Here is a 114,241-nt window from a genome sequence, read left to right as displayed (position 1 = left end):
GTCCGTACACTTTGTTACAATCAGGTCAATCAGATACCACATCAAAGAAGTGTGATAGATTAATTCTTTAATCAACTGTAATATAAAATAAAAGTTCTGAACATGTTTTACAATGCAATTGTGTATAGGAAATATTAAAATAAGCGATCAAAACAAGTACTAGAACACTTGAACACTACCTCGCGGAGGCATTTTCCACCCAAAGCCTATTTCTCATGTCTCTGCTTCCATAATGTGGACAAACATGGCAATGTCATTTTTATTCTATATGATGCAATTTTAAAATAAATTATGTGGAAAAGCCTAATAACAGAGTAGATATCTTTAACCATATTATTCACTGCACAGATAATAACATTCAGCATTAAACAAATATCAAAAATGATATAACATTGCTCCCAATATTCAAGTCTTTTAACCACAAGGCTAGTTTTTCATACGTTTCCATGACGATGTGAATGAATGAATGTACACTTTCATGTAACAAATCTTTTATAACTTAAGGGCCCTTTCTGCTCCATTGAACAAGCATGGCAGTTTCTGGCTTTTTTTGTTTTACACTCCACATCATAAGAGGTTTTAAGACGGCATATTCATGGGCATTTTCTTGTTTATTTTAAAGTCGGCCCATCTCTCTCATTGAATCTGTAAATTCCTCTGCACAATCATAAAATAAAATAGCTCTGCTTCAGAGACCTGTTAACTTCTTGACAGAAAAAGAGGAAACTCCTGAGAGAAATGGAGGCACAAGAGGCACAAGAACAGCTGATGGTAAAGATTTATGAACTGTTGTCATAAAATGAACCCAATGACTAACTAACGTCTCAGGTTATCTAATGGTTCCCTGAGAGCCAATGAGATGCTGCCTTGGTAGTTGCAATGCTATGGCAACACCTTGTGTGATTAAGTCATGAAGCATACATCAAATCAGTTCAATAGTGTGCCCGAACATCACAATGTAACAAAGTGGCAGCAAAGTATGTTGACCAGGAAGCTATAAAACATGCTAGAACCAAAGAATGTCAGCCTCTAATTGGCCTGAAGCAAGTCAATCACAGGCAGGCAGGAAGTATGGCAGGGCATCTCATTCACTCTCAGGGAACCACATTTACAAATGTAACCAGAGACGATTCCTTTCAAGGAAGCTTGTACTGCGTCAGAAATTGCTACTTTATAGAAAAGAGAATACCTATTCCACTGTACTGACCAATGCCTGATTGGTGTGAATTAGGGTCACAGTTAGGCATAAGCACCTGGAACTCAAGAGTCCAGGTGGTAAAATCATGAATGTGTATGGGGAAGCCGAGGGTCACAAACGTCTTGCAAGGACAGACCTGACAGAAGAGCTTTAGAAGCTGCCAAACCCCTTGTAGTGTGTGTCCTGAAAGCCAAACATGACTGTTGTCAATAGGCCTCATAAGTAAACCGACATAGGCTCAACTATCCATTTGCTTAAGATTTCTCATAACTGCTCTAGGGTACTAAAAGGCTTTTACCATACCAGGTGCATAGTCAAGATAAGAAGTCTTGGTTTCCAGCACTTGTAGGTCCCTCACTCTCTCGAGAGTAGGCAGATAGTCTTGAGAGTAAGAAACTTTTCTTCAACTGACTAATTGTTCTAAAAAAGAGCCACTGAAATCCCTAGTTGGAACTTCCAACAAGCTAGCAGGCCTCAGCATTTAGGTGACAGAAAGGAAACTACTTAATAAGAGGTTCTGCCTATGGACTAGTTACTCAGTAAATTAAGTGAATGGAAATAACCTTGAAAATAAACCATTTAACTGGTTTGAAGTTACCCTTAGAAGCTAACAGAATGTTCTTCCTGATGGGACTGTCACAAGGAGAGCTGTCAGGGAGAGATACTACATCAGAGAACCATAATCTGGCAATCAAGAACAGGGCTATAGCAGCTGACCTAGTCCCAGCAAACGGAGCAGAGCAGTTGGGCTGAAAGGTATAGGTGCCACCTCACCTAAATGAGCTCCAAAACTTTTGGGTGATGTCTTCATGCCAAGACAGAGGCTCTGGGAATTAAGTATGCTACCTAGGATGGTCCCCTGAGGGGACTGAAGGGAAACGGCTACCATATGATGAGGTATAGACTGTTTTCTTTCAGAAGAGTCAGAAGCCTGACACCACTGGAGCCAAAACTTCTTCACTAAGGAAGAATCAGAGATTATTTCCTTGCTGCCTGTAGCCTCCTGACAACAAATGTCACTGCATCCCCAATGAGGCCAGGGTGTCCACAAGAACATTTTCATCTCACAGAGATTTAATCACCGATTTCTGTTCTGGGCTACCACAGAATGGTCAATGGTTTTAGCCATCTCCTTAATAACCTGGAGAGAAAGATCTGTGACCTAATGCAGTTCTTTTATCACATCTGGGTCAGCCCCCTAGACTTTGTGACGTAGTACTTGTGCAACTGTTACTGAGAAACAAACACAGTTCACAAAGAGCACTTGCCGAAGGTACAGCAGCTTACAATTTGTACAGGATTGCTTTATAGCTTCCTGCTCATGATCTCACACACTGTCGAGTCACTGCCACACCACCTTGGCTTCATAACGCAAATCACTTAAAGGCATTGTTATAGTGTTGCAACTTACTACGCAGCGTGAATTCCCATAAAAGGGATCTGAATAAAAGCAAAGCCATAAACAAACAATGCAACATCATCAGTGACATCAGCAATTGGGATTGTAAATGTATAACACCCTGTTAAACTGACAAAATAAAATACTGTTCTTGGTTAGTGAAACAGTTTGAAAAGATGATTAAAGAGTTTTTAGGCATTAAAAAACAAATACAATTCAGTAAAAAAGAAAAACATAACACTTTATTAAACAAACAAAACATGTTTTGACTGATTACGATCTAACCTAACCTGACTTTCCCTGTCAAAACCCTTTCTGAAAGGATATATAGTCTTTAGCACATTGTTTTATTCGAGGGACGCTACACAAGTGACCCGGCATGGTTTTGGGTGGGCACCATGACTGGCACAGCTCCCATGCGGGACAGAGTAGCATTGTTTATAGGCATGTTGAGGGGGCGCGGAGCCTGTGGCTGTGGCCCCTCAGTTCTTATTGATGAGGAACCGTTGGGGTTGATTCCTCCAGGACTGTGATGGCGGTGGTGGTGGTGATGGTGGCGGTGTGTGTGATTTGGTGTGCTGCTGGCATTATATCCAGGCAAGCCGTGCAATGGGTTGGGCTCCCCTGGACGGAGGCGGTAGGTGGTTGTACTGCCAGAGGTGGTGAGAATGGAGGCTGTATCCGAAGCACCAGGGGGGAATGGGTAATGATTATTTTGCAGAGGATGATTAGGGTCCCGTACAGGAGGGCTGGTGGCTATGGAGGACAGTGTGCCATTCTTTGAAATGATGTCTGAGCCTGTGCCACTTTTTGCCCAGGAGACACGTTTTGGTGCCTGGGCATCTTCCCTAAAGCAAAGGAAAGAGATACTGTAAACAAGCAACGTGCAAACATTCATTTGAAATTGGTTCACCTAAAGATATATTGGATATTACGATGGATAATATGACCTTAGAATTACTTACTGGTGACTGAAATGTGGATGTGTACATTCAAGCTTTTCATTGATCTTCAACAACTAGCCTTTCACAGCAGATTTATTTCACAAACACGTGTTTCAGACATCATTTTAATTTACAATAATCGAAACTAATATTAAACATTAGTTACTTACTGTATGTTTCACAAAATTGTTTGCAAATTAAAATTGAAATTGAAAATAAAAATTCTTTGTTAATGATATAATATAACAATAATAATAATAATAATAATAATAATAATAATAATCTTGAAAAGTAGATGAAATATTAGCCTGTTTTGCAGCCTTTCTGTCCTGCAGACTTGTTTTTTCTTCCCAAAGCTGTTACAGCTTGAAGCCAAACTGTTCCTGAAGCCAGTTTCTGCACAGAGCACCTCCAAACCATATTCTGAAGTCTCCTTTAGACCACCCCTTTTCTCTGGGTAAAGTGGTCCTGGCATAAAAACTGTTCTGTTGTTGGCTCACAGGCGCCTTTACACCAAATCCCAGCCTCAGAGGTAAATTTTCCATCAATGACAGATTTATTTAACAGAATGATAGAAAAGTCTGAATACCGCACATCATTTTGACAGATCACACTAGGGCCGCTTGAGTTGAACGTGTTCCGCCAGTAAACATCGCCTAATACTTTCGATTTGCTGTTAGAACACTGGATAATTATTGGACAGTTATCCAGTGTTCTAACAGCAAATCAAGAGTATACGCATTAAAAAGCTCTATATAATCGGTTTGTGTTGGAACAACATGGAGTTAACTTATTAGATTTTAACAAATTTAAGTAGATTGAACATTAAATAATGAAAAAAAAACTCAATGATTGTGTTGTTTCAGCTTATTTTGCAGCAAATGTAATTTTTTGAGTGTAGGTGATGTTCACTGGCTAAACATGTTCAACTAAATGATTGGATAAAAGAACTATGTCTGCATGATTTCATATGCGTTTTGCTGATCATTTAGGATTTGCGTCGTTGTAAAATTGGATGAGTGACAAAAGGTTGCATATCGGGCTGTAACTGCGGACATTTATACACCCCTTAACATAGCGTGGTACAAAACGAAACACAATTTGATGATTAACTTGTCAATCGTATCGACAGCATCGTGGGTGGTCCTTTACCATTCAAATCGTCCTAAGTTCCCTGAACTTGAGCCATCAGTCTGAGGTCTGGCTAGGCAAGACTGCACTGATCCCTATCTGAATTAATATACAGAATGTTAAAATAATTAATTAATGTGTATTTATATAGCACATTTATTGGGTTTGGCCCAAAGCCCTTCACAATTATGAGGGGGTGGGGGGTGTCTCTTCACCCCACCAGTGTGCAGCATCCACTTGGATGATACGACGGCAACCACATGACAATGCCACCAGTGCGCTCACCACACACCAGCTATAGGAGCTAGTGGAAAGAGTGATGGAGCCAATTCGATGAATAGGGATGATTGTGAGGCCATGATGGGTAAGGGCCGATAAAGGGAATTTGGCCAGGACACAGGGGTTTCACCCCTACTCTTTACGAGAATTGCCATGAGATTTTTTATGACCACAGAGTCAGGACTTCAGTTTAACATCTCATCTGAAAGACGGCACTCACTGACATTATAGTGTCGCCTTAACTATACTGGGGCATTAAGACTCACACAGACCGCAGGTTGAGCGCCCCCTGCTGGCTTCACTAACACCACTTCCAACAGCAGCCTATTTTTCCCCTGTGGTCTCCCAGCCAGGTTCTGATCAGGCTCAGCCCTGCTTAGAATCAATGAGTAACCAGTCTTGGGCTGCAGGGTGATGTGGCATGTAAGTGAGAAGGGTCTTAATAAAACTTAAACACAAGACACATTTGAATGTGTGTTGTAAATGGCACCACTGGACTGTACCACTGAACATGTTAATACCAGGTGGAAACAGGGCTTATGATGAAGTATGAGGTACGTGCTCACTTGATATCATTGGCCATCTCCTCCTCAGTGTCCCGGTTTCTCCTCAGGATAAAAATCAGGAATAAGACCAGAGCCATCAGACCCACCACTGATCCCACCGTGGCCCCGGCAATGACCCAGGCATTATTAGCTGCAGTCACATTAAAGGACAAATAAGACAAATTTAATGATTGTGGAAATCGGCAACATAAAATCAGCCTTTGTGAGGGTTACTTACGTGTGGAGACCTCTAGATTGATATGGCAGCTGTCTGTTCCAGCTGTGTTACTGGCACGACAAACATACTTGCCGGACATGCTTTTGGTGAGGTTGCTAAGTCGAAGGGTGCCTTGCCTCTCATCTGGAACAACAGAATCCAGCATTTATATAGTCTTCATTCAACATCGATTAGGTCAGGGGGGCTCAGCCCTGTTCCTGGAGATCTGCCTTCCTACAGAGTTCAGCTCCAACCCTGATCAAACACACCTGAACCAATTAATTAGGATCTGAAGCAGCTCTTGATAATTGCAGGCAGGTGTGTTTGTTATGGGTTGCAACTGAAATCTGCAGGAAGGTAGTTCTCCAGGAACAGGGCTGAGCACCCCTGAATTAAGTCTTTCCTATATATTCCACCATTCTAGATCTATGTTTGGACTGATACTAAAGTGCAGGGGGATTTGATTCTACATCTGTGAGTGCTTCTTCTATGATTAGGACTTTTAGGAACAACACATTTCACACAATTACTATCTCTATTAATGTTGTGTGCAATACACACACGATGATACATGTTACATGTATAAAGTGTTTAATGCTTGAGCATTTATACTGTTTCTCTTGCTAAAAATAAAGTCAAAGCTGTAATATTAGGAAATATTTGAAAAATATGATAGCATTTCTGTTTTAACATCCTTTAAAACTATGATTTCTGTGATTCAAAGCTGAAAATGTTGCTTGATTACTCCATTCTTCAGAGCCGTGATCTTTCAGAAATCATAATAATATGCTGATTTGGCACTCAAGGAAAGTATTATTAGCAATGTTCAGTGGTGTAAAGTAACTAAAGTAACTAATTACTAATTACAAATCATCAAATTAATGTAATCGTGTAGTTTTTCTTTACTAACTAGTTAGTAAATTGTGCAGCTTTAATTGTGTACATTTTTTAGTGCTGCACATATCTATACTTTTATTCCGCAATTTGCCTTCAACCTGCAGACACTACCTTTATATGTTTATTTATTTTTTTGTTTGACTCAAATCATGCATCAGACAGTCCTAAAGACGTATGAATGCAGCAAACATGTACAGAGTGGAAGCATTAAAACTGTCCAAGAAGACACAAATGAGTTACACACAATGAGCGGGAGACTGTTAATCCTGCACGTCACTGTTGAGAAGATGAAGGATGCACTGTGATGACTGAAATCGCAAAATAATGACTAATGCACTACAGAATGTTTCGTTTTCAAATACATGTACAAATTGCATGTTATCTGTTAGTGTTGCACAAGCTTATTTTGCGACGGCAATTAAATGAATCTCATATTTAAATGAAATTATTTTTATTGTCCATGAATGGCAAATAATTTCATCTATACTGTAAAACACCCTTAAAAGAAAGTGCAAATAATATACAGCAAAATGTTCAATTTGCACGGTATAAAGTGAAATAATTTTCACAGCGAATTATTCACTACTCGAATACTTTTACTAGGGCAACATCTTATACTTTTGGAACAGATACATTTACTTTACTAGCACTACTTTTTTTGGCAAGTAATGGTACTTTTACTTTAGTATGATTTTTCATCACTGCAATTTTGATGAGGTGTGTAAAAGGTGAAACACTTTATATTGTTGGTGGAGAACAGTTCACTATATAAATGTTAAGAAGAATTGACTTAAAATAAAAGTACAGCAAATGCATTTAAAATAGAAATGATACATTATAAATTAATAGTTCAAATAATTAAAAAATTTCAATAATTTCAAATACAAAAATTGGAAGTTCATCTACGAAAAATTAGATGGAAAAAAAACGTCTCACAAAAGAGTTCAAACACAAAAAAAAAAAAAAGTTTATTTTATAATTTTTTTTAAATGACAGGAAATTCCTTATTTATTACTCTTAAAGGGCACCTATGATGAAAACCTGCTTTCGTAAACTGTCTGTATGTATAGTGTGTCCACTGTCATATTGAAGTGATATAAAGCCAACAAGTCTCTTTAAAATTTACTGACATTAAAATAAGATCCAAATCCCAGTGATTTTGAGGCCCACCGCAAAATGATGTTGTAGTGCGGGTTTTTTTTTCCCACCCACTGAATTGATTGACAGGCACCATGTTTCTATACTAACATGTACAAAAACATGTTTGGGATTAAAACATGTTACAACTCTCTGTGATTTTCATAAGTTTAAAAGGTTTATAATAAAGACAGTAAAATCGACATCTAATTCTTAACCGCTATAATCACCATGGTCGCATGGTGTCAGTAAATGCTAATGTGTGCATTTGACTCATCATTTCAGAGAGGCTTGAATAAAATCCACCACAAACACATGAAATAAACGTACTTGTTTTGTTTTTATTGACTAATGAGCTATATTTCAGCTTCATCCGAGTCTGTCTCTTTCACTGACTGCTGTGGGACTCGCATGTGGGAACGGTGGATGGGCAGAAGCCGCTCATTTGCATTTAAAGCCACAGGCTACAAAAACAGCTACAATATACTCAGACACCCAAATGGGCGTCTTCTGGAGGCTATAAAAAATGAACTGATGGCTATTTGGAGCTGAAACTTTACAGGCACATTCTGGAGACACCAAAGGCTTATCTAACATCTTGTAAATGGGGTAAAATAGGTGCTCTTTAAGGAGGCCGACACATATACAGTGGAATTAAATCAGATTTTGGTAAAAAATACAATACAAAAACAAAAAAATCTGAAAAATGTGTGATGTGTATTAACAATGGAATGACACAAGGAGAAAGTACTGAACTACTGAAATGTATTTAATACTATATATAAAAGGCTTTTTTGGGTGATGGCAGCTTGAAGACGCCTCTCATTTAGGAAAATAAGCCACATCAATGGCTCAAGTGTGAGAGTAAAAATCTTGATGTTTTTGTGGGTCTCGTCTATCAAATCTGATCTTGATTTTCTTTCTCTGAAAGCATTTGAGAGTTTCCTTGGCTGTGTTTTGGATCATTGTCTCGCTGAAATGTCCACCCTGGTTTCATCTTCATCCTAATAATGTAGATATTGGACTGAAGCAGCTAATATTAATTTAGGGCAGAGGATTGTTAAATAACTACTGAGAGATTTCAGCTACTGTCTGGGCTTTCACTGCCTTTCTACACCTCTCTTTCTTCATGTGTTCAAAACTTTTTCCAGGGGTCGTTTCATTTTATTACACATAACATAATTTGTAAACTAATTAGATTTGTTTTCTTTGCATATATGGATTTCTTTGGTTGTTACCAACATCCAGGGAAAATTTCAAGTCAACGGCACCTTTGGAAATATGTTTTCTGAAAAAAAATTGGTGACCTGTTCCCCTCTGTATATACCCCATATAATTAATATGTTATCAAAAACGCAGCCTACTTTCCCAGTATGAGTGCGACAAGAAAGATGAAAAGTTAAAGCCATAAACACAGAGAACAAAAACTGAATGTTTGTGATTATGATGGTGCTGGCAGAGATTGCAGTGGACCATCTGCTGCTGAAGCTTCTGTCTGCACTGATTGGCCTGCAGTGATGAGCAGCCAAACTCAAATTCCTCAGTGACCCCAAGCTGAGGCCAGAAGCACGGGGACCACAAACTGAGCTCTGCAGATTTTACTGCCACTTTTACACTAATGAGGTGTCGCTTAAAACCATTGGCTTCATCAAATGAGCTCTTCTTTTAAAAAATAAATAAATAAAATAATGTGAGGATGGCTGTGCTTCTACACTGAATAAAACACTAGACTTTAACAGTAGTGCCGCATGATTCATAATTTCAACAATGGAAGGGAATAACAACAACACAAAAAAGATGAAAGAGGCAGGATGATGTTTGATATGCTTTTAGACTGATATGCTTGGGATATTGAATGACTCTAATCTCGCTAACACACATTGATACAAATGGCTGATTGCTAAAAAATGCTTATATATTAAGCTCTTTTGTTGTTTTTGTTGACAGACATTGCGTGCAGATGGTAAACCTCATTCTTGAGAGGTTAGGGGAGCAGTGGGATGTATAAATGTTACTGGTTTTTAAAAGCAACATGATCGACTATTGTTGACGGGAAGATTATGAAACACTAGCCAGGTTTGAACATATTTCTGTATATCTATTCATTCATTCATTTTCTTTTCGGCTTAGTCCCTTTATTAATTAGGGGTCGCCACAGCGGAATGAACCACCAACTTATCCAGCATATGTTTTACGCAGCGGATGCCTTTCCAGCTGCAACCCATCTCTGGGAAACATCTATACACACTCATACACTATGGACAATTTAGCCTACCCAATTCACCTTTACCGCATGTCTTTGAACTGTAGGGGAAACCGGAGCACCCGGAGAAAGCCCACGCGAATGCAGGGAGAACATGCAAACTCTACACAGAAATATTTTAACACACACCTCATTTTTCAGTGAACAGCAGGTGTAGCCTTTTTTAAAGCCCTTGATATTTCCAAAAATGCTGGGTTCTACATACTGCCTTCATGTTGTATCACCACAAATCGATTAAGTTAATTATTTTTTACAAATTAGATTACACTTAAATTAATTCAGTTGTCTCCAAAAAAAAACCCTCAAGAATTGTGTTTATTCATCAAAGTAGTTTGAAGAAGCAGTATTTGTTAAAGTATATTGGTTTAATGAATTGCCTTAATTATAAAGACATTGGTTTGGAGTGCAAACACTTATAATTTAATGCACTTTCATATTCTTTACCTATAGCAGCTAATAAATCTGAAGTCTCACACATCCACATAAAACTGTTGGTAACACTTTATTTTGCTGGTCTATTTGAGGATTAGTCTGCTTAATATCCGGCTCATTCCGAAAACGTAGTCCCGAGGACGCTACTGGAGACCGCGAATTATGTAGCCAGAGGTATGTATGGCTGCATTTCGTTTTTTAAGCGAATGCTGCGGGGTGGTATGACGCCGTTCCTTTTAGCGCTCGCCGGCTGACCGCTTGCCTTCGTGTGGAGGGCTTTTCCGCCGCAACCAGTTTGTCTGGTTAGCTCGCCCTGTGCGTCGGCGGACTCGAGACGCAGAGAGGAGCTCACCACGATGACGACGAGCGGGTTCGAGTCCGGGGAAGAGCGGTTCCAGAAATCAGGTAAGACTAAAACAGAATCCAAGAAATAAAGCGAAGCGGTTCATAACAGGGTGAGAATGTGGTAAAATCCGAAAATGTGGTTATAACAAAAAAAATCGTACGAGGGCTTTTCTTTTTCCGGACGGCTTTTGCAAATCGTTGGTTGGGTTTAGGGCAGGTGGGTCAATCGGTAAAATCGGTTGGGTTTGGGGAAGGAGGAGAGTGGGTCGGCCGGCCAGTCAATCATTAAGCCAGTCGGACAGACAGACGTTCGTTCGACAGCGGCCTCTGGTGGGTTCACGCGAGAACAGCGCGGGCGCGAACACCACTCGCGGGAGACGTCCGAGAAGCCAAAAAGGCGCACTCAGCGGCCTCTCGCGGATTCGCGAAAACCAAAAACTGCAAAAATACGTACCTCCCGGGACGTATTTTGTGGTCTCCAGAAACGTCCTCAGGACTACGTTTTCGGAATGAGCCTGGGTTGTTAATATCTGTTGATACTGTTCCTTCAACAGACATTTAACTGACTATAAGAAACTTTGCAAGTACATGTCAACTTACACTAACCCTAACCCAAACCTAACAATCTACTTATAATCTAATGAGAATTAGTTGGCATGTAAATGCAATGTAACAAACGGACCAACAAAATAAAGTGTGGCCAAACTGTTTCACTGTTATGGTATGAGGCACTACATGTGCATCTTCAGAAATAGTACAAAATTCAAACATCCAAAAACCAGCATTAGAAGCATGTAATCTAATATAACCATCAGACATTCAACAGGATATAAAAAGCTGATTCAAATGTTATCACTTGATCGAATGGGCATTATCAACTGATAGATATGGGCCAGTGGGGGCCTTCTGTGCCTACTGGTAGGCTCAGAAGGCTGTTATAATCCATCCACATGGTTAATCAGCTATAAATCACACACGGCTGCGGACGGAAGTTAACTTGAATTATGTATATTATTTATTCAATTTCACATTGATTGTATTTTATTAACATCTACGGCTACTCCAACCCTAAACCCAACCATCACAGTAATGTAAAAACAGATCTGAATCTGGAGTCTTCTCTATTAGTCTAGCTGATTAACCGTGTGGATGGATGATAACAGCCTTCTGAGCCTACTAGCAGGTACAGAAGGTCCCTACTAGCCCATATCTATCAGCTGATAGACACCCATTCAATCGAGTGACAACATTCAAAGCGAGTGATATAAATGGATTGAAATCCAATGTTACAGTTATGAACCTGTGAAGCTTTTGATATTGATGAACTTGTTTGACTACTAAAGTGTTTACAAAAATCAGATTTTTCTCTATATAGATTTATATCTATATAGAATTCTTTATATGGATTTTTAATGATAATATTTAGATTTTTTTTTCATGATTATGATGGAATGTATAAAGCTAGAATAGTTTTTGTTCTTCTCTTTCTTTTGATTTATTACAAGTTCAGCAGTCCAAACAATACAAAACTAAAGTTTAAGTTTTGAGTAAAACATAAAAACATACAGAGCTCACATTTAACAAAAAACAAAACAGTTACACACCAATTTAAAAGGCTGTGCCTATTCTGCTGAGCAAGGCTGTAGTAATTGATTTTTAACATTTTTATAAAAGAGTATCGCAATTAAAAATGTGTTTTCTATTTGAATATGATTTTAAATATTATTTATTCCTGTGATGCAAAGCTGGATTTTCAGCATGTTCCAGTCTCAAGTCTTCAGGAAAATAATAAACAAATAAAATAAAACATTTAAAATGTTTTTTCAAGAAAATATGACTTATGCTACTTCAAGTATATCAGTATCAACCTTCAAAATTGTTGAATTTATCAGTAAATCTTACTAGCATTTTCTAGTCGGAAATTTGTTTCTACATCACCTTATTTCACAAAGAGCAGCATTTATTAGAAACAGAAAACTTGGTCCCACTTTAAGTGGCCTTAACTACCATACATCAGAAATACTTATTGGATTCATTTTGTATTGCGTGACACTGATGATGCAATTGAGATATAGGTAAGGTTAGAGGCAGGATTGGTGGTGTAAGAAGTTTAAGGTTAATGTATAAGAGATGGGTCGACAGTTTAAATAAATACAAAAATTAACTACAGATTTAATAGATGCTAATATTTTTTTTATAATATAAGTACAATGCGGATGTACATAATAAGTGCATTGTACCAAATTAATTTAAATATAAGTACATATAAGTAATTAAATCCACTTAATGTAAAGTGCGACCAAGAATTTAGTCTTGATCGGAATCAGTTTAATATATCCTTGTTGAGTAAAAGTAATAATAATCAGTAACACTTTAGTTTAAGTAACAATTCACACTATTAATACTGGTATATTTCCTGCCTGTTATATCAACTGTTTATTAGCACTTATAAAGCACGGTCTTATTTTACATCCCTAAGCCTACCCAATACCTAAACCCAATTAATAACTAATAAGCAGCTAATTGGTAGTTTAATGAGCTAAAAGTATTAGTTAATGGTTTGTAAACAGCATGGATAGTACATTAAAATATATTGTGACCAAATAATCTTTAGAAATGTTTGTGCAACTAGCATTATCATCTTTTATAGAAGCAAACACATTTAAAGTGGCTCTACAGAGTCTATCTACGTTATTTCTCTCTCTATGCTAGAATATATTCCCTTACCCAGGTATCCCAGCACAAGCAGAGGCTGAGGGCAGGACCTCCACTCTGTGAATGAATGCGAGTGACAAAGAGGAAGACAGATGACCAGGAGAAGCGCACACATTTGTCTTTCCTGTCAGGAGACCCACGTGTCTGGGATCAAGGAGGAAATTTGCTGCATGGTTGATAAGCATAAGCCAGCTTTCGTGAACAGCTGGCATCGCCGTGTATTTCCACTAAAGATTTGTGCTGATCGGAACGAACATGTCAACAGAAATCATCATGATATATTTTGGGGAAAACACTTTGCATGTTTTCTGTTCTGGTAATATATTCTGTGTGTTTTCTTGATCGCTTTAGAGAACGTGCCAGTATGAGAAGTTTTAGGTACTCGGTCAAGGTCAAACTTAAGGCTGAATACACTGAAAAAAATGATTCATTGGATTTACAAAAAAAAAATTTAGGTAAGTGGTTGCAAACAATTTAAATGTGCTGAATTTAAACAAATTAAGTAATGTTCAAATTACCCAGCAGGCACACAACATCATTAGACGTTAATATTAGGTTAGATTAAGGTTGTGACGTCAGGTGACCAAAATTCAATGTCTTGCCTGTCTATAGACAATGTTATTTTGACATCCAATAATGACGTCAAATGACGTTGATAATTGGTTGATTTTAAGTTGTGATTGAAAGTGATCAAAATCCAACACCTTAAATCAACCTTATATTGACGTCAAATACTGACATTTATTCAGGTATGGCAACCAACATCCAACGTCTGATAGACGTCATAGTGGTAATATCCACACAACATCAAAGCTGTAACATCATTAGACGTTGATATTAAATTGATTTTAGGTTAGACGTTGGGCACGGACGAAAATCCAACCAAAATCCAACATCTTAAATCAACGTTATATTGATGTCAAATACTGACATTTATTCGTCAGGTATGGCAACCAACATCCAATGTCTGATAGACGTCATAATGGCAACATCCACACAACATCAAGCTGTAACATTATTCGACGTTGATATTTAGTTGATTTTAGGTTAGACGTTGGGCACGGACGAAAATCCAACAAAAATTCAACATCTTAAATCAACATTATATTGCCGTCAAATACTGACATTTATTCATCAGGTATGGCAACCAATATCCAATGTCTGATAGACATCATAGTGGTAACTCACAACATCAAGCAGTAACATCATTAGATATTGATATTTGGTTGATTTTAGGGGTGATGTTAGGCATTGACGAAAATCCTACATCTTAAACCAACCTTATATTGACGTCAAATACTGACATTTATTCGTCAGGTATGGCAACCAACATCCAATGTCTGATAGACGTCATAGTGGTAACATCCACACAACATCAAGCTGTAACATCATTAGACATTGATATTCAGTTGATTTTAGGTTGGACATTGGGCACGGACGAAAATCCAACCAAAATTCAACATCTTAAATCAACATTATATTAACGTCAAACACTGACATTTATTTGCCAGGTATGGCAACCAACATCTAACGTCTGATAAACGTCATAGTGGTAACGTCCACTCAACATCAAGCAGTAACATCATTAGATGTTGATATTTGGTTGATTTTAGGATGTGTGTTGGGCATTGACCAAAATCCAACCAAAATCCAACATCTTAAATCAATGTTACATTGACGTCAACTACTGATATTTATTCAGGTATGGCATCCAACATCTGATAGACGTCATAGTGGTAACTCACAACATCAAGCAGTAACATCATTAGATGTTGATTTTAGGTTGGAGGTTGGGCATTGACAAAAATCCAACCAAAATCCAACATCTTAAATCAACGTTACATTGATGTCAACTACTGATATATATTCAGGTATGACAACCAACATCCAACGTCTGATAGATGTCATAGTAGTAACGTCCACACAACATCAAGCTGTAACAGCATTAGACGTTGATATTTTTTTGATTTTGAGGTTGGGCATTGACGAAAATCCAACCAAAATCCAACATCCTAAATCAAAGTTATATTGACGTCAAATACTCACATTTATTCATCAGGAATGGCAACCAACATCTAACGTCTGATAGATGTCATAGTGGTAACATCCACACGACGTCAAGCTGTAACATCATTACACGTTGATTTTAGGTTGGACATTGACGTCGACCTGACGTTGGATTCTGACGTCAACCCAACTTTCATTTTCAAACAAAATGCAACATCCCACGACACTGGGGTACAATGTCAATCTGACGTCATGTTGACATCCAGTGCCTGATGGGTACTTTGTTTGTTTTAATTCAGCCCATTTAAATTGTTTGCAAACACTTACCTTAAAAAAAAATTATAAATCCAATAAATCCATGTTTTCAGTGTAGTGCAGGGCTGTTGAATGATTGATTCTGATTGGCTGATGAATATTCTGATAAGGCTGTGCAATTATTATTAGATAAACGCACAGCTAATGTGGTTCCAGGCTGGTTTTGAGCATGGCTGCTCAATACGCCAAATGATTTTGATTATTTCAAATGATTTTTCTAAATATCGGATTAAAAAAGGTCAGAATGGGTTAAAACTAGAAAATGTTTGCAGAAAAAAATTACTCCAGTCCATTAAATTGCTAAAAAATAATGCACACCAAAACAGTAGCAACACTATCACTACATGTGCATTACTTTGTGCATTGCACGTGCCTTATTTAACATAGTATGTACTATTGATACAATTTTTAGTCAGTACAGTTAAAAAAAATGAGATTTTTTGCTGACAGAGCTTGAATTTTCTGATCGAAAATACAGCAAGACTATACATTTGACTTAAAAATAGTGCTCATTCACTCACTTTTGTCAGGCTTATTCCCTGTTTTATTTTTGGGCTGTGGGGGAAACCGGAGCACCCAGAGGAAACACACACAGACAAAGGGAGAGCATGCAAACTACACACAGAAATGTCAAACCAGTGACCTTCTTGCTGTGAGGTGACCACGCTAACCATTTAGCCTTGGTGACAGCCAGCTATATTTTAATGCAGTTAAAATACATTAAATGCTGGTTTGATTGGTTTAATACGACTAATGCTGGTTAGATTAGTGTCAAAGCAGGATTTTCAGAATCATTACTTTAGTTTTCACTATCGCATGATCCTTTAGGAGTAATTTTAATATGCTGGCTTATTATGAAATTTGAAGACAGCTGTGCTTCTTAGTATTTTTACACACTGTGATCATTTTTATGGATCTTTGATGAATTTGATAGCAAGTTCAAAAGATCAGCATTCATTTTTAAAAGAGAAATTGTCATATAAATGTATTGGTAACTTTAGAATCATGGTCCATTAGTTAATGTTAGTTAATGTATTTTCTAACATTAAATAAGTATGAATAAACTTGTAAAGCACTTATTAATCATAGTTCAACATTAACTAATGCATTATTAAAATCCAAAGTGTGCTTGTTAACATTAGTTAATGCGCAGTGAGTTAACAAACTAACCTTATTTAACTTTCATAACGTTAACAAATATGAATACATAATAAATTACTGTAATAAATGTAGTACTAATAATTTGTTAATGTTAGTAAATACATTGACTGACATTAAATATTTTAAAGTGTTACCAATGTATTTTGTTACTGATGATCTGATTAAATGAATAATTCTGAATGTTTAAAAAATGAATTTGGAAACTGCATATTTTAAAACTGAATTAATCCTCTGCACTTATCTACAACCTGATGCAATAATCAAGCAGTTCTACGATCACATTCAAAGTCATTTAATAAAATTAGTTTAAATGGTTTATTTTAGATGAATACTTTACAGATTATATGGATATTTATTATATAGAAAAACAAATCAAAACAGATTATAATATTACATTTGATTTCTGATTTAAATAAATTCTGTTCTTATAAACATTACAACTGACAAGGCTGTTTTTGTACAGCTGTGTTCTGCATTAAAATTCTACAGTTTTCTAAAGCAGCAAATTTGCATATTAAAATGATTTCTGCAGGATCCTGTGACACTTAGACCCAATCCTAATTCTACCCCTTGGCACTTCCTCTTACCCCTAACCCTCGTTTTGCACATTCACGTCACAGGGTAGGGGTGTCCCAATTCTCTTTAGCATAAAGGCGTAGGGCTAAGGGAAAGGGGTGAATAGTCCTTCGAATGACGATTTTTCAGGACCACACTCGAAACCAAGGGGTAAGAAAATTTCCCAGATTTGTGTGCAGGTGCTGTAGTGGTGCTCCATTTCTAAAGGGGTAAATTTTGAAGCCCTTCCCCTTAACACTTTTAAGGGCCAAGGGTTTTAAGGGCCAAGGGGAAGGGGTAGGGGTACAAAAAAAGAATTGGGATTGGGCCTTAATATTGCATTAAAGATGATGAAGTTTAAGCTTTGCATCACAGTAACAAATTACATTTAGAAAAAACTAAAACATAAAAATAGCTATTTTAAATGGTTATTATTTAACCTTAGTGAGTTTAAGAAACGTCTTTCTAAATTATTTAAATACATTTTGGTAGCACATTAGTTTAGTTTACAATTTAAGGTATTAACAAATCATTAACTAACATTACTAGCTTAATTAACTACTAGTTAGCTGTTTATTTATAGTTATAGTAAGGTAGAGGTTGGGTTTAGGTTTTGGGCAGGATGCATCAGATCATACGTTATAACTACCAATGAACAGTTCATATCTCAATAATAAGCCTTAAATAAGCCAGTGGTTAATAGCTTGAATTATGCCCAAACCTAAAGAGTTAGCCATTTTTTGAACGGTAGTGTACAATCTTAGCTTGCCAAATTTTAAAGCAACAAACTATATCAAACCATACAGCAAATTTAACAGCACTGTCGTACTGTACCTTTCAGTAAAATGATCATGAGATATAAAATTAGATACAGAAAGAACAGCACCAAGGACACAGACAGATGCAGGCCACTCACTTTGCATTGGAGAGAAGAAGACCTCAGAAAGAGGAGCAGCTTTGGTCCATTTGTACTGAGGAACAGGTTTGCCATAGCCCGATTTACAGCTCAGCGTTACGTTTCCACTCAGGACAGGATTTCCAGTCATAGAGCAGACGGGTGTAGATGGAGGAACTGAAAAAAAAGAGAAAAACGAGACAGAAGGCTAATTACTTACTTTTTAAATTGCATGTTTTTGGACTATTTATTAAACTATTGTCAGTCAATGCTAATTTATTATTGTTTTCAATTTATTATTTAATGTTTATTTATTTTTCCTTTGTTAATGTTTGTTGGTAAGAGAAAGTTTATGCGAGCACAATGAATTATATAATATTCTATTAATTTAAATATTATTAAGATTATTTATGAATATTAATGCTGTTTTTGATGTTTCACATTAGTTTTTCTCAGTCGCTTTGGTGCATTTCTCACAACACTATTTACATTTGCACAACATGCATTTCAATTAGTCAATTTGTGCACAATTAGTCATTTGTGAGTAGCAGTTTCTCATTCCTTCCAACAAATTGCAAATGCTTTTAAACATGCATCCGTTGCTTTCATACAACTCTCTGCTGTTTTATAACATTATCATTTGCTTATGTCATGTCAGTCAAAATTAACTAAACTTGTGAATGCTGAATAGTCATTACATATAAAACTAATAGTCCTCATTTCATTACTTAAGTCATTACATACAAAAATGTTGAACTAGTTGTCAAAGTCTGTCAAGCTAATTTTATACAAAATTTTCAATCTTTTTTTTCCTAAAAACGTCTTCTAAATTAAACAATTTGATGAATGATTTACAGACCTACAGTATGTTGTAGGTTCAGTTCCAATATGTACTGCACTATTGTTTACAGTTGTGCACAGCTCTACCCAAAGGAAATAAGAGTGTATTTATTCTTTTGCACAATGCTGTGAATAAATTAGAATTGGAGAGAGCATATGCAGTAAAAATGTGAAACATCCATATTCAGTGTCTTGTACTCAGATCCCTCACTAAATGCAGTGATGTCTAACTTTACTGTAGTTTTCAAATGGCTGTGCAAATAGTATATAGTGCTGTCTTGAGTTTTTTCAGGAAGTAAATTGTCATAATGAAAACATGACAAAGTCATTTGACTATCTTGTTCATAAACAATGGTGTCAGGACTTTTCATCATGATGACACTGACACTTTCATTGACATCAATACTTGCTGTTGAGAAATGAGCTCTCCATTTTGAGCAAGTGACACGCTTTTGCAGGTTATCAACTAGGTTTTGCAGTTTGTACTAATTGTTTTGAGAAATGATTAACTGTTGTTCAAATGTAAATAGTGTTGTGAGAAATGTGAAAGCGACTGAGAAAAACTGTAATAGATATCATCAATTTAAGTGTTTATGTATATCATATTCATATAAACCATTTGAATGTGGTCATGTCATTGGCCCATGAATACTTCCTGCTTGTTATCAAACTATTTTATAACTGTAACAAGAAGCAATTTAATAATAGCATAATGTTAAAACAGCTATCAGAACATTATTTATCAATATGTGACTCTTTTTGAATTCTCGGAAGCTCTAGAAATTAAAAATGTAAAGCAGGAAATACATTGGGACCATTGTTTTTGTTTACATCCCTCAAAATAGTCTATAAAATATGTAATTTAAAAATTATATTAATAAAATAATAATACAATTCATGAATGAGACTGTGCTGAATATTGTTTTCATCTAAAAACATTGGCTTTGACCGTTTTATGAAGTAATAATTCTTCAGATCCACAATATTGGGTATTTAGTATGTGGGTTAGTATTAGCACCTTTGACATTGAGGCGTAGCTCTCCGGTGAGGCCTGCAGCTCCAGGAATGATGACGTTACAGAGGTAACGACCCGAGTCTGACTCCTGCGTGTTGTTGATAAAGATGGACAAATTGGCGGAGGGCATGGACATGGCAAAACCCACCCGCTTACGAAAGTCAGGGCTACCAATGCCGATCTGCCCTGACGAGTAGGAAATGACCTACAAAAGCACAGATACAAACATTTGAAAACTCTTGTCTGAAGCAGTCAAGTGCATTTGTAAGTAGTAGTTCACTCACACACATTTCCTGTTATACTGATGTAAATAACGACTATTTTACACTCCACTACACTGCAATAAACACTTTGAGCTTTGTTGGATCAGTTTGTTTTCCATTAGTCGCTTTAGCCACTGGTCGACATTTATTTTCAATAATTCAGCATGAATAAGTCATGTTGTGAAATGGTGGTGACGCGCTCAGTCTTCTGGTCGTCTACAGTAGTTGTAGCCTGTCAGTGCGGTGTGAATCAACATAAAACACAGCAAAATAGGTTTTTAAGAAACTTCTTGAGGTAGATAGTCTTTTATGGACACAGTTATTTTATTAAAACCTATTTAATTAAAACTATGACTCAAAGTATTTGCCATCTGAAAAAAAAAATTTCACAATAAATGAAAAACTAAATTAAACTAACAACATTGATTAAAAAACTACTTGAAATAAAGTAATAGTAAGTTGAATTAGGTAATAATTAGCTGACAATCTTGTGGCTGTAAAAAACCTAGATGGAGCTTCTATACAGCAAAATGCACATGATTGTTTACAAAAATATATTTTCTATTTAAACATAAAACGTTTTTTATCTTTTCTTCATTTGCCAAAACATGTAAACTAGACATGTTTAACTACATATAATGATCGTTAATATAAAGAAGTCCGTCTTCTTTTTTTTTATTTTGACTTTTACCTGCTTAAGTTGCATTTGTGTGGTTTTGGATTGAGTGTCTTTTCAAACAATTACTTTATTTTAGTACTAAGAGGTTTGAACGAGATATTGTGAGCATGAGTGTGAGCGTGACATTTTTAATAAACTCTGCTAAACTAGAATAGCTAAAACTGAAACTAAATATATACAAACTAAATAGTAACTAAAACTAACAAAACCATGAATAAAATGAACTACGACTAAACTGAAATGTACTGTATATACCTAAAAATAGTATTGAAATAAAAACATTTTAGACAATGCAAAACTACACTGAAAAAACATATTCAAAGATGATTCCTTGGATTTACTCAATTTTTTTACGTTAAGTGGTTGTAAACAATTTATTTGGGCTGAATTAAAAAAAACAAATTAAGTTGAATATTATTAAATTTAATTTGTTTGTTTAAATTCAACACAAATAAATTGTTTGCAACAGTTTTGCATGCAACACTTTTTTCAGTAATAACCTTGATGCACACACACACATTGGGAAAAGGTGAAAAGGGCATGGGGAAAATGCACGGCAGGCATTGAAATTAGCAGAGTTCACAACTTCAGCTTTCTGTCTTCATATATTATGTATTTTGATTGTCAAAAGTTTTGTAAATGGAGTCAGTGTGTAAATGTGAATGACACAACATATATTTTAATGTGCAAAACTGTCAGACAAAAACAATTCAGACTCAGTGTGCAACGATCTTAAATCTCAAAAATAGTCATGGTGTAAGATACTGAACAAAGAACAGTAAGATGATACAACAGAATAACCAGAAACATACAGATATACAGTGACATACTGTACATTGAGTATTACTTCCACAGTTACTAGGGGAAGGTTAGATTCTTTATATTTTTTAAAAAAAGGGTTTGTTTCTGCTCATATACACTGTATTTATTTGATCAAAATACAGTAAAAACAGTAACATCGTGAAATAATTGTAAAATTATTATTGTATGTGAATATATTTCAAAATATCTCAAATATTTCTGTATTCAATGCTGAATTTTCAGCATCATTATCGCAGTCTTCAGCGATCTTTCAGAAACCATTCTAATGTTCTGATTTGATGCTCAAAAAAACTATTTCCTATTAGTAGCAATGTTGAAAGTTGAGCTTTATTACACAGTTGTGCTGTAAATTTTTTTTTTTTGTGGAAATCTTTTTTTACACATTCTTTGATATTAAGAATAGCATTAGTTTACCAGTTTGCTGTTGCTTTATATGTATATATTTATAACATTATATTATTATATTATATTTATAACATTGGAAAATCTTTACTGTCACAGAATAACAAAATAGTAGTTTGCTTAAAAACAGGCTTTACAGTATGGAAGGTTCTTTTAGTTAATTAAAACCAAAACTATTAAACTAAAAAAATATTTGTTACTTAAAACAAACAAAAGTAAAATACATTAAAACAAATGATTATACTGTGTAACTAAAAACCTAAGGAAAAATAAATGAAAAACAGTAAATATAGGAACACCCCCCTCCCAGCTAATTACAATATTTAAACGATAAAATAAAGATAAAGAAACTTTATTTTCATTGTAATAATAATACAATGAAATTTGTTTGACAGCTCTCAGAGAACAGCAGCAATTAAAAAAATGCAAGAATACAAAAATAATTAACAAAAAGCAAAACAAAAAGTTAAGTGCACTAAACGCTAATAAACATAATAGATTAACCCAGTCCTGGTTTAAAGTGTTTAGTGCTTTAACAGCAGCATGAGGAAGAGGCAGCAGCTGACTTTTTTAGGGTCAGTTTCAGTTTCTCAGTAGCTATGTATGTGTATGTGTGCGTCTGTGTGTGTTACAGGGGAAATACAGGCTACAGCTCAGGGAAAGAAGCTGTTCCTCAGCCTATTGTTATTAAAACTTAACAAAAAACACACAACATACAAAAAGAAAACCTCAATCAAATGTTTAATAAACGCTACAAAAATTAATAACGATATAAAAACAAGCACTGTGGTACACTCTCAGAAATAAAGGTACACAAGTCATTGGGGTGGTACCTTTTCAAAAGGTAAATTTGTACTTAAAGGGTCCATATTGGTACCTCAAAAGTATATATTAGTACCTAAAAATTTTAGGAGGAACACTTTTGTACTTTTTAAATACTAATATGTACCCTTAAGGTATTAATATGGACCTAAACATGCTAAACATGGACTAAACATGCATCAGTGGCCTTTATACAACTCTCTGCTGTTTTATACCGTTATCATTTGCTTATGTCAAACCGGTCAAAATTAACTAAACTTGTGAATGCTGAATAGTCATTTCATATGAAACTAATAGTCCTCACTTCATTACTTGAGTCATTACATACAAAAATGTTGAACTAGTTGTCAAAATCTGTCAAGCTAATTTTATAAAACTTTTTCAATCTTTTTTCCTGAAAACGTCTTCTAAATTGAACAATTTGATGAATGATTTACAGACCTACAGCATGTATGTTGTCGGTTCAGTTCCAATATGTACTGCAGTATTGTTTACAGTTGTGCACAGCTCTACCCAAAGGAAGTTTATGTTTGCTGTAAATAAGGGTGTGTTTATTCTTTTGCACAATGCTGTGAATAAACTAGAATTGCAAAGAGCATATGCAGTAAAAACGTGAAACATATTGAGTGTCTTGTACTCAGATACCTCACTAAATGCAGTGATGTCTAACTTTACTGTAGTTTTCAAATGGCTGTGCAAATAGTATCTAGTGCTGTCTTGAGTTTTTTCAGGAAGTGTCAACAAAATCTGACTTTTTTGCATTGGAAAAATGTACAGAGTAAACTGTCATAATGAAAACATGACAAAGTCATTTGACTATCTTGTTCATAAAAAATGGTGTCAGGACTTTTCATCATGATGACACTGACACTTTCATTGACATCAATACTTGCTTTTGAGGAATGAGCTATCCATTTTGAGCAAGTGGCACGCTTTTGCAGGTTATCAACTAGGTTTTGCAGTTTGTACTAATTGTTTTGAGAAATGCATTAACTGTTGTGCAAATGTAAATAGTGTTGTGAAAAATGCACAAAAGCGACTGAGAAAAACTGTAACAGATATCATCAATTTAGGTGTTTATCTCAAGGGTACATATTAGAAGGTACAGATTTGTACTTTTTGAAAAGATACCACCCCAGTGACAGCTCGCGTACCTTTATTTCTGAGAGTGTAGGATATAAACCAAAAAAATTAATAAAAAGACAAATTTAATCCAAAAATGTGCAAAATAAAAAAGTTATATTAAAAAACATAGTACAGATAAACTAATAGCCTGTACACGTTATATTAATATTTGTCCCAGAACATTAAAACGAAAGGCTTCTGGCCGATGATAATGATGGAGGTAAACTGTCATGCTAAAGATAATCCTCAGATGCAAGTGCAGATGGTCAAGTTCGAATTTTAGGCTGATTTCCCGTTTATGAACGATAAGCTTGTGGGCAAAGAGAAACAAGTGAAACTGCAGATTATGATAAGCATCGCAAACATCATTTGAACACATGCGTTCATTACATGTGCTTTCTGGCTGCCAAATACAGTATAACCATACACATTATCACACCTTGAGGATGTATTAGCTGACATTTATATCTCAAGCTAAAACCTTTAGCGCTAACAGCTCGAGTTAATCTACTTCTCCATCCATCAAGCTCATCACGTGTATTTTCATAAGCGGTGTTTGACCTTTCAAGTGTTCGCTATACTCCACATTACACTGAAGCCCATCTGCTGAGGATGAGAGAGGAGCTGCTCTGACATGTCAGGTTCATGCAATTTATTAGTCTACTGATGGCGGACAACAGATTGTTCTCTCATGTAATCCTTTTTTTCCCCCCGCACAGTGACAGGAAAAAGCAGACAGGAAATTAGTAGCTGACAAATGAAATTTATTTAGGCTTACGTAGCATATAAAATTGGATTATTTTAAAATGCAGGCATCATATATGGGTTGTGTGGGTTAATATGCTGTAGATATAACATACAGCTACAGCAGGGAACATATGTATTGAACATGTCATCATTTTTCTAAGAAAACATATTACTAAAGGTGCCGTTGGCTTGAAATTTTTCTCTGATGTTGGTAACAACCAAAGAAATCCATATAAACAAAGAAAACAAATCTAATTAGTTTACAAATTATGTTATGTGTAATAAAATGAAATGATGCAGGGAAAAAGTATTGAACACATGAAGAAAGGGAGGTGTAGAAAGGCAGTGAAAGCCCAGACAGCAGCTGAAATCTCTCAGTAGTTATTCATCAACCCTCTGCCCTTCGTCATTGTAAATTAATATCACCTGCTTCATGCCAACATCTACATTATCAGGATGATGAAGATGAAACCATAGTGGACATTCCAGCAAGACAATGATCCAAAACACAGCCAATGAAACTCTTTTTACACTCTGTGGAAGTCTGTGAGAAAAAAAAATCACACCTAAGCAATGTATGTGATTTCATTCTCCATATGAGAGATGTCTTTAAGTTGCCATCATCTACCGTTACTGGATTATTCAGGTATGAAATCGAGATATAACAGTATTTTAGGGTGCAATAGCCTTTTTTTTCAAAATATAAATATAATTTTTCACTTTTTTTCCCAGAAAATGACATGTTGTAAGAATAACGAATATTTTCTTTGTTGTAACTACAAAGATATTAGTAAGATATTTTACATAAGATATTTTATTCTATAGATATGTTTTTCCTAATTCTTTTGAAGTTCAAACATTAGCATTGTGTTGTCGCGAAAAACAAGTAAACACATCTGAAAAAAAAATCTCTAAATGACTGCAGTTTCTAGCTATTGTACAAATATATACAGTTAAAGTCAGAATTATAAGCCGGCCTTTGATTTTTTTTCTTCTTTTTTTTTATATTTGCCTAATGATGTTTAAAAGACCAAGGAAATGAGTGTGTATGGATGTTTCCCAGTGATGCGTTGCAGCTGGAAGGGCATCCTCTGCGTAAAACATGTGCTGGATAAGTTGGTGGCTCCTTCTGCTGTGGCGACCCCAGAATAATAAAGGGACTAAGCCAAAATGAATGAATGAGAGCAAGAAAATTTTCATAGTATGTCTGATAATATTTTTTCTTCTAGGGAAAGTCTTATTTTTTTTTATTTTAGCTAGAATAAAAGCAGTTTTACATCTTTTAAAAGACATTTTAAGGTCAAAATTTGTAGCCCCTTTAAGCTACTTTTATTTTCGATATTCTGAAGAAAAACCATGGATATACAATGATTTGCCTAATTACCCTAACTTGCCTAGTTAACCTAATTAACCTAAATAAGACTTAAATGTCACTTTAAGGTGAATACTAGTATCTTGATAAAAATCTAGTCAAATATTATTTACTGTCATCATGGCAAAGATAAAAGAATTCAGTTAATAGAAATAAGTTATTAAATCTACTATGTTTAGAAATGTGTTGAAAAAAAATCTTATCTCTGTTAAACAGAAAACAGGGAACAAATAAACAGGGGAGATAATAATTCTCAATTCAACTGCATATATTTACATGAGATCTACACTACTGTTAAAAAAATTATGGTTATTTTCATAAATTGTGCCTAGTTGAATTTAGTATCATTTACATTAGATCAGACACATACTATAGATGAAATACTGTGGTAAATCACGTTTTCTTTTCTCTAGATTGATCATGGATGTGTGAATTATACTGTCCCAATAAACAACAACTTAAGCTTTAAGTTTGAGGGGTCATGAATTGTGAAAACTAAATTAAAAAGTCATTGTACTGTGCAGAAAACAATCGTTTTGGTCTATAAACAGCTTATATTAAAGCCAATCTGCCAAAACGACAGGTTGCAGAATGAGCTACTTTGTTATATAATAGTGTGTCTAAACTCCGCCTCCACAGATGAAGATCAATGCCAGCTTTTACAGCGCTGCTTGTTTAGCTCCGCCCACTGGTAAATAACGAGAGAAGCAAACGATGCAGAAACCAAACATTAAAGAAGCTCTGAAGACAACAAGATGTGAGCAGTGTCCATTTCTGGAAAAATGTTATTGCATTCTGAACCCAACATGAAGAAAATGTGAATGAACTGAAAGAACTTGGTCTTTTTATTAATTCATTTTACCAGTTTGATTTGCAAATAAGGCAGAATTTGATTTGTATTTGCAGAAAGATTGAAACAATGTAAAAATGCTGCTGTGCTACTAGATCAAACTCAGTGTTGGGTGTAATTAAATAGAAAATAACTACTAGTTATGTTAGAAAAAAAGGAGTATATACTGTATTTTAATTATTTTTGCCTTTTTTTTCTTTTCATTAAACAATTGTATTTGTATTGCTCAAGGTGATATATATTAACCAAACCTTTTCTATGAGTGTGATACGCCTTGCATACTAATGAAGCATTTTTGCAGAAGTAGATGAGCTGATGGGAATGCAAAGTCCTGAATGTCTAAAATTAACTTGAGCTCTGCAGCTAACTTGAGCTCCTGTGAGCAGAGATTGATTGAAACTGAACGCAGAATATTTGCTGTTGAGAAGTCTTATGCTTTTAATGTTGGGCTGAGAATTCGTAGAAGAAGAGGAAGTATGTTTGGGTGCGGCCGCCAGAAGACTTGAGAATGATTGACAAGTGACAAATTCCACTAAACTCCACCTGTTAATACCAGCCGTGTATAAATTCTTGAGTCAGGAAATGTAGAGTTGTTGCGCACCTCCTAAATAAAATCCTTGCATTGCGTTGAGGATACCAGAATTCTGTTCATCAAACTCTTCATCTGTATCCAATAAATGATAATATTTTTTGACCTTTTTGATTTAGATTTTTTAATGAACATGCATGGAATTGATTATATATATTCCTTATAAACAGTTGCTGTAATTAAAATTACCTTTCCACTGAAAAAAGTAAAGGGATTACTTAATTTAATTAGAGTTACTTATAATTTACTTGCTTAAATACAGTGCACAAATTCACCAGTTCTATATAAATCAATTCAGAGAAGCATATTAATTGTATTTTTACAACTATATTATTACAACTGTACATGTTAATTATATTTTTACAATTTATAATGTATGTATAGAATTATATTTTGCTGAATAATGTTACTTTTCAGCTAAATATTATAAATTTATCAAAACAGTTGCATATGGCTTAAAAATGAATTGAGTTGAATTGAAATAGTTCATAACAGTTAAGGTTTAAATTCAGAGAATCACAGTAATTGCTTTTTATATATTTTGCATTATAATTATATTTTTTTATCTGAAGAATGATAGATTTATCTGACAGTTGTACTGTTTATGCTTAAGAAACAAAGAAGTTTTAGAAAATTAAATTATGAATGAAATATGGTATCATTTCTTTGGAACATTTTGAGATTTGATACATATACTCTTAGAAAAATGGTACACGGTGGTACAAATAATGTTCCTTAAGGAACAGTTTTGTATCTTTGTAGAAGTTGCACCTTATAGACCAATTACCATGTTTGTAAACATTCAGGATGCGCGCGCAGGGAGGTGGCAGAAAGAAACCGGGAGTGCTAGCATTTACAGCGAGGGAATGACATCCGATGCAGTACAGAGTTTGATGTTGTCTTAGAAATAAGATATATTGATAACACATTATATAAATATTATTTACATAATGCTGTCAGCATATTATAACAGCTCGTCACCCAGTGATAAGCACAGTCATTCGGCAAAATTAACATTAAAGTGAGCGGTGTTTATTTGACAGGTCCATTTGCGATAGCACGCTCCCAATGAATATTGGATAAGACAAAATGACCAAGCATCCAGCATCAAATATAAAATCCATTGTGATCAAGTGATTTTACAAGAGAGAAGTTAAAGACCTACAAGTCTTTGCATGCCAACAATGTTGTTCTGAGTGGTCGTGTGCAAGAAATAATGCTCCAGGATGACCAGATTCAACACTATGTAGAGCTAAAAACCGAGGTTCTGCTTAGCCAAAGACAAGGAAAGAAGACAGAGTTAACGTTATACAGCGCCTTGGTAATTAATCATCAAGAACTGCACCTGTACGGCAGGGTATGTGAACTTACACATAAAGGTAAAGTTGGTTTTATGTTCGCACATTTGGACTTTCTCCTTAATAATATAATTATATAAAAGTATTATTTGCAAACTCTAAATAGCAAAATCATATTAGCAGCCAATGACTATCAAAGTACAACATTGTTTACAGTCAAATAAACAGTGTTAATGTTGTTTTCAAGTCACACTTGCAGGTTATTTCAGACTGAATATTCAAAGTGCCATGGTAAACAACATAGGGAGTGAGTTGTCACTGAATGAATGTGTGAATATAAAACCAACTTTACACTTTCATGTTTCATTCTGAGCATTCAGTGTCCGCAGTTTAATTAACCATATGTAACTGTTTTTGCTGAAATCATTTCTGCAATCAAAACCGAGTAATGTGTATGATTCAGCATAGAGTGAGCTTACCTTATATAACATGAGAACTGCGTTTCTAATTAGGTCGTCACTTCATTCAGCTCCCTTTTAGCCAAAGACGTCTGCAGTTAGCCTTAAAGCAGTGTGGTGTACGGTAAAAGTTAAGTTTTCTATTTTTGGACTTTTGGATTTGACATCCTACCGCACATCTTTACAATTGCAGCCTGTGTTTTTTTTGCAACCAGGGACCCGTGTGACGTCATGTGTGACGTAGGTTGGTAATTGGTCTATACGGTACAGAAAAGACCTCTTATGATACTGTTCTTAACCTTTTTTTTGGTAAAATTTAAATTAAGGTACAAAATTGTTCTCATAAAAAAAGTACATACTCCTTCTTTATTACAATATATATGAAAATAAGTGTTCCCCTTCGGATGGGGAACTCCAATGCTATGTGGAAACTTCCACTATGGGGATTTCGTCAGAATCCAATCATCTGAAAGAGTATAAAAACGGGCCAATGAAATGCCAATGAGTTGGCAGCGTCAGCGTGCACAGCTGGCGTCAATGACAATCAGTCATGCTATAAAGACGCAGCCAGTGCCATGCTCGACATCCTTTCGCTTTCAGAGCCTTTCACGAAGCTTCTGAGAGAGTCTTTGAGGGTATCTCCAACCTGTGTCTACAGAGAGAGATCGAGAAGCAGCTTCTCCCGGTCCAGAGCGCGTATACGCAGTGGCAGATGGTCGAGCTGGGTATTTCTCCCTTGCCTGGCGTCCTTTGGGTCCGGTCCTCCAAGAGCGGTTTGTATATAGGAAAAAAGCTTTCCTAAAAGAGCAACACGGTCGTGCAGCGCGTCTTTTTCAAGACGTCACTCCGACCATGCGTTTCTGGATGCGGTGGTTTCCTATCCCCGGATGATGGGCACGAGCACAGCGTTTCATGTCTGGGGGTCCAGCATGTTAATGCGGTGCTCGCGGGCAGTGCATGCCATCACTGATGTCATGTCTGTTGCGCAGTTAAGATCGCGGCTCGCTCTTGCAAAAGAGCCACCCACCCCAGTTGTCCCCCGCACTGCGGTTGGCACTCGGGCAGATCTGAGGGTTTCAGTGAGAGTAAATCCGCCGCCCCCGGGCCGTGGACCTCTCGCTCCTCCACGCGCTCCATCCAAGCTTCAGGTGAAGAGAAGCGCTCCGTCCTTGGATGGTCGCTCTCTCACCTGATGACACCGGGGGTCAGATGTCCATCGCTGCATCGGAGGATGGGCTGTCATTGTCTGATGAGGATGCGAGCCCGCTCGCTCCCTCCCTCCGGGGAGGAGAGCGCGGCGTTAGCATCTAAAAAGCAGACGTGATGGCCGTGCTTTCTCGGGCTGCTTCGGCCGTGGGTCTGGTGATGGTTTATCCCCCAGCCCCGCGGCCGGACCGACTAGATGGGTGTATGTGGAGGATATAAGGAGGCAAGACCTTCAAAGCCTCCCGTCCCCTTCTTCCCGGAAGTGCACAGTAAGCTCACGCTGTCCTGAGGGCACTTTTTTCTGCCCGATCTGCGTGCGCTTCCATCCTCACCATCCTTGGAGGTTGGGCTGTCAAGGTCTGACGAGGATTCGAACCCGCTCGCTCCCTCCAGGACTTTGAGCGCGGCGTCGAATCCAGAAGCAGACTTTGCGGCTGTGCTTCCCCAGGCTGCTTCGGCCGTGGCTCTGGAGATGGTTTATCCCCCAGCTCCGCGGCCGGACCGATTAGAGGGGTGTGATGTGGAGGATGAAGGCGAGACCTTCTAAGCCTCCCCATCCCCTTCTTCCTGGATGGGCACAGTAGGCTCACGCAGTGTGCTGCGTGCGCCTTCCCCCTCACCATGCACGCTATGGCCACCTACCAGCGCTACCAAGCGCAGGCGCTGGCCCGGCTGCGCGAGGATGGTTCTGACCCAGGACTGAGCATGCGCTCCGCACCGCAACCGACTATGCTCTTACAAAAAAAAAAAAAAAAAAGTCGGCTGTGTGTGCCCTGGGAAGGACGATGATCACATCCGTGATCCAGGAATGCCACCTCAGGCTAAACCTGGTGATGTGCGTGACATTGACAAAGTTCGCTTTCTTAACTCACCCATATCCCAGGCTGGCCTGTTCGGCGACACTGGCGGTGAATTCGCCCAGGAATTCACGCCGGTGATAGAGCAGTCGGAGGCGATGGGCGAGGTCTCTATCGGCGGGATTGTATGACCGCTCCCCCCCCGCCGAGCCATCCACATCCACTGCTTTTTCGCCGAGGACGCCCGCCCGCAGCTTTGCTTCGCCGCCCCCGCCTGCGCCTCCGGCCACGCGGCTGCGCCGAGCATCGCGCCGGCAACCAGCGTCCCCCGCGCAGGGCGCCGCTAAGTTCGGTAAAACGGACCGCGAAGCGTCCCTGAGGCGGGCCATCTGGGGAGGAGGGAATTTGCTCTTTCCCCGCTGGAGGGCGGGGCACGGTATTTAAAGGCGTAAAAAAAAAAAAAAAAAAAAAAACGCCATCAAAATCCTCAGTGAAAGAGCACTTTTCCCCTCCTCCGGATGTGACAGCCCGAACACTGCCAGTCTGGGACGCTATGCCTTCCAGCTCGCAGGATCGGTGCATTTCGCCAATGGCTCATGGAGCACGAGAGAACGGTCTCCTTTCTCTCCACTCCCAGCCCCTCTCCTGGAGTTTGAGTGCGAGACGAGAACATCTCCTCTCCTGCTCTCCTGTGGGACCCCAGCGCTCCCCGGATGAGCCCACTCACTCCACGCTGCCCCGCCGCTGGCACGTCAGCGATCGTGCGGGTGGGACCATTTGCGGGGGCTCTGCCTGCCTGGTTAGCGCGGGCCAGCCCATCGCAATGGCTCATCCATACGACCAGACTCGGCTATGCGATTCAGTTCGCTAAACGGCCTCCCAGGTTCACGGGCGACCAGGGTCAGTCCTGCGTCCGCCCCTGTCTTGCGAGAGGAGATTGCTGTCCTCCTGGCGAAGGATGCAATCGAGCCGGCCCTCCAGCCGAGATGGAGCGCGGGTTTTACAGCCCGCACTTTATCGTGCCCCAAAAAAAAAAAAAAAAAAAAAAGCGGTGGGCTATGGCTAATCCTATATCTGCACATTTTGAACCGCTGCCTTCACAGGCTGCGCTTCGGAATGCTTACGCAGATGCGCATCACGCGATGCGTTCGTCCTCAGGATTGGTTTGCAGCAATAGATCTGAAGGACGCGTATTTTCATATCTCCACACTTCCACGCCACCGGCAGTTTCTGCGGTTTGCGTTTGAAGGTCGAGCGTGGCAATACACGGTCCTCCCCTTCGGGCTCTCTCTGTCTCCGCGAGTTTTCACCAAGCTCGCGGGGGGTGCCCTCGCGCCCCTTCGGCTCGCCGGCATCCGCACGCTCAATTATTTCGATGACTGGCTGATTTTTAGCCCACTCTCGGGAGCAATTGATTATGCACAGAGACAAGGTGCTCCGGCACCTCCGCCCGTTGGGGTTTCAGGTCAACCGAGAAAAGAGCAAGCTCGCCCCCGTGCAGAGCATCTCCTTTCTCGGGTTGGAGCTGGACTCGATCACTATGGAGGCGCGCCTCTCACGAGAGCGCGCCGAGGTAATGCTGAACTGTCTGAGAGAGTTCGACAGGAAAAAAAGTGGTCCCCCTGAAATTATTTCAGAGGCTCCTGGGGCATATGGCATCCGTAGCCGCGGCCACGCCGCTCGGATTGCTCCATATGAGACCACTACAGCATTGGCTTCACGATCGGGTCCCCAGACGCGCATGGCACGCGGGCCCACACCGAGTGACTGTCACTGCGCTGTGTCACCGCACCCGCACCCCCTGGAAAGGACCCCTCCTTCCTACGGGCCAGTGTGCCCCTAGGTCAGGCGTCCAGGCAGGCTGTCGTTTCGGCAGATGCCTCCAGTATGGGGTGGGGGGGCCGTGTGTAGCGGGCATGCTGCTGCGGACCTGTGGAGGGGAACCCAGCTGCATTGGCATATCAACTGCCTAGAGCTGTTGGCAGTGTTTCTCGCTCTGCGCCGCTTTTTACCGGTGCTGAGGGGGCAACACGTGCTGGTCAGGACGGACAGCATGGCCGCGGTAGCGTATTCCATCCGGATGGGGGGTATACGCTCCCGCTGCATGTCTCAGCTCGCTCGCCGTCTGCTCCTCTGGAGTCATACGCGGCTGAAGTCGCTGCTTGCTATTCACACCCCGGATGGGCTCAACCGTGCGGCCAACAGGCTCTCACGGCAGCTCCTTCCCCGGGAGAATGGCGACTCCACCCCGAGTCATGCGTAAGTATGCACTCCCCCCAGTGAGCCTACTCGCGCAGTTTCTGTGCAAGGTCAGGGAGGACGAGGGGCAGGTCTTGCTAGTTGCGCCCCTGGCCCAACCGGACCTGGATATCAGAACTCTCCCTCCTCGCGACGCCCCCCCCTGGCGAGTCCCTTTGAGAGAGGACCTACTCTCTCAGGGACAGGGCACCATCTGGCACCCTCGCTTAGTTCTGTGGAACCTCCACGTGGGGTCCATAAGACGCGACGAGGAAGACTTAGGTAACCTACCGGTGGCGGTGGTTAATACCATCACTCAGGCTAGTGCACCCTCTACGAGGCATGCCTACGCCCTGGAGTGGAGTCTATTCACTGAGTGGTGCGCTTCTCGCCGAGAAGACCCCCGATCTTGCCAGATCAGTGTTGTGCTTTCTTTCCTTCAGGACAGGTGGAGCGAAGGCTGTCGCGCTCCACACTGAGGGTTTACGTGGCCACCATCTCCGCTCATCATGATGCGTGGATGGCGGCACCGTGGGGAGGCATAACCTCATCATCCAGTTCCTCAGAGGTGCGAGGCGGATGTTTTCCCCCGCCCCCCTCTCATACCCTCTTGAGATCTCGCGGTAGTGCTACGAGCCTACGTGGGGATCCCTTCGAACCACTCGACTCAGTATCCTTGAGATTTCTGTCCTTGAAGACAGCTCTGCTGGTCGTGTTGGCATCGGTTAAGAGGGTTAGGTACCTGGAGGCATTTTCGGTCAGTGACTCGTGCCTAGAATTCGGGCCGGCCTACTCTCACGTTGTCCTGAGACCCCGGCCCGGCTATGTGCCCAAGGTTCCTACCACGCCGTTTAACAATCAGGTAGTGAGCCTGCAAGCGCTGCCCGCGGAGGAGGCAGACCCAGCCCTTTCATTGTTGTGTCCTGTTCGCGCTTTGCGAATATATGTGGACCACACTCAGAGCCTTAGATCCTCTGACCAGCTCTTTGTCCATTACAGTGGTCGGCAGATGGGAAGTGCCGTATCTAAACAGAGGTTGGCCCACTGGGTAGTGGATGCCATCTCCCTCGCCTTTGGGCCAGGGTGAGCCGTGTCCCCCGGGGGTGAGAGCGCACTCCATTACGGAGCATCGCATCCTCCTGGGCGTTAGCACGCGGCGCCTCTCTGACAGACATTTGTAGAGCTACGGGTTGGGTGACACCCAATACATTTGCAAGGTTACAATCTGCGAGTGGAGCCGGTTTCCTCAAGGGTATTAGGCAACCCTTGGTGATTGAGGAAACGATTCGGTTGAGGTGTCGAAACACGCTTGCTGCGCCACTCTCCCTAACCCGGAGATACGTGCGCTTTTTCAGCTTTGTCAGTTTAGTTCCCCATTTCTTTGGCGAACCCTGCAGAGTTCCTCCGAGGCCCCCAGCACCTGACTCAGCGGAGGAGTCAGGTGTTGGCCCGTTACGTTGTCGGCATGCCCGCTGGTCAGCCCGCGTTCTGGGTATAGGTGCCTGCTATGTGTGATCCCCGCTGGCGATCCCATACGTTCACACAGCCACGGTATAGTCCCCCCTTTTTAGGGCAGGCTCGTGTCTTCCCTCCCCGCTAACCATCCTTATGCTAGGACTGGGCTGGTCCATAGATTGTCACCAGGTCTCCCCTCTGGGTAGCAGGTGAGCTCCGCAGCGTCCTCCCTATCGGGACTGAACGCTTTCCCAACGTACTGTCGTATCAAAACCTTTTTACAGGGTTATTGCGACTCCCCGAAAAATATAACCGTTTCTGAACAGGTAAGTGAGGGCCAGGGGACACGTTGGAAGACTGTGTCTCGGGGCGTTGTAGGTGCGCTTGCTCTACTGCGTGGCACACCCTTCGCCAGGGGCGCAGTAAGGTTCTTTCGTTGTGGCGTTTTCCATAGATTTCCCCATAGTGGAAGTTTCCACATAGCATTGGAGTTCCCCATCCGAAGGGGAACGCTACGGTTACTAAAGTAACCCTTCGTTCCCCGAGGGGGGGAACGGAAATGCTATGTTCCTTCGCCACAACGATTGTCCCTTAGCTGTTGAGCGTGAAAGTCTCTTCAGCTAGAAAAGGATGTCGAGCATGGCACTGGCTGCGTCTTTATAGCATGACTGATTGTCATTGACGCCAGCTGTGCACGCTGACACTGCCAACTCATTGGCATTTCATTGGCCCGTTTTTATACTCTTTCAGATGATTGGATTCTGACGAAATCCCCATAGTGGAAGTTTCCACATAGCATTTCCGTTCCCCCCCTCGGGGAACGAAGGGTTACTTTAGTAACCGTAGCGTTTTCATGAATAATTTCTATATTAAACATAAAGCATCATTTAAAAGCATATGCTTAAAAAAGCTCTATAAAGCAAAACAACAAAAACAAAACTATAGGTATTGCGAACTAAACATTTAAGGCATTTTAATAAACATTTGGTAAACATTTTCTGATAAACTCATTTTCGTTATTGATATCCGCACCTTTTGCTTTTCACTACGCACGTGAGCAGGCAAAAGTCCTGCATGTGCAAAGTGTTCATGCAGACATTTTATGATTGTAAAGCGAATCAAACATTGTGCATATCACGTTACAATACTTTTGCAGAATTCTATTTCTATTTTAAAATAAAGTAAATAAATGAACTTTTAAGAGATTACAAAGGTATTGTGTGAAAATTGGAGAAAAAATGTTTTATATTGTACATGGGAGAATGTGTTTCTGTAACATTTTTGTAAAAAGTGTTTTGAAAAAAAATAGGTCTTTTGATTTATGTTAAAGTAGTTTTTATTCTTTATTGTTAATGGAAAAGGTGCAAAATAAATGAAAATAAATTGACGCATTTTGGATATAGCGAAATGCCTTTAAATAGTTATTGAAGAAACACATTTGATACTATTAAGGTACAGTGTCTTGTCACTGTAGTGGTACCTTCATGGATCAGATTTGCACCTTTGATGAAGGTACAATATTGTATCTGCAGGTTTTAAAAACCAAAGGTATATTTTGGTTTCCCATGGTACAAATCATGTTTGTTTCTTTGTCTTAAGGTACAATTCTGTCCCATAAAAAGGTACTGCCCCAGTGACAAGGGTTTGCACCTTCTTTGGTACAACATTGTACCATTTTTTCTGAGGGTGTATGTTGTTTAAAATGTAAAGGTTCTGTTGGACTTTAATTTCTATTGTCTATGCATAGGAGTTTATGTAAATATTTATTATTAAGTCATCAAGTAATTGAATTACTTATTGAATATCTAACTTACTTTCCAGACAAAGTAATAGAAAAGTTATTTAGATACAATGTTTTTACTCTTTTGAAGTAACTTACCCAACACTGGTCATACTACAGTATGTGTGAAAAATTGTTTTTATTACATGTTCACCAATCATGCTAAAATTAATTGGAAAGCTCCTCACCTGTTTGGAGTCATTGGCCATAAAGCTCCAGATGACGGTGTTCTTGTCAATGGAGGTGGTTGGGGTGTACCAGGCCTCCAAAACCACCATTTGCCCCATGATTACCTCCATGTCTTTACGTGGCATCTCGACCCGCTGGGAGTCACCTGTGCCAGCAGAGAAACAGCAGGTGAGTGCATCATGAGGGCAGCCTCAGTAACACGCTTGACTCTGAGTCACATTCGAGTACATTTCACAAGAAAAATATAATCCTACACAAACAAAATTCATAATCCATCCAAAAACACACACAAAGGAACCTCTACATCCCTTAGGGTCCCAAATATCATGTTGATCAAAATGAAAAAGATGATATGAGGCTCTCTTATTTCAGTACTCCTAAGGATTAAGAAATGTACATTCTGTATACTGTAATAAAAAGTATAAATGCATCCAAATGATCTAACCTGTGGACTTCATTTTAAAAACTTTTTAAACATTTTAATCTAATCAGTGACATACAATAATAAATTTCAATCATTTTCTATTAATCTATAACATGAACCTAAAAACTGAACATTAATTGTTTGGGTAATTCATTCGTATTAATGAATGTGCCTTACACAGTGAGTGGGCTTGAAAAACCACCTGTAGAAAACACACTCTTGCATCATGACACTTTGACAACATACATTTGCACCAGTTTGCACATTTGCACCAGACACTTAAAATCATATATACCGCACACTACATCTTAACCCCATCCTAACCCCATCTTACAAAGACTTAATAGGAAAAACATGTTTACTTGTCAATGTACCACACATCATGTTGCACTACTTGCTTTCATCAACCTTTAATACCTCTTTTGCTCAATATTATTAAGTCTTATATAAAAGTACATATATAGTCTGGTTTAGGTTATGTGTATAAGATTGTATAGTATATGCGAATGCAACCTCACGGCGATTTGTAACAATTTTATTTAGTGGCTAATTTGTAAGAATTCCTATGGTCTAATTTGTACAATTTAGTATGATTTGCTCATCCTCCAATGACTGTTGGTTTTTTTGTGGGGGAGGGGGGGTGGAGCAGTTTGGTGCCACGCCTCCTTTTTAAAATCGTACATTTTCATATGACTGAATTAGCCACTAAACTGATGAAACGTTTCCTAATGAGATCAGGCTATATATGCATAGTTAGTAGTTAGTATACGGCTCCTGTATCTTAGGTCTTATTATTACTATTATTATGTTTACCAATTATACAGAATGGACTCATTAAAAAAAATTGTTAGATGCAAATATTTAATTTATCATTAATTAATTATAAATAGGGCAGTGCAGTGGCTCAGTGGTTAGCACTGAAGCCTCACAGCAAGAATGTCGCTGGTTTGAGCCCCAGCTGGGTCAGTTGGCGTTTCCGTGTGGAGTTCTCCTCGTGTTCGCATGAGTTTGAGCATGCGCTATAGGTGAACTGAATAAAGTAAATTGGCAATTTAGCTAAATAAGCTAAGTTAAATTAAATAAGCTAAATTATACATAATTTGTAGATGTTTCAGTAATATATAGCACCGAATTAGACTTTCAGCATTCCTGTGGAAAAAATATGCATAATCCTACTGCAAAAAAAATTTAAAATACACATAAATTCTAAAAAATTGTAGCAAAGGTATGACTTTATTCACTGGACAATACTTCTGAAATAATAAGTAAAACTTCAAAATAGGTTCTCATTTCCATCAACTAACCGGAACTAACAAGAAAATGATTTATCTTTTTTTAAATTAGTTTCAAATCGAACATGTTGAAATTGGATTGTTAGTTCATGCCAACTTAAGAATTTGACATTCTCCTCAATAGCAATCAAACAAGAAGTTAATAAATTAAACGTCACAAAAAAGTACAGACCAGAATTTAAAGAGTTATGAAAAATATGAACCAAAGCGAATCGCACTGTTTCTGCCTTAAGTTTAAAAGAAAAGCAAATATTTGAAGAGTTCAGATGCAAAAACCTCCAAGTGCCATCTCAAATTTCCATCAAAAATGAACATTTGTCTTAGCCTCCTTTGTTTATGTTGTTATTTTACCTTAAAGACCAGGAAAAGGACTTATTCTTTGCCATAAATGTGATATTATTGAGCCTACACACAGGATCCTGATAAAAATGCTCATTATAGAGGAAAATTTCAGATGGCATTCATAGGTTTTTGCATATGAACTCTTCATGTACAATTTTAACCTAAATTACATTAAACTGACATAAAACATCACGCTTAATCTTATAAAACTTTTTTTTTTAATTCAGTTGAAATATGGTTAGCCTCTTTCGATAAGTACAATACAACATAACATAAAACCATATGTTATAGTAACTTACTTATTTTTAACAATGTGGTTTAGTAAAAAAAAAGAAATCTCCATGAACAAGAACATCTCAATCTCTTATGCATTGTTTCCACTGAAAGGAAACATGTTGAATGGATATCAGGACTCACTCACAGGGCAGAAAGTCTCCAGAGCTGCTGAGCTGAAGTTGGATCAACTGATCCCAGCATTCCCAACTCTCCTGATCAGCCAGTTTGATGGTGAATCGCTCTCTCGCAGATAAGCTTGCAAATGCTGAAGCTCTGCTGAGCCGCGCGCTACTGCACTGCTGCTGTTTTCCCTTCACTTTCAGCTTTAAACTCAATCTGTGAGTGACGTAAAGATGCCAGGGTCTCGCTTTAGGCTGAGCGATGCCCTTGCACTATTTTGTTGTTATTGCTAATGCGAATCTCCATTTTTTAATTTCTGTTGTGGATCTGAACTATAGTAATCCTCCAATCCGTGGCTCAATCCCGCAAGGCATTTCTCCTGGCTCACGTGAAATAAATCGAGCTCAGCTGGACTTAGAGATGATGTAATCGACGGCTCCTTTGACAAGCAATGTCTTCATTCATATTCTCATACAGAGATAAAGCTCCCAGATTACATCATCTGACAGGAGAACGGTCTAAACACAAGCAGATTCTTTATGATTTGTCCTCATTTCACCTGACAGAGGGAGCGATAGATAGATAGATAGATAGATAGATAGATAGATAGATAGATAGATAGATAGATAGATAGATAGATAGATAGATAGATAGATAGATAGATAGATAGATAGATAGATAGATAGATAGATAGATAGATAGATAGATAGATAGATAGATAGATAGATAGATAGATAGATAGATAGATAGATAGATAGATAGATAGATAGATAGATAGATAGATAGATAGATAGATAGATAGATAGATAGATAGATAGATAGATAGATAGATAGATAGATAGATAGATAGATAGATAGATAGATAGATAGATAGATAGATAGATAGATAGATAGATAGATAGATAGATAGATAGATAGATAGATAGATAGATAGATAGATAGATAGATAGATAGATAGATAGATAGATAGATAGATAGATAGATAGATAGCCTCAAGTGTTTTTGAATATGATGCCACAAGCTTGACACACCTGTCTTTGGGAATTTTTGCCCATTCCTCTTTGCAGTACCTCTCAAGCTCTATCAGGTTGGATGGTAATCGACGGTGTACAGCCATTTTCAGATCTCTCCAGAGATGTTTAATAGGATTTAGATCTGGGCTCTGGCTGGGCCACTCAAGGACATTCACCAAGTTGTTGTGAAGGCACTCCATTGATATTTTGGCATTGTGTGCTTTGTGTCATTGTCCTGCTGGAAGAAGAACCGTTGCCCCAGTCTGAGGTCAAGACTGCTCTGAAGCAGGTTTTCATGCAGGATGTCTCTGTACGGCGCCAACTGCCGGACACTCGCAGCTTGTTAGTCAGGTTTCAAAGTGTATAAGTGTTAACATATCATCACAGATAGATTTTCGAGAGGGGTCTGGATGCAGTCCTGGTGCAGTGCAACCTGAGCTGCATCCAATGCTTTTTAATGCGCTCACCTAACCCAACCCCTAACCCTACCCCTCACAGTGACATCACTATAGCTCCAGTAAGTGCATTGTGTATAGCCCTATATACATTTCTGGAGATCACGAATTATGTAGCCACAGCAACTTTTGGTTGCATTTAATCTTTAAAACAAACGCTACAGGGTGGTATGATGCTGTTCCCTTTCCCACTGTTACCAGTTTGTCATGTACGTCAGTGCACTTAAGATGCAGAGCGGAGTTGACCACGACAACAGGGTTCGAGTCTGGTTAGAAAAGGTTCCAGAAAGTGGGTAATAAAAAACTAAAGCAAAAAAATAAATAAAACAAAATAAATGAGTAAATAACAGGGTGAAAAAGTGGTAAAATCTGAAAACATGGTAAAATAAAAATCTGAGGGCTTTGATAACCCAAACATTATTGGTTGGGTTTAGGGAAGGAGGAGGGTGGGTGGCATAGATCGGTTGGTCAGTCAAGTGGATTTACATGAGAAGAGCAGGCGCAAATGGCACTCGCGAGAAGAATTTGAGATCTGAAAAAGCATCCACAGCGGCCTTTGTCGGATTCGCGAAAACAAAAACTGCAAAAAACGTAGCTCCTGGGACGTATTTTGCTCTCTCCAGAAATGTATATAAGGGTATGTAATCAGAATGAGCCTGGGTTGGACATTGCATCACTGAGATATGCAGTCTCAGCTTGCATCATCAAGATAGCATCCAAATATTATCGGGATTTTTGCCCCTTAGATCACAGAGATTTCAGAATGCATCAACCGTCATTCTGTTGGCTTATTCTGGGTGCATAAAAATGCAATGCGTTCTCACAGTAAAATAATCTCACATTTTAAGTTCATAGTCCCTGAATGACAAATTATTTAACTTAAAATTCAAATAATTTAACTTAAACTGAATCTACATTAAAAGAAAATGCCACTGATGTAAGATATGTTTTTAATATCCATGGTCTTAAATTCCATGATGGAATAATTTGATGAAATTTCACAGCGTAATACTCACTATTCCTTAAGTGGGTGACTTTTTACTTACTTTGAGCATTAAGAATTTTTAGATACTTTTACCCCATTTCCACTACTTTTTCTGGCAAGTAATGTTACTTTTACTTGAGTTTTACTTTAGTACTCTTTTCACTACTGAATACGACAAATAAGTAAACATTAAAAATCAAACTTAATCTTTCATTTAGAACAAAACTAACTTCAGACCATCTGACTCGATCAAAACATGACCAGAAACAGTATTGTTCTTGTTTCTGTCAGCCAGATTTGTTTTGCACTTTGTCAACCCTTAATCTTTTTAGTGGTAAAAGCTCAATCTTCCCCTTCGTCCCGTCCTGGGACTTTGGAGTGAGTGTAAGTAGGACATGCGTCGCCTGGGCTCATGAAAGCATGTCAATGTGTGGCGTCTCTCTGATGTGCTGCGCTCAGCAACTGTCTCTGTTTTCCCAGGTTTATCCCTTACATTTCTGAGCCATAGTAGTTTATTAAATCAAGGAAAATCTTCCTTAATCCCGTCCCTGCCTCCATCTGTGCACCTCTAAACTGACACACGCAGCACCTGACATGCACACCTTCATTCGAGAATTGACACTTGGCCACATTAGCACATTAGAAAACACTTGATATTTAACAGGCCATCATCATGATTGAATTCATGTTTTATCAGTCTGTTTACATTGATCTCTGGGATTAATATTGGACTACAAAGTGTGCCCTACAAAGGGCATCGTTTTGAACATTTTTTATTACTCTCTAAATGTAAAAATGAACTAATAAGGTCCAGTCCAGACTGCTGCAGTATGATAAGTCCACCTAGTGAGGGCAGCACAATACAGCAGGAAGCAACAAAGAGATGATGATAGATGAGGTTAGATTAACAGATTTAGCAGGTCATATATCAATGCCACTGAGTCTCGTGTGCATGCAAGGAAATCAGAAATTCAGATGAGACCAACGTCTATGAAGACAATTTCAGTTAAATTAGCTCAAAGACTGTCACAAAGAACAAAATGGTAAGAGAAACAAGTTTGGGATGATTTGAGCTTTGTGTTATGGTGGATTACCTGTAAAATGGTTTCACTGTGGTCATAAGGAAACAGACTTCACTCAAGTGTTATAATGCTGCTCAGTTGGCCCAAAGTGGGCAAGAAAATCTCTTTCACACTATTACACCACCAGCCTGAACTGTTTTTACAATGAATCCATGCTTTCATTGTTTACATTAATTTCTGACTCCGCCATTCAAAAGTCACAGCAGAAATTTAAAACTCTACGTTGACAAAGAGAGCTTAATGAGCTGCAATTTAACAAACAAGTGCAATTAAAAAACGCCAGCAAATTGAGAAAATATCACATACTGCAAATTGTCACAACGCAAACAATTAATAAAATGCACTTTATTATTACAATTAATAAAACGCACTGCATTTTCACACAACGCAAACAATTAATAAAACACGCTGCATTTTCACACAACACAAACATAAAATTCACCTTTCAAAGATCACCTACAACTTCACTGAGCAATAGTCATAGCACAACGGCGCCTGTCATGTTTTTGGGTCCACTTGAAACATTTCTGTTGTGTTCTGAGCTATTTATGTTGTGAGAAAATGCAGTGAATTTTTTTTGTATTTGTTTGCGTTGTGATGATTTGCAGCACATGTGCTGTCAAATGTATGAAGATCTTTTCTCAGTTTGCTGGCATTTTTTGTAATTGCACGTGTTTTCTTTACAGCACGTTAAACTCTTTCGGCCACTGTGCTAATCAGATCGGGTGGCCTTTTAGAATCTTGTATTGTTCAGATTGTTTTGTTGATTCTGTGTGAATTGTATTCTCAGTATCTCAACTGATAGATGTGTAAAGGCTGTGCTCTTCTTCTTCTGCATCTGCTTCAATATTTGTTGTGTTCAAAAATGCTCTTCTCCAGCTTGTCTTGTAAATCACCTTTTCCCCCATCCTGATATTCACTTTTGCTTCAGCAGACCACCTTGCCTATCTCATGTCTAAATGCTTTGAGTTTATTGTCATGTAATCAGCTAATTATTAAATATTTGCAGTATCATGCAATTGAAGAGGTCTATACGGTGGCCGAGCTTAACGTGCTGCAATTTAAGAAAGCACAAGCAACTACATAAAACACCAGGAAAATAAAAAATATTCTCACAACGCAGACAAATTAGGAAAACATTGTGCAGTTTCTCACAACACATACAAATACCACAAAACACAGTAGAAATGTTTCAAGGGGACCCAAAAACGTTACAAATTTTTTTTTTTATTGTTTGCGTTGTGAGACTTTGCAGCACGTTTTCTTAATGTGTTTGCGCTGTGAGCATTTGTAACACATTTGGTGTTAAACTGCTGAAGATCTTTTCTTAATTTGCTGGTGTTTATTAAAGTGAACTGTGTATTGACCTTATTCTAAAATGCAGAAGTGCGCTTGTTTTTTGCGATTATTTTAAAACTTCTGATTGTGCTGCCTATGGGAAAAATGACTAGGAAGAATAAATGGCAAAAAATGGTCAAACTACTTGCTCTACAAACATGTGTGAATACAGACAAAGCAGAATAATGTAATAAGGAAACATCAATCAGCGTAACAAGCTGTTTTTAACATCTAAAAATGAATGAAAGTCAATGAGACCAGAAGTCCCAAAGAGATTCAAATGGCCACGCCTGCTCGTACGCGAAGAATTAGCTTGATATACCCCAATAATCTAAACTTTCAGCTAAATCAGTCACTTTAACTAGACAACTGAATCAGTTTGTTTCATGAACACACTTTTTCCTGAACTAGTTCATCCAATTCAAGCACTGATTGGAGTGATCTGATTAAGTTCAGCGAACCAGATGAAACAGATCTCAGGTTTTCAGCTCAGCGGAGGGGAATAACAGCTGAATGTACAGTATGAGCTATCCTATGACTTCAGTACATGTGGAAAACAGTGCAAGTGGGATGAGCAGATATGCTCAATACTGTACAAACTGATGGTTCATGGATAACAAAAAAAGCTATAAAGATTCTTTGAAATTCTAATTTTAGTTTTCACAGAAAAAAATGAGAATGAAAAAATGATGGGTTTGTTCCTGCCACATAATTAAAATATAAAAAAGGTTGGAATCAAAAGCTTAGTGGGCTGCGTTCCAACATAAAACATGATTGTGTTTCTGGAAACCCAAGTTCGAGTCCCAGATTGGGACCTTTCCTAATCTTGTCCCCCTTTTTCTGCCACATTGCTTCCACCCATATCTACTGTCCTATTAAAACAAACAATAATATATTCAAAATAAGAATAATAACACCAACTTGTGTGACTTTTGAAGATTTCTTAATGAAAAAGCTACAAATTGCTGACAATGTCTATTTTTAGGTCTAATCTAAAGGCAAAACAAACATCAGTCTGTATATCCCAGGTGCTAAAGGACAGACAAGCTGCTTTTAACAAATTTCTTTCCTGAAAAGAAAAAACCTTGAGATGAACGTTGAAAGGAGCTTACTATCATTAAACAGAGACCTATTGTCTTCTAATATAATCTCCTTTTTCGCTTGTCTCCGGCTCACAAGGGTTGTGTGATAAAGCTTTAGCATCAGCGATCTGAGCCAGCCTTAAAATACCTGCTAATCTTGGGCAGCTGCACATCAGAAAGCACTTTACTGAGGTATGAGCGATGCGGCTCGGGTCTGATGAGTATGACTGACCCTTCCCTTCTTATTTCAGACTCTATTGTTAGAGGAATGCTGGGTTTAATTATCAGTGTTTACATTGAGTGCCGAGACCGAGGTCAGTGGTATATGGTGACATGAAGAGAAGTTTGCAAAGGCTAATATGAGCAAAAAGAAATGCAATTTCTTCTAAAAGAGGAGTTTATGGGTTAAGCAAGAGTTTTTTTTTTTTGACAGATGGCAATTGAATAATAAACATTTGGCGAAAGTTCTTTTAAATAGGATTACATCAGTTTAATCTCTAGTGCTATTTTAAGCAATTTTCAGTGTGTTGTCACATCAAAGGGCCTCTAAATCCCTTCAAGTTTAGATCAATTCTTCATGCATACACGGACACAGACAGGACCGTCATCTGGGGAGGACAATCATGAACACTGTCCTGAGCCTCATATGGTCCCTAAGTTAATCATACTATGTCAAAAGTGCACTACAATAAAATCGTGTTTTAAAGTTTTATTTAGAATTATCTTTATTATTATCTTTGGCACTGATCCAAATATGTGTGCAATTTTAGATGATCAAAAATGTAGTTTTTACTGTGGAAAATATGGTCCAACACATGTCTGAATTTGACAAAAATAAAGATACAAAAAAGGAAAATGTAAAATGTTATTGCAATATAAAACAACTATTAATATAACATAATAATTTATGTCTGAAATGCAAAACTGATCTTCAGTGTCAAACCATCCTGCAGAAATCTTTATAATATGCTGGTCAAGAAAAAAAACTTTTAATTATAAATGTTGAAAGCAGTTAGAACATGGTAAAAGAAGGTAATATGCTGAAGAAAAGTGAGTGAAAACAGTTTAGAAAAATTAGGTTGAAAAAAAAACTATTAGCTGCAACTATAAAAAGTATACTGTGGCGACTAGAAAAAACAAGTTGCATTAACTATAAAAATGAAGTTGAAATAACTAGAAAAATTAAGTTGCACTAACTATAAAAATAAAGTTATGAGAACTAGAAATATTAAGTTGCTGTAACTAGAAAAAATAGGTTGCACTAACTAGGAAAAATATGTTATAAAACTAGAAAAATTAAGTAACCATTACTAGAAAAAGTAATTGTGCTAACTAGAAAAATTAAGTCATAAGAACTAGAATGTTAAGTTGCCGCAACTAGAAAAATCAAGTTGAGCTAACTAAAACAAAATATGTTATGGGGGACTAGAAAAATGAAGTAGCACCAACTATAAATATTAAGCTGTACTAAATAGAAAAATTCAGTTGTTATGAGTAAGTTAGTAGTAACTTATTAAAATCTAGAAATTAGGTAGCAGTAATCTGGAAATGAAATTAAGTTGTTTGAACTAGAACAATTAAGTTGCAGTAATTATACAATTAAATTGCAGTAACTACAGTAGAAAAATTAAGTTATGAGAACTAGAAAAATGAAGGGTAACACTTTACAATGAGGTTGACATGAATCAGCGATGAACAAAAACCACATCTGTTACACATGATTTAATATTTGTTAATGTTAGTTAAACATATTAATATGTTAGATAATGCATCTATTTATTTTAACACTCCAAAAAATGCTGTGAAAAGGGCAGAAATTTGATTTAATGTTTATAATAAGACATATTCCTCTGCTTAAAGAGGGGAAAAACAATCAGAATATGCATGTGAATAAAACTGTGACTGTTGGTCAAGTGCTACTAAAGTGGAGATTTCAAGCTCAGTGCAGAATAAAGCTTACTTTTGAGAGAACAGCCTTTAAAATATCGATTATTATTGAAATTTACAAAGACAAATTGATAAATTGCTATAAAACAAAGATTTAAAAGTGTGATTTGAATGTTTTCATTTTATTAGACCCTTGAAAAAATCTAAAAAAAAAACAAACAAACAAAAAAAAACGTTTTTGATGTTGTTTGGCTGCAGTGTCTTACCTTAAAAGTTCAAAAACAGCTTTTATTTCAATCAGAAATCTCTACTGTTACTTTTGATTAATGTTATCAATCGTATGCATTCTTTCTGAAAAAAATATACATTTCAAACAGTATTGAGAAGCATTCATTTATAAAATCACACCGCTGCCATCTTACACCAATCACAGTGTACTTTGGGATAGCCGTGTCCATTAAAAATGAACGTTGTGCAGCTGAACCAAAATGAGGGATATTAGAAGCTGCCTCTTAGAAGCGCCTTCAGGTCCGAAGTGAGTCTATCATGACTTAAAAAGCTGTCTAAATAGTCAGCTCACATGTTTCGAGCAGAGCTTTTCTCCTCTCAGCGATACACAGCCTCTTCATCTCTCTTCGGCACACACATACGCCACTATAATAACTAATATTAATCTTAAAAATAATGCGTCATACAACAGAGGCCATATATTGTGATATGACATTACGGGAGAAGCTAAAATAGAACGACTGCAGGGCTTGTGAAAAACTTATCAGCCATAAATACGGTCTTAAATCAATGTGTCCATTTCTTTGTTCTCAGTCATCACGATCTGTCAGCTGGCCTTTCAAAGAAACCAAAACATCAGAAGCAATGCCTCAATATACCGACAGTTAATAGAGTCTACAAGTTCAATCAATAACTGATCATAAGGCACGAGCAGACACTGTCATGCAGACAGATTTATAGATTTTCAATAAACGTCATTACAAGAGGCCTTGCTTTGAATAATCTGAGCGGCGACCAAGATCATTAGAGTTGTTTACATGTCTGACTGCTCTGGAATTGGCGCACATGCTTTGTTTTGACTGGTGTGTAAGACGGGGAGAGTGTTATAAATCTAAAGAGCACTGCCTAGAGTTTGGAGAGCATCAATCAGCGTGAATGTGATGGCCATGAAGTGCTCTCCATCTCTGCCACTCAAGAAAATGACGCCGTTCCACAAAGCTAGTCTCTCCGTAGCCTCCGGCATATGGACACAATCTCCTCCTACAAATCTGTGCACCAAATATTAATCCATGCAACAGGCAGATGGATAAGGCTTGAATTATGTATTGAGTGAGAGTTCAAGGAGGAGAATTACTCCACGTGTCTAGAAGCATCAAAATCACACTCATCACGTCCTAATGAAGTCATGAGAGAAGATCATTACAGAATTAGGGAAATGCAAACAAACTCTAAATCAGGGAGTACAACTGTTTACTATGAGCACACTTAAGGTCTTTGCACACTGAAGTCTGAAATTTTTGTATACGTTTTTTTTGTATCCACATGCGAAAAATTCGTCACATAAACAAAATTCTATGCGTATTAATTAGGCTGCATATTGTGTTTATCCAATACTGCATAGAGAGGAAGGAGAGATCAGCTCATTATCAAAGACCTGCGCTGCATTATCCCAAAATGCAAAGTTGATTTCAGGAAATCAGTGGAATTTTGATACATTGTTTGTGATACTAAATCAGATCCTGAACAGAGACTTGCCGTACTGTAGACATTATATCAGATTGGATGATGTGTCAAAGCAATAGACTGAATGTGGACCATGCTTTTTATTATAATGTCTATGGGCAGTATGTGAAATGTGTGGACTCACTCACAAACCAAACAGCTGCAGGGCAGAGATGTGCCAGTCACTGAATCCAGCATATAGGGGTTCTCAATTGTCCGCCACGTTCTGTCTTTAATTCATGCACTGTGTTTGTCATAAAGTTATCTGTAGCTCAAATGATGGCAATCTGTATTTAGCCTTTCGCTTGTACGGTGGCTCTGAACTGTCAAAACACCTCTCAAAGCACTTTTTCAGATGCAAAAAGTGGAAAAAATCAAACCTTAAATTTTTTAATGACGGACAAAAGTTTTGGTGGCAGTGTGTCACTATGATTCACACAACGTGAGGTTGAATTTATTTTTTAACGTACACAATTTACCTATGAAAATTTTGAATTCAGTTTGCAATAACCTTTACTTTGAAGAATCCAACCCAGGCTCTTTCTGAAAACGTACCCTTATAGACATTTCTGGAGAGCACCAAATACTGTATGTCCCAGGAGGTACGATTGTTTTGCAATTTTTGTTTTTGCGAATCCACCAGAGGTCACTTTGTACCCTTTTTGAGATCTCAAATTTCTCTTGCGAGCACCATTGGTGCCTGCTCTTCTCGTGTAAATTCACCAGAGGTCGCTGTCGACTGACTCACTGACTGACCGATCGACTGACCCACCCTCCTCCTTCCTTAAACCCAACCGATAGTGTTTTCCAAAGCACAGATTGACCCGCCAACCCACTTCCATAAACCCAACCCACAGTGTTTTCAAAAGAAATCCAGAAAAAAGAAAAGCCCTCGCGGCAGCCTGATTTTCACCACGTTTTCAGATTTTACCACATTCTCATCATGTTATTTACCTGTTTGTTGTAATTTTTGGCTTCTGTTTTTGGCTTAACTGCTTTCTGGAACCGTTCTTTGCTGGACTCCGTCATCAAAGTCAACTCTGCTACAAGTCTGCCGACATACGCGGCGAGCCACTGAACAAACTGGTAACAGCGGACAAGCCGTCCACATGGAGGTAAGCAGTCAGCTGGTAAGTGCAAAAAAGGAATGGCGTCATACCACCCCGTAGCGTTTGTTTTATAGACGAAATGCGACCATATGTTCCTTTTGCTACATAACTCGTGAGCTCCAGAAATGTATATAGGGGTACGTTTTCACAATGAGCCTATGTTGGAAGAATCAGTGTTTGCTTTTTTTGTTAACAGAATGAGTGATGACAGTTTCAAATTCATAGCTTTGCCAATCATGTGGCAATCAGAAAGATTTTACACCACAGCAGATTATCAGCATTTATTTAGTACCATTAAAGCATTGGCTGACTTATGTTCTATAAGGTGTGCAAATTATTTCAGACCAAACCACAGTTTAAATAGTTCCATGTAGATTATGATATTACAGTTTAATATCAACTCACTGTACTGAGAACAAGCACTGTGATCAAAAAGTAGCGACAGCATAAGTGTCACGATCACCAGCGATCGTAACTTCATAGATCGCTGGATCTCACTCACAATCCTTATGGACTTCAAATCTGCTTGTAAATGGACTACATATTCAGTCATGCCACACACACACTCACACCTGCTCCAAGTCTCTACTGATTACACTTGCACCACCTGAGGATCGTCAAAGACTGATTACAAACACCATTTAAGCAGCACACACACTCATTCACATTGCCGAGTCTTGTTATCAGTAAAGTGACATTTCAACGCGGTCTCCTAGTCTTGTTTCACCGTGTTTTGATCTTTGCCTTGTTTACCTTTTTCCTTGTCTGCTGCCTGTCTTCCGACCTCTCGCCTGATACATTTGACTACAATTATGGACTGCCTTTTTACATCTGTTTGCACCTGTGTTGACCTTTGCTTGCCTAACTTTGAATAAACCTGCACGTGGATCCAAACTTAAGTTGTCTGTGTCACTCCCTGTGTTACAATAAGATTGTTACTTTAACTTATTAACTTAATGATGCTTCAACTTATTAGGTTATGCATTATTTAACTTGATGTTTTGGGGAATTTTAATGTATTTTAATTTGAAATTACTTGTAAAGTTAATTTGTTGCAGCTTTTTTAAAACTCAGACGCAACAATTTTTTAACAGGGCAGATTTTAGCCATTTCAAAAGACCTTGCTGCAAGTTAAAAAATCTGAAGAAATAAATCCAACAAAAACAATGAGCAACCAAACAAGTATGTATGATAAATAATTAGATACAAATTAAAACCAATTCTTGCATCCTTTATTATCAACTGTATGCTGTGCTCTCATGCTGTACTCTCTCACACACACATGCAAAATGTGTTGTCAACACTGCTCTGTGACTTCAATATTTTTTAACTTAAATCTCATTTTGAAATCGGCAACATGCTCTTTATGGGGAATGTAAGAAATTTGTTTCGCACGCAAAAGCTTTTGAAGAATAAATAACTGCTCTGCAAATGCATTCTGTGTCTTGAGGTGTGGGGAATGTGGTATGAGCTGAATATTGTACTCTCTTTAACACCTTTTAGCAAATTTAAATGAATGGAACACTATTAGGATGTCAAATAGTCCAAATTAACATAATTTTTTAAAAGAGAATAAAATGTTCACATGTGTTAATTGATAATTCTGTGTATTTTTTAAACAACCACATGAGTACTGAGCATATTTCTAAATGAAAATATTTGACATAAATGTAAAGCACTTAAAGTTATATATTTATAGACAAGTGCTGGTGTTTTAACTGTCTAAAACGCTCTGGTGGACACATGGCTCAAGAGTCTAGCAGCACGTCTGACCCACAACATCAAAATGACTCTCATCAGGTTCTGGTAAAGGAAATTCGGGACAGAAGATCATTATGAACTGTGTGGATGGGATGTGATTCACAGAGATAGGATGAGGACTGGAGTCACAGAGGAAATTTAATGGCCATAAAAGGCTATCAGGGGAGATGATGCTGCATGTTGCCTCGGGTCCAGAAGATACAGATAGAAAACAGTTCGCTCAATCTTTCTGTAAAAGAGTGCAGAGGCGGTAATATCAAAGTGTGCTCCTAGTTACACAGTTGTACTCCCTTATTCTGGAGTTGCTTGCTTTTCATTTATCTTTTGGTTTAAATAAACCCAAATGTTAAACCAAATGTTTAATTTGCTGTCACAGTATGCAGTGGGGATCAAAAACTGAGAATTTAAAAATGCTTATAAACACAAATGACTATGCACGTTTCCTATTTGACTCAAAAAAATTTACTTGCATTTATCACTATAGTGAACTTTAGGACAGTTTTCTGTCCACATTTTCCTCAGCAAATGTTAGTCTAGCATGTTGGCAAAGGACCTCAAGTCGGGACTTGAATTCAGGCATCCATTAGCACCATAGTGCTGTGTGTCAGTGCACTAAACACAAGGCACTATCAACGCAGATAAATTTTTTTTACTGTGCTTTGAAAAAATATATGACTCGATATATGAATATTTGAAATGTTTCACTCTTTTTGTACACTAATATATACATTTAAAGTACTAATATGGTTTTCCCATCCCCTGGCTCACCAACAGTACACATTTTCAATCTCTTCCAAATCAAACACATCTGAATCAACTCATCAGAACATAAGAAGAGACTACAAACCTGAAGTTAAGTCATATCTGACAAGGGAGACATCCCAAATATGTACAGTTGGTCTGCCTCCAGAAACAGGGTTAGGAAACACCAGCCTGATCTGACGAGAAAACGTAAGTATTTTATGCTTTATCAGTTTAGTGGTTAAATCATAAAAATTCGTACAAGTTAAGTCGTACAAAATTGTACGATTTAAAAAGGAGGCGTGGCACCCAACCCCACCCAAATCGTGATGAGCAAATCGTACTAAATTGTATGAATTAGACTGTACGAATTGATACGAATTAGCCACTCAATCAAAAAGTTACGATATGCCGTGAGATTGTGCTGAAAACACTGATTTAGGCCACCTATTATGGCCATTTTACAAGATTATAAGATTTAATATGTCTTTGGTGTCCCCTGAATGTGTATGTGAAGTTTCAGCTCAAAATACCATATAGTTCATTTATTATACCCTGTTAAAAAGCTCTTTTTAGGTTCAGAGTAAAAATGAGCTGTTTCGGTGTAATCGCCTTTAAATGTAAATGAGGTGGATCTCCAGAAATATGGGGATATTTGTAATAGAGTGGTATTTGGACATGTCCTCTTCTGATTCCTAATGTTAGATGTCAGGAACCAGGAAGGCTGAATTAGGAAGTTTCAAAATGGATATTTGATAACTATAATTACTTGAAGAGTTTTTTCAGCCTCTGTACAACAATGAATGAGCCGCACACAAACGACATTCATATATTTGCTATGCACTATAAGTAAACATCACACACACACACACACACACACACACACACACACACACATGCTCACACATAAACACATTTAATATATTGCACTGTTGTTGTACAGGTGCTCATGTGGCAAATGTGACAGGATGCCCACCAAACAACTTAGAGCTAAAACCCACATTATACAGAAAAGTCATTTTCAAAGATTATTTACAGGCTATTTCTTTTGGAGGTGTAGCTGGATCACAAACAGCTAGTTCTGTTAAATCCTTCTTAAGGGAACTTTTCAGCAAAACCTGCCCAGTACTGATCTTCTTTTGATAAGTAGTCTGGTGTCAAAAGAATTCCACAAGACATAAATGAGTCTCTGTGGAGTGAGGGTAGCATTCCTTTCATAAACAAAACTAAAAAATGCCAGTGTCTGTCAACAGTCATGGGCGGGGCCTGTACAAGTGTGACATCACACATTGCAGATTCTCAAATCAGCTCTTATGGAGACTGCTTAAGATTTATAGGGATTATAAAAAGGATTGGGTGGATTTTTATCATTGTAGGGCCGTTGTGTACACACACTGCCAACACACAATTATGTGCAAAAAACCATCATGCAAATGCAAATTTTGCATAATAGGTGTCTTTAAAAATAAAACAAAATTACCTTTTGAAAAGGTATGGCCCCACAGAAAGATTTTGTATTGCTATTTCTTACACTACCTGACAAAAGTCTTGGTGTCATTCCAGTTGTAAGAACAGCAAATAATAACTTGACTTCTTGTTGATCGTTTGGAAAAGTGGCAGAAGGTAGATTTTTCCGATGAATCATCAGTTGAACTGAATCCCAATCATCACCAATACTGCAATAGACCTATTGGAACCCGCATGGACCCAAGATTCTCACAGAAAGAAAAGAAAGTCAAGGTGCTCCAGGATTGGCCAGCCCAGTCACCAGACATGAACATTATTGAGCATGTCTGGGATAAGATGAAGGAGGAGGCATTGAAGATGAATCCAAAGAATCTTGATGAACTCTGGGAGTCCTGCAATAATGCCATTCCAGATGACTGTAAGATGAAGTTATTTGAGTTATTGCAGAGATGTATGGATGCAGTCCTCCAAGCTCATAGGAGTAGTACACAATATAAATTATTTTTCCATTGCACCATGATCAAGGCATGATCATGTTTTATTTTGGTAGAATAAACGTAATCTAAAGGCCTTTGTCTTTCATATCAGCCACTTCTGATACCAAATGTTCAACTAGAAGTCCAGTTATTATTTGTTGTTCCTAAATCTTGGATACATGACAAGACTTTTGTCAGGTAGTGTAGTGTGCTTTTTTGTTGCCATTAAGATTTAATACTTCAAATGGGACTAAGAAATTGTAGATTGATCTTTAATTTTGATATTCAACATGCGTTTAGACAGAAAAAAGACAATCCTGGAGGATCATCCTTTTAACAATGGGAGAAAAAATGGGGATAAGAATTCTTATCAGCAAATATGAGTCCTAGTGATATAATATCCGCAACAAACACTGCATGTTTTCCATGAGCTTGGTGGGATCAGAATGTGTTCAGTAATAGAACTGGCTTTACTCTCCATCATCTAATGTACAGAGGTCCGTGTAGCTCTGATCCTGGATTATACAAGGGACAAAACCAAAATCTAAATAAACTTAGTGGGACCTCAGAGCAGACGCTCTCTCCAGCCATGGGCTCTGGGATAAATATTTAGATGTCAGCAAGGGGAACGGATGTCTTTTCATCTCATTGATGTATCATTTCCAGGGAGATCAGACAGCTGCTATGGCAACCTCAGAGCTGACATCATCTTTGAAAGTTTCTTTGGGAAGATTAATTAGGCTGTTGTTCAATCCAACACGAACAAAACTTTTCATTTTTCTTTTTCATTCAAAAGACAATTTCTAGTACATTTCCAGTGGTGTAATTGCATATTTTACACAACAGAATGCTTGATACAGTGCTCACAGAACAGAACTAAAATGCTTGATCTGACCTAGAATAAAAAGAGGAGCATTGGGAGCTGGGATGAGCACAAGAGGTCTGTGTGAAATCCCACAGGACTGCCCCATGCAGCTGTGGGACAGACTGGACCCCTTGCTGAGGCTCAGGTGTTTCATCCAGTTGCCAGGCAAGAGCCGAGGAGCTCAAAGCCAGCATGCAGAAACATGGAGAGTTTTGTCATGCGCTCCAGTGGAGAGCTGGAAAGCCTTCAAAATGTGGTCTGAAAGCTCTCTTGCCATAGCAAACCATCGGCTTTCATTTAGTGCCATTACTAGAATGACCTTGTGGGATGCAAATTTGGATAACATGCCACAGTGCAATAAATATTACATAACATTTACACAAAATTTTGGATTTCACCATAATCCAAAATAGCACAAAATAGCACAAACAATCACTCAAGTTAATAACCTTGCAAGAACACACCAGTTCAGAAGATTTGCATAGATTTTTTTTTAAATTAATGATTGCAATGTACGAACAATATCTTTACTGTCACTTTTGAGCAACTGAATACATGTCTGTTGGAATAAATTGGATGTGGCATGGTTTTGGTGCCAGACGGGCTAGTCTGAGTATTTCAGAAACTGCTGATCTACTGGGATTTCCACGCACAACAATCTCTAGGATTTACAGAGAATGGTCAGAAAAACAGAAAATATCCAGTGAGTGGCAGTTCTGCGGGCGCAAATGCCTTGTTGATGCCAGAGGTCAGAAAAGAATGGCCAGACTGGTTCGAGCTGATAGAAATGCAACAGTAACTCAAATAACCACTCGTTACAACTGGCGTATGCAGAAGAGCATCTTTGAATGCACAACATGTCAAACCTTGAGGCGGAAGGACTACAGCAGCAGAAGACCACACCGGGTGCCACTCCTGTTAGCTAAGAACAGGAAACTAAGGCTACATTTCGCACAGGCTCACCAAAATTGGACAATAGAAGATTGGAAAAACGTTGCCCGGTCTGATGAGTCTCTATTTCTCCTGCAACTTTTGGATGGTAGGGTCAGAATTTGGTGCCAACAACATGAAAGCATGGATTCATTCTGCCTTGTATCAACGGTTCAGGCTGCTGCTGGTGGTGTAATGGTGTGGGGGATATTTTCTTGGCACACTTTGAGCCCATTAATACCAACTGAGCATCGTGTCAACACCACAGCCAACCTGAGTATTGTTGCTGATCATGTCCATCCCTTAATGAACACAGTGTACCCATCTTCTGATGGCTACTTCCAGCAGGATAACGCGCCATGTCATAAAGTCTGAATCATCCCAGACTGGTTTCTTGAACATGACAATGAGTTTACTGTACTCAAATGGCCTCCACAGTCACCAGATCTCAATTTAATAGAGCACCTTTGGGATGTGGTGGAAAGGAAGATTTGCATCATAGATGTGCAGCCGACAAATCTGCAGCAACTGCGTGATGGTATCATGTTAATATGGATCAAAATTTCTGAGGAATATTTCCAGTACCTTGTTGAATCTATACCACGAAGGATTCAGGCAGTTCTAAAGGCGAAAGCGGGTCCAACCCAGTACTAGTAAGGTGTACCTAATAAAGTGGCCGGTGAGTTTGCAAAAAGTACATATATACATACATACATAAATACTGACCCCAAACTTAAACGGTAGTGTACCAATTACATTGTTTTCATCTGAAAGCTATATTTTAATATTGTCCTCCTATCTGTTTGGCACAGTATGTGTATGTGTTCTGGTCTGTGTATAATATAAGCACGTCTCATATAAAGATTGACTCATGGTAGATGATGAGTCACTGTGAATCCATTTTGTCATTTGCGTCATTGATCGAAACCATTAGTCTGACCTAGTCATGTGGATCATTTTAAGACTGTATTAACACAGATGAAGTTTGAACCGCCTCATTTATGATTTCATATGGCCAGTAACAGTTTTAGTAGGTGCTTACAAAACGTAACATGCTTTTTAACAGGAAAAATCACTTTTATGCATTTAGGCCCTGCTCTAAAATAGGAGCTAATTTAGTTCCCCAAATGGTATTCATTCATTAATTTTTCTTCAGCTTGGTCCCTTATTTATCAGGAGTTGCCACAGCAGATTGAGCCTCCAACTATTCCGGCATAAGCTTTACACAGTGGATACCCTTCCCAGTACTGGGACACACCACTCTCTCATTTACACACAAATATTCTCTAAAAATTCTCTTATACCACATGTCTTTGGACTGTGGGGGAAACCGGAGCACCTGGAGCAAACCCACATGAACACGGTGAGAACATGTAGACTCCACACAGAAATGCCAACTGGCCCAACTGGGACTCGAACCAGAGACTTTCTTGCTTTAAGTCAACAGCGCTAACCACTAAGCCACCGTGCCACCCTCCAAATGGTATTCATAAAACAAAAATCATTCCCAGTTCCTGAAGTGCAAATATTATTAACTATTGTCAACCAAACATACCCTAAATCAAGTAAGAAATAGCAGGGTCAAACTTGACTGCATTACAAAAAAGACGCAAATCATGTGAATGGGCTTTTACAGGAGCTGAGAACCACATTAATGCGAGGATCCTAAATCTTTTCTTTTGCTTCTGGAGACACACGCTGCCTTGTGAAGATAAACCATAGGAACGAGCTTGGAAGATGAATGAATCTTATTAAATGCTTGACATGTTTATGACTCCGCTGAAAGGACAGGTTAGGACGCCCGGAGGGAGCCATAATATTGTCACAGAGCTTTGCAGTTATACAAACAAAACAAAGTAAAACTAACAGGCAATTTTAACAGACCATAGTTACTAGTTTGTGGACAATGGAGGGTAAAATCGGTGAATCGGTTGCTTTTAAAAACAATATTGATTGGGTTTAGGGAAGGAGGAGGGTGGGTCAGTCAATCGGTCAGTAAGTCAATCAGACGACAACGGCCTCTGGTGGATTTACACGAGAACAGCAGGCATGAATGGCACTAGTGAGAGAAATTTGAGATCTCAAAAAGCATACACAGCGGCCCCTGGTGGATTCACAAAAACTGCAAAAAAAGTACCTCCTGGGACGTATTTGGCATTCTCCAGAAATGTACATAGGGGTATGTATTCAGAATGAGCCTGGGTCGCAATTAGCATATAAAATGTACTTGTTTTGTTGCATAGTCCTGTAGTCCTCGTGCATATTCCTTTAGTTTGCAGTGATGAGTTGCTTTTTTAATTAAAAAATAAATAAAGAATTTGCACACAACGTTGTTCATTTTCAGTCAGTAAGTCATTTTAAGTAATTATTTTATTTAAAAAGACAAATTGAGTTAATCAAAATAAAAAATATATATCAAAAATTGTTATATTAAAATATATTTATTAAATGTTTTATTTCAAATAAATTGCCATTAAAATTGTTGCTAAGATGTATTTTAATGTAAAATACATATACAAAATCTAATAATATTTCACAATATTATAAATAAAGTCTCATTTATTATAGATTATTTCAAAAATAAATATATATTAATTTATATTATACATTAATAAAAATTCCGAACGTATTCTGCATTTAAATATATTATATATAGTATTTATGTTGCGAAAACTGTGATTCCTTAACATCTAAAAAGTGTAAAAGAACAAAATTTACTTAAAAATACAAACCCTTTTCTGAACCCTAAGCAACTATTAGTCAAGGTTGATGCTGCTATCTGCATTTGCTATGAAATTCACACCGAGGGATGTCACAGATTTTCACATCCTGTCACATTATCCATAATACATGACTGCAAGACGTGCACAACATGCAAATATTTTAACAAAACAACCTTCACTCTGCACACTGAATTGTCACACAGAGCTGTGTTTTAATCTGTCAGTAGACACAGACTGAATCAGGACAGCAAACGTCTCCCTCTGCTAACTGTGACACAACTGTTTAGTAACTTACGAGACATTCAGCAACACATTGTACAGCCATCGCAGAAAAGTCAGCCTGGAGCAAACCTGAGGTTAAAGAAAACGCTTTGCTCACGGGCACAACAGTAATCAAATTGCTCAAGTACATCTGTCTGGACCTAGAATCAAAGCTATGCTGCGTGTAGAAAATAACATGGATATTGCAGTTTATTACCAGAGCTTATGTATGGAATAACTGACAATGAGCTGTTGAATTATCAGAAAATACTGCGCACCTGAGATTGAAATTCAGGCAAAGTGGGGTTTTTTTTGTCCCTAAAAAGCTCTTGACTCATTTCTTACACATCTCATCTCAAGCTTCCGATGCTTTATATGCCGACTAATGCAGCTAATTCAACCATTAATGAATCAAAGCCTCAAACCATAACGAAGCAGACATCAAGGTCTCATGATACAATACAAAAATGTAAGTAAATGGAACACACCAATGAATCACAAGCTATACAGGCATCTAAAACATCATTTTTACAGGTTGATATACTAAAGTGTTGAAATGAAAATTCTGTTATTATAATATATTACCCACTTTTATGTCATTCCAAACCTCATAGACACTTTGTTCATCTTCGGAACACAAATTAAAATATCATAGGTGAATCCTCCATGCACAGCAAGGTTCCTGACTCATTCAAAGTCCAGACAAATACCAAAAAAATCCTCAAAACAGACCATATGCCTTCAATATGGTTCAATCAGAATATTTTCAAGCTACGAAAATACTTTTGTACACATAAAACAAAACTCATGACTTTATTAAATATGTTCTGCTCCTCATTGTCAGTATATTTTGCATATTCACGAGCACTCTGCATTTACATGCTTTTATAATTATCATTTTGGTCCCTTGTGGTGTCACAAACAGTGGTTGTAATGTTACTAAAAGCCACGAGGCTGCGCTAGAGGGGAGTGATAACCGGATATATTCCAGGCCACCACAGAGCAAGTTAGTTGTGTTTGGTAGAGGGAACAGCATGGTGAACTAAGGCTACCAACCCACTCTGGTTCTTTGAGAACATTTTTGTTGCTGCTCAAATGTGAGTATTGACTAACAGTTTAAGTTTAAGTGTATTTTCAATATTTAGTTGTGATTTGGCCTATGTTTATGTCTTACGTAGACAGGACCTCCTGGAGGTTCTCAGAGATGGTGATTGTTTGATGTGTACTTTGAATGGACTACACCGTGATTGTTGATTTGTTTTCGAGGAATGTTATAAATGGTCATCAATAGTGTTTCCAGGAAGTGTGGAACATTGGCGGGTGAACTACCATAATATTCGGAGACTTCGATTGACATGGTCAGTGACTCTTTATTCTATGTTTATTCTACGCTATCGTATTTCCCAGAGAGAGGAGATGTGGATATCATTGAATCGCACTCAAATCGTCTAAAGCAGTGATTCTCAACTGGTGGGCCTCAGCGATCCTGCAGGTGGGCTGCGAGATTGCTTAAAATTAACTCTCAATATTATACTATAATTTTTGTATTTCATTATTAATATGCTATATTAAAATGATCTAAATAATGCACTTTCTCCTGTTCTCTGACTGATTACTTCAAACTCAAATCGCATCTGCAGCTACGGTAGTACAGGTTAGTCTGTTTCTTCACAAACTATGTGTAAAGTGAAAGTGAAAGTCTCTCTTTGTGTATTTTTGTGTAAACTATTTAATATATCTGCATAGTTGTCCAAATTAATGTCCTGCGAATGTTTTATAACAGACGTGCTCTTAAACAGGAGGATCTAGTGTGGCTTAATAGTGTTTCTGGCACAGAATGTAAAATAAACTTGCATATGAGTTTCAGACGCGCTCTGGCAGAGCTGTTCACTGTTCCTGTCAGCGATCTCCCAATAATATCCAGCTGCAAGCTCAACCGCCATTAGATTGACCTGTTTCAACAGGTTTAGGGTGTTTTACTGTATTTTACCTTTGTTGGTAGATTTTTGAATTGTACATTTAATATATTCAGTCAGCCCAGTTTAAAGCAGAAGCTGGTCTTTTGCAATCTTCCTGTTGACCTGTGGTTCTCTTTGAATATGTGCATAATAAAAAGTCTAAAGAATATAGTCACCTTACCATCTAAATAATTTCAACAGACTGTTTATGTTCAAAGACTGCCTAATTGTGTATATATGGATTGCTTATGCGTGTTGTATACCTACATGTGGAGAAATTAAAAGAAAAAAGAAAAGAAAACAGGTTTCTAAAGTTACATTTCATCATGACTGAAACTCCCTCAGTTGTAACATCTTTCATAGCGGAGGTGTTACAGCACTATACCAGCTTTCCTGGCCTAAAACTTTTCCACAATATATAACCAATCAGTCTCTTTATTAAAAACAAACAGAAAACATAGGAAATATGTACAAAAAAGCAACATCAGCACAACATTTCCTCTTCAAGCAAAAGTCTATGTTTAATGTGGCTTCCCTTGACACTGTTTTGTTCTAATTGTCCTGATGTTTTCTAAAATAATATGCTGTGTCTTATCAGGCTTCTTTTAGCGCTTTCCAGAGTTCTTTAGGTTTAGAGTGTCATATCTTTCTTTTTCTGTCCAGATGATCACATACAGCCTGTATAATATTTAGGTCTGGACCCTGTGGAGGCCATTTCTAGACTTTCTCTTTCATCAGCTGTTTTCTTTCTCCAAATAGGATTTCACTGCATTTAGCGGATCATTATCATGTTGAAACGGAATACTATTAACACCGAAGTCCCTTCCAGTAGGAATGGCATAATGAATAAAAACCTATCTGTACTTCACATTCACAATTCTATCAGTTCAGACAATATTGCTAACAACACTGGTAGAAATGCAGCGCAAACAAGAACAGCCTCTCTCCAACAATGTCTTTTACATGTCTTAAACAATTAAACCAAAATAATTTAAACTCTAACCTAACTCCTATCCTAACAAACCATATACATCAACTGACAGATAAGTTATTTAACCTGTATAAATCTCAATGAAAAAATAAAATGACAAAACATTTACTCTTATGACTGGTTAAGTGGTAAAGGATCACATATATCCATAATACCATCAGTAAAACAACAGATTTAATGTTGGTCTAAAACTTTTGCACAGTACTCCCAGATGCATGTGTGTGACTTCCGCTGGTCAAAGCAACGCACAGTTGCATCCGAGGTAATTCGTCAGTAGCTGACCGAATTGGACATGTAACAGTGTTCTCATAAATGTGTACAATTTATGGACAATAAGAATAAGAAAGTTTTGCATAAAGAATTTTTTTTGTTGTTGTTTTATGTACAGACAAAAGTATTCTCATAGCTTGATAATATTCTGATTGAACAACTGAAGGCAAATGGTCGATTCTGAGGATGTTTTTGGTACCTTTCTGAAATTTGAACAAACTGGCAACCTAGCTGTCTATAGAGAATGAGGGTGCTCACCTAAAATATAAAGTTAGGTTCTTAAGACAAAGCGATTACAATATTTTGAGTACACTGATTGCCATAGTGGGAATAAAAATACTGTGGCAGTCAATGGGAATCCGTTTTTAATATTCTTCAAAATATCTTATTTTGTGTTCAAATAGGATTGAAATCAAGTGAAGGGTGAGTGAGTAATAAAAGGGCAAGCTGTCCCTTTAACTCCACTGTGTACTTTACGATCATCTTATTTGTAACCAAAGCTGCCACATTTTCCCTAGTAATCTCACAGATGGTTCAATATAGTGCATACATTTAAAGTACTGCCTACAACTCAAGCACAAGTCAATTTATTCTCTGAGTGCAAGACTACTTCAAAGCGAAGGAATGTGGTGAGAAAATCTACAGGTGTTCATTCAATGACACAGATGGACTCAAGGACGTTAGACTGAGCTTCTTTTAGACTAAGCTCTAATTGAAAGCTATGAATGGACGTATGAATAGGTTTATGTGTCCTGAAACAGACCTTGGTCAAAGGAAACATAATATTTAATTTGCTAGTATTGCCAAATCTCTGAAAGACAGCGATACAGTGTACTCAATTTGACATACTGACCTAGGTCAGGTCTACTTTTCACCACAAACCCTATCCAGTGTTATAACAATGGGTGCAAAGATTATTTTCATTCCTTTCTGTGTGCCTTACATTTTACAAATGGGATCTACCTCTGACTATTCTATAACAGATGATAACAACTGGAAATAAAATATTTTAAAACCATACTAGAAGAGAAACATTCACCTGACTCAATAATCTGGTCTTATTAGACACATTCAGTCCACTTTGTGCATTTTGTTATATATTATACACGTATAGAGCAAAAATTAAAATCTCTTTTAAGCCTTAATTATGCACCATTGCAATGTTTTTTTTCTGGGCACAAAAATAAGGATATCACACCCAAGGCATTCAGCATATCAATAGATTATATACAATAAATCTTACAAGACATATTTAGATCAAGAATCATTTGATGACATCTTTTTAAGGATCACCGTGGAGCCCCAAAATACAAATTAATTGTCATTTTAAATGTTCATTCTTAAATATACACATTTCTCCACAGCAAGACATTTTTAATATAAAATAATGCACTATGATGACTTACTCTTTTCTATGTTTTAATAAGTACAGGTCAGATACAATTTGGTTTCAGTTTTACACAAATACATCTGCTTTTAATGACAAATGTTTTTTCACCCAAATTTTGTCATTTCTTACTAAGGTTTTTTATAACACATTTATGCAGACACATTAATTGCATTTACTGTGATAATTTGTTATGTACAGTGGATACGGAAAGTATTCAGACCCTCTTATATTGCAGCCATTTGCTAAAATCATTTAAGTTATTTTTTTCCTCATTAATGTGCACACAGCACCTCATATTGACAGAAAAAAAACAGAATTGTTGACATTTTTGCAGATTTATTAAAAAAGAAAGACTGAAATCACATGGTCCTAAGTATTCAGACCCTTTGCTCAGTATTTAGTAGAAGATCTAATACAGCCTTTTTGGGAAAGATTTGAGGATCTTCTGCCATCCTTCCATGCAGATCCTCAGTTCTGTCAGGTTGGATGGAAAACTTTAGTGGACAGCCATTTTTAGGTCTCTCCAGAGATGCTCAAGTAGGTTTAAGTCGGGGATCTGGTTGGGCCATTAAAGAACAGTTACAGAGTTGTTGTGAAGCCTCTACTTGTGTAGCTGTGTGCTTAGGGTCATTGTCTTGTTGGAAGGTAAACCTTCAACCCAGTCTGAGGTCCTGAGAAGGTTTTATCCAGGATATCCCTGTACTTGGCCACATTCATCTTTCCCTCAATTGCAACAAGTTGTCTTGTCTCTGCAGCTGAAAAACACCACCACCATGCTTTACTGTTGAGGCTGTATTGGACAGGTGATGAGCAGTGCCTGGTTTTCTTCACACATGCTGCTTAGAATTAAGGACAAAAAACTTCTATCTTGGTCTCATCAGATCAGAGAATCTTATTTCTCACCATCTTTGAGTCCTTCAGGTGTTTTTTAGCAAACTCTATGCAAACTTCATGTGTCGGGCCACTCTGCTAGACAGGTGGAGAGATGGTTGACTTGATGGTTGAGTTATGGTTGACATTCTACAACTTTTCCCCCATCTCCTGACTGCATCTCTGGAACTCAGCCACAGTGATCTTTTGGTTCTTTTTGACCTCTATCACCAATGTTCTTCTCCTCCTATAGCTCAGTTTGGCCGGATGGGTTCTCTAAGAAGGGTTCCGGTCAGGGGTACCCCTGGCCGGTACGGGCCCTATGACAAAATTTCTTGGGTGTCGGAGTTGAAAGTGTAGGGGGAGGGGTGGGCATGGGTTGTGGGCGAAAATGGAGAGCAAGGGGTGGGGGGGGGTGTGCGGGGGCGATCCTGATGGGCCCCTAATAATATCTCTGGGGGCTCTAAAAAGGCATAGGTGCTTAGAATAGCCCCCCATTTCGCATCCCCCAGCGATGCCCATGGTTCTAGTTGTCCCAACCATCTTCCATTTAAGGATTATCGAGGTCACTGTGCTCTTAGGAACCTTGAAGTGCAGCAGAAATTTCAACAATTCTGTGCTTTTTTTTCTGTCAATATGGCATGTTTTGTGTACATTGAGGACAAGGACTGAACTTAAATGATTTTAGCAAATGGCTGCAATATAACAAGGAGTGAAAATTTTAAGGAGGTCAAAATACTTCCCACTGTATATAAAATTATGGCAATCATTTCTTACTATCAAATAGTGACTTATTATCTGGCTATTATTAAGATATTGGCTGTTTATTAGTACTTGAACAGTAAATATTTTGCATGATCTTATACATCCCTAATTCTACCCAACACCTACAACTAACTACTACATTGATGACTTTAAATAAGTAAAAGAAAAATTAGAGGCAAAAGTAGTTAATATAGCAAGAATTGTACCAAAATTACTTTTGCCGATTTAATTTGATAACAATTTCAAACCATTCACAAAATCCACAATAACAATAAAAAATTCATAATTCAACAATCAAATAATCCAGAAAATTTATATAATCTTACATCAACCCAACATAGCACATTTGTCAGTTCTTTCATTTACAGAACTTTAAATAAATTCACATTAAATATATTCACATTAAATGTGACAATTTTTTTTATTGTTTGTTATTTATTATATAGTCATATTATTTATTTTATAGCTGTATTATTTAGTTATATAATTATTGATATGCTGCAAACACGTAGACAAGGCTAATCACATCAGTTCATAAAGCTTTAGGAATTAGAGCAAAGTGCTATTGTCACTCTGTTGTGTGAAAGACAATTAGCGTCCAGCATGCTTACTATAAATGGGTTATATTATACAAGCGATGACCCTTCCCCTCACTACTTTTTCCCGGGGCATTTTGTGCATCCTTAGGGGATTGGACGATGTTCCTTAGGCCATGCAGTTAAGCTGTCTCTTCACACTATAATCCCATTACCAGCCCAAGCTGTCTTTACGAGGAAGAAGATTCTGGCCTTAACCAACAACATTTCTTAATCGGTGACTTTTCAGTTCCCAGTACAATTGCATTAGGCATTGCTATTAATTGCAGAGAGTGGGTGGAAACCCCCTTTCACATGGAGGATTTCAGCTGATCTACTCTTGGTTATCTGTGTTATACCAGCCAATGTTTTAAAATAAGACCTCTATTATTTTGGAACTATAACAATGAATATGCAATATTAAAATAGATCAGAGGAAAGCACACAAAGATGTTAAGCTTCACAAGCCCAATGCAGGCTGCCTATAAAAAATAACCTGTCGTCTGAACTGAAATGAATGGAAATTTGTCATGCCGGCGATGATGGATAGATGTCCTGTTTTGCCTGAAGGAAATCATTTATGGAGGCTGTGCATCCTTAGCCCTATTTTTGGACAGAAAACCTATTTCATACACCTGATGGTAATTTTTTATTTTAATTGAAAAAGAATAACACATTTCCCCCCTCGACAACCATCCTCGCGATCCTTTGTCTGTTGAGGCAACATGTTCTCTTAAATAATTGATCACACCATCAGTTCGCTTTTACTTCTGCAATGTTTTCTCCATGAAAGACATATTCACACGAGACCTATTCATGTTAACTTGACAATGACACACTGTTGCTAAAATGATGGGTAGGTTCACCTTTGATATATCTGAATGGCTTAGCAAACATTTAATGTACTTACACATTTTCATTTTAACCATTGCTACCATCACACTTCTGTGCTTGACAGTAACAGTCTGCTGCTCAGAAATAATAGATCCTCAGCAAAAACACTGCTTCATTTGCCACCAAGAAATTCCATTGTGAGGGAAGCCTGAGGAGAAATACATGTCAATCTTGAAATGATGCTCAGTTCTAGACGGAAGCCACAAGGATTCCTAAATGACTCTTTTTAAAGCTTTCTTTCTATAACTGAGGAATAAAAAATACAAACTTTAACTTAGAAAAGTAAGGGCTTGACATGCAAGAGTTTCTTTTTTGTGTGTGATTAAAAGTAGATTTATGTAGACGGTTCTCTCAGGAATTTTTTTTTCTGTCATTGTTTACTCAATCTCATATGTCTTTTTTTTTTGCTGTTGAACACTATATTAAGAGAGCTGAAAACCTGAAACCATTGACTTCCATAGTAGGAAAAACTATGGGGTCAATGGTTACAGGTTTCCAGATTTCTTCAAAAAGGTTGGAACAAGTCAGGGTTGAGTAAATGATGGCAGAATATAATTTTTGGGTGAACTATCCCTTAAACTGTAATACATATACACTCCCTGACAAAAGTCTTATATGCCTATCTAAGTTTTAGTAACAACAAATGATAACTTGATTTCTAGTTGATCATTTGGTATCAGAAGTGGCTTATATGAAAGCTTATGCTTATTTTACCAAAATAAAAGATGATCATGCCTTAATTTTTATTATTTAATTAGAACAGTAAGGTGTGACTTTGCTTGGATAAAAGTCTTGTCGCTTGACAGAAATAATGTACAGTATAGAATATACTAAGTCAGTGCAGTGGGAAAATAATTAATATTGTGTATGACTCCCATGAGCTTGGAGGACTGCATCCATACATCAAATAACTTATTAATAAAGTCATCTGGGATGATAAAGAAAGCATTCTTGCAGGACTCCCAGAGTTCATCATGATTCTGTAAATTCATCTTCAATGCCTCCTCATCTTACCCCATACATGCTCAATAATGTTCATCTCTGGTGACTGGGCTGGCCAATCCTGGAGCCCCGTGACCACCTTTGCTTTCAGAAACTTTGATGTCGAGGCTGAAGTATGAGGAGGAGCGCTATCCTGCTGAAGAATTTGCCCTCTCCTGTGGTTTGTAATGTAATGGGCAGCACAAATGTCTTGATACCTCAGGCTGTTAATGTTGCCATCTACTCTGCAGATCTCTTGCACGCCCCCATTCTGAATGTAACCCCAAAACAATGATTTTTCCTTCACCAAACTTGACTGATTTCTGTGAGAATCTTGGGTCCATCGGGGGTTTCCAATAGGTCTTCTGCAGTATTTGTGATGATTGGGATGCTGTTCAACAGATGATTCATCTGAAAAATTCAACTTCTGCCACTTTTTCCAAATGGTCATACAGAAGTCAAGTAATTATTTGTTGCTCTTACAATTGGGATTGACAACAAGACTTTTGTCAGGTAGTGTATAGGAGCATGTTCCAGAAAAGGTTGTTAACATCTTCAAACTGTGATTGGTCTGTGGTGACAATTTACTAGGCCTAACTTTTGTAAAAATGTCTTTTGCTGCTTGTTCAAACTACTTCTTTAAAATAAGTTAAAACAACAATAATTTTTTTTAGTAAACTTAATTGTTTCATGTTCAATCCACTTAAATTTGTAAAAACGATTAACTTAATGGATTTGTGTTGGGACAAGATGAGGGAATTGCATGGAACCCAGCAGTTTGCCGCCTTTTACCTTTTACCTTCTTTGACCTGTAAATCTTCAGTTAATTTCCTCTGTTCAGTCTGTCGAGGTCAGACATCCTTAAGATAAAACAAACACTGAAAAGCTGCTTTGTAGTAGAAACTAAAGTGTTATTCTGATTAACATTGACACTGTTTTTCATGCTTAATACGGAAAAGCTGCTGATGTATGAATGTTTTCAGTGAATATTATTTGATGCTTAATTAACTGCTGTTTTCTCACCACTGTAATTCCAATTTTTGGTTTATTTTGTTCATTTAAAAATGAAAATTGTGCATCCTAATCTGTTTTGACCCTTCAAACGTCCCTCTGTTTTATCAAAATGTTAAGTCTGTAAACGTAAAAATAAAGGAATTGACTAATGTTACTACTAAACTAAACCCTAAAATAAAAGCTGCACATTCAAAATGAAAACACTGTTATTCACAACCACTAAGACCAACAGAGCACATTTATTCAGACTGTCTGCTGAATTTTGACAATATTTACTGGATCATTTATATTGCAATATGTTAAACAGATTTCTCTATATATTTAATTTCCTTCACTTTTAGATTTAAATAACTGTTCAAGTATTAAATACACCTTGAACACAACTATTTAATAGTCGGAGTGTATTTGTGATATTTTGCATTAAAAATGTATTTAAATAAATGTATCCTCCTAACACTTAATTAAATAAGATTATTTGATAAAAGGTTCATTGCATCCCTAAAGATTTGTAATAAGCTCCTAAAGTGTTTTGTAAAATTGTCTCGGCTTCAGACATCACACCCACAGACCGTTAGCTGAACATCTGATGCATAAACTCAAAATTGAAAATACTTCAGGAGTTTTGAAGTTGTTGTCTCATTAAGGTGAATTCTGCCGTATTTCTGGTAGACGTATGTCTTGTTCTTCAGTCCGTCTACAAATAAAGCCCTCATGGATAAAGAAAGCCATTGCATTTACTGTACAGTACAACTTTGGTAATGATTGCTTGTACGTCTGAACATTCTGTAATGTAAAACTAAGAAAATTAAGTACATGTGCTTCTTGTCAAAAAATAGATGAGTTTTCATAATTAAAGCAGAGAAAATCTGAGCAAATGCCAGTGTGGAAATAATAATATTAATAATAATAATAATTATTATTATTATTATATATAATATGTACATGCATACACGCATAACTACTGTATTCAACTGTAACTTAAATCTTAAATGAGCTTCATAAAGATATGCAGAAAGCTCCATAGGATTTCAAATGTGGTAGCTGTTTATAGAATGAAGATAACTAAAACACACTCTGTAGAAAAAAAAAAATAGCAAGCCGTTCTATGCAAATAACAGAAGCTCTCTGCTCAAAGCTCATGAAACGCACTGTAAATGGCTTCTTTTGCTGCTCTTTATCACACTTCATGTTCCCAACTTTGACAATCAAATTTTTAAGGGCAAGTGGTTAATAAACAGCAGTGAGTCCAATGTACACAGCACAATTTCCACAGCAGAATGTGGAGCACTCCAAACCTCCACAGACTAGGATGCTGGGCTTATCATGTCCAAGCAGGTTTCACAGATGCTGCTCTGTGTGTGGAACTGGGACTACATCAATTTAGCAACCAAGCTGAGGAAAATTGAGGCCTGACATAGAAATGAGAAGGTAACACAACTTTGAAGATGACAACAAATTTCCAGCTGGACGCATTTGTTATGGAGCCAGAGACTGTACTTTTGAGTAGTCACAACTTTGAAACCTCAAATACAGATGTTTGGATGTTTTTTATATATAATATTAGGGTTGGAAATAGATTTGTCTTTGAATATGTCTTTTTTAAATAACAATATTAGATTTCAGGAGCCTGATCGAGACGGTTCGACGCACTTCGCCCGCCACGCAGATCATCGTTTCTGGACCGCTTCCTACCTACCGCCGAGGAAATGAAAGGTTCAGTAGACTTTTTGCTCTGAATGAATGGCTATTAACATGGTGTGAAGAACAGAAATTGCTCTTTGCCAATAACTGGAATCTTTTCTGGGAGCGTCCTAGGCTTTTCCGCGCTGACGGGCTGCACCCCAGTCGAGCTGGAGCTGAACTCCTGTCGGACAACATCACCAGAATACTTCGCTCTATCTGACTAGTAAGTAAAAATTCACAAAACTCACAATTTAGCCACACAGACTCCTATTCGTCCCACAAAAATAACAGTAATGCATACCTAACTAACCACATAGAGACTGTGTCTGTTCCTCGTATTATTAGATCAAGAAACAAACGTACTGTGTGCTCCAAAAATAATCTATTAAGAATTAAACCAGAAAAAACACGAAAAAGTGAAAATACAAATTTCATGAAGCTTGGTCTCCTAAACATCAGGTCACTAGCACCTAAAGCACTTATCATAAATGAAATAATAACAGATAACAATCTTAATGCACTCTGTCTCACTGAAACCTGGCTGAAACAAAATGACTATATTAGTTTAAATGAGGCAACTCCTCCAGGATTCTTATATAAACATGAGGCTCGTCAAACTGGTCGTGGTGGTGGAGTTGCGTCAATCTTTAGTGATATTCTTAATGTTAATCAGAGAAACGGACTTATGTTTAGCTCCTTTGAAGTACTAGCGCTTAATGTTGTCCTTCCAAACACTATGCAAAAACCTATGTTATCTCTCGCTCTAATCACCATATATAGACCTCCAGGACCCTATGTCAATTTTCTAAAAGAGTTTTCTGATTTTATCTCTGACTTACTAGTTAAAACTGATAAAATACTAATTGTAGGAGACTTTAACATCCACATAGATGACGCTAACGACACGTTAGGGCTCGCGTTTACGGACTTGCTGGTCTCACTAGGAATAAAGCAAAATGTTATTGGTCCAACTCATCGCCTAAAGCATACACTAGATCTAATTCTGTCTTATGGAATTGAGGTCACTGATGTAGACATTATACCACAAAGTGATGATATTACAGACCACTACCTCTTACTATATAAGCTGTGTTTACCTGAAATTAGCAGATCCGCTCCGATATATCGTCCTAGTAGAACTATTGTTCCATCCACTAAAGATGAATTTATAAATAACTTACCTGATCTTTCTCTACTTCGAAATGCACCCGCAAACGCAAATGACCTTGATGTAGTAACCAGCAGTATGGATGCCATCTTTACTAGCACTTTAAATACTGTGGCACCCATCAAACTAAAAAAGACTAGAGAGAATAAAACTACACCGTGGTATAATAGTCATACCCGCGCTCTCAAAACAGCAACCCGTGCCCTGGAACGTAAATGGAAAAAAACTAATTTAGAAGTCTTTAGAATTGCATACAAAGACAGTATGTCCAGCTATAGGAGGGCTTTAAAATCTGCCAGGGCTGAGCACCTCCGCAAACTGATAGAAAATAATCAAAACAATCCTAGATTCTTATTTAACACTATCGCTAAATTAACAAATAATCGGTCATCTTTGGAACACAACGTTCCACCGCAAATTAGTAGTGATGACTTCATGAATTTTTTCAGTGATAAAATAGAAGGCTTTAGACAGAAAATAGGAGATATTAAACTTTCTGCACCGCCTTATACTTCAGATCCAGTAAACACGCCTCTGAATCTAAATAACCTACAGTGCTTTAAAATCATACAACAGGAAGAGCTAGACAAAATTATAAATAGCTCTAAATCAGCTACGTGTATATTGGACCCAATTCCAACAAAGTTACTGAAAGAATTGCTACCTGTTATAGGAGAACCTCTTCTTAACATTATCAACTCTTCTTTATCTTTAGGCCATGTTCCAAATCCCTACAAGTTAGCTGTTATTAAACCTATTATTAAGAAACCACAACTGGACCCCAGCAACTTAGCTAATTATAGGCCTATTTCAAACCTTCCATTTATATCTAAAATACTAGAAAAAGTTGTTTCTGCTCAATTATGCTCCTTTCTGCAGACCAACAATGTTTTTGAAGTGTTTCAGTCAGGTTTCAGAGCTCATCACAGTACAGAAACTGCATTAGTGAAAATAACCAACGATTTACTCTTAGCTGCTGACCAAGGGTGCATCTCGCTATTAGTTCTACTCGATCTTAGTGCGGCATTTGACACCATTGACCATGGTATCCTTATTAATCGCTTAAAGTCTACAGGTGTCCAAGGACATGCCCTACAATGGTTTAAGTCATACTTATCTGACCGTTACCAGTTTGTAAATATAAATGGACAGCCTTCACAAATCAGCCCAGTAAAATACGGGGTGCCTCAAGGATCAGTTTTAGGCCCTTTACTGTTTACAATATACATGCTACCCCTGGGAGACATTATTAGAAGACATGGGATCAGCTTTCACTGCTATGCAGATGATACTCAATTATATATTTCAACTAAACCTGACGAGACGTCTAATCTGTCCAAGCTAACTGAGTGTATTAAAGATGTTAAAGACTGGATGACCAACAATTATCTTCTCTTAAACTCAGACAAAACAGAATTATTACTTATTGGGCCTAAATCCTGTACACAGCAGATCTCACAACTCGATCTACAATTAGAGGGATACAAAGTTAGCGTTAGTTCTACTATAAAAGATCTGGGTGTCATATTAGACAGCAATTTAACTTTTAAAAATCATATTTCCCATGTCACAAAAACTGCTTTCTTTCATCTGAGAAATATTGCTAAGTTACGAAGTATGCTATCCATCTCAGATGCAGAAAAGCTAGTCCATGCTTTTATGACTTCTAGGCTGGACTACTGTAATGCTCTGTTTGCTGGCTGCCCAGCATCCTCTATTAACAAACTTCAATTAGTACAAAATGCAGCTGCCAGAGTTCTAACCAGGTCTAGAAAATTTGATCACATCACCCCAATTTTATCCTCCTTACACTGGCTGCCTGTTAAGTTTCGTATTGAATTTAAAATATTGCTTCTTACATATAAAGCTCTAAATAATCTAGCTCCTGCTTATCTAACCAATCTTCTGTCTCGCTACAATCCAACTCGCTCTTTAAGATCTCAAAACTCAGGACTTCTGGTAGTACCTCGAATAGCAAAGTCGAGTAAAGGAGGTCGAGCCTTCTCATTTATAGCTCCTAAACTCTGGAATAGCCTTCCTGATAACGTCCGAGGCTCAGACACACTCTCCCAATTCAAAACTAGATTAAAGACCTATCTGTTCAGTAAAGCATACACTTAGTGCACCACTTACGGGGCTTCCACACAGGTTATGCATCTTGCTGATATACACTGTGAACATCAGCTACGCTAATTATTTTCTTTATTCTCCATTTCCACCTGGGGATACTCTTCCCGAGGCCCTCAGACTATGCAGAGTCACTGATTCGATCCAAGACCAACGACGAGATGATCCCAAGGTTTCCATATCCTGGACCTGGCCGAATCCTGAACAACTACTGCGATGGTCATGGAAGAGTGGAGAACATGAGACTGTTTCCTATGACGCTCCAGAGACAGACGAGTCTTCGCTGAGGCCAGCTTCCAGCCTCCGCCACTGAGACTGCAGCTCTGCACAAGACGTTTGGCCAGCGGAGAAATTAAAATGGTCGTGCCCAACTGAGCCTGGTTTCTCTCAAGGTTTTTTTTCTTCACTTCCGCCTTTAGTGAAGTTTTTTTTCCCTCTCCGCTGTCGCCACTGGCTTGCATGGTTCAGGATCTGTAGAGCCGCGCATCGTTGGATTTGCTCTTCAGTGTTTGGACTCTCAGTAGTGATTATTAAACCACACTGAACTGAGCTAAACTGAACTGAACTTAAACACTACAAACTTAACTACACTGTTCCTATTTACTGTGACCTTTTATGTGAAGCTGCTTTGACACAATCTACATTGTATAAGCGCTATACAAATAAAGGTGAATTGAATTGAATTGAATTGAATTATTAGTGCCTGGCAAAGATTAATAGGGAATAATTAGATCCACAATAAAAGTTTGTTTTTACATTATATATACAACATAAGCTCATTCTGAAAATGTACCCATATATAAATTTCAGGAGATCGCAAATTCTGTAGCCAGGGCTACATATAGCTGCATTTGATATTTAAAACGAATACTACGGGGCGGTATGACGTCGTTCCTTTTCTCGCTTACCCGCTGACCGCTTACCTCCATATGGACGGCTTTTCCTCTGTTACCAGTTTGTCCGGTAGCTCTACATGTATGTTGGAGGACTTGAGATGCAGAGCGGAGTTGACTGCGACAACGGGGTTTGAGTCCGGTAAAGAACGGTTTCAGAAAGCAGGTAAAACAAAAACAAAAGCTAGAAAATAAAATAAACAAGTAAATAACAGTGAGAATGTGGTAAAAATCAGGGGCCTTTTCTTTTTCTGGATTGCTTTTTAAAACACTTGGTTGGGTTTAGAGAAGTGGGTGGTTGGGTCAATCGGTGCTTTTTAAAAAAAAACTATTGGTTGGGTTTTGGGAAGGAGGGGGGTGGGGGATCGGTCGGTTGGTCAGTTGACAGTGGCCTCTAGTGGATTTACCCAAGAACAGCAAGTGCATATGGTACTCGCGAGAGAAATTTGAAATCTAAAAAAAAAAGCGTACACAGCGGCCTCTGGTGGATTTGCGAAAACAAAAACTGCAAAAAAACGTAGCTTCTGGTATGTATTTGGCGCTCTCCAGAAAGTTATATAGGAGTGCGTAATCAGAATGAGCCTGGGTTGAATATATGTGTGTGTGTTATATATTTATTATGTATATGTAATACACACACATAAATACATAAAAAAAATACAAAAATACGTTTACTAGTTCATAATTTTCATCATATATGTTTTTATTGAAATATTTGGTTTTGAATCATGCACTGAATTTTAAGCTGGGTTCATGTGAAACCATTTCAAAACAGAAATGACAAATAAAGTGTTGAAGTGAACTAAATTAAATTCACTTTTTATTGCATTTAAAAAAGCAACTGAAATTAGGGGGTAATTCCCTATTAACTAAGATGATATATGTATACACGCATACACACAGTACAGTACCTATAGAAAATCATCATACCATGTGAAAATCTATACATTTACTCACATTAAACTCCTTTGGGATAAAGTTGTAGAAAGCCACAAGTTAGAAAGGAGTCTACAAAAACTGGTTGGAAATATTTTTTTGGAACGTGATTTAATTTCAGGCTGTATGACAAATAAAGTAATTATTGACAATAAGCCGGTCAATTATTAAAAAAAATACGTACATTTTGCCACCATGACAAAAAGCGGAGTGACTTGACACTTGTATAGTTTTAAATGGGAAAAAGTGTAATGGTCAATATGGTGAATGAAGCCCTGACTACTAGTACAGAATCCATTTATCGATCGCTATAGACTGATGTTTCTCCGGGGGACCAGATGTGTGCTTTTACTTGCTTCACAGACATAGGAAATATATCCAAATCAACCTTGAAATCTGTACTTTTAAATGAACTAAGTGCACTTGAAAACAAAAGTTTTTTTGGTTTTGTAATCTGTAAGAAATGAACTCGAGGTACAGTCTGTCTTGTCAAACGCACATCACATGACAGCAATTACTCAAACACCCAGCGCGATCAGACGATCATTATCCAGAGGATGATAATGTCTAGAACGGCCATTTTCGTTCCTTTTAAGTATGCATGCACATTAGCTCTGGTAACCTAAAAATATGCAGATTTATTTTCGATTTTGAAATGATACTTGTTTCAGATTATCGGTGGTTCCAAATATGTAATGTAATAGTAAGCTTTGCAAACAGTTTTGGAGAATTTGATGTTTCCCCATTCAGACAGAATGCCTGAGCGTACTGCCCGAGAGGCGTTTCAAAGTTGGTCACCGACTTGCCTTAAAGGGACTTTGGTAAAAATAAATAGCAACTCTCAATTCTGTAAACGAAACATCTAACTTAATATCGATATCAATATCAGTATATAAATATTTGTTTATAAGGAGTAGTGATTTTCCCCATAAATTTAATTTGCACAGGTTTCAACGTTCATACAAACACAAACATTTGAAAATTAAAAAATAATCATATTAAAAATATACTTTTGTATAAAAATAATATTACACAACTAATCGGCTCTTCCAGCACATGCATGATTCTTGATTTTACTTAAATCCAGATATACTAATCAATGTCTCACTGAATTTTGACTACTACTTTGCTTTTTTTTTTAAGTATTAACTCATTGCTGTGATTCACGTTGCCAACACCACCCCACACAAATGACTGCAAACTCGGCCCCATCATGGCTGATTATTCTCTATAATTACATTTGCAGGTGATGGGAGCACAGCATGGCCAACCTCTTCCACCTCTGATATTATCTCACACGGCCATTCCTCGTCCTCGGGCACATCGGGGTAATTGCTGCTACTACCAGAGGGACGGCGTAATAAAAAGCCCTCATAGATAAGAGTTAATCATACACGGCCCCCCTCAAAGATGTCTGTCACGTAGAGTTAGTGAGGTGAAGGACGGACGGACGCATGTGGATCAGCTGCACAGATGTAGCGGGAGGTTTAATAAGTGCTCAGGAGAAATGGGGGAGAGAGGTTTTGCTCCGCTGCGATAAGAGAGAAGGGAATGGACGTCTCCGTCGCAGTCTGCGGGAGATCAGAGAGAGCGAGAGCGAGTGGGGGGGGGAGGCAGATGAAAGCTTAAAACAATCAGCGGCGTTAATCTGCAAGGTGCAACAGCTGCTCCTGGTATATTCTGAGGTGGCTGGCCTGAATCGGATCCTTTAGGCCCTTATTAGCCTTGCTCGACCAGGCCTGGCATGCCTAAATCCAGGTCACACCTCCCTAAAAAACAAGATTTCTGGCGTTCCCCACGGTCCATGCAGGGTAATGAGGATTATGTGGCTTCAGGATCTTGCATCTAAACCACTCTTTAGCATCATGTACAGTAAAGGCTTGTGATGTTGTTTTTCATACTTTGCTTGATGGTATATATAATTTTGTACACGTTAAATATACCCTTGTATATTTTAAACATATTAAATATGGAAGTCAATGCTGGGAGGAGAATTTAAGTGAATATGGAAATATGTGCTATTGCTTAACTAAATAAGCACAATGATATCAAATAGGACAACATTAAAGCATCTGACCCACTGTAAAAAAAAAATGCTGGTACCACACAATTTCTTAATGTCCAAACACAAATCGATTAAGTTAAAGGTGCAGTAGGTGATCTGCCAGAATGCTAGCATTAGCATAATAGCTTTAAAATTTTATGACCCTCCCCTGCCCCCCAAAGCCACGCCTCCTTAAGTCATCAACGTGCAAATGCGCACTATTAGACATAACACTAGATCATGTCATTCACCAGTTAAAAAACTCTATGGAGACACACACTTTATCAAGCGTAGTTGTTTACAGGCCAAGACTTATAGTTCCCCAAAACTGGCTGAAACTTACTTCCGTGCATATAAACCCATTCATAAATAAGAACACAATCTATGTTAGCTTTGCGTGGCGTGGCTAAAATAGTTTTAAAACATACCTGTCTAAAAAAATACTTCAGCCAGGGTGTCATCCTTCAGATCGTTGTTTTTAACTGCATAAAGTAACGTCGTTTCCCTCCAGCGTGCAAAAGTTGATTCTGAAATTGATTCAGGGTTTAGAAAAGTTTTGATTCTGCATTTTTCGGCAGAAGCCCTTTCAGAAACAATATTTCTTTTCATGCATACAAGGCCATGCTGGTCTTTCACAAAGAAGTTCAGGTTGATGCAGAGTTTGCCTGATGACGTCTCTCTGTCAGTGGTAGATCCGTGCTTCAAGTCAAGTTGAGCTTTATTGTCATTCCGCTACATACGTGAACATTGAAAGGAACAAAAAATCTCTCAGGACTACGGTGCTACATAAATTAATCATAAATACTGTACAACCACAACACTGGACATAAGAGCTATTTTTTAAAAAACCTATGCATAACTAACATACTTAACTATAAAACGGGCTATACAAGTACTTTTACATGAGACTGAACAATGTTGCGCAGAATATTGTGCAAGAGAGGTATTATAGGAGAATATTGTGCAAGAGTTAAGTAAGGTTGAAGCAAGCAGTGCAACATGATTATGGTACATCTATAGTAAACATAGTTTTCATTAGTGAGTTCTTGTAAGATGGAGTTTAGATAAAGTGTCAGGTGCCTACGAGAGAAGAGTATTTCTACAGATGATTTGTCAAGCCCACTCACCTGAATGAAACACAACTGAAATGAACAATGTTTTCAAGAGACATGGAGTGATTAAGAAAGTGCAGCAGCTACTGCACCACTCATGTCACATTTATGTACTGTTATAACACCTGTTATTGATTATTATTATTTGACTTATTAAACTCACTATTAATAGATTGATTTAAAGCATGCACTTTTCTAGTTTTAGACTAGTAAAAATAATTTATAGGTCTCTTTCAATTAGTATTCAATTAGAACCAGTCCAGAGTGCCTTCATGTTTTTATTCATGCCGACTCAACAGACTAAGCAGAAGAAATGAACAGAAGTCGATTTCCACATTAATGACGTCAGAGCCACAGCTTCTTTTTTTTTAATGGCACTAGTTTCAAAAGTATTTTTTCTATTCATTTATCCAATCATAATTTTTAAATAGTCATTATTAAAGCTATATAAGCTATGAAAGAAACCAACCAGCTTCGAGGAATTACAAAATTAAAAACTTTGATTTCAAACAAACCACAAAAATTAGGTTTTCAATTTCACTTGTCTTCGATTGCTGTTAGTTGCAACATTTTGAAAACGTACCCCTATGTTGCGCTGGTCAATCTGTGGTTTTTAAAACACTATTGGTTAGGTTTAGGGAAGGAGGAGGCTGGGTCAGGCCATCAGTCAGTCAGTCAGTCAGTGGCTCTGGTGGATTTATGCGAGAAGAGCAGGCGTCAATGGCACTCGCGAGAGAAATTTGAGATCTCACAAAGCATACACAGAGGTTTCTGGTGGATTTGCGAAAACAAAAACTGCAAAAAAACGTAGCTCCGGGGACGTATTTGGCACTCTCCAGAAATGTATATAGGGGTACGTCATCATAATGAGCCTGGGTTGGTTAATTTACTAGCCATTCAAGATCTAAGTGACTTTGTCTTCAATAGAACATCACAATTTTTTTTGCTGAACCCATAACTGTGAATAATATAATGCAAGTCAATGGTTATCATTGCTTTGAGAGTTTAATTATCAATGCCAGTGGCTGGACAACTGGACTGTGCAAGAAACTGAACAGTATCTATAACATTAATACCATTAAAACCAAGGTGGGTGTGATTTTTGCCAAGTAAGATGCGATCCTGGATTAACATCCATGTTGATCCTGGAAAGTCATTTTTGTTGGAAAATGTAATCCATACCTAATCCCTACCCCTAAACCTAACTGTAAATTATTCCCAAAATCAGAAGGGAATAATGGATAACAATCATGTAGAAGCACATAACCCTAACTGTAAGGCTAAGCTTAAACTTATCCGTTAATTCTGATTGGCTGATTGGAATGTTGTTCCAGGATCAACATTGATGTCCAACTTGTGAAATCACACTAACCTTAAAACCAAGGTCTCAGAAAGATAGATAAGATAAGATAGGTTGCAACTGGAAGTTAACAAAAAATATTTATATTATTTATTAAATTACTATACACGATTTATATGCAGCCTTATCGTTATCGGCCGATAAATGCTATTTTTAATGTTATCATTATCTGTCCGATGTCAAAATTAGGCTGATATCTTTAAGCCAATAGATTACATAATTATACAGAACTGCCTGTAATTAAAGTTTCAAACTCACAGCGGTTTATCATAAACCTTTCATCAATCATCTTTCCCGCAATTGACAATAACAACGAACATAGAATCGTTGTCTGATTGACAAGCAGCACTACATGTTTAAAAAAAAAAATCGCCAAATGAGACGAATTTATGCCGCATTTTCTTAAGTAAATCATCCTATCTGTATTTAGCTTTTTGCTTGTACGATGGCTCTGAACTGTCAAAACACCTCTCAAATTGCTTTTTTGGACATTATATATTTGTACATATGTACAATACTGTAAACATTAGAGCTGATTTCAGTTCTTCAGTTCTTTTATTTTCATTTTACTTAAAATATATTTATTTTACTTGTTTGTTAATTAAATCCAATTTTGTTATTTAACTATTTTTATGCAACACTCAGGTTGCTTGTTCATTTTCTATGCGAAGAAAAGGAACTTTAAACTTTTATGATGATTTTAAAAAATTATTATTTTTTTGTATAAAAATATAACATTTTGAAATATTTATATCCATCGGCTAATATATCGGTTATTGGCCTCCAAATAATTTCGTTATCGGTTATCGTTATCAGCCAAAAATCCATATCGGTACACCCCTATAAATTACCCAACAATTGTATTTTATTAACGTCTATCCTAACCCCAACCCTAACATCACTGTAATGTAAAAAATTGTCATTGTTGTGCACTGTTGCGAAAATGATGCTATATTCATGTGTATCCGCAGTTTATCCTATCTAAACTTTATAAAAAAACTGTGTTGACGACAGCCTGCAGTTTGAAAAAACTTAGTAAGTTTTAGCAAAAAATCTCCTTTTATGCTCTATTAAGATAAAAATTGAGTCACATCATGGACGGCATGATGCATAAATTAGGAGCAAATTTTGGCTGAACTACCCTTTTCACAGAATAGCACTGACTCCAATATACAGTTTCACATACACAGTCACAACACCAGTCCTATAAAGCATAGGCTTCATGGTATAACATTAGAAATAGCTCTAGGCCACATGCATCATGTTAACGTGTCATAGTGGTGCTTAGATCAATATACGCCTAGGCACCTGATCTAACTGCTAAGAATCCATCCAATGTAATGAAAGGATAAGCTTCTTTTTGTCTAATCTCACAGAAATGGACATTTCTTTTCAATAATCTACAGAGTACAATGATGCTATACAGAAGTATGGCAAATATTGTATAGCACCAGAGCATGCGGTCAGCTAGTTTGCAGTTTCCCAGGTGTCTCTGAAGCCCACACAGGCGCACAGCAGTTTGCCCAGAGGAGCCATGGCCTCATTTAGATGGCTGAGATCCTCATTACTGCATCCACTCTCCCAACTTACACCTGCTGTAAAACAGCGTCGCTCTCGCCTACGCTCAGGAAAGCGACACACCGGCACCTTTGAACACACAGCGGGCTCTCATGGGAAGTGCAACTATGATGCCATGTTGATCTGCTGTTGAAATTGCATGCAAGTTTATAAACAGATTGCAATTATAATTATTTGAGAATCATGTTGAGAAAACTGTATGGCAGGTGCGTCCATCTTTTCAATACTTTACGCAGGTGGCAGAGAAAGGAGGAGGGCAATGGGGCTGCAGGTGTGATACGGCAGCACTAATATGAGGTGCCGTGTCTCTTCTAAGCATTAATGAGAACTGAATCTGTCTCTTGTCTCAGATCTGTCTGGATATGCCTTGACAGATGAGTGTGAGCTTAATGGTTGGCAGGTGTATGATTCCTGGTAATAAGGACTGCACATATAGAGTAAAAGACAAAGTGTAAATTGAAAGCAAAAAAAAAAAAACACCAGGCCATATAGCAAATTCAAGCTTTATGTAATTTAGACTGTGTGATATATTAGCATAAAAAAGGCCATTCAATTGAGAAACGGAGAAAAAAAGAACATATATCGTTTATATGACCAATATTACATGAGTAGCAGTGCGATATAGCTGTATATCAGCACTGGTGGGAGATGTGCGTTGGCGGCCGAGTGCCTTAGTTCCCCGGCTGTAAAAAATATACAGCCATATCGCACTGCTACTCGTGTGATATTTAATTTATACAACAGTTTGATGGCACAATAAATATATAAAAAAGAAAATCAAACACTGAGAGTCTCAAAATCCTTTTGTAGGAGGAACTACTTTCTTTCACCATTCATTCTTATCTGCAGCTGACGTCAGAACAGCAGAAAGCATTGCTACTTCACCAACGTCGCTTTAGAGCTAGTATTTGAATGATTCTCTAGCATAATATCCAAAGTGATGACAAAACAGGTGATTTATCTGACATTTTTCCGATTTTAAGGCTGAACGCCATGAAATGTCATCATTCTACAAAGATTTCACAGTATTTCTTTGTTGCAATCAGGAGATCACAATAATTAACCCCGAAAGAGCCAAAGCAACGCAAACACTACCAGATTACTGTTGTGTTTGCCATAAGGAAAAACATTAAACACATGCAGGCATTTCTTCTTTCTTTCTTTTAACTGAACTAGTCTGCAGTAACAAAAACATATACATACATTCCTGATATGAGTCCCATTTCACACTCAATACACTACAATTATTATGGTATAAATACAGCACTGCATATACAAAAGAGAGAGATCGACTAAGAAAGCCACTTACCAGTTTTATAATGATTTGATCAGCTGTAGATTAAAATTAGGCTGAGCTTTTTCTCCTCTAAGGGCTTATTATGTGGTCTCTTTCGCCATCTTGTGGATGGCGCTGTATCTCCGAAATTATATTGTAAATATTTAAAAAAGGACACTGTCCTTATGAACAAACTGCATAGTTGCAATCTAAACAACTACATTCTCGACTAAAAAAAGCTTCAAAAGTACATGATGCTGTCCAACAGCTGCAATATTTGTCAGACTGTAGTGAGTTTATTGATCTGCTGTCACTCTATGTGGGCGGAGTAATACAGAAGGGTGAGGAGGCTGTACGAGTTCTGATAAAGAGTGGAGGAACTATGATGTCAGTCAGACGAATCGGCTGCTGGCATAAAACTGGTTCCCTCGACAAAATCCCCATAGGATTTTCCCATAGGCTTTTCGAAGAATGCAAATAATAAGCTCTGTGTTCAAACACTGTTCATTACACATACGTTTTGATATGTGATATGTAATCCTCACACAAAAATACAACATTTATTACTTTTGGATCTTAAAATGCAAATGCAAGAACTGAAAAGCTAACATTAGGCTATAAACGAACTACAGTTAATAACTTTAAAATGACAGTTAATATGTATGCATTTCTTACACATTTTTTCACACGTGCATTATAGAGAGCAGGAAAGAGGCAGACTGCAGTGGTAAGCAGTATCTCCATAATACGGTTTAATTAAAATAAAAGAACAACAAATTAATCTATTTTGACAGTCTTTACAAGTGATGGATTTATCTACACACAAAATGAAATCCCAATAAGAAAAAAAATACTACAAACTATAAAACACTATTCATGAAAATACTTAAATCACAGACAAATCCAAAAGCTCAATGCAAGCGAGCCACACTCCAGACCAGTTCAGCTCAATAACGTATAATGTCTCCAACACAGCCTAGAGTCCCATTTAGCAACTTGATAGCAACCGTCTTTTTAAAGAAGCATACCAGATTTAAAAAGTCAAGAGTGAGATGTAACTGATGTGTTTTATGTCGTAGGATAAAACGTGAAAGTATCTTGAGTTTGTGTTTGCCACGGACCTTATTTAAGCGATTTAACTGAAATCCCATTGAAAAAACCCATTGACTTTAAGATGAGGGAACCGGAACTGCTAAAATGCTAACTTGCTTCCGAGGTCTTGCATAGAAATTGACATCATAGTACCTCCACTCTATTGCAGCTGCTATCAGCTGTCGCACTGCTACTGTTGTGGAAAAAAGATTCTGGTCTGCAAAATATTTTCTAAGTCAAAGTTTTCAAAAAATAACAAAGTCTTATATCTCCGAAGTCTTTGGCAAAGCAGTTTATTGTTACAGCATCAGTAACAACAGAGACAGGTCGTTCGAGTGTCTGATAAGTATAGGCTAGCACACAGTTTAAATACACTTCTTTGTCTTATTACTCCACCCATATTTACACATCAACACACCTCCATTAGCTTCTCCACTAACGGGATTTTAAATCTCCCAGGTGCTCCCTACCCATAGCTAGTTAAGTCATTTCTTTACCACCAACAGAATCTCAGGTTTTTTTAGGGATCCTACCCATGACCATTTAAGATCTTTCCTTCCTACTTCAAATGTGGCAATTCAGCAAAAACAATGCACAGCAATATAGCTTGTTCATAGCATACCTTGAGCTGTCAACCTTTAAGCTTCAGCTGAAGTTCACGGGCAGTTTTAGGGTCATCATATTTTGGAGGCAACTGAGCAGGGGTGCATGTCTGAGTATGCAGATGTGTATAATCATGAGTTGTACATGAAGATAGATCCATGATAATAATAATACTGAAATCACTCAAATACGCATATAAATGAGAGTAATAAATACATCAGAAATTCATCAAGACACAATGAATTCCCGATCACTATCAGTCAATCAGATTCGAGAACCAGACAGAACTGTTGAATAAATATGTTTAAACAATGGGAAGCAAAGCAATTACACAACACATCAAAACAAAACTGAACTGCTTTGCAAATGTCACTCATCCAAACAGAATTATTCTTAACTAATTTTATAATTTTAGCAAAACATTTCATTCAAATACACGACAAAGGCCACAGCAAACAGTCAATAGCTGGTACTGTATGCTTGGAGTTTGTGCAATATAAAATATATGTAAATACAGTATCAGAAGGCATCGATTGACTACATCTGCATTTAGGTGTTGTATGAAGAATCTTAAACATCAGTATGGCATGAACATATCTTGCATTGCTCATTTTTAAATTTTCCATCAGCTTAATCCCTGATTTATCAGGGGTCGCCACAGCGGAATGAACCCTCAGTTACTCTGTCATATGTACTACACAGTGGATACCATGCAACAACAACTCCCAGTGATGGGAAACAACCATAAATTCTCTCATTTACACACTCAAACTACGGCTAGTTCAATTCACCTATACCACGTATCTTTGGACAAAAAATAAATAAATACATCAAAACTAGGACATCAGGCATACAAACCGTAAATAAAGCAACATTTTCTTACCATATTTTATATCAATTATGTTCATCACTTTCTTCATTATAAGCTGCTTGTGGAATTTGGAAATGTTTGCTTATTGAAAAGCTCAGATAAAATGTCAAAATTACAACCGCTTTCTGTTTGTGTTATGTGGACATTTCTGCTTGTTTTCATGAATTTTGCTCATATTTTTCTGCTTTTACACATTCGCTTTTGGTGTCGGAAAAATACTTGTATTTTTTTTGGTCATTTAAAAATATATTTTTAAGACATAATATACACAGAAATCAATCTTGGGACTGAAGCAGCTAATAGTCATTAACACTGACAAGGGGCAGGACTGCTGAATAACTACTCAGATTTCAGCTGCTATCTGGGCTTTCCATGCTTTTTTACACCTCCCTTTCTTCATGTGTTCAATAATTTTTCATATGTATGGGTTTATTATGTATGGGTTACTTCGGTTGTTACCAACATCTTGTGAAAATTCAACGACACCTTGAGAAATGTTTTCTGAGAAAAATGGTAATGTGTTCCACACTTATTTTACCCGCTGTATACATTGAACACATGACATATGGTACACATGGAAACTCAAACGTATTTATGATTTGTGAGAATCAATTAGATTTGTTAACGCACACTCCATATTTATCATCTGATATCCTCTATGGATAGTACTATGTTGTTTTTTGTACTGTAACCCAGACATTATATCAATTCACTAGCAAAAATGTCAATAAATTTGGCGCTGATACCCTGGTGTTTAGTGTGCCGACATATAGCAAGACTACACTGTGGGTGTTCCAAGTTCAAGTCCTGACCTGTGAATCTTTCCTGATCACCCCCCAATCCCCCACCCTTTCTCTCTCTCTCTCTCTCTCTCTCTCTCTCTCTCTCTCTCTCTCTCTCTCTCTCTCTCTCTCTCTCTCTCTCTCTCTCTCTCTCTCTCTCTCTCTCTCTCTCTCTCTCTCTCTCTCTCTCTCTCTCTCTCTCTCTCTCTCTCTCTCTCTCTCTCTCTCTCTCTCTCTCTCTCTCTCTCTCTCTCTCTCTCTCTCTCTCTCTCAAACCTCAAACTTCAAACCCTCAAATTCAAACCCTCAAATTCAAACCTTCCACCAAAAGTTGTCGAAGCAGAGATCAAAATGTATTTTGAAAGCATAAATAAAGGAAAACATCGGTAAAAGACTAGAATTTTTAATTTTTTTTAGAATTTCTCAATCTGTGAAATCAATTATATGGCATAGTTTAGCAGTCATAACAGTGTACTCATTTCATTACACTGTGTTTTACGCCCCAACCTCCCTACCTACAATCTGTAAAAATACAAATCAAGATTGATTTCGACAATAGACCGGTCGGAGGGTTGATGAATTGAAACATGGATTTTTAGCCACTACTGAATGTTCTTTGCTGTGCAGGGGCAAGCGTAATTGCCTCTGGTAGGTGAGCATTGCCGTTTCTAATGATCTCTGTTGTGAAGGCCCAGTGATCCGCACTCAATTACAGGCATTGATTATCCACCTCCGGCTTTTCACTGAGGATGAACACGGTTTGTTTAAACATCCCGCAATTTGCTACAGGTGCTTTTGTGCTTAGAGAAACCAAATGTTTATGATGGCTAAAGATGACCCAGTTGTGTCGAGTACTAAATGTTAGTCTTGTTTCAGTCTATCTTTTCTGAAAACACAACAATTGACTTTGTACATTCTAGGAAAGGCTGTAAGCTACTTGCACAAAGCCAGCAGGATCACAAGTATGCAGCCCAAGAACTAAAGAGTCATACTGACCACAACCGAATGCTTGATCAAGGGACTTAAGCCATCTCCTGTGGGGCTTTTGCTTTAAATCGGTATGGCGTGTATTTAAGCTGGTATGGATTAAAAAGCACTTGATAAATAGCATATAAATCCAGGGCTTTTTCAATTTCACATGAGTTTTGATCGCAGCAGACACTAATAAACCAAGCTGATGTTGTATTGTTAAAGGTAAATTAGGAGCTGTATCTATGCTTGCGGTGTACATTTAGAATTTAAGACAACCTTCAAACTTTAAAGGGATATTCACCTTATAATGAATAGTTTGTCATCTTTTACTCACTCACATGTACTCAAAAGATTTTGTTAAGATATTTTTAATGAAATCTGAGGTTCCTAAACCAGGTAATCTCAACCTCGTCAGGCCCATAGCCAGAGGTGGTTTGAAAGACCCACCCCTCACTGACAAAGGTCCAGAATTTGTCTCATACATGAGCTCATTTGGCCTATTTTGGCTGCTATGCCATAATAAATTGTGAAAATAATATATCGAAGAAGGCATTAACACCAAGCGGAATCCTGTGTTGGCTGTTGCATCAGCGTGACTGAGGAAAGTTGAATGAGCGAGCCAGTTTGCTATCTAAATAATGATATTTAAATGACAATAGGCTACAGTTTTTGATTTAAAACTTTGACAGATTTTTTTTTACTATGATATATGATGCATATGATGTAAATGATAATTGATGTATATTTTTAGGAAATGCTTTTGGTACATCAACAAATGTGGTTATGAGGGCCATCCAACAAGCTAATCTAGCAAAAAATTGTGCTTAAAATGTCACAAAAATGCAACCTATTTAAACCTCATAATTAAATAGAAAATTAAGTGAATAACTGCAAAATTATCCACTTTTTAACGAAAAACAACCAACCCTTTCACCAGGCTGGCTACGGGCCTGTTCATTTAAACTTCATTCATTTTTATCCAAACTAAACATTCAAAAAGGTCAGTAAGACATCATCAAATGAAATATAATCACTTTCTAATGTTAATATGAGTCAAACTAAATAATTAGTTGACACATACACACAACACAAGAAAGGATATAAACATAACTCAAATATTTCTTTATGATTTATGAGAATGAATTACAGTATATTTATTCAGTTTATCATATAAGATGTATTCCATGTATAGTAAGGTATAGTGCAATAAATTATATAATAACAAGATGACAATAAAATTTATATTGATAACTATGATAGATTCAGGACAATTTTATTGATTTTTATCAAAGAGCACAAATAAATGTGACAACAGACAGTCAGTACATGATGTTAATAAGTCTACATGGTTTACATGGTCTGTCTGCATGAATTGTGCAGCATTATATTTGGCAAAAAACAACAAAATGTTTTGTTGTAAATTAACTTTTATATTTTTATTTGCTTATATTTAAAAAAATGGACTTAACCTTTATTATTATTATTATCATTATTTGTTATTATTATTATTATTATTTCATTTACTTTTCATGATAAATTTGCATGAAAATCATAAAACAGATTTATGTTCGCATACAGTCTCAGGTTTTACAAAATATGCGTAAAGCATTTCCTTCCTCATTAATGTTAACTGAATACTATGATAAATACTGATGAGAAAATAATTGTAATAAACTTCAACAACATTAATCCTGTTCAACTAAGGTAATCATTTGCGTTTTGATTACATTCTCAGAAAAAAAACGGTACGGGAGCTGTCACTGGGGCAGTACCTTTTCAAAAGTTATGTATTTGTACCTATAGAGTCTACAGTATTACCTCAAGGTAGGCATAGGATGATAACCGTTTTCACGGTATACTGCGGTTTGGAAAAGTCAAAGTTTAAAAACAAATTCTGTAATATCATTCCTATGTGTAAGATTTATTTGCATTTTTGTTGTTGTTGTTGTTGTTGTTTTTTAGGACAACAGTATCTCCAGCAGAAAAAAAATATCCAATGATGCCATTTTAAATTGTAAAGAAATCTGTGTTTTTGAAACAAATGAAGACAGCAGAAGTCAATAATTCATTTGAATTGTATAGCCTGACGCATTTACTGCTCCAAAATATCATTAATCTTTCATCTTTCATATCATTAATTTAAACTTCTATTTAAAAATAATATATTTTAGAGCAGTAACCACAATACCGTGATCCCATGATATTTTTATCCAAGATTATCATACCGTCAGAATCTTATGCCGGCCCACGGCTACCTCGAGGTACCAATAAGTACCCAAATGCACCTAAAATGTACCTTTGAGGGAACAATATGAACCGTTCAGCTACAAATATATGTACCTTTTGACAAGGTAGTGTCCCAGTGACAGCTCTTTTACCTTTATTTCTGAGAGTGTACCTTGACTGTTAATGGAAAGCCATAACCAAATCGGATTCCATTAAAAATATGTTAACTTATGTTTCTCATTATATACACATATAACAACATAAATGTAATTTTTGTAAATGTAAAATGTTGTTTGTTGTGTCTAAGCCTTGAGGAATTGTCAAAAAACTAAAAACGTGTAAAATTCTATAGGCTACTGCAAAAAAAAGTAATTGAATTGTGCAAGTTATTTTGCAAGGCAGCATATATGATGGCAGTAGCCTTTTCGAGAGGCACTCAAGACAGGTCACACAAAACAACGAAATATTTGCAGGCTACAGAAATGTCATGTGGCAGTTTTCCCATTATATGCCACATTCTCCATATAATGCGATAATGGTGCCTCCCTGGAGGTACAGAAAACACCACCGCATCAGCAACTTGCCATCAGACCAAAACCTTGACAAAGCAACCAATAACAGTTTAATAAGGCTCTCTATTTCAAAACATACGAGAGGTTATGAGGGCACGAGAATTCAAATTTATTATATTCAACCGTATCCGTGCAACTATCATTATAAAAGTCCAAAGGAAAACTGCTGCACGGTGACACAGTTTAATCTCATCAGTTCGCACTGAGAGTGAATCCGTACCTTGTCCTTGCCTGTAAAAACACCAGGGCAATTCAACGGATTACGAGCTCTTCTGACTTGAGGCTTGTTGGAGATTAGTCAGGAGGACAATGGTCATATCACAGCGCCAAAAATCACTGCCATACTTTCAGTTGTTGGGCACAAATGCGTCAACAAAATGATCATTCGACCAGTTCACCCAAAATTTTTGTTATTTACTCACCCTCAAGTAGGACGTAAACATTTATGAGTTTCTTTTTTTCTGATAAACACAAAAGAATATTTTGAAGAATGTCAGCAGGCAAAATATACTATAAATGTCAATAGCTACCGGTTGAAAACATTTTTAATAATATATTTTTTGTGTGTTCAACAGAAAAAAGAAACTCAAACACACCTGGAAGATGGAGGATGAGTAAATTGTGAGGCGAGTTTTCGGTTTTAGGTGAACTATCCCTTCAAGTAGAAGGGAATATCAGGATTCAAGTCATTAAGAATTAAAGTGATGACTTCCTATGAACAACAAAGGGCATGGCTGTACATCATGATAAAATATGTCTGTTGGTAACAATGAACAGCCACAATAATTTTGCATTACTACAAAAATATTACAAAGAGGTGCACAGGTGTTATTAGTCTGAAATCCACTTAAACACATTTGACAATATGAAACACTTTTATGTTATTATATAAAACCAATGTCACGTGAGGCACAAAACTAAACATATAATTGCACTTGATTTGAGACTCACTGAACTTTCTCTCACTCTACACCCAGCACAATCGCAGAATTTGCTAATAAGATGTTTGAAAAGGTAGTATTTATGTTGATCAGAGTATTCCTCGTCTCATGTCTCTTACCTGTAATCAGTAACAGTGAGGTGAGAAGCAGAAGTGTTGGAGGTCTCCAGTCCATCAGCATCTCCATCGCCCCTCATGAAGCGCCCGCTCGCGCGACTCCTCATACAGCATCTATTGACAGTCACTCTCGCGCTCTTCTTATTCTCTCTCCTGCCTTCTGTCAGTCGTAAAAACTAATAGATATGTATAAATATTTATATCGTAGATCAATTCACTCAACTCCAACACAAGAACCGGAGTCCAGGTTGAAAATAAATGCCATTCCCTCCCCTTCTCTCATCCGCGCGGTTGAAGGCATTTGGAGACGGGTTCTTTGCGGTTCTATTTTCTAAATTTACTCTAAATAAACTGTCAGTGTATTGTTATTTAGGTATTATCAGTCATAACAAGTTTTTGGCTGTTCTTGGACGGTACGAGGCTCGTCTGTCACCTGAGAGCGGCTCCTCTCGCAAGTCTAGATGTGCCCGTGAAGCCACGCCCCCTTCAGCATACAGGTGTTACGAGCGCTCCTCTGTGTATTAATCCCTTATGAACAGCCAGTTAATCAATGACTGATGTAAATAAAATAGTTTAATTTCAAATATCCATTTTAATAATTAGCCTATACTATTATCTATTTAAAGGGATAGTTCACTCAAAAATTTTAATTGTGCCATCATTTAATCTCTCTTTAATGTTCCAAACCGGTTTGACTTTCTTCTGTTTATCTTAAAAGAAGATATTTGGAAGAATACTGGAAACTTGTAACTATTGACTTCTATAGTATTTGTTTTTCCTGTATGTAAATGGTTACAGGTATTCAGCTTTCTTCAAAACATCTTCTTTTGTGTTCAACACAAGGAAGACACTAAAAGGTTTGAAACCACTTGAGGGAGAGTAAATAGTGAGCAGATTTTCTTTTTTTGGGTGAACTATCCCTTTAACGCATTTGGTGTTGACTAAAATGAGAGGAAGGCACTATTTTGGTTCAATCATTTTTGTGTGATTTAAGAAGATTTAATGATTTATGGTACTAAATTATGTTTAGGCAGAAGTTAGAATGTCTTTATAGCTGATTTTAATTTTTTTTATTTTTCATTTTAATGATGTAGATGTAGGGGACTTTTTAGCAAAACTTCTTTAATAATTACACTATAATTTGAAGAGTTGGTGTTCCTTGACATGGGAGTAATGCACTATTTTAATTCAACAATGTTTTTATTAAATTAACATATGCAATAAGAGGTAAAGCAGAGGTCTTTAAAAAGGTGTGGTCCCCTTTTATGCAATTTGTAAATAGATAAAGTGGAATGGTATGTAAAAATGACTGTTATTTGGATTCCAATATTTTTATTTAATTTTGATTTACATTTGTGAAGGATATTCTGCAATCTGTAGTTTTACTTTATTTTTCTGTATTTGTATATATTATTATTATTATTATTATTTTTTTTATCTTTATTTTTATTTTTACTTTTTGGGAGGGGAGGAGGAGGGGGGGTGTAGGGGTGGGAAAGTCTTTTTTGTAATGATATAAAAATTGATTTCCTGTAATGTTCATGGGAGTTTTGTAACAAAAAATTAATAAAAAAACAAAAATGAAAAAACAATGTTTTTATTTTGTAATTTATTGATTTTATTGAGCTAAATTATATTAATCAGAAGTTATTATCCATTTATGACCGATAAACAGGGGCGTAGAGATTTGGATGCTCTAAGAAATTCCAGGTATTGGGTCCTTGCATTAAAACTCGAAACATTTTCTTTCTCTATAGATTCATATTTTTCTCTGTAGATTTGTTTTGTTTGTTTGTTTGTTTTTATAAACTGCAAGTTAAGAATATATTTTCAGTGGAAACTTTATTGTCTTAATGTAAAATTAAACACAATAAATTCACAAATAAAAACAAATTCACATACTAACTATATGTATAGTTAATAAGCCATATTTGTGATTAGATTTTAATATTTGCATGTGCATTATGGAAGGAACGTTCCACTATTCATGAGGTCCCCTGGTTTTGAAAAGAAGTAACATTAAAATCTTAATGGAAATAGACAGATTTTACAACATAAGATAGAATATGTATAAATTAGCTAAATGATTATTTAGGCAATTCTTAGATCGCAGATGACCTTTTTAGCAGAACTTAAAAGATCATAGCTGAACTCATCTTTGGTGATTCACACACTGTAAAACAAGTCAATACACTTTGAAAGTTAAAAAAAAACATGTACAATCAGACTATGAATGGCTCCTTATTTTTTAATATCTTTTAAGTGTTTATTTTATGGTTTTTCAAAAAAGATTCTCACTCAAAAGCAAAAAAGTTTTTCATGCATCAATTTTTGACCACATACAAAAAGGTGTGATTATTTATTTTCAGACCATTTCATCTTTTTAAATCTTTTAAAATCTTTTTTTTATGGTTAGTGTCAAAACCTTAAGCAAGTTTCGTTACATTTACATAAAAAATATTATTGCAATAACAATAATCCAAACCCTACAATAATTTTCCACCAATAGTCAAACTGTGTACACCTTTTTGACTGCGTACTTGTCTATCTGTACCTACATGTGCGTAATGTGTGTTTTTCTTAACGTATTTATTGTCTTTCATGTATTTATTGTCTTTTACAAATTATTGTCAACATTTTTGCTAATAATATATTGTTTTGTTTTTGGAGGATGTTGTTGTATTTTGCACTGCCTGGAGCCAGCATCTAAGCTTTTCACTCATCATAGTACACGTGCTGCTGCTGATGATGTGACAATAAAGGTTCTTTGATTTGATTTGATTTGATAACACAACAGTTATGACTGAAATCTGACTTCAAATACAATCTCAATTGCAACACACATCATTAATTGATCATTATGCACAGCTAGACAAGTCCATCCTGACAAGGCAACACAAAATCATGGGGAAAATCAACATTAGAAGAATATTAATAAATCATGTAAGTGCATCCAAACACAGTAAAAAGACATATTCAAAGTTATAAATAAAACAAAGATTATTGAAGCACATTTAAAAAAAAAACAACATGCTATCTTTGTGTTTCTCTTTCTAAATTTCTTTTTTAATTGAACATGTTATGTTTTTTGTAAGTATGAAATTTGCATTTTGAAATTTGTGCTTTGTAACACATTTTTATTTTTTCAGTGATAGGACAATGTTGGATCTAAATAGACTCAGACTCAGCTTCATTACAAGTTTATGGAAACTAAAATTGCAGCAAAGTGCCATAACGCAGGCAAAGTTCCATGTGCACATTATCAAATTATTACCATAACACATACAATAAATCATTTTTAGATGCATCTAATTTTTATTGCTTTTTATTAATGCAAGACCGACACATACAAAACAACGCCAGAGGTGTACAGAAAATATGAAAAGCATAATAAAGTTATATTGAAGTACAGAAACTCAATAGGTAAAACAAAATAAATTAACAAATAAAGAAAAAAATTACAAATAATGTTAGGCCTTGCTAACTCACAATAACTTAAAAGTGTCAAACAAATACACGATTTTAACAGCTTTTTTGTTTGTAATCTGATTAATGGTATTGATATAAATATTTAGTTCTTTAAGTACCACTAAAATGGAGGTTTCTGATTGTTAAATGTATGTTGATGGATATGAAACTTGGTAAGTATAATCAAAAGATTAATAACAAGCTTCATTTTCCAACTTCTTATCATAGTTAAAAAAAAAACCCAAAATAACATATTCATCCAGTAAAAGAAACAGCACTTTATCATTTATACATTTAGATACCTTCCACCGTAACCATTTTGTATACATTTTAAGATGCATCTCCCTCCCCGCTGGACTCATTTAATGACCTAATGGCCACCATTATAAAAGAATTTCTAATTCTGTTTGTCCTGCATACAGGAACTCTAAAACGATGTCCTGATGGCAGCAGCTGAAACACAGAATACAATGGGTGATCCAGGGTCCATAAGATACCTCTCTTCTTTAAAACATAATTACAGCAAATGGACCAGTTTGGTTGCAGTTTTTTTCCAAATGATCATGAAACACTTCAAAAGTGTTTAATGCAGTGGGCTATATGCACAGCTAGTGTTTTTCAGCCAATGATGAACATCCGGTGAAAGCTTTATGTGACTATTTTCAATTTTTTAAGGTTTCTTTTACAGTATCGATGTTGTAATGTATTTCAAATATAATCAGTAAATACACTTAAGCATCTATTTGGTTGTTAAAGTGTAAAAATAGACAAAGGACCATTTAAACACAGGTGCCGTCATTAGCGGCAGGCTAGTGCAGAAATTCGAGACTGGGGTATAATACTGGGGTAAAAAGAATTTGCATATTTTAAAGACATGGCGTTGAAAAATATACTTTTATGCAGTGCTTCGCAGTGCTTTGGTCTGATACCTACTTTATATCATATCTCAGCCAGGCAGTGAAGATCACTGTTTTTAAAAGAAATCAGATCTTAAATGCTGCAATTTTGTATGGGACGATAATTAACTGGAAGTCCTGAGGCTGGCGGACTGAATTTAAAAGTCTGTGTGTATATACCCCATTGAAAACCGAGTTCAAGGCTGAGAAATAGCTTCAGGTTTGGGAGATTTGCTGTGTAGTTTTGCATTTTGAGTGAGATGTTACAGAAATTGTGTAACATGAAAAGATTTTGTGTGTAAGCAGTTGGAAAAACTGTAATACCGATGATCTTGCCTGCCACCTTCTCAAGGCTGCTCAACCTGTTATTATTTGACAGACTCAGATTACCGTACCAAGCTACAATGCAGAAATATTAAACAGATTTAATTAATTGTTTATAAAACAAACAAAATTTCCTCTATGTTCAACTTCTTTATAGACAGCCTGGGTTGGAATGTCAACATGTTGTCGATATGACCCCTAGATATGAATGTGTCAACAATGTCAATGTTCAAACATTTAGGAGTAAAAAAAAAAGAAACAATTTCCTTCCCAATGTGGTCTTACTTGAATAAACACAATGTTTTCAACTTCACCTAATATAGTTGTTGGTCATGATCTAAAAAAAAAAAAAACATAATTTATTTTTCACATTTCTGGAAGTTTCCCAGATATTAATAAGATCAAAACAATTTTTCCCCCACTACAGTTATTTCACCTGCAAGAATCATTTTCAGTGTTTCCATCAGACTGATTTAGTGCAGCCAATTACCGTCTGGCGTGTGCATTGTGACACGGTTTGGTCTGTGATATTAGGCTAATCAGGAGCTACAGGAGGAAGCATATGCAGACCCCGAGCTAGGCTCATTCGCACCCTCTCCGATTGGCCAGTTGCCATAGAAACACATCAGAAGTTCATGCATTAGGGCTGCTCAATTATTGGGAACTGGTGAGCTCAGGTCTTTGATTGTCTTGTCTGAGCTTAATGTCTAACATGAAATACAGGTGCAACATGTCTGGCACAAAGACTGCGAATAAGAGAAATTGTCAGCTAGAAGTCGTGGTGGTGTCAAACTATTCAGTTATTTGGTGTAAAAATGATAGCTTTTTTCCCGAACATTAAAGTATTTTAAGGAATGCACTGACATGCATAGTAGGTCAAAAGATACTATGAATGTCAGAGTTTCCAACTGGTGTCCAACATTCTTCAAAATATCTTTGTTCAAAATAAAGATAAAAATATAAAACAAGTTTAAATTTACACTGTTAAAATTACACTATAAATGCGGGGTTGTATTAAACACTAGAAAAATATGGACAAACCCAAATGCTGGGTTAATAAATGTCATTTAAGGAAGCTTATTTATAAACAAATTTCAAGAGAATCACGTGCTCATGATTGACCACAGCTGGTCCCGCACTAGCTAATGCAATATTCACCAATCGGATGATTCCTAACTCTATAAATGACCAGAGTTCCTTACCTCAGTCAAATTTGGGTTGAAGAATCCCCCCTTCCATCCCTACTCCTCCTTCATTTCCTCAATAGGGAGGCACGGCGGCCCAGGGGTTAGATCTGTTGACTCACAGCAAAAAAAGTCACTGGCCCAAGTCTCTAACAGGCCAGTTTACTGTACGGAGTTTACGCGTTCTCCCTGTGCTCATGTGGGTTTCCCTTAGGTTGTCCGGTTTCCTCCCACAGTCCAAAAAACTTGCGACAAAGGTGAATTTACCATACCAACTTAGCACCAAAGACAAGCCCTTAATCAGCAGTATATCTCTCCATAGCAATCCCTAATTTGTCATTAGCCATAAATAGCAGGGGAGTTCTCGAGACCTACCTGAGCTCAAACTCCCCTCTCACCCTGCAAATGGGAGCCCCGGGCTCGAGGATCTCCTGAGCTCAGGGCTCTCCCCCTGACAGCATGCCAAACACGCTTTGTAATCAATCATCAGCTAATTGTGAACTCTTCAAATGTAATTTTAAAAAGTTTACCCAATTCACATGCTAAGATTAAAATATTTACATTTCTGGAGACTCTGGGAAAGATAAACAGTACGATTATAAACATTCACATACTCAGATATTACTGCAAAATAAATTTAGACTTGTGACTAGCAGCTTGAACATTTTTGGGGTGTCTGTGGGTGTTACCAATAAAAATAGAGAACACTGAGAGGGAGCTGCTGTCACCACTGTCACCAGCAAAATCATGTCTTAAGGTTGCTGATTGATGAAGCAGTGACAATGTGTAAAAAGGATTTTAAGGGCTGTCAATGTTGTGAAAGCAGCACAAAGAGAGACAGCACAGCCTGCACATAAAGAGTGAGGAGAACGAAATTTGACAGACACATTTCACCATGACTTAACATTTTCTTCACATTCAATAGCATGATATCCAGCAGGATTTCTATGCCGCTGAGCAGTATTATGGGAATGCCTGCATTAAAGGGGTAATTCACCTAAAAATAAACCAAAGATTCTGTCATCATTTACTCATTCTCTGCTTGTTCCAAATTTGTATGTATTTCTTTTTTTTCTTGAACATTAAAAATATATATTTTAGGGATTTTGGAAATGGATTAACATTGATTTCCACAGTATTTTTTTTCTTCCTACTATGGATGTCAGGGGCTACCAGTTCCTGTATTAAATATCTTTTTGTGTGTTCAACACTCTCAGTATTTGTTAATGATGCATCTTTGTGTGTTGTTAAGGTGAAAAAACTAATTGGAAAAGTTAAATTGTGCCTCAGCTCAAATATATATATCAAATTGTATGAGGGGACTCATCAAATGGTAATAATAAACTTTTACAAAGCACTGAAATACTTTCGAAAATCACGGTCGCAATATATATACTGTATATATATATATATATATAATGTAATATTAGATGGCCAAAAAGTGATGCATTTTTAATAAATTGTTAAAATTTTGGTATTTGTGATGCAAAAACTAAAAAGTGGCAATAAACAAATATTTTCTCAATTCAAATGAGTAGCGGCTTGGACCTGGAAACAGTATTCCATATGTCATGATACGCTCACGAAGCGGGTAAATGTTAAAATGGCTGAGATAGCCAATCAAATCAAGGAAGACGGTTACTTTTTACGGGCACGCATTAACTCAACCTCAACACGTAGATGTTTAATGATGAAAGAGTGCCGATATTTGTTGTTTAATAACATTGATTTCCACAGTATTATTATTATTATTTTTTTTTTACTTCGGATGTCAGTTGCTATCAGTTTCCTGCATTGAGTATGTTCTTTTGTATACACTCTCAGTATTTGTTAAAGTAGTTGTAAAATTAAATTAGACTGCTGTGCCTCTGGTCAAATAGAGCTCATCAAAGGAAAAAGGGCTGAAATGGAAAAATCAAATCATGGAATTTCCTTTTGGAGTTTTTTTTACTTTTCATACCAACTCAAGCTCAACACTTACATTTTTATTTATGAAAGAGTGCAGGGCAAGATTTTTTGTTTCATATTTGATATTTGACAGTTGTTTCACAAAAGAAAATATCAGAGTGAAACCTCTAAAGCAAACATCTGCTTTTTTGAACTTCTGTTTTTTTTCTGATTAAATGGTGGCTGTTTTGAGTTTCAAAATATTAAGTGATTAATTTATGATATTCAGATTGATAACTGTACGTGATAAGACAAAAAGGCTATGCCTTTTTAAAATTTTTGTTTATTATGCATGCAAAATATTGCTTTTTTTTTATTTATTCACCAAAGAAATTAAAATCATTTGTTAAAAACCTGTTAGTTTTAGTTAGTTAAGTTAGTTTTCTTTTTTATATATACTGTACAGTATATATGATATATATTATATTTTTCTAATATTATACCATATGATGTATCATATAAGATATAGCCTATACGGATCATTTTTTGTAATTAAGTTCTTTATTTTGGCAGCACGGTGGTGCAGTGGGCCTCACAGCAAAAAGGTCACTGGTTCGAGCCCTGGCTAGGTCAGTTGGCGTTTCTGTGTGGAGTTTGCATGTTCTCCCCGTGTTGGTGTAAGTTTCCTCCAGGTGCTCCGTTTTCCCCCACAGTCTAAAAACATGCACCCTAGGTGAATCGAATAAGCTAAATTGGCCATAGTGTATGTGAGTGTGTGCAAGATTGTGTGGGTGTTTCCCAGTGTTGGGTTGCGGCTGGAAGGGCATTCGCTGCATAAAACATATGCTGGATAAGTTGTTGGTTCATTCCGTTGTGGTGACCCCTAATTATTTAAAGGGACTAAACTGGAAAAAAATGAATGAATGAATGATTTCTTTATTTTTTAATGGTAGTCATAGACTTCTGCAGTAATTTTTTCGTGTATTGTAGACAGGTCATATAGGCTACAGTCATCTGGTAAAATTACATTTTTGAGGTTGCATTTACTATTTTATTTTATTTAACTTATATTTTCTCTATTCTGGAGTTATCATTGTTACAATAAGCCAGATTTTGTTTTGGCTATGCTTGCAGAGTTCATTTAATGCAAAATAATCTGCTAGTTGAGGTCATATTACATAAGTTTTCTTAACATGAAGCCAATTACACACAGCCTGAGCTTTAAACCTATTCATCCTGGCTTCATTGTTGCCATTTTGGAAATTATTTGGCCAGAGCCATTTGCAAATCACAGGTTACTCTACACAAATAAACTAGAAGTGCTTTCTGATGACAAAAGCAAACTCACATAGTTTGTATACAAATGCAAAAGGAAAATGTTATGCATAAATCCCCTGGAGGCTAAGTTTTAGGGTTGAGGTAAATTATATTTTTAGAATATATATGCATTTTTCAATATCTATAGGCTGCTTGTCCACTGTTTTTAAGCTAAACTCTCTCTTTAATGTGTCCTGTAATTGTGGTTTTGTTTGTGTGTGTATTTATATATATATTTTAAATGGACAGCTAAACAAAACAGAAGCATCAGCATGTACTGAATATATGAGCCAAATAGGGTTGCGTTATTGTTATCGTTATTGTTATCGTTACTATTAACAACGAAATAAATAAAAATAAAACAGAACATGAGAATAAAACACTCTTTATAATAATAATAATAATAATGCCAACCTATTTGGCTCATATATTCAGTACATTATTATGCTGATAGTTCTGTTTTGTTAAGCTGTACAGTTAAAAAGCAAATAAATGAAAATCCAAATTAAAATGCTGTCATATATTTTAATCTGAGCATTTGAATTTCTAAACATATATTTTAAAAAAATCATCCATGAGTCTTCTATGCCACCTAGTGGTCATGAATGGGTGTCAAAGAAGTCAAAACGGCGTGCTACTTCTGGCATTTTTATCAAATTAATCTCTTATAAGGAGAAATTGTCATAAGTGCAGTTCTCAGAGAAAGATAATTCTAAAAGACTTAACAAGTGTTTGACAACTGTGATGTGTGTGTACAATTTCAATCTGTACATATAATAAATGGATTTAAATCCGTTTAAAATATAAGCCAAACGTACACAGATTTACTGGCCTATAACGAACTCCATATTGTACAAAACTGTACTGATGTAAAACTATCTGCCAGAGGTATTACACAACCATTAATCCAGATATTTCACTCAGAGAGGTTTTGACCCAGTACAGCTCAAGTACACAAAGACATATGGGGCATGAGAGACTAAAATAGCATCTGACCCTGTGAGAATCACACCAGTCCTCTACACTGAACAATCAGCTCTCGAATGTAAGTGCCAACCAAGTACTTTGTGTTAAAAGCATAATTATAATTATATTATTAAGGATACATAAATTGGACTCGAATGGTTTAGATGCCAAAATAGGAGGGTTGTGCTAACAGTTGCTAGCTAATGAGTTTAAGTCATTGTTTGGGTTTGTCAGGGTTTTCAAAAATGTCACCATTTTAGGTCATTCCTGCTGCATGGAGAATTGCAAGTATTTCACATTTCAGGCACAAAACTGAGGAAAGTACGTTAGTTAAGCCTTTATATGTGTAAAAAAAAAAAAAAAAAAAAAAACCATGAAGCACGTTAATGTTGATGTTATTTCCCAGATTAAACACGTCACGTCAGTACAAAATTGCAGAGTGCATTTAGGACGTGTTGTATTTTTGATGGTTAAGAATAAAAATAAATAAATAAATAAATAAATATATATATATATATATATATATATATATATATATATATATATATATATATATATATATATATATATATATATATATATATATATATTAGTTGAAATCATAATTATTAGCCCCACTTTGAATGTTTATTTCTTTTTCAAATATTTCATAAATTATGTTTAACAGAGCAGGGTAATTTTCACAGTATGTCTGATAATATTTTTTCCTCTGGAGAAAGTCTTTGTTTTATTTCAGTTAGAATAAAAGCAGTTAAAAAAAATTAAGGTCAAAATTATTAGCCCCTTTAAGCTATATATTCTTTCGATAGTCTACAGAACAAACCACTGTTATACAATAACTTGCCTAATTACCCTAACCTGCCCAGCTAACCTAATTAACCTAGCTAAGTTTTTAAATGTCATTTTAAGCTGTTTAGAAGTGTCTTGAATAATATCTAGTCAAATATTATGTACTGTCATCATGGCAAAGATAAAATAAATCAGTTATTAGAAATGAAATATTAAAACTATTATGTTTAGAAATGTGTTGAAAAAATCTCTCTGTTAAACAGAAATTGGGGGAAACAATAAACAGGGGGATAATAATTCAGGGGGGATAATAATTCTGACTTCAACTGTGTATATATATATCTTCATTGAAGTGTATCCATGGGTTTTTAGCTTGGATCTTTTGAAAATTTTAAATTTTCATTCATTTTCTTTTTATCTTAGTCCCTTTATTAATCTGGGGTTCCCACAGCGGAATGTTATCTTATCTTCGACGTCAACTTGTCGAGCATGTTTTACGCAGCGGATGCCCTTCCAGCTGCAACCCGTCACTGGGAAACATCCATACACACTCATACACTGCGGTCAATTTTAGCATACCCCGTTCACCTGGGAAGCAGTATGTGTTATGTATGCAGTATGCAGTTCAAATCTGGGAAAACCAGAGCACCAGGAGAAAAACCACGCGAACACAGGCATACTCCACACATAAATGCCAACTGACCCAGCCAAGGCTCAAACCAGCGACCTTCTTGCTGTGAGGCAATCATGCTACCCACTGCGCCACCGCGTTGCCAATTTTAACTTCTATTTAAACTAATTTAAACTTTTAATAATAAGTTATTCAATAGCTTTTGCCAAGTCACCGCAAAGGCACAATCACCCTTGGGCAAATCCTCACAAAGGCACAATCACCCCTGATCTTGGATCTAATTCTGGGCACTTTTAGGAGTGCAATATCACTGGATCTTAGTGAATTATCTTGAAATAAATATAGAATAAAGTTTCTAGGGCGGTGGTGCAGTGGGTAGAATGTTCGCCTCACAGCAAGAAGGTCGCTGGTTCGAGCCTTGGCTGGGTCAGTTGGCATTTCTGTGTGGCGTTCTCCCTGTATTCGTGTGGGTTTCCTCCGGGTGCTCTGGTTTTCCCAGATTTGTACCTAATTTGTACATAAAAGGTGCATATACATATATATACCTCAAGGGTACATATTAGTACCTAAAAAGTACAAAAGTGTTCCTCTTAATTTTTAGGTACTAAAATATACTTTTGTGGTACCAATATGAACCCTTTAAGTACAAACGTGTACGTTCTGAAAAGGTACCACCCCAGTGACAGCTCGTGTACCTTTATTTCTGAGAGTGTACCAGAAGGGATGGGGCAAAGATCTACATAAGCTAGCCTTTCACACCATTTATTTGTGTACAGTATTTTCCTTAAGCAACAAATCATACCTCTCAAAGCAAAACTCAGATATGAAGCAATTTTAGCTTCAGCTCATTGATGCTTTGTGCCCTCACTGTGGCAATATGACTCCTGTCTTTGCTCACTGGTTGCTCTTTTCACTAAAGACATCCCCAGACTGCTGCCCCATTGCCAACCTCCCCTCTAAGAAAATTAAGAGCAGCTCCTCCACGCTAAGAGCAGATCTTCTGTTATGGCAGTGTATAGTGTCAAGTTAGCGTAGCTCCAATTGGTGGTGTTATTCACAAGTGAGGACCAACACCCCTCATCTGCTGTGAGTGGTGCTGTCTCTTTCAATGCTTCAGAGGAGGATCTCACAGATGACTCGATGTCTTTGGCAGCATCTGATAATAAAGAGTGTGGGTCTGTCTTCACCCCTTCACACCCCTTCCTAAAGCAGACGAAAACTCATCTGCATCCCCTACAGCTTTCTATGGGACTAAGGGCTTGATTGGCCAGCCAATGTCCAGTGTGCTCCGTCCCATTAGATGAGTGGTACAGTATCTGCAAGGAAGCCATCACCTGCCTCCTTACCAAAGTCTCGCCCCTTTCTTCCCCGTCGTCCATGTCAAGCTCACCAAGATGTGGCACATCCCTGTTCAACCAGAGCAGGATCTTCTAGTAAGACTGCTGTCACTTCTGTTGATGCCAGCAAAGATTCCAAGCTCCCAGCTCTTCACATTTCTGCCTGCCTTCTGCCTTTGCATTTAGCACCCATATTGTGCACCCCTCAAAGCACTGCAGGATTAACTCAACCTGGGAAAAATTGGTGTGTGCAGTGACTGGCCAGGCAAACCAATACAGCAGCGTCAACAACTACAACAACAAGTCTCTATCACAATCGATCACCACCATGTTAGGGTCCTGGATGACCTGTTTCTGTTCGGCTCTCACCTAGGTTTTTCTGCTCTTTTGGAGGGCAAACCAGCATCTAGCCCCTGGAAAGCCCTGGAGCACACCTACAGTACATATCAACTGCCTTGAGATTATGGCAGCTTTCTTAGCCATAAAAACATCCATGTTATCCCTACAGGGATGCCATGTCTTAGCCCACTCAGACAACACACCTGTGGTGAAATATGAACAACCAATGAGGACATAAGACAGACTTTTCTTACTTAGCAGATGGGCTAACTGAACATCAGAGGAGATATGCTCAGTAGAGGCAATGTAGCCTCAGGCAAATGGATGCTACATTCTCAAACAGTTCAGCAGATCTGGACTGTCTTTGGAAAGGTAGAGGTTAACATTTTCACTTCAGAAGACCGCTCTCACTACCCAACATATTTTTTGATTCAGTGAGATGCACTGTAATGCTGATACCCCAGATTATCAGGTGAGGCAGGGAAATGAGATGCTTGCTGTTTCTTCTTGTGGCCCAAACCACTCTCTCAAAGCTGGCCACTCAAGTGGCAAGACTGACCTAGTCATTAATGCGTTTAACCCTCCTCATCCTCAGTCTGTATCATTGCAGGACCTCTCTATGGTTCTGAATTGCTTATTTCAGGCCACTTTGTTTAACAGACTTAAAACTTAAAATATGCTCCTCCTGGAATGAAGCGAGTCACTGACCTGCAAGCACTCTCAATCAGCACCTCCTGTCTCTAGTTTGGACCAAATCTGCTTTGGTGGGTGGTGTTCTGGTAACTGATATAACCTCGATTCTTTGAGAAATAGGAACGAGCGCTCCATCACTGTCCATGCTAATTTTGACAAGTTCTATGACCGTAACTTCAGCTGAATTAATGTGATGAATGGCTTGATAGACTGACTTTTATAGAACCTGGCACTGCCACATCTGGCAAGCTAAAGCTGTGATTTAATATTCAAGTAAAACAGGAGTTTTCCCCAGATTTGTCAAACACAACACTCATTTTTTCACACACTTTTCTCAGGTATCTGTATAAACTTCAGTAGCAGTACAGTATAAGTTGTCCTCAGTATGTTTTTCACCTGAAACGGAAAAGTTTTCTGCAACCTTGTTCTCTTGTGGTTCATTTAGAGGCATGTTTGGGCTGAGAACATTGGGCACTGTAGCAAATTGATGTCCTGTCATGGTTCATATTCTCTCTTCAATCAGGGGTCACCACAGAAGAATGATCTGTCAATTACTCTGGTAAATGTTTTGCACAGTGAATGCCCTTTCAGGCACATCCCAGCACTGAGAGTACAACCCTCAGTGCTTGAAAACACCCACACACCCTTTTTTTTCACACACTGGCCAATTTAGTTTATCCAAAATCTCATATACCTCATGTATTTGGATTGTAGGCATGTCAAAATACTGATATGAAATGTTTATAAAATTGTGCCTCAAAATTAGTTCTATATGTGCTTGACCACACTCTGTTTTACATGCAATTACCCCTGCATTACAATCAGTGCTTTGCTGCTGGTTTTCAACTCAACATCACAAATGTTTTTATTGTCAATTTGTATAAATTGACTTAGGGGCTTTAGTGTATTCCATTCTTCAATGCTGGTATTCCCTATTTCAACAAAATACAGTCAGGGGTGCATTTCCGAAAACCGTTAGCCAACTAAAATTGCAAGTTTTGTTGTTATAAACATAGTTCATTGATTTGACGTTTCCTAAATTCATCATTCCAATGAACATTCGTAAACTGCGTCGCAAACTTGTGCACTTGCAACTACACCTCTGGAGCTGTAGCTAGAAACATAGTTCCTGGCTGTGTTATGTTCCCACTTATCCCCCCTATGCCCTATTTATTTAGAACTTTCCACCGTTTAAACTTGGAATGATTAAAAAAAGCATTAAAGTCATTTCTCTTAGGTGTAATTTGCTTTCAATGTATTTTTACAGTTCAGTTTTAACGATCTTCATGTTTACAATTGCGCTCCCTTCGCAGTGCACTTTGAAATTATTGATGTCATTTTGAACACAGTCGAGCGGAATTTATGTTACGTCTCCAAAGCTAGTATATTTTTTACAGTCAATGCTCTAAAGCTTGTAAAAACAAAAAACATAGCATACGTTAATGCTTTTATTTATAGTAGGTTCTTTATTAAGTAATGTAGCCTATATATGACATGGGCCTGTTGGTTAGTACATTTCTGCATTGGTGTGCATGTGTCAAATTGTAACAGTAGACTTTTCAAAAAAAAAATTATTAAACAATATCCTACTTAATAATAATAATAATATTAATAAAAATAATAATAATAGTTGTCATCATTAATATTATTATTAAAGTAGGATTTTTTTCGTTTCCTAATAAATAATAAATATTAAATTTCATTTCTTATTAAATAGCCTCATTATTTATTTATTTACATGATTTATATAAGATATTAGACTACGTGTTAGCTTTTGTAAGTGATTTTGTTTTAGAATAGAATATGTAATGTTCTTAATAATATTTGTAAAGGAAACATAGGACATATGTGCCATTTATATATATTTCAGTTAATATTGAAAACGAGTGCATGTTTTTAACAAAACTAATATTTAAAAACTAAGATTTAAAACTACGATTTTTTAAATTGCGTGTGCATGTAAAACAATATAATTTACACAAAGAAATTTTTAGGTTCTCCTCTAAAGTAGTTACTCCACTCCGTTTAAAGCATAATTTTGGGCGTTTTACCTTATAACTAACGTGGTTCTCAAACGATGGATCTGCGACAGAGAAACTACGAGTTTTGGGAAACACTCTTCACTACATCATTCTTTTCCCAAATGATGCATTGTACTATGATAGTTCAGTTGCGAGTTACGTCGTTGTTTGGGAAAGCACCCCAGGCTGGTAGGATTTAAAGTCTCTTAATGTACGTCCTTAAACACAGTATATTTTCAACCGATCTATTGAGTGTCACAATGGAATATGTTAAACTCACCAAAATGTGGCCTTAGTGCTGTTTGTTGTATGATTGTAACATACTGGCAGGGCCTATATTAAAAAATGACTGGGTAATGAGAATAAATGCGTAAACGTCTTGAACGATCTAAAGCTTGTATTACTGCACTGTAAAACCCAACAGTCAACTTTATCAGATGAAATGAGTGTAGTTAACTCAAAATTGACTGAAAATTAATTCTACTCATTTGAAAAGAGTTTTGAACTCTGTGTTGAAGGTAATGAGTTAACTAAAGGTAATGAGTTAACTAAATACCTACAACAAATGGAGCAAGTTCACAATACTCATATAGATTATTTTTTTAATTCAAATGGTTTGTAGCAAGTTTCCTTAAACGGTTTGAGTTGCCTTAACTTATTGGGTTTTACAGTACTCAGTTGGTTTGAGTTCTCTTCATTTATTGGGTTTTACTGTGCTCATTTACTCAATGTACTCAAATAGATTAAGTTCACATTGCTCATTGGGATTAGTTTGTTGCAATCAGTTTCTTCAAATGGTTTGAGTTACTTTAACTTTTTGGGTTTTACAGTGTGTAAAATATTGGCATATACATTTGGCATGTATATTATTTTTTGTCTGTGTGTTTCTGAGCACTATATATAAAAGCTCTATTTTGTTAAAACAATATTTAAATATTTGAACAGCAACTAGACTAGATTGAATATCTATTTTGAATGCATATGTTCAACAATGAACAGCCCTTTCTTATTTAAACATCTGTTAGGTCGCACAGAGATCTGTGTTTATAGAATTCATCAGATAAATCAATATGTCATCAATATGAATCATTGCATGGGAGCAAATGTTCTATGTTAACTGCCCCTTGGCTATTCAGACTCAACAAAAGTAACAAAAGGGAACAATGAAGTGAACCTCAGCTGTGAGAATGCACCTCATCACTGGGACAAAAGACTCACATATTCTGCCGTCATAAACACATTCTTTGGTTTATTTTTGTTCTTTTATAGTGTGGTGCTCTTTTCTTTGCCAGAGGTGCTGGTTTAATTGCACAGAGTAAAAAAAAAGAAGTGATCTGTTATTAAGCATGTGTTGTATAGATTCTTTGGTACAATATGTTGAACAGGTTCTCTAGGGAATCTTTCGAATCAGATGATGCAGATGGGCAGAACAAGGAACAGAGATTGAATGTGAGTCAAAGACAGACAGAGAGAGAGTGTCCACACTCTGGCCTAGTAGTACTTTCAGAAGCTGGAACGGATGCATTTGTTTCACCTGTGCTTTCAGACCAAGATAAGTTCTTTATTTCAACAGTGAGGCCTACGATCTTGATCCTGCTTGAATAAATTTATTTTGATGCAAGATGATTATTTTTTTTTTCAATTGAGGACTACGAGATTAAAGTGGAAAGTTTCTGCACTTAAGAAGAAAGATGCTACTACATTTGCTCAGAGCACTTCTTCAGCTGAACATATTTACTCAATCTAGCGAAGCGGATATAACACCAACCTTCACTTCAATCACAATGAAGAGTCTGTCACACCTGGATTTTCAGCAAGCTGTTGATGTCAGTGGTGAGTTAATTTGCCTTTGTCTAAAATATAAGTTTAAAATTCCGTTTTTGGTATGTTTACATGACAAAGTCAGTGATGGCAAGCTCTAGAAATGAAGTTGCGTATCCTTGACATATATGTACTCAAAATAGAAAAAAAACATCTTATTAGAGTCATCTTATTTTTTTATAAGTTTCACATATACTGTACAGAACACATCTCCTTCCATATAGCTCTTAAGCATGCCAGGCCAGTAAGTGATTTCACTTTGATGAAACACTAAGAGTGCGCACAGGGTGCATCTTGGTCCTCATGTCCACACTCTGCACATTTTGCATGTCTCTCTTGTTTAAGCTGGTTTAGATTACCAGCTCATTAAAAGAAACTTATTTCCACTTGACATGTTCCCTACTTATTGTTCACTGCTCTCTAGCCCCTGCACATGGGAAACCGGTTAATTTAAACATTTTAAAGATTAAACTTCACTGTTCACCGCGTATTCGACAAAACTTATTACCAAAAGTGTCGAGGAATCATGAAATCTGTTTAAAAGTCACATCTCCCACTTATAACCTTTGAATGAACACCCTGCTTTTGAAGTGGAATCATGGCAGAATATCCTGTGATGTCCACAGGGCATTCATGGTTGAATGGAACAATCTTCTGAAGTGATTTAGAGAAACATACAAAATGTGCAGAGCAGGGGGTTGCGAGGACCAGGATTGATAAATAGAACACATCGAGACAATAGCAGTATACTTTACAAAATAGTTTATTTTGAAATCACTGTATTTTCAAAATTCATAAAAGTTTTGCTTTTAGTTGAAAGCAGTGTTGCGTATATGCTTAATTAATAAATGATTTTGATTATTTTGTCTGTTACATTAAAATAATACATATAGATGCGTCCCAGATTGTACATTCTTTGTTTTGCTCTTAAGTAAAAAATATTGCAAGTAGTGTATTCACTTTAAACTTATACCTAAAAAACTGAAGCGTTGAATGTTGGACAATTCTTGGTGTCACAACTGGTTTGTTGTTTTGGCATTTTGATGTGTTTAACATGCTCCTTTCAAACATCTAGTGCATTAATATTTAAAAAAATACTTTAGTTAAAAGTTACTACATTATATGGTTGAATGCGTATAAGGCTGTTGAATGCTCGATACTGATTGGTTGATGAACATTCGAAGGTGTGCAATTAATTTGAGAGAAATGCACAGATAGTTCCAGGCAGGGCTTTGTAGTGCATTATCACTATGCCTACAAAAGCCTATGGATCAGTGGGTATCACTGTCACCTCACAGCAAGAAGATGAATTGAATAAGCTAAATTGGCCAGAGTGTATGTGTGTAAATGAGAGAGCATGGCTGTTTTCCAGTGCTGGGTTGCAGCTGAAAGAGCATCTGCTGGGTAAAGCATTTGCTAGATATGTTGGCGGTTCATTCTACTATGGCGACCCCTGATTTATTAAGGGTGAATGAATGAGCATATGAACAATGTGTTAGGGTGTAGTAACCATAGCTTATGCATAATAATTAACTCTGGTCCAGAGAATTATTCATAACAGAATGTATAGTGTGTCATTTGGGACACAACTAAGATCTTGCTCATTTATTTTGAAGTATTTGTAAAAAAGAAATGTAAGCTGAGAATGACTTTTATTCACCTGAGTGCTAAAACAGGTGCAGCCTCAAGGGGCTTCTCAGCTGTTGCCGTGACAACAGTAGAGGAGTGGCCCCTCGGGGATTAGAGAGTCAAATACCTTTGGTACATTCACAGAGTGTAAAACCCTGGGGCAATGGAGATATGACTTTACCCTCCATCTTCATCCCACACTGAGCCTTTGTCTGGTGCTTATTTATAATATCCTGAAGTCTGGAGAGTTGATAAATGTCATTGCTGTTTGATGTTGAATTATAAATAATGAGTTCCATAGCAAAGCTCCTTCATCCAGTTCATAATCATTTGAAAGGCAGAAAGTTTTGCTTTCACCACTGTGCTGCTGTTGCTTCAGTCCATGTTGATGAACTCTCCATTTTGTATGAATATTTGCTATATGGTTTGGAATGTAATAAAATAATATATTTTAATATACTATTATTATAACATAAGTCTGAAGCCATAGCATTTATAAAACATACAGTGCTCAGCATATATAAGTACACCCCTCACAAATCTATCTTCTAGATTCATATTTTAAATAGGAAGCTATACAATATTATATTTGTACATTAGATTAGCCAGTACTTAAGCCAAATCTGGAGCTTGCCTAACAAAATATCTTACAATAATGGTCCAAAAACTAGTACAGCTAAATTTATATGTTATAGAAAAATACTAAATACAAATTTTAAAAGGAGGAAAATCAAGAGAAGCAAAAATAACAAAAACAAATTTTTAGTTGAAATTTTTTTTTACAATATTTAGCTTGAATTTAATTGTATTATCTTTCAATTTCTAAATATGTTTGGTGACTAAAATATTATTTTAATAAATATATCTGTTTAATTAATCAGTTTTCTTTAAATGCACCAAATTACATTGCCTATATTCACTGAGAAATGGATACAAATATTAATTTTAATGGAGTACTCAATTATGCTGAACACTGTAAGTACAGTAAAAGTATACATATTTGGAAGTGTGCATAAGATAACCCTAACCCTAATCTCATTTACTATCTAATGAGAGTAAAGGAGAGTATTTGTAAGTGAAGTGATTCAACTCGTGTGGTACATATAGTATATAGGCACATGAGAGTGACAACCTGGCAGATGGAGTTTGAAGCTAGGAGTCGAACTACACTACACTAAACTGCATTGTAGTCTGTTGAATAGTATGGAAACTTTTTTAAAAATAGAGTATATACACCAGTAGCCTAAGTAAAATAATCCAAAATTATTAATGAAAACGTAAATCTAATCCTTTACCGCATGATAAAGTTTACGTTTTTCAAAACTCAAAAATAAAATAAGGAAAAAGCAAAAAAGGTCAAAAATCTTGGTGTGATTCTACAGTCAGATCTGAGTTTCAGTAGTCATGTTAAAGCAGTGACTAAATCAGCATACCATCATTTCAAAAACACTGAGAATTAGATGCTTTGTTTCCAATGTGGACTTAGAGAAACTTGTTAATGCTTTTATGACCAGCAGGGTGGATTACTGTAATGGCCTCCTCACTGGCCTTCCCAACAAGACAGTCAGAAAGTTGCAGCACATCCAGAAAGCTGCTGCCAGAATTCTGACCAGAACCAAAAAATCTGAGCACATCACACCTGTCCTCGGGTCTTAACACTGGCTCCCAGTTACATTCAGAATAGATTTTAAAATATCATTACTCTTTAAATCACTAAATGCCCTAGGACCTCAATACATTACAGATATGCTCACTGAATACAAACCTAACAGATCACTCAGATCTTTAGGATCAAATAAATTAGAAATTCCAAGAGTTCAGTCAAAGCAGGGTGAATCGGCCTTCAGCTACTATGCCTCCCGCTGCTGGAATCAGCTTCCAGAAATGATCAGATATGCTCCAACATTAGGCCAGTCAAATCAAGACTTAAAACTCATTTGTTTAGCTGTGCCTTTACTGAATGAGCACTGTGCAACATCCGAGAGATCGCACTATTATGTTTTTCTTTTCTTTATCATTCCTTCATAACCTGTTTTAACACATTTTAATTGGTTTTTATCTGTTTTAATCATTTTTAATACTTTTCATTTTTATTTTCGTGTTTCTTTTATTCTTGTTTATGTAAAGCACTTTAAATTACCATTGTGTAAGAAATGTTGCCTTGCCTAATAGCATGTTTATGAATCATACATGCTTATGAAATCTCAAAAATGTGAAATATGTTAACATTTAAACTCGTTCTATTTGCATCTTTAAAATGAGGCCCTGACTTTAGTTCTCATCACTTATAAATTAACTGTGTGTACTGATATCTCCAGCAGGTGGCGGTAAATATATATAAATATATTTTAAGCACAATTATCAACCCTTCCAGCGGTAACTATCAGTTTCCCAGGCCGTTTTCATCATAATCCTGCACAAATCCCTCAATAGTTTGTACTTCTCGGAAAATCCCACACCATCCCTAAGTGAATTAAATAACCAAACGTGCATGTACCACAATAGTCATGCTATTCCCCGCTGAGGTCACAGTTGTGTCTACCAGAGGTCAAAATCTGAGGTTTTATTGATGTTGCCAGGCAGGTGTACAACCTGCTCTTTTATCCCAAATGACCTCCCCAAAACACCCCTCATAACCATGCACACCCCAACCCATACATTTATCATCCTGCGTGTTTATGCTCAGATCAACGCCCTCACTTCTGTCATGCTCTTATGTAGCTATTGTGTCCTCACAGTACGTGTGTCTACTTGAACACACGTCCTGGGAGCAGCAGGCCCTTTGTTCTCAGAAGCTCGCCCCTGCCCCGGAGTGACCCGCAGTCTGTGCCTCCGTCCCCCACCTCTCCCCCCCCCTTTCCTGAATCCGGGAGAAATACAGAGCCAGGGCCATATGGCACTGCCACACCACTGACAGGAACTGTAGACAGCAGAAACAGAAACATGGGCTATAGGCCAGCTTAGGCCATCAAGAACCCAAATACGTGGTTCGCAGCGGTTAGGTTATTTATAGCGTTGTGCGTTGTTGATTCTTCGGCGTGTGTTTACATGGAATCGTACCTGCAGGTGCTTGGCCTAATCAAGAGTACTCAAATGTTTTTGCGTCAAGAGTTCTCTTCAAACGTCAACCGCCGTTT

At 37.2% G+C, this 114,241-nt stretch overlaps 1 protein-coding gene across 1 annotated transcript; it reads right to left on the bottom strand.

Moving 5' to 3' along the window:
• Window positions 1-2,855: 2,855 nt before the first annotated feature.
• esamb (endothelial cell adhesion molecule b) lies at window positions 2,856-48,930 on the bottom strand. Its single transcript, XM_056474174.1, has 9 exons — window positions 48,810-48,930; window positions 45,940-46,045; window positions 39,862-40,052; window positions 37,382-37,527; window positions 20,294-20,495; window positions 18,457-18,612; window positions 5,735-5,857; window positions 5,518-5,647; window positions 2,856-3,445 (listed from the first exon to the last, which is right to left on the bottom strand). The coding sequence occupies exons 1-9, from the start codon at window positions 48,928-48,930 to the stop codon at window positions 2,959-2,961; spliced, it is 1,662 nt and encodes a 553-aa protein (XP_056330149.1). The 3' UTR covers window positions 2,856-2,958.
• Between the last annotated feature and the right edge of the window lie 65,311 nt (window positions 48,931-114,241).

This window comes from Danio aesculapii, chromosome 15 (assembly GCF_903798145.1).
Source record: "Danio aesculapii chromosome 15, fDanAes4.1, whole genome shotgun sequence".
Classification (NCBI taxonomy): Eukaryota; Metazoa; Chordata; class Actinopteri; order Cypriniformes; family Danionidae; genus Danio; species Danio aesculapii.
Note: the sequence above shows the minus strand (reverse complement) of the source record. Positions and strands in the feature narration are given on the sequence as shown.

Bases quoted from the DNA above. Each gene is read 5' to 3' on its own strand.
- esamb (XM_056474174.1), bottom strand. From the start codon at position 48,930: ATGCCGGAGGCTACGGAGAGACTAGCTTTGTGGAACGGCGTCATTTTC. The intron at 20,496-37,381 runs GTGAGGAGCTTT...GTGCTTTTGTAG, and splicing joins TGGCCAATGACTCCAAACAG to GTCATTTCCTACTCGTCAGG. The intron at 5,858-18,456 runs GTGAGTGGCCTG...CTGTTGTTCCAG, and splicing joins CTTCTTCTCTCCAATGCAAA to ATGAGAGGCAAGGCACCCTT.